General features: G+C 44.7%; 4 protein-coding genes and 2 pseudogenes across 6 annotated transcripts in view; 1 reads left to right on the top strand and 5 right to left on the bottom strand.

Moving 5' to 3' along the window:
- LOC311134547 (uncharacterized protein) overlaps positions 1–1,645 on the bottom strand; it is a 12,147-nt gene extending 10,502 nt beyond the window's left edge. Inside the window, exon 1 of the mRNA XM_084168250.1 lies at positions 1,442–1,645. Within this exon, the coding sequence (XP_084024376.1) occupies positions 1,442–1,613 (172 nt within the window). The 5' untranslated portion in view covers positions 1,614–1,645. The remainder of the gene's footprint in view (positions 1–1,441) is intronic.
- A 23,054-nt stretch (positions 1,646–24,699) lies between these two features.
- On the bottom strand, positions 24,700–30,068 carry LOC311135354 (annotated as a pseudogene). The gene is made up of 2 exons: positions 29,891–30,068; positions 24,700–25,685 (listed from the first exon to the last, which is right to left on the bottom strand). The product of its transcript is annotated as an uncharacterized misc_RNA (transcript).
- Positions 30,069–30,078: 10 nt separating this feature from the next.
- LOC311135071 (transcriptional enhancer factor TEF-3-like) lies at positions 30,079–75,346 on the bottom strand. Its single transcript, XM_084168941.1, has 12 exons — positions 75,195–75,346; positions 70,151–70,488; positions 61,650–61,714; positions 59,753–59,824; positions 57,636–57,770; positions 57,468–57,511; positions 57,132–57,193; positions 56,842–56,972; positions 56,313–56,486; positions 45,418–45,558; positions 43,513–43,665; positions 30,079–30,985 (listed from the first exon to the last, which is right to left on the bottom strand). The coding sequence occupies exons 2-12, from the start codon at positions 70,155–70,157 to the stop codon at positions 30,872–30,874; spliced, it is 1,098 nt and encodes a 365-aa protein (XP_084025067.1). The 5' UTR covers positions 70,158–70,488; positions 75,195–75,346; the 3' UTR covers positions 30,079–30,871.
- An 858-nt stretch (positions 75,347–76,204) lies between these two features.
- On the bottom strand, positions 76,205–98,443 carry LOC311135255 (DENN domain-containing protein 2A-like; the record flags this gene model as incomplete). Its single annotated transcript, XM_084169196.1, has 19 exons — positions 76,205–77,192; positions 78,487–78,573; positions 78,736–79,005; positions 79,156–79,252; positions 79,406–79,447; positions 79,621–79,798; positions 81,520–81,668; positions 81,988–82,128; positions 85,754–85,831; positions 85,990–86,059; positions 87,114–87,223; positions 87,423–87,610; positions 87,755–87,805; positions 88,262–88,355; positions 88,814–89,011; positions 89,270–89,388; positions 91,167–91,294; positions 95,715–96,743; positions 98,367–98,443. The coding sequence occupies 19 exons, from the start codon at positions 98,441–98,443 to the stop codon at positions 77,161–77,163; spliced, it is 3,138 nt and encodes a 1,045-aa protein (XP_084025322.1). The 3' UTR covers positions 76,205–77,160.
- A 10,356-nt stretch (positions 98,444–108,799) lies between these two features.
- Positions 108,800–117,218, top strand: LOC311135353 (putative aarF domain-containing protein kinase 2; annotated as a pseudogene). The gene is made up of 8 exons: positions 108,800–108,842; positions 111,687–111,755; positions 113,084–113,399; positions 113,521–113,647; positions 113,767–113,861; positions 116,233–116,475; positions 116,655–116,762; positions 117,081–117,218. The product of its transcript is annotated as a putative aarF domain-containing protein kinase 2 (transcript).
- Positions 117,219–118,762: 1,544 nt separating this feature from the next.
- Positions 118,763–144,179, bottom strand: part of LOC311135224 (SRSF protein kinase 2-like) — a 41,967-nt gene continuing 16,550 nt past the window's right edge. Inside the window, exons 2-15 of the mRNA XM_084169163.1 lie at positions 136,575–136,726; positions 135,493–135,601; positions 134,824–134,911; positions 134,609–134,696; positions 133,036–133,142; positions 132,207–132,372; positions 130,068–130,093; positions 129,594–129,906; positions 128,230–129,240; positions 127,962–128,077; positions 124,423–124,530; positions 124,260–124,329; positions 121,980–122,072; positions 118,763–120,819 (exon numbers count right to left, since the gene is read on the bottom strand). Of these exons, the coding sequence (XP_084025289.1) occupies positions 120,635–120,819; positions 121,980–122,072; positions 124,260–124,329; positions 124,423–124,530; positions 127,962–128,077; positions 128,230–129,240; positions 129,594–129,906; positions 130,068–130,093; positions 132,207–132,372; positions 133,036–133,142; positions 134,609–134,696; positions 134,824–134,911; positions 135,493–135,601; positions 136,575–136,726 (2,632 nt within the window). The 3' untranslated portion in view covers positions 118,763–120,634. The remainder of the gene's footprint in view (positions 120,820–121,979; positions 122,073–124,259; positions 124,330–124,422; positions 124,531–127,961; positions 128,078–128,229; positions 129,241–129,593; positions 129,907–130,067; positions 130,094–132,206; positions 132,373–133,035; positions 133,143–134,608; positions 134,697–134,823; positions 134,912–135,492; positions 135,602–136,574; positions 136,727–144,179) is intronic.

Raw genomic sequence — 144,179 nt, 5'->3', positions numbered from 1 at the left:
ACCATCTCAATTTGGTTGAGGTCGGGGGATTGTGGAGGCCAGGTCATCTGATGCAGCACTCCACCACTCTCCTTGATAAAATAGCCCTTACACAGCCTGGAGGTGTGTTGGGTCATTGTCCTGTTGAAAAACAAATGATAGTCCCACTAAGCCCAAACCAGATGGGAAGGCGTATCGCTGCAGAATGCTGTGGTACCCATGCTGGTTAAGTGTGCCTTGAATTCTAAATAAATCACAGACAGTGTCACCAGCAAAGCACCCCCACACCATAACACCTCATCCTTAATGCTTTATGGTGGTAACTACACATAAGGAAATCATCCGTTCACCCACACAGCGGTTGGAACCAAAAATCTCCAATTTGGACTCCAGACCAAAGGGCAAATTTCCACCTGTCTAATGTCCATTGCTCGTGTTTCTTGGCACAAGCAGGTCTCTTCTTATTATTGGTGTCCTTTAGTAGTGGTTTCTTTGCAGCAATTCAATCATGAAGGCCTGATTCACACAGTCCCCTCTGAACAGTTGATGTTAATATGTGTCTGTTACTTGAACTCTGTGAAGCATTTATTTGGGCTGCAATTTCTGAGGCTGGTAACTCTAATGAACTTATCCTCTGCAGCAGAGGTAACTCTGGGTCTTCCATTCCTGTGGCGGTCCTCACTAGAGCCAGTTTCATCATAGCGCTTGATGTTTTTTGCGACTGCACTTGAAGAAACTTTCAAAGTTGTTGAAATTTTCCGTATTAACTGACCTTCCATGTCTTAAAGTAATGATGGACTGTCGTTTCTCTTTGCTTATTTGAGCTGTTCTTGCCATAATATGGACTTGGTCTTTTACCAAATAGGGCTATCTTCTGTATACCACCCCTACCTTGTGACAACACAACTGATTGGCTCAAACGCATTAAGAAGGAAAGAAATTCCACAAATTAACTTTTAAGAAGGCACACCTGTTAATTGTAATGCATTCCAGGTGACTACCTCATGAAGCTGGTTGAGAGAATGCCAAGAGTGTGCAAAGCTGTCATCAAGGAAAAGGGTGGCTATTTGAAGAATCTCAAATCTAAAATATATTTAGATTTGTTTAACACTTTTTTGGTTACTACATGATTCCATGTGTTATTTCATAGTTTTGATGTCTTCACTATTATTCTACAATGTAAAACATTTGTAAAGATAAAGAATAACCCTTGAATGAGTAGGTGTGTCAAAACTTTTGACTGGCAATATATATATATATATATACAATTTCAGCGGTGGCAACAATTTAGCAGGGGTGGGCCACCACTGCTAAATTTATATAGGGGAAACACTGCATTATGACATTTAGATCTACCTGATTTAGTTACCATTCCGCTCAAAAATAACTATCTTTGGCATTGCTCCTTTTGTTTCATAAAATGAAGGTTGAGTAAGTTTGACAAACGTAATGAGTTACAAACCTGCTCCGTCTTGCTTTATCTCAGGTTGAAGAACAATGTCGAGCAGCCTCTGTAGACGGACAACTTCCTCCTGATACTCTGCTATAGTTTTTTCAACGACCTCGAATATCTCTTCAGCAGCAGCTGTTAATCTATCGTAGAGAAAAATTCTCAACAACTGTATTTTAGACATGTTTAGATAATGCAAGATGAGTAGCTAGCTAGCTGTGTTGTTATAATTGTCCGAAATTTCGTGACCCGGAAGTGCCTTTTTTGGTCCGCGACACTAAAAAAGTACTTCCGGATCACGGAATTTCGAAACATTTTCACAGTAAAAGTCCCCCACGTAATAGCAGAAACGTGTCAATAACATATATTTATTCATGATATATGAAAATTATTTGTCTAAACTTTAACAATGATTCATATTTGTTCATATTTAGGTGACATTTACATTAAATGTGGGTTTTAAAATATGTTCCAAGGTCAAATAAATGGCCACAATGCAAATCACTTTGAGTGGAATACATATTGGCTTATAGAGCAAAAACTATTGTTGGTCACACAGTAAAGGTTTTGTAGGGAATACTCAGTAGGGTCTGTAGAATGTATATATGGTGTCATTTCATGGAGCTATGAATAATACGAAGTGTTGCTGTCATTTTACTACACCCATTCCATTGGCCACAATGCGAATCACTGTATATGGAATACATATTGGCATAGAGAAAAAAATATTATTTGTGCCAATGTAAAAGTGGGGTGGGGAGTACTAAGTAGGGTCTGTAGAACCTATCTATGGTGTTATTTCATAGGGCTCTGAATAATACGAAGTGTTGCTGGCCTTTTACTGTGGTCAAATAGCTTCAAATGGGGTGCCTGGACACTATACGCTACAAATATAGCACTGTACAGGAAAAACAATTATTTGTGCCGATGTAACAGTGGGGTGGGGAGTACTCAATAGGGTCTGTAGAATCTACACTGAGTGTACAAAACATTAGGAACACCTTCCTAATATTGAGTTGCACCCCCTTTTCCCCTCAGAACAGCCTCAATTTATTGGGGCATGGACTCTACAAGGTGTCGAAAGCATTCCACAGGGATGCTGACCTATGTTGACTCCAATGCTTCCCACAGTTGTGTCAAGTTGGCTGGATGTCCTTTGGGTGGTGGACCATTCTTACATTTACATTTAAGTCATTTAGCAGACGCTCTTATCCAGAGCGACTTACAAATTGGTGCATTCAACTTAGGATAGCCAGTGGGACAACCACATCTTGATCACAGTAAGTACACTTCTTCAAACAAGCAGCTGTGAGAAAAGTCAGTGCAATCAGGGACAACTACATCTCGATCACAATAAGTACATTTCTTTAAACAAGTCAGTGCTAGCAGGTGAAATAAGTCAGATGTTAGTTTAGACAAAAGACAGTGGTAGTAAAGGGGGGGTAGAAGGATTACTATTATACTATTCCAGGTATTCCTTAAAGAGGTAGGGTTTCAAGTGTCTCCGGAACGTGGTCAGTGACTCCGCTGTCCTGGCGTCGTGGGGGAGCTTGTTCCACCATTGGGGTGCCAGAGCAGCGAATAGCTTTGACTGGGCTGAGCGGGAACTGTGCTTCCGTAGAGGTAGGGGGGCTAGCAGGCCAGAGGTGGATGAACGTAGTGCCCTCGTTTGGGTGTAGTGTCTGATCAGAGCCTGAAGGTAAGGAGGTGCCGTTCCCCTCACAGCTCCGTAGGCAAGCACCATGGTTTTGTAGTAGATGCGAGCTTCAACTGGAAGCCAGTGGAGTGTGCGGAGGAGCGGGGTGACGTGAGAGAACTTGGGAAGGTTGAACACCAGACGGGCTGCAGCGTTCTGGATAAGTTGCAGGGGTTTAATGGCACAGGCAGGGAGCCCAGCCAACAGCGAGTTGCAGTAATCCAGACGGGAGATGACAAGTGCCTGGATTAGGACCTGTGCCGCTTTCTGTGTAAGGTAGGGTCGTACTCTGCGAATGTTATAGAGCATGAACCTGCAGGATCGGGTCACCGCTTTGATGTTAGCAGAGAACGACAGGGTGTTGTCAAGGTTCTTTGCACTCTGGGAGGAGGACACAATGGAGTTGTCAACCGTGATGGCGAGATCATGGAGCGGGCAGTCCTTCCCCAGGAGGAAGAGCAGCTCCGTCTTGCCGAGGTTCAGCTTGAGGTGGTGATCCGACATCCACACGGATATGTCTGCCAGACATGAAGAGATGCGATTCGCCACCTGGTTATCAGAAGGGGGAAAGGAGAAAATTAATTGTGTATCGTCTGCGTAGCAATGATAGGAGAGACCATGTGAGGATATGACAGAGCCAAGTGACTTGGTGTATAGAGAGAATAGGAGAGAGCCTAGAACTGAGCCCTGGGGGACACCAGTGGTGAGAGCACGTGGTGCGGAGACAGATTCTCGACACGCCACTTGGTAGGAGCGACCTGTCAGGTAGGACGCAATCCAAGAGTGAGCAGCGCTGGAGATGCCCAACTTGGAGAGGGTGGAGAGGAGGAACTGATGGTTCACAGTATCAAAGGCAGCAGACAGGTCTAGAAGGACAAGAGCAGAGGAGAGAGAGTTAGCTTTAGCAGTGCAGAGAGCCTCCGTGACACAGAGAAGAGCAGTCTCAGTTGAATGACCAGTCTTGAAACCTGACTGGTTTGGATCAAGAATGTAATTCTGAGAGAGATAGCAAGAGAGTTGGCTAAAGACGGCACGCTCAAGAGTTTTGGAGAGAAAAGAAAGAAGGGATACTGGTCTGTAGTTGTTGACATCGGAGGGATCGAGTGTTGGTTTTTTGAGAAGGGGTGCAACTCTCGCTCTCTTGAAGACGGAAGGGACATAGCCAGCGGTCAAGGATGAGTTGATGAGCGAGGTGAGGTAAGGGAGAAGGTCACCGGAGATGGTCTGGAGAAGAGAGGAGGGGATAGGGTCAAGCGGGCAGGTTGTTGGGCGGCTGGCCGTCACAAGTCGCAAGATTTCATCTGGAGAGAGAGGGGAGAAAGAAGTCAAAGCATAGGGTAGGGCAGTGTGAGCAGGACCAGCAGTGTCATTTGACTCCTTTTCAAAATGGTTGACGAAGTCATCCACAGAGAGGGAGGAGGGGGGGAGGGGGAGGAGTAGCCTAGCCAGTCTCCAGATCTCAACCCCATAGAAAATCTTTGGAGGGAGTTGAAAGTCTGTGTTGCCCAGTGACAGCCCCAAAACATCACTGCTCTAGAGGAGATCTGCATGGAGGAATGGGCCAAAATACCAGCAACAGTGTGTGAAAACCTTGTGAAGACTTACAGAAAACGTTTGACCTGTGTCATTGCCAACAAAGGGTATATAACAAAGTATTGAGAAACTTTTGTTATTGACCAAATACTTATTTTCCACCATAATTTGCAAATAAATTCATAAAAAATCCTACAATGTGATTTTCTGGATTTTTTCCCCCTCATTTTGTCTGTCATAGTTGACGTGTACCTATGATGAAAATTACAGGCCTCTCTCATCTTTTGAAGTGGGAGAACTTGCACAATTGGTGGCTGACTAAATACTTTTTTTCCCCACTGTATTCTATTATTCTATTCTAGTTATTCTATTGTTTACCTAAATATTTCCAAAGTCTTAATGTTGTGGCTATTAGTCTTAGATGTCAATTTAGCCACTTGATGCTTGAGTGAATGTTGACTGCATTGTACACGCTTGGCAAACAGTCTTGGAGAGGAGGGCAGGGTCACTTGGCATACAATACAGGTGAGTCTTGGAGAGGAGGCTTTCTGTGACTTGGCATACAGTACAGGTGAGTCTTGGAGAGGATGGCAGGGTTAATGTGACTTGGCATACAGTACAGGTGAGTTGTAGGGCAGGGGCAGGGTTACTTGGCATATAGTACAGGTGAGTTGTAGGGCAGGGGCAGGGTTACTTGGCATACAGTACAGGAGACGATGGTCAACTGGTTGAATCAACGTTGTTTCCACGTCATTTCAACCCCCCAAATCTGTGATGACATTGAATCAACGTGGAAAACTATTTGGATTTGCAAAAAGTCATCAATGTAAGGGCATTTTGTATTTTTCTTCACCAAACTTTTAACCTAAATCCAATGACATGGTGAATATTTTTTGTTGATTTCGCATTAATTGACAACTCAACCAAATGTAAATCAAAACTACACGTTGAACTGACGTCTGTGCCCAGTGCGGGGTTACAAAAATACTTACCTGGTGCACAATGTTCAGTTAATGTTGTTTTGCCTTTTGAATAATATGGGACACAGTTGTTTCTTCTTGATCCAACATACTCCTGATGAAGTCCCTGATTAAATTAAACCTATATGATTATGTTTTACAGATACATATTGGAGAGGGGGTTTTCATCCAAAAGGACCAGTTTAAAAATAAATCTGCAAATCAGAGATTCCATGTTTGTGAAATAATTAGCCACGTCCATCTAGGGTTCAGCAACCCTCAGCACCAGGAGCCTGGAGGGAAAAGCCTTCCCCACATTAAAAACTGCTCCAAAACCTCCCCTGACTCCGAAGAAATATTAGGCCTTGAAAGGTAATTATAGCTAATTACAATTTATGCCCATCCTCTTTTTTTGTATTGTATTGCAAGCTATGGTCCTTTAGTCTGGGTACCAGTCTTTTTAGCTAACATTCCACTCCTTGTCATTTGCCAAAGAGACTGGCCTTTCGGAAATCTCAGCGATTTATGGCACAGTTGCTAATTGGTAGTTGGAAAAAACATAAATAATTTCCATGACAATGTTATGGAACATGGGGTTAAGTTATATTATTTGTCCCTCCTCTCTTATTAATTGATGTAGTCCAGACAGGCTACTTTAGGAAACTTTCTGAATTGACATAGAGAGAATTAGCGAACTCACACACGCACACACTAAAAGTCTAGACCAGGGGTGTCAAACTCATTTTAGCTCAGGGGCCACATGGAGGAAAATCTATTCCCAAGTGGGCCGGACCGGAAAAATCATGGTATATATAACTTAAAAACAACAACTTCAGATTGTTTTCTTTGTTTTAATACGATCAACATACAACATAAAGCTGGAGCCTGAGGACAGTGTGTCCAAAATAGTATAAGCACAACATCACTATTAATCATAAAACACGTCAAGTTTATTTGAAAATTCGAAAGAAAAAGAACACACAAACACACAATGCCTCAGTGATTAACAGAACTGTTTCACAGATCACAGAACTATATCAGGGTGTCATTTCTCAGGCAGAAATGTAGATAAAAATAATGAAATCCTGTTCCCCAAACAAGTGCAAGAACCACAGAGTCAAGAATAGGTTAAATATACAAATAAAATAAAATCAATTAAAAACAATAGCACATCAACATAAAAACATATAAACATAAATCTGAAAGCGTTGCTCAAACTCCCGTAAACAGTCCAGTTATTTTATCTTTGAACCGCTTCATGTCTGCCACATGTTGGGTCGCGCACACATTTTTCAGACAGGGGAAGTGAGCTGCATCACCACCGGCAAGTTGCATCTCCCACAATGACAGCTTCAACTTGAAAGAACGTATGCTGTCATAATACTGCGTGACAACTTTGTTGCGCCCTTGCAGCTGTTTGTTCAATTTATTCAGGTGCTCTGTAACATCCACCATAAATGCAAGGTCCGGCATCCATTCTGCGGAATGAAATTCTAACACTGGTTTGCCCTTTTCTTCCATGAACTGTTCAATTTCTTCTCGTAAATCAAAGAAACGCCTCAGCACAGCACCTCGGCTTAACCATCTTACCTCAGTGTGGTATGGCAGGCCATAGATGTGGTCTTTCTCTCTGAGAAGGCTGTCAAACTGACGGTGATTCAGGCTTCTGGATCGGATGAAATTAACAGTTTGGATGACCACCTTCATGACATTATCCATCTTTAATGACTTGCAACACAAAGCCTCCTGGTGCAAAATACGGTGAAAAGTCAAAAAATCACGTCCTCCATTTGCAGATTGCACTTTCTCTCTGAACTTTGTCACAACGCCTGCTTTTTTCCCGATCATTGAGGGCGCACCATCTGTAGCCAGGCTGAAAGCGCGGGACCAGTCCACTCCGACCCTGTCCAGCGCGCCGACGAGTGCGGTAAAAATATCAGCTGCTGTCGTTGTATCTGTCATCGGCACCAACTCCACGAACTCCTCGGTGACGGTCAATGTGTCATCAACTCCGCGGATGAAAAAATGGCCAGTTGTGCAACATCTGTAATGTCCGTGCTTTCATCAATTGCAACCGAAAACGCAATAAATTACTTTACTTTTTGCTTCAACTGGCTGTCCAAATCCACTGAAAGATCGGAAATCCTGTCTGCAACTGTGTTTCTTGTCAGGCTGATATTTGCAAAAGCCTGCCGCTTTTCAGGGCACACAATCTCCGCTGCCTTCATCATACATGTTTTTACAAATTCACCCTCACTAAATGGTTTTGAAGCCACTGCGATTTCATTAGCAATGAGGTAGCTAGCTTTCACTGCAGCGTCACTGATGTCTCGGCTGTGAGTAAACACAGACTGCTGTTTCTTCAGACCCGCCAACAGTTCATTCACCTTCTCTCATCTCCGCTGTCCTTGAAAGTTGTCATATTTGTCGGCATGAAGACTCACATAGTGGCGACGAAGGTTATATTCTTTCAGCACTGCAACATGCTCTGAACACACCAAACATACAGCTTTCCCATTCAATTCCGTGATTAAATAGGATGACCATTTTTCTTGGAACACTCTGCACTCTGCATCCACTTTTCTCTTTTTTGACAGAGACATATTGGGGCAATGAGGGTGCCAAAGTTGTTAAAAGTAGAAGCCGTAATAAATATTGCGGGCAAAACAAAGTAGCTCATTGGCTGCACGTGCATGACCTACTTGCTCTGCCCCGGTATAAACAGTTTGCTTGCTTAACACAATTGCTATTGCGCCATCCAGTGGACGCAATTGGAACAGCAGTTTATTTTGTTGAAAAATTGCAGCGCATTTTTATACTTAAAAAAAAAAAAAAAAAAAATTAATCTCGCGGGCCGGATTAAACCCGTTTGCGGGCCTGATTCGGCCCGTGGGCCGTACGTTTGACACCCCTGAGCTAGACCATCTACCAACTTGAACAGGTTGACCAACTTGAACTGGTTGACCAACTAAAACAGCTAGACCATCTACCAGCTAGAAGTGGTTGACCAGCTAAAACCAGCCCAACCATCTACTAGCTAAAATCAGACAGAACATTTACCAGCTTTAGCTGGTTTGCCCCGATCAGTACCAGCTTTAGCTGGTTTGACTACCTAGTACCAGCTTCAGTGCAGGACTAGGTGGTATTCTGGGCCGATAGCAGTCAGTGGGTGCGCAGCAACCAATGGTTGCAACCTCTGCTTAATGGAACACTGCATTACTACCTAATTATACCTTTCCTGTCAATTCTAACTATAGCAGTCATCCACACAAGGACCATTAGCCTGAATACCAGTCTCTTTAGCTAACATTCCACTCCTTGTCATTGCCAAAGAGACTGGCCTTTCGGCAATCTTCAAATATGAACATTCTATCATTAATGAGCTCAAGGAGATCAGAGGATTTGATCATGATTCGATAACCCTCACAGCTATCCTCCAATCACAATGTTTATGCAAATTAGACTGATAGGGAACACATATTTGATTGTAAACATTCTAGCATTGGGCATTCTGACATTATACATTTCAATGTAAACATATACATCGGGAAAACAGTGGATTCCCGTTTAGTGCCTTTTTCCCAACAGCCAACGTGATCACATCACAAGAAGCTCTCGCCATTCAAACTTCCCCGCCAGTTCATTGTGAATGCTGTAGCATTTTTTATATCCAGCAAGCAAGAGCAAGGTGCTTCTTTCCCGAATATATATATTTTTAATTGCTCAAAATAAGTGACCAAACTATATTGCTACTTCTGGGACATGCATTGAGCTAGGCTACTGGTTCAAGATCTATAAGAGGAATAGAAAAGGGAGATACCTAGTCAGTTGTACAACTGAATACATTCAACTGAAATGTGTCTTTTGCATTTAACCCAACCCCTCTGAATCAGAGGTGCGGGGGGCTGCCTTGATTGCCATCCACGTCATCGGCGCCCGGGGAACAGTGGGTTAACTGCCTTGCTCAGGGGCAGAACGACTGATTTTTATCATGTCAGTTTAGGGATTAGATCCAGCAACCTTTCGGTTACTGGCCCAACGTTCCTACCCGCCAGGATACCTGCCGGCCCCATATATACATTTTACATTTTACATTTTCCAGAGCGATTTACAGTTAGTGAGTGCACACATTTATTTGTCATATAATAGAGAGAGGATGAAAGTGAGAGGCCAGTGCGATGCCAGTGGATATGCATGAATTGCACAAGAAGGGAACAGTGAAGACAGAGATGTGTAAATAAGAAGTTAATTCATAGGCTGGCCATTAATCCATAATTCGTATGCTCGCTTACATTAGGCCTAGCCTACAACAGTGAATTTAGGCGACCACCACCTGTGCTATATGCAAGCCAGAGACAACACATTTTTGGGGGTCTGACGCACATTTTGTGCCAATTTAATGAAACCCTGGCTGTTGACGTAGGCAATAAATCGCAAAACAAGGAATCTCCGATTCCCCCATTGAGCTCCTTTTTGGAAATGGCAAATTCACTTTCTCATCCATAAACGCATTTCAATTGCAAGTGCGCTGCCCAGCATCTCATATCAGCAGGATGGGGGGCCTTTTCATTAGGAGGGACATCTAACGTGGATCGCTAAAATAATGATTAAGGCTATGATCACATTTCCTCAATTTAAATATTAGGCCTATGGCTGGGGAAACCTATACATTTGGCAGCCAAGCACAAGTGATCAGTGTAGCCTATTATCGTCTAGACCAGGGGTGTCAAACGTACGGCCCGCGGGCCGAATCAGGCCCGCAAACGGGTTTAATCCGGCCCGCGAGATGATTATTATTATTTTTTTTTTTTTAAGTATAAAAATGCGCTGCAATTTTTCAATAAAATAAACTGCTGTTCCAATTGCGTCCACTGGATGGCGCAATAGCAATTGTGTTAAGCAAGCAAACTGTTTATACCGGGGCAGAGCAAGTAGGTCATGCACGTGCAGCCAATGAGCTACTTTGTTTTGCCCGCAATATTTATTACGGCTTCTACTTTTAACATTATGTGCTTTGGCACCCTCATTGCCCCAATATGTCTCTGTCAAAAAAGAGAAAAGTGGATGCAGAGTGCAGAGTGTTCCAAGAAAAATGGTCATCCTATTTAATCACGGAATTGAATGGGAAAGCTGTATGTTTGGTGTGTTCAGAGCATGTTGCAGTGCTGAAAGAATATAACCTTCGTCGCCACTATGTGAGTCTTCATGCCGACAAATATGACAACTTTCAAGGACAGCGGAGATGAGAGAAGGTGAATGAACTGTTGGCGGGTCTGAAGAAACAGCAGTCTGTGTTTACTCACAGCCGAGACATCAGTGACGCTGCAGTGAAAGCTAGCTACCTCATTGCTAATGAAATCGCAGTGGCTTCAAAACCATTTAGTGAGGGTGAATTTGTAAAAACATGCATGATGAAGGCAGCGGAGATTGTGTGCCCTGAAAAGCGGCAGGCTTTTGCAAATATCAGCCTGACAAGAAACACAGTTGCAGACAGGATTTCCGATCTTTCAGTGGATTTGGACAGCCAGTTGAAGCAAAAAGTAAAGTAATTTATTGCGTTTTCGGTTGCAATTGATGAAAGCACGGACATTACAGATGTTGCACAACTGGCCATTTTTTCATCCGCGGAGTTGATGACACATTGACCGTCACCGAGGAGTTCGTGGAGTTGGTGCCGATGACAGATACAACGACAGCAGCTGATATTTTTACCGCACTCGTCGGCGCGCTGGACAGGGTCGGAGTGGACTGGTCCCGCGCTTTCAGCCTGGCTACAGATGGTGCGTGATTTTTTGACTTTTCACCGTATTTTGCACCAGGAGGCTTTGTGTTGCAAGTCATTAAAGATGGATAACGTCATGAAGGTGGTCATCCAAACTGTTAATTTCATCCGATCCAGAAGCCTGAATCACCGTCAGTTTGACAGCCTTCTCAGAGAGAAAGACCACATCTATGGCCTGCCATACCACACTGAGGTAAGATGGTTAAGCCGAGGTGCTGTGCTGAGGCGTTTCTTTGATTTACGAGAAGAAATTGAACAGTTCATGGAAGAAAAGGGCAAACCAGTGTTAGAATTTCATTCCGCAGAATGGATGCCGGACCTTGCATTTATGGTGGATGTTACAGAGCACCTGAATAAATTGAACAAACAGCTGCAAGGGCGCAACAAAGTTGTCACGCAGTATTATGACAGCATACGTTCTTTCAAGTTGAAGCTGTCATTGTGGGAGATGCAACTTGCCGGTGGTGATGCAGCTCACTTCCCCTGTCTGAAAAATGTGTGCGCGACCCAACATGTGGCAGACATGAAGCGGTTCAAAGATAAAATAACTGGACTGTTACGGGAGTTTGAGCAACGTTTTCAGATTTATGTTTATATGTTTTTATGTTGATGTGCTATTGTTTTTAATTGATTTTATTTTATTTGTATATTTAACCTATTCTTGACTCTGTGGTTCTTGCACTTGTTTGGGGAACAGGATTTCATTATTTTTATCTACATTTCTGCCTGAGAAATGACACCCTGATATAGTTCTGTGATCTGTGATATACTTCTGTGAATCACTGAGGCATTGTGTGTTTGTGTGTTCTTTGTCCTCAGAACTTTCAAATAACTTGAGGTGTTTTATGATTAATAGTGATGTTGTGCTTTTGGACACTGTCCTCAGGCTCCAGCTTTATGTTTATATGTTTTTATGTTGATGTGCTATTGTTTTTAATTGATTTTATTTTATTTGTATATTTAACCTATTCTTGACTCTGTGGTTCTTGCACTTGTTTGGGGAACAGGATTTCATTATTTTTATCTACATTTCTGCCTGAGAAATGACACCCTGATATAGTTCTGTGATCTGTGAAACAGTTCTGTTAATCACTGAGGCATTGTGTGTTTGTGTGTTCTTTTTCTTTCGAATTTTCAAATAAACTTGACGTGTTTTATGATTAATAGTGATGTTGTGCTTATACTATTTTGGACACACTGTCCTCAGGCTCCAGCTTTATGTTGTATGTTGATCGTATTAAAACAAAGAAAACAATCTGAAGTTGTTGTTTTTAAGTTATATATACCATGATTTTTCCGGTCCGGCCCACTTGGGAATAGATTTTCCTCCATGTGGCCCCTGAGCTAAAATGAGTTTGACACCCCTGGTCTAGCTGTTTTAACTGGTCAACCAGCTACCATGTTCCAAAACATAGGTCGAACTGGTCAGGCTGGTGCCAGCTTGATCTGGTCAAGCTGAATTTTCCATCAGGGTATTTATTGGCTTATAGAGCAAAAACTATTCTGGGTGCCGCAGTAAAAGGATTGTAGGGAATACTCAGTAGGGTCTGTAGAATGTATATATGGTGTCATTTCATGGAGCTATGAATAATACGGAGTGTTGCTGGCCTTTTACTCCTCCTATTCCATTGGCCACAATGCGAATCACTGCATATGGAAAACATTTTGTCTTATAGAGCAAATATCGGTTGCATTTTTTGATTCGTTATTGATATTATATCAGTTCGTAGAAAATACATTGCAACTGTGTGAATGTTCACTTCTCTGTGAATTCCAGACAACTGCATGCGGATTGCCCATTGGGCCAGGTGTGTTCTGGTCGTATAAACCTACCTAACCAGCTTTAATAGAATGGGAAGCCCATCCACAATTGTTGGCACATCAGCATGCAATTAAGTATGCTAAGCAGCCTGTTTTTCAAAAGTACTTTCAACTAAGTAATTTCCTCTCTGATAACTTATGTAAAACATAGATGTTACGGACACAGGTATCCTGTATGTGTATTTGTGTTTTTCCTCTCCTTCTGCCCTAATCACAGGTGTCCCTTGTTTTCCTGATTGGTGGTCGTTGGTGTGTCCCTGTCCGACATCCGTTCGTCTGCTGATTGCTGAGGTGGACCAATCAGTGGACACTCCTCCGTACTGCAGCACCTGTTTCTGGTTTTTTCATTACCATATCACATCGCACATCCCCTGGTTTTAAAAACCCAGTCAGTTGTGTTTTTGACCAAGGCTCTTTTTTTTGTGAGTATGTATTACTGTGGTGTCTTGTTTTTGTGTACTCACTCGTTTGCTGTTTAGTCCATATTGTACCTATGTTGTTTGATTGTGCCTGGGAAAAGTTTTTTTTAGCAAGTCACCCATGGGCATACACTACCTGTAGGAAAACCTTGTCTAAACACACTAGTTAGACCTGAGCGGACCACCCACTGTATTTTTGTATGGTTAGTAGTAAGCTTAGCGGTTCTTGAGGCAGGCAAGATCAGGTTAGGTTTTTTTACTTTATTGTTTCATTCCTTGGGTCCTGCTCAGCCCCTTTTCCCCAAACCGTTTACAATAAACATCTTGTGTTTGACGGTAGCATTCTCCGAGCATGCACTTCGTATAGCTTAGTATAGACTATGGATAATTTGATTGAGACCACCCTAAATATAGGCACACTTGATATTGCGTGCCCAGAACAGAATTGGGGATGAGGCAACACGTACATTGGCATACATACATTTTACTTCGGCACCTAGAATAGTTCTCTCTATAAGCCAACATCTAATTTATAGGCCTATAGTGTATTGCATTGGGATCAATGAAGTGGGTGGCGTAAAAAGGGTTGCTGGCAGGGCCTTAATTAACTTTTTGGCCCACCAGCCACTGTGGCAGGTAGATGAAAAAAGTCAGTGGCAGAACAAGGGGGAGTTCTTATAGCATGCCAGCAAAAAAAGCCTCTATTGCAGTGGAAGCTGCTGAAGGGAGGACGGCTCATAATAATGGCTGGAACGGCGCAAATGAAATACCATCCAACACATAGAAACCATGTGTTTAATTCCGCTCCAGCCATTACCACGAGCTTGTGCTCCCCAATTAAGGTGCCACCAACCTCCTGTGCTCTATTTACATACTGCTTATGAGTGCATTTCACACTACTTTTGGATTATAATTGGATTTTAAAGCTTGTATGAATGTGCTGCTTAATATATTTGTGGCATCGCAACTCAACTGCATTATACACTAAACAAAAATATAAACGCAAACATGCAACAATTTCAAAGATTTTACTGAGTTACAGTTCATATAAGAAAATCAGTCAATTGAAATTAATTCATTAGGCCCTAATCAATGGATTTCACATGACTGGGAATACAGATGTGCATCTGTTGGTCACTGATACCTTGAAAGAAAGGTAGGTGAAGAAGGCGGATATGGAAGTCCTGGGCTGGTGTGGTTACACCTGGTCTGTAGTTGTGAGGCTGGTTGGACATACTGGCAACGTTGAAGGTGGCTTATGGTAGAGAAATGAACATATCATTCTCTGACAACAGCTCTGGTGGACATTCCTGCAGTTAGCATGCCAATTGCACGCTCCCTCAACTTGAGACATCTGTGGCATTTTGTTGTGTCACAAAACTGCACACTTTAGAGTGCCCTTTTATTGTCCCCAGCACAAGGTGCACCAGTGTAATGATCATGCTGTCTAATGAGCTTCTTGATATGCCACACCTATCAGGTGGACGGATTATCTTTGCAAATGAGAAATGCTCACTAACAGGGATGTAAACAAATGTGTAGACACAATTTGAGAGAAATAAGCTTGTGTGTGTACAGTGAGGGGAAAAAAGTATTTGACCCCCTCTCAATCAGAAAGATTTCTGGCTCCCAGGTGACTTTTATACAGGTTACGAGCTGAGATTAGGAGCACACTCTTAAAGGGAGTGCTCCTAATCTCAGCGTGTAACCTGTATAAAAGTAGCTTGGTGACAACATTTGGTGCAAATGGAAGAAACACAAAAGAACTGTCAATCTCCCTCGGCCTGGGGCTCCATGCAAGATCTCACCTCATGGAGTTGCAATGATCATGAGAACGGTGAGGAATCAGCCCAGAACTACACGGGAGGATCTTGTCAATGATCTCAAGGCAGCTGGGACCATAGTCACCAAGAAAACAATTGGTAACACACTACGCCGTGAAGGACTGAAATCCTGCAGCGCCCACAAGTTCCCCCTGCTCAAGAAAGCACATATACAGGCCCGTCTGAAGTTTGCCAATGAACATCTGAATGATTCAGAGGAGAACTGGGTGAAAGTGTTGTGGTCAGATGAGACCAAAATCGAGCTCTTTGGCATCAACTCAACTCGCCGTGTTTGGAGGAGGAGGAATGCTGCCTATGACCCCAAGAACACCATCCCCACCGTCAAACATGGAGGTGGAAACATTATGCTTTGGGGGTGTTTTTCTGCTGAGGGGACAGGACAACTTCACCGCATCAAAGGGACGATGGACGGGCCATGTACCGTCAAATCTTGGGTGAGAACCTCCTTCCCTCAGCCAGGGCATTGAAAATGGGTCGTGGATGAGTATTCCAGCATGACAATGACCCAAAACAAATCGCCAAGGCAACAAAGGAGTGGCTCAAGAAGAAGCACATTAAGGTCCTGGAGTGGCCTAGCCAGTCTCCAGACCTTAATCCCATAGAAAATCTGTGGAGGGAGCTTAAGGTTCGAGTTGCCAAACGTCAGCCTCGAAACCTTAATGACTTGGAGAAGATCTGCAAAGAGGAGTGGGACAAAATCCCTCCTGAGATGTGTGCAAACCTGGTGGCCAACTACAAGAAACGTCTGACCTCTGTGATTGCCAACAAGGGTTTTGCCACCAAGTACTATGTCATGTTTTGCAGAGGGGTCAAATACTTATTTCCCTCATTAAAATGCAAATCAATTTATAACATTTTTGACATGCGTTTTTCTGGATTGTTTTGGTATTCTGTCTCTCACTGTTCAAATCAACCTACCATTAAAATGATAGACTGATCATGTCTTTGTCAGTTGGCAAACGTACAAAATCAGCAGGGGATCAAATACTTTTTTCCCTCACTGTATGGAGCATTTATTTTATTTTATTTCAGCTCATGAAACATGGGACCAACACTTTACATGTGTTTTATATTTTGGTTCAGTATACTTAAAAACACCAAAACGTCAACCAGTAAAATGGCTCTTTGGCTAGCTTTTTCTACAACCTATATCAATGAGCGTTAGCATTCTAGCTAACAACTGCTGCATCCAAAATAGTTATTTTGCAAAGATCACCACCAAATATAATCTTAGCGACTGTTCAAGCTAAAATCAAAACATAATTGTAAGCGTATGAGAATCCATTTTTTTTATTTTGTTTAGAAGTAATAGAAACGTAAATCTAGCTATGTTGAATGGGCGCAGATGGCTTTCTTACCAGCGCCAATAGTTGCGCGCATCTGTGCGTGAAGTCAGTGTGTTGTGTACGTGTCGTGTACTGGAAAGGGGTCTATAGGATTCATATTTCTTTGTGGGATTAGCAGCTATGAAACAAAACAGCAGAAATACTTTGAAAACAGCTGCTGCAGCATTTTCTAACCCTAACTCGCACATGTGCTCATACTTGACTTTAAGGCACTGTATCTCAGTGCTTGAGGCGTCACTACAGACCCCCTGGTTTGATTCCAGTCTGTATCACAACCGGCTGTGATTGGGAGTCCCATAGGGCGGCGCACAATTGGCCCAGCGTCGTCCGGGTTTGGCCGGTGTAGGCCGTCATTGTAAATAATAATTAGTTCTTAACTGACTTGCCTAGTTAAATAAAGGAAAAATAAAAAAATGCCCGCACTTTATAGCCCTGCAAACTGACCACCCGTCAACGTGGCTGGTGAAATAGACATTCTTACCCGCCAATATCTAAATCGACCTGCATTTGGCGTGGCTGGTGTTAATTTTATGCCCTGGTCGCTGGGCACATAGACCTAAGTCCACCATTAATTAACACCCATATATAGATTCTACAGACCCTACTGTGTACCCCCCACCCCACTTTTACATCGGCACAAATTATATATTTTTCTCTATAAGCCAATATGTATTCCATATACAGTGATTCGCATTGTGGCCAATGGAATGGGTGGAGGAAAAGGCCAGCAACACTCCGTACTATTCAGAGCCCCGTGAAATGACACCATATACATTCTACAGACCTTACGGAGTATTACCTAAAATACTTTTAATGCGGCACCCAGAATAGTTTTTGCTCTATAAGTCAATATGTATTCCATATAGTGGGATTCGCATTGTGGCCAATGGAATTGGTGGAGGAAAAGGCCAGCAACACTCATTATTCAGAGCCTCATGAACTGACACAATATATACATTCTACAGACACTACTGAGTACTCCCCACCCCACTTTTACATCGACACAAATAATAATTTTTCCTGCACAGTGCTATGTTTGTACCTTATGGTGTCCATGCACCCCATTTTAAGCTAAAAGGTCAGCAACACTCAGCATTATTCAGAGCCCCATGAAATAACACCATATACACTACCAGTCAAAAGTTTTAGAACACCTACTCATTCAAGGGTTTTCCTTTATTTTTTACTATTTTCTACATTATAGAATAATATTGAAGACATCAAAACTATGAAGTAACACATATGGAATCATGTAGTAACCAAAAAGTGTTAAACAAATCAAAATCTATTTTATATTTGAGATTCTTCAAATAGCCACCCTTTGCTTGATGACAGCATTGCACACTCTTCGCATTCTCTCAACCAGCTTCATGAGGTAGTCACCTGGAAAGCATTTCAATTAACAGGTGTGCCTTCATAAAAGTTAATTTGTGGAATTTCTGTCCTTAATGCGTTTGAGCCAATCAGTTGTGTTGTGACAAGGTAGGGGTGGTATACAGAAGATAGCCCTATTTGGTAAAAGACCAAGTCCATATTATGGCAAGAACAGCTCAAATAAGCAAAGAGAAACAACAGTCCATCATTACTTTAAGACATGAAGGTCAGTAATCCGGAAAATTTCAAGAACTTTGAAAGTTTCTTCAAGTGCAGTCGCAAAAACCATTAAGCGCTATGATGAAACTGGCTGTCATGAGGATCACCACAGGAATGGAAGACCCAGAGTTATCTCTGCTGCAGAGGATAAGTTCATTAGAGTTACCAGCCTCAGAAATTGCAGCTCAAATAAATACTTCACGGAGTTCAAGTCACAGACACATCTCAACATCAACTGTTCAGAGGGGACTGTGTGAATCAGGCCTTCATGGTTGAATTGCTGCAAAGAAACCACTACTAAAGAACACCAATAAGAAGAGACCTGCTTGGGCCAAGAAACACGATCAATGGACATAAGACCGGTTTAAATGTGTCCTTTGGTCTGGAGTCCAAATTTGAGATTTTTGGTTCCAACCGCTGTGTCTTTGTGAGACGCGGTGTGGGTGAACGGATGATCTCTGCATGTGTATTTCCCACAGTAAAGCATGGAGGAGGTGGTGTGATTGTGTGGGAGTGCTTTGCTGGTGACATTGTCAGTGATTTATTTAGAATTCATGGCACACTTAACCAGCATGGGTACCACAGCTTTCTGCAGCGATACGCCATCCCATCTGGTTTGGGCTTAGTGGGACTATCATATCAGGACAATGACCCAACACACCTCCAGGCTGTGTAAGGGCTATTTTACCAAGAAGGAGAGTGATGGAGTGCTGCATCAGATGACCTGGCCTCCACAATCACCAAACCTCAACCAAATTGAGATGGTTTGGGATGAGTTGGACCGCAGTGAAAGAAAAGCAGCCAACAAGTGGTCAGCATATGTGGGAACTCCTTCAAGACTGTTGGAAAAGCCTTCTAGGTGAAGCTGGTTGAGACATTTACATCATTTAGCAGACACTCTTATCCAGAGCAATTAGGGTTTGCTCAAGGGCACATCAACAGATTTTTCACCTAGTCAGCTCAGGGATTAGAACCAGCAACCTTTTGGTTACTGGCACAACACTTTTAACCACTAAGCTACCTGCCGCCCCAGGCAGAGAGAATGCAAAGGGTGGCTATTTGAAGAATCTCAAATATAAAATATATTTTGATTTGTTTAACACTTATTTGGTTACCACATGATTCCATATGTGTTATTTCATAGTTTTGATGTCTTCACTATTATTCTACAATGTAGAAAATAGTAAAAATAAAGAAAAACCCTTGTGTATGTATATATATATATGCTACAGACCCTACTGAGTATTACCAGCCCCACTTTTACATGTAGTTAATGTTTTAAAAACATTATTTGATTGATTTCGGATATACACCTAGCGTTTTACATAGACTTTTATTTTGAAGGCTAAATCTGAAATTCGGAAGTCTTAATATTGCTGCTGGGACACTAATGCTGCTTTCATGACGCTAATAAAGAGAAATAGTAATGGTGTCTTTTTGTAGGCACCAACTCCGCCAGGGTTCGTTGGACAATGAATGGAGTTTTTGAATAAACGCCAAAAAATAAAGTCTGTGGTAAACACAGGCTTAGGATAGAAGTTTTGTTCATCACATGCGGTATCAACGACAAAAGAATACGTTGCATCAACAAGTAAAAAATGTGCCCTCTTGGTCTGCACGGATAAATACTTTTTGCCTTATCGTCACCTGCTGGAGTGGAGTGCGACTGGGTCAGTTTGGTTTATCAGATGAGAGCCTGTTGAAATACCCTACTGGCAAAATGCATCCTTGTTTCCGAGAAACAAACAATAATATTATAGTAAACAATAATAGTATATTATTAATAATATATTCAGGCCCCTCAGGAATATAATCAAAATGGTCCAATCATACTCCTAACAACTAAGAACCTCAGTTAAATTTAACTTGATTGGCCTTTATAGTGCTTTAGAAACATAACACATTGTATGAATTGGTGATTAGATAACTCAAACGTTTTCATGTCTTCGATTTTTCATATAATCATGCAAAACTATAAGAAGAAAGAGAAGAGTGCAGGTAAAGACATCAATATTTATTCTGTAATACTTTGTAGATAAGCTTCAAGCTTCAATGCCATACAACAATCCTTCAGTAGCCTCCAACTGCTCTTAAACACTAGTAAAACTAAATGCATGCTTTTCAATCGAACGCTGCTGGCACCCGCCCACCCGACTAGAATCACCACTCTCGACGGGTCTGACCTAGAGTATGTGGACAACTACAAATACCTAGGTGTCTGGTTAGACTGTAAACTCAACTTCCAGACTCACATAAAGAATCTCCAATCCAAAGTTAAATCTAGAATCGGCTTCCTATTTCGCAACAAAGCCTCCTTCACTCATGCTGCCAAACATGCCCTCGTAAAACTGACTATCCTACCAATCCTTGACTTCGGCGATGTCATTTACAAAATAGCCTCCAACACTCTACTCAGCAAATTGGATGTAGTCTATCACAGTGCCATCCGTTTTGTCTCCAAAGCCCCATACACTACCCACCACTGTGACCTGTACGCTCTTGTTGGCTGGTCCTCACTACATGTTCGTCGTCAAACCCACTGGCTCCAGGCCATCTATAAATCACTGCTAGGCAAATCCCCGCCTTATCTTAGCTCATTGGTCACCATAGCAGCACCCACCCGTAGTCTGCGCTCCAGCAGGTATATCTCACTGGTCATTCCCAAAGCCAACACCTCCTTTGGCCGCCATTCCTTCCAGTTCTCTGCTGCCAATGACTGGAACAAATTGCAAAAATCTCTGAAGCTGGAGACTCTTATCTCCCTCAATAACTTTAAGCATCAGTTGTCAGAGCACCTTACCGATCATTGCACCTGTACACAGCCCATCTGAAATTAGCCCACCCAACTACCTCATCCCTATATTGTTATTTATTTTGCTCTTTTGCACCCCAGTATCTCTATTTGCACATAATCTCTTGCACATCTAGCATTCCAGTGTTAATACTATTGTAATTATTCTGCACTATAGCCTATTTATTGCCTTACCTCCATAACTTGCTACATTTGCACAAACTGTATATATATTTTCTGTTGTATTTTTGACTTTATGTTTTTTTACCCCATATGTAACTCTGTGTTGTTTTTATTGCACTGCTTTGCTTTATCTTGGCCAGGTCGCAGTTGTAAATGAGAACCTGTTCTCAACTGGTTTACCTGGTTAAATAAAGGTGAAATAAATAAAAATAAATAAAACGTACAATCTCTGGATGAAAAATAAAACACATTTTGAAGGTTCATTTATCTGAATGGTTCACTTGGGCTTATCATATCAATTGTCTTAATGTTGGTCAAAACATGCAAAAATTCAATAAAAATTAACGTTCCCACAAAGTGGATATTGACATCAAGCCCATAGATGATGACAAAACAATTGGTGTGTTTAGGATTCTCTCAGCTGTTATAGAAACCAGAGGGCACATAAACACAAAGTAACAACATCAAAACAGATATAATGTAGCCTATTTCAACATATTGACAAGACATTTAACTCTCAAAACAAAAACATGTTTTATGTGCAAAAGGAGGAAATAGGTTTTTCTGTCTTTCTATAACTAATGAGCAGGCACTCATGTTGCTCAGAAAAAATCCATTAACTACTCTGTTAGACAGCGATGGGGAGTTCTTATGTTCAAGCAGTAATTCAGTCATATCTTATTCACCCAAGAGTAGCATCCTGAGGGTCGTTCCATATGATTTCAATCACTTTCTGACTGCACCCTTTTTTATTTGAACGAAACCTTCCATACATGCTTGCCCATGGTGGAAGTGGTCAGAAAGTGACTTTTTGGACCTGATTGCCAAAACATTCAGGAGATAGAGGTGCTCAAAGTTGACATATTTTGCATACCCCACCCAACCGTGAGACGTCTATGTCTTCATCGCTAAAAAAGATAAACGGTTGAGTTTGATTTCATTTGAAAGCTAACAAACAGGGTTGTCAAAGTATTCTATGATCTCTTGAAATAAAGAAATACGTTTTAACGTCAATGATCTAAAAACACTTAAACTCCCGATTTTTCTCTTTCACATGTTGTAGCTTAGACCCTATTTTACATCATCTGAAATATGTTTTGGCCCCGTCATCGGTTAAGATACAGCATCATCTTGAATACAGTGTGGGTGTCATTTCAATCAGAGAAATAGAATTCATAGAATGGATATATCCCTTCAGACCACTGCAATTTAGCTGGTACATCATTTAATTTAAATTGAATTGACATTTTTACTTCCAATTAATACCAGTAAGATGACTGCCGGTCCATCCACCGTCGAATGTCAACTTGAATGTCTATTCTATTATCTATATTTCTATGATTTCAATAGGGTTCCTATGGAGGAGCGACGGTTTAATTTAGAACAATGGATATTCCCACTCAAGTCAACATTATTTGATATGTGGATCACCAATCATCTTTGTGATACCATTTGAAAGTTGAAATGTCAACTTTATTCAAATTTTAGTACATTTCTTAGCCAAAACATGACATCCACCCTGTATTCAAATCAAATGATATTTGTATTGTCACATGCTTTGTAAACAACAAGTGTAGACTAACAGTGAAATGCTTACTTACGGGACCTTCCCAACAATGCAGAATACAATAAAAAAATTACAAAATAGTAACACAAGGAATAAATATACATTTGAGGAAGGATAGGTTGGCTATATACACATTTACATTTTAGTAATTTAGCAGATGCTCTTATCCAGAGCGACATACAGTTAGAGTGCATTCATATTTTTTTTCAAATGTAAAAATGTATACATGGGATACCAGTACCGAGTTGATGTGCAGGGGTACGAGGTACCCCTGCACATGTACATATAGGTAGGGGTAAAGTGACTAGGCAACAGGATAGATAATAAACAGGAGCAGCAGCATATATGAGTGTGGAAGTGTATGTGTGTGGCGACAGTGTGCCTGTCTGTATGTGTTATGTGTGAGTGTGTGTGTGTGTGTGTGTGTGTGTGTGTGTTGGAGTGTCAGTGTAAGTACAGTACCAGTCAAAAGTTTGGACACACCTACTCATTCCAGGGTTTTTCTTTATTTTTACTATTTTCTACATTGTAGAATAATAGTGAAGACATCAAAACTATGAAATAACACATATGGAATCATGTAGTAACCAAAAAAGTGTTAAACAAATCAAAATATATTTTATATTTGAGATTCTTCAAATAGTCACCCTTTGCCTTGATGACAGCTTGGGGTAGAAGCTGTTCCGGTACTGCTTGCCGTGCGGTAACAGAGAGAACAGTCTATGACTTGGGTTGCTGGAGTCTTTAACAATTTTTAGGCCTTCCTCTGTCATCACCTGGTACAGAGGTCCTGGATGCCAGGGAGTTCGGCCCCAGTGATGTACTGGGCCGTACACACTACCCTCTGTAGCGCCTTGCGGTCGGATGTTGAGCAGGTGCCATACAAAGCGGTAATGCAGCCAGTCAAGATGCTCTCAATGGTGCAGCTGTATTACTTTTTTAGATCTGAGGGCCCATGCCAAATCTTTCAGCCTACTGGGGGGGAAGAGGCGTTGTCGTGCCCTCTTCAAGAGTATGCTGTGTCTTAACCGATGGAAGGCACAACACAAACACTTCAGATGATGTAAAATAGGGTCTAAGCTAGAACCTTTATGAACATGAAAACGTTTGCACGTTTTTTATAATTGACGTTCAAGCTTTAAAAAAGCTTTCAAATACTATCAAACTCAACCATTTCGATTTTTCAGTGATGAATACATGGAAGTCTCATGGTAGGTTGGGGTATGCAAAGTGGGTCAACTTTGAGCACCTCTCTTCTCAACTTTTGAGCACGCTGTCATGTTTCTCCCTCTTATGACTGTTAGTCATGTGCCTTTGTTGGAGTTCTAGCATTTAAAAAAATACTGCATTGCAACTATTATATGTTCAATGACTACATTGAATAACAATCAAAGACACAGAAAGCATTGTATGATATACTGTGCTTCCTCGGTGTGCCTTTCATTGCTATTCAATGTAACTGATTAGGAAAAGCATTTTCTACTTTAATGACATCAGTCGGGTCTCTCCCCTGTGAGTCCTTATGTCAGGGGTGTCAAACTCATTCCATGGAGGGCCTAGTGTCTGCTGTTCCCCCCCCCCCCCCCCTCTTTTAATTAAGACCTAGACAACCAGGTGAGGGGAGTTCTTTACTAATCAGTGACCTAAATTCATCAATCAAGTACAAGGGAAGAGCGAAAACATGCAGACACTCAGCCCTCCGTGGAATTAGTTTGACACATGCCTTATGTGCACTTTCAGATTTGTGCCAGCACCTTTTGTGTTTTCTCTCCTGTGTGAATTGGCATGTCCACTGACAGATTACTGGGAATGCTGAATCCTTTGCCACAATCAGGGCAGCAAAATGGCTTCTCCCCTGTGTGAATCCTAATGTGTTTTTTCAGATAGCTGCTGTTGCTGAATCCTTTGCCACAATCAGGGCAGGGAAAAGGTTTCTCCCCTGTGTGGCTTCTCATGTGCACTATCAGCTTACTGTTAAAGGTGAACCATTTACTACAAACATGACAACAAAACCTAGGTGCAATGTGAGTTGAGGTGATCTTCCATACTTTCTGTGGACTGAAAACGTTTTCCACACACTCCACAAAGCTGTTCTTTATCCTTAGTATGAATTTGAACATGTTTGATTAATGAACCCATGTGATGAAAATATGTAAGGTGTGTGGCACAACAACTGGGAGTAGCGTGACTTTGCCTGGGTGATTTCAGGAGGGACAACTCTGTGGATTTCTTACCCTTAGTATTGATACAGGAGTTTTGTCCTTTTACCATCTTTGTTCTCTTTGATTTGACTGAGTTAAAACCTGACGCAGGTCCGTCAGTCTCCATACCACTGTCACTGTTTTCCACTCTGAGCTGCAGAACACTGTTGGTTCTGATTCTCCGTAGTCCTCTCCATCAGGTTCTGTTTTGATCTGTTTAGTTGTAGTACTGGGTAGAGTGTCTCTCTCCATTTCCTTCCTTCCTTTTGGGTGTGATAGGGATGTGAGAGTTGAGTCGGGTCCTCAGTCATAAGCAGGAGTTAATATGGAGTCTTTAGTATGAGTCTCAAGACCTTGAAGCTGCTCTTATTCCTGACTGGCCCTGAGTTCCTCCTGTTCCTCTTTGATCTGTGTGGGCTCTGGGTCCTCCTGCCCAAGACTGAGGCTCTACTCCTGCTCACAGTGCCGCTGCTCAGGGGGAATCTCCGCTTCAGAGACAGTGTGAGTGAGCTGCTGGAGGTCTGAAGGAAGAACGAAACAGAACTCAATGCTGACATGTAGAATTACCCCCCATCTGGTGCGCCTGCAATAATTGACTTCTTCTGAGTCGTTCCACCTCAAAAAGCACAAGAAACAGGATTACGATTGTTCTGAAATATTTTCTATAGTTAGAAACAGATAAGATAAATATTGAACTTTAAGAAATTAAGCTAATTGATTGCACCCAAATTGGATAGGATTTGGACCAAACCTCTTCCTAACAATGATGAAGGAATCCAAATAAATGGGAAACCAAATAAATGGTAAAAAGCCACCCACAGACCCCCCAAACCCCACCCCAATGGCCAGTATACAATACTCTGTGTTTGACAAGTAGTATAAAGCTGTGGCTTGGAGGATTGCTTATTCAAGCTATGTAATGTATTCTCATTGAATTTGGTGATGTTTTTTTTCCCTGTTCAGAGAAATTAGGAATTTAAGTTAAGTTTATGTCCCATCATACAATCTGATATTACCAGGTTCTGACCACTAGATGGTGCTGTTCCTGGTATTAGGTGAAAAGTGTGAATCAGCGATTTTTGAACTTTTCCTGTTGAAAAGCGATATCCTAAGTATAAGTACAGTAAAGTAAAGTACACACACTAAAGGCTAAAAAAGTAAATTCTGAGCAAAATAGTGTTTTCATGCAAAAAATACTGCACCAAACATCTTAGTTAGATGTAAAATTAGATGTAATATCTCCTCTGCAAAAACTTCAAAAATGACCGATTTCTTGAGTTATCTTAGATTAATTAGGACTATTTTGAGGAAGTGTATACTGGCTTCGGCATCTCAAAATGGACAAACAGTACTATTGCCATTCTTTTCTAGTTTTTCAAGCTAAGGTCTTTTAAGGGAGTATCCCAGCACACTCGTTCAGTTCGCCGACTTCGGCTAGGCGCGAGCCGAACTGAAGCATGCTGATGCCTTAACTACCCTCTAACCAGGGGTGGTGTCAGTGGGTCACAGGTCAGCAAATACATAGAGCCAGGTTGCTCTCTTTCACAAGGAGTTGGTCTGATGGGGATTGGTGATGTCATCGGCCTCCCCCCTTGCTTGAGAAACAATAAAAGAGCAATAGAGAACCAAAGAGGAAAGCACCCCCCTCCCCCTCCACTTGTGCAATGTCATGAGGATACTTGGACCACCTATTGAGGTGTGCCTTTTAAGTAAATCAGGTGATAAATGACCTGAAAAGAAGACTGGAGTAGGACTTTCACCTTTGGGTGAATGCTGTGGATGATGAAAACATGGACGTAAAGGTGAAATTGATCCAAGTTATCCAGCCATGTCATTTTCTTGGCCAAACAGAGAGGACACATGTTATGTAGCATTAAGGCACCAACCACTCCAACTATATCATTTGGGATCACTGTAATAGAAGATGCACTGAAGAAAAGAACGTGAAAGAATAAAATGAAGAATGAGTAGTCTTCAATGCTGTTTTTTTTCTTTGAGCAATTTATTTGTCCAAAAACATTTAAATATTTAACTCTTTACTCTACATGTACACTATATATACACAAAAGTATATGGACACCCCTTCAAATTAGTGGTATTGGCTATTTCAGCCACACTCGTTGCTGACAGATGTATCGAGCACACAGCCATGCAATCTCCATAGACAAACATTTACAGTAGAATGGCCTTACTGAAGAGCTCAGTGACTTTCAACTTGGCACCGTCATAGGATGACACCTTTCCAACAAGTCAGTTCATCAAAGTTCTGCCCTGCTAAAGCTGCCCGTCAACTGTACATACTGTTTTTGTGAATTGGAAACATCTAGGAGCAACAACGACTCAGCCGTGAAGTGGTAGGCCACACAAGCTCACAGAACGGGACCGCCGAGTGCTGAAGCACGTAGTGCGTAAAAACCGTCTGTCCTCGGTTGCAACACTCACGACCAAGTTCCAAACTGCCTCTGGAAGCAACGTCAGCACAATAACTGTTCGGCAGGAGCTTCATGAAATGGGTTTCCATTGCCGAGCAGCCGCACACAAGCCTAACATCACCATGCGCAATGCCAAGCGTCGGATGGACTGGTGTAAAGCTCGCCGCCATTGGACTCTGGAACAGTGGAAACACGTTCTCTGGAGTGATTAATCACGCTTCAGCATCTAGCAGTCTGACGGACAAATCTGGGTTTGGCAGATGCCTGGAGAATGCTACCTGCCCAAATGTATAGTGCCAACTGTAAAGTTTAGTGGAGTAGGAATAATGATATGGGGCTGTTTTTCATGGCTCGGGCTAGGCCCCTTAGTTCCAGTGAAGGGAAATCTTAACGCTACAGCATACAATGACATTCTAGACAATTCTGTGCTTCCAACTTTGTGGCGACAGTTTGAGGAAGGCGCTTTCCTGTTTCAGCATGACAATGCACCCGTGCACAAAGCGAGGTCCATACAGAAATGGTTTGTCGAGATTGGTGTGGAAGAACTTGACTGGCCTGCACAGAGCCGTGACCTCAACCCCATCTAACACCTTGCCCGACACCTTGCCCAACATCAGTGCCCGACCTCACTAATGCTCTTGTGGCTGAATGGAAGCAATTCCAGGCAACAGTGTTCCAACATCTAGTGGAAAGCCTTCCCAGAAGAGTGGAGGCTGTTGTACCAGCAAAGGGGGGACCAACTCCATATTAATGCCCATGATTTTGGAATGAGATGTACGACGAGTAGGTGTCCGCATACTTCTGTTCATGTAGTGTATAAATCATTATCATTTGAAGGTTACATTTTGAATTAACATTGGAACACCAGGAACAGCCCAATCCAGCCTAGTGGTCAGAACCTGGTAATATCAGGTTGTATGATGGGACATAAACCTAACAACTTGAATGACTAATTGATCTGAACACTGGGGAAAAAACATCACCAAAAGACATAGGTTGAATAAACAATTCTCCAAAACGCAGTTTCATATTACTTGTCAAACATAGAGAACTGATACTGTATGATGGCTGTTGGGGTGGGCTTGGTGTGTGGTCTGGGGGGTCCGTGGGTGGCTTTTGACCATTTATTTGGATTCCTCACAACTTGGCCATTGTTAGGAAGAGGTTTGGTCCATATCGGACTTTGGGTACTATATTTATTGAATATTATATGAATCACATAAATTGAAATGTCCAATTTGGGTGCAATAAATTAGTTTAATTTCTCTTAAAATACTTTAAATTGTCTTTCAACAAAAGAATGTTGCAGGAATTAATATTTAGCTATGGGTTTCTAACTACAGAAACCATTTCAGAAAAATCAGAGATGGTGTGTCATGGCTTGCTGAAATGGAACGACCCTTATAGTAAAATATACTGGAAGTTAGGGTAAGTGTACCACAGAAGGTTGGTGGCACCTTAATTGGGAAGGACGGGCTCGTGGTAATGGCTGAAGAGACGTAAGTGGAATGGTATCAAATACATCAAACACATGGTTCCCATGTGTTTGATGCCATTCCATTCGCTCCATTCCGGACAATATAATGAGCTGTCCTCCCCTCAGCAGCCTCCACTGAAGTGTACCTATTAAACCCACCAAAATGTTTAGACATTTCTATTGTACACAGCCCTAATTTTCATAAGAAAAATGGAGATAAAATGAAAGATGAATCTTTCATGTGAAGTTTTATGACTTTACTTACACAATTTGTTTTATCTTTAAAATATTTGATACAATTATGTGAAAGTCCAGACTGGGCTTAATGGGTACCGAATGTACCCTTTAAGCCTATGGGTGTTCTAAATAAGCCCACCTCTTAAATAATCATTTATGAATTTCCAAACGTAAAAGCTTAAATTATAATACATTAAGTATTTTATGGGGAAAATATGTTTATCTGAGTGTCGCCTCCACACCAACGTTTCTTTGCAGCTTTGAAAATTGTCCACTAGTAGGAATTTACACAACTGTCAATAACTTAATAATAAAACATCTGATTGGCTTAGAATAAAAACGGGTATGGATACAACAACCACATGAACTGGTTGAAACATTAAATAGCAGAAAATGTTTATTTTGTATTTGAATCCAAATATGGAAGTGGGCTTAATGGGTACGTGGGCTTAATAGGTACACTTACCCTAACTGTAACCATATACACCTTGTCTCAAAAACAACTAACTTAAACTAACATTGCCCGAATGTCGATACATTTAAGGTTGAGTAAGTTAGACAAACGTAATGAGTAACAAACCTGCTATGTGTAACATTAGCTTTATCTCTGGTTGAAGAACAATGTCGAGCAGCCTCTGAAGACAGACAACTTCCTCCTGATACTCTGCTATCATTTTTTCGACTAACCATTATATCTCCTCAGCAGCAGCCGTTAATCTCTTGTTGAGAAAAACACTCAACAACTGTATTTTAGACATTTTTAGATAATGCAAGTTTATTAGCTAGCTAGCTAGTTGTGTTGTTTTCATCACGCGCTGCATCAGCGACAAAAGCATCCGGTTGCATCGACAAGTAAAACATTCTCGGTCTGATTGACTGTTGTCTTATCAAATTAAGGCACCTATTGAAACGTTTAATCAGAATTGTATCATTTAAACCAGGTGAATACAATATTTAGTTTAATTGTAATTTTGCCAGTTATTTTCCATAGGGATTATTTTTCAGAGGAGATGGGTACTGTACATGACATTTTTACTAAAATAACACAAATATTGGCACCAAAAACAATGACATGGATGTGCAGTCTTGGGGTTTATAGTTCTCTCTCCTTTCTCCCTCTTGCCCTCTTTTCTTTCTTCTGTGTGTAATATACATTAGAAGTCATTAGGTGTCGCCCATGGACAACCAAACACAATCCTGCTCATGCAGCTGTGTAAAATAAACTAAATCAAACAAGCAAGCACTAGTAAAATGAGATGAAAAACTACTTTCTCATGCATTGTCTTGACGTTTGGCTCCTCTGGTACATATAGATATACCACAATGAAGGTTCCACCTTCTGCTCCTCTCTTTCACATCACACAGTTGTAAAGTTCACTCCAGCTCCCAATGCTCTCAATCCACCTCTTCCACAGTAGTTTCACTGGGAAAGCAACCCTCCCAGTGCTTCTTTGGGTCCTGACAGACAATCGTATGGTGCTTACAGAGGAGATTGTCCATGGTTGGGTTTGTTGTTGTTATTGTTGTTGTGCTATAGTGGTTCTCTGTCCACAGGGCTGTCTCAGTCTTTGACAAGCCTGTAAATATGGTGCTGGGCTCCATGCTCACTAGTAGACACCTCAAAGACGTAGGCTATACACAGCAGGGTCTCCAGTGTGTCCCTGTTGGTCACCACCTGCAGAGAGACACACACATAGTCAGTTGTGTAAATTATTTAAGTAAAAATACTTTAAAGTACTACTTAAGTAGTTTTTTGGGGTATCTGTACTTTACTTGACTATTTATATTTTGGACAACTTTTACTTTTACTCCACTACAGTCCTAAAGAAAATAATGTACTTTCTATTCCATACATTTTCCCTGACACCCAAAAGTATTCATTACATTTGGAATGCTTAGCAGAACAAGAACATTGTGGTTTGCCTAATGACATTACATTTTAGTCATTTAGCAGACGCTCTTATCCAGAGCGACTTACAGTTAGTGAGTGCATACATATACTGGCCCCCCTGTGGGAATCAAACCCAAACGCCATGCTCTACCAACTGAGCTACATCCCTGACGGCCATTCCAATTGTGCTAGTGGCACAGCTAGCACAATTGCGATGCAGTGCCTTAGACCACTGCGCCACTTGGGAGATTATTTTATACTTTTACTTTTACTTTTGATACTTAACTATATTTTAGCAATTACATTTACTTTTGATACTTAAGTATATTTAAAACCAAATACTTTTTGACTTTTACTCAAGTAGGATTTTACTGGGTGACTTTCATTTAAGTCATTTTCTTTACTTTTAGTATGAAAATTTGATACTTTTTCCACCACAGCACATAGTCCTATTATACCACTAGTACAACACACATTTGAAAAATAAACTTTTTAAAGAAATACCAATCGAGTTTTCATTATTTTGATACAGGTGGGTCTCAACTCTCACTAAGAACATGAGGTAAAGCGAACTACACAAAATCGAACTGTCAAAAATGCATGAGCTCCTTTTGAGAATGAATCTTTCACCATTTTATTCCCCTATCCCTGAATGAAGAACTTGTTGCATCTTGATCCATAGCATTGATACAATGTGTGTGTGTGTGCAGCTCACAGTTAACCTATGTTGCCATGTGGTCTGCTGTGTGGGTTCAATATGGTCATTGTGTCTAGACTCTAGTAAGAATGCAGTTGCCAATGGAATGGACAGCGTCTTTGAAACCTTATGTTGATTTCCACTTTGTTACTATGGTGATACTCTCATTGCCCCTGTTTCCCCATTCCATGCCCTCTCAATCTCTTCTGCTTCTGTATTGAAAGTGCTTTAAGCAACAATAGGTGGATGCCAACAAGTGAAAAGTTGTCTGGTACAACATTTTAAATGGTTGAGTCTTAATAGATAGTAATCAGGGATGCAAACTAGTCACCTTTCGGCAAAATTCGCCGTTTTGAATCCAAAATAGGTAACCTACGTGATTCGTGTAGCTCCGATGAGAAAAGTTTGGGGTCACTACTGGCTGTAAGCGAACGAGTGATGCACGTTTGGAGCAATACTGGCTGTATCCAAGGCTCAGCCAATTGTTCACATAGCAACATAATGCAGCACGCGACTGACAGCTGCGCGTCCCCTGAACGATAACGAAGAGGTAGGTGAGAAGCCTGACGACGGAAAAAACAACTGGCATTTGGAAAGTTTGAGGTAAGGGAGCAAGTGTGGTGGAACAAGAATTGTTAGCATTGATAAGTATCTTGCTAGCTGGATCAAATTCTCTGTTAGTAGTTAGTTCATTAGCTAGTTAACTAGCTATCTATGAACTAAAGTTTTCCCTCTACAGTATGTGGTTCATTTTCAGAATGAGAGAATTAGGTGAAAATGAGGCGTTGCTTGTTAAACAAGTGGATTCAGGGATGAAGTGTAGCTGGAGCTGGGCCTGGTTTAAGCTGGATGCCACACACTTTACCTCTTTCTCACTTTTTCAATACGGTGGATAAAAAGGGGTATGCCAGGTGTACTCTCTGCCTGAAAGAGATCAATTATGCCAACAAAGGGTCTCATGCTCTGCTGCTGGCACATTGTAGAACAGATGTCCACAGGCAGAAAGTGTACAAGGTAATAATGTGCAGTGTAGCCCAAAGCTATTGCTTTTGTTGTGTTGAACTTGACATACAGTTGTGTGTGAGTGAGGGGGGATTATTTTAGTTTTTACTCAGTGAACATTATTTTTGCACACATACAGTGAGGGAAAAAAGTATTTGATCCCCTGCTGATTTTGTACGTTTGCCCACTGACAAAGACATGTTCAGTCTATAATTTTAATGGTAGGTTTATTTGAACAGTGAGAGAAAGAATAACAGCAAAAACATCCAGAAAAACGCATGTCAAAAATGTTATAAATTGATTTGCATTCTAATGAGGGAAATAAGTATTTGACCCCTCTGCAAAACATGACTTAGTACTTGGTGGCAAAACCCTTGTTGGCAATCACAGAGGTCAGACGTTTCTTGTAGTTGGCCACCAGGTTTGCACACATCTCAGGAGGGATTTTGTCCCACTTCTCTTTGCAGATCTGCTCCAAGTCATTAAGGTTTCGAGGCTGACCTTTGGCAACTCGAACCTTAAGCTCCCTCCACAGATTTTCTATGGGATTAAGGTCTGGAGACTGGCTAGGCCACTCCAGGACCTTAATGTGCTTCTTCTTGAGCCACTCCTTTGTTGCCTTGGCCATGTGTTTTGGGTCATTGTCATGCTGGAATACTCATCCACGACCCATTTTCAATGCCCTGGCTGAGGGAAGGAGGTTCTCACCCAAGATTTGACGGTACATGGCCCCGTCCATCGTCCCTTTGATGCGGTGAAGTTGTCCTGTCCCCTCAGAAGAAAAACACCCCCAAAGCATAATGTTTCCACCTCCATGTTTGACGGTGGGGATGGTGTTCTTGGGGTCATAGGCAGCATTCCTCCTCCTCCAAACACGGCGAGTTGAGTTGATGCCAAAGAGCTCGATTTTGGTCTCATCTGACCACAACACTTTCACCCAGTTCTCCTCTGAATCATTCAGATGTTCATTGGCAAACTTCAGACGGGCCTGTATATGTGCTTTCTTGAGGATTTCAGTCCTTCACGGCGTAGTGTGTTACCAATTGTTTTCTTGGTGACTATGGTCCCAGCTGCCTTGAGATCATTGACAAGATCCTCCCGTGTAGTTCTGGGCTGATTCCTCACCGTTCTCATGATCATTGCAACTCCACGAGGTGAGATCTTGCATGGAGCCCCAGGCCGAGGGAGATTGACAGTTCTTTTGTGTTTCTTCCATTTGCGAATAATCACACCAACTGTTGTCACTTTCTCACCAAGCTGCTTGGCGATGGTCTTGTAGCCCATTCCAGCCTTGTGTAGGTCTACAATCTTGTCCCTGACATCCTTGGAGAGCTCTTTGGTCTTGGCCATGGTGGAGAGTTTGGAATCTGATTGATTGATTGCTTCTGTGGACAGGTGTCTTTTATACAGGTAACAAACTGAGATTAGGAGCACTCCCTTTAAGAGTGTGCTCCTAATCTCAGCTCGTTACCTGTATAAAAGACACCTGGGAGCCAGAAATCTTTCTGATTGAGAGGGGGTCAAATAATTATTTCCCTCATTAAAATGCAAATCAATTTATAAAATGTTTTACATGCGTCTTACTGGATTTTTTTGTTGTTATTCTGTCTCTCACTGTTCAAATAAACCTACCATTAAAATTATAGACTGATCATTTCTTTGTCAGTGGGCAAACGTACAAAATCAGCAGGGGATCAAATACTTTTTTCCCTCACTGTATAGCCTAGTGCACTTGATCAATGTCTACTATAGTGGCCACTATAATCGTAGCCACTATAATAGAGAAAAAATTGAATGCCTGTTTGTTTAATTCTATTTCTATTTTAAGATGTTTTTTTCCCAAGTGCAATGTGTGTGTGGACACAAGCGTTATATTATAAAAGTTGTCATGGCTAACTGCAATATTAATGTATAGTTTTTTCTCTGGACTTGAGTGTCATTTGCAGTAAAGTCTAGGCAACAAATAACATCGGATTGCTTTCCTTACATTTTTTTGCTGTGTGTTAGGTTCACATTAACCACTTTTTATTTTACACAGAGAGACTGATCATGTAGATCATATTCTTTGTTGTTTAATTAGTTAAAACCTGCATTTCAAGAAGGGATCTAGCCTAAGTCACTAGAAATTAGCATTGTAAAGATCATATTTATTTTTTAGCCCCCCTAGCAGGGATGTTTCAGTACAAAAAACAAAAGTGTCACCTTTTTGGACCCTCACCAGTTTGCATCCCTGAGTAATATTGTGTGTGTGTGTGTGTGTACGCAACTATACCCTTTGACCCCTGTGTACAAATACTCACGCCCTCATGACCCTGCCTAGAGGACACCAACTCACACATTAGCACATAGCCATCCCAGGCTTGCTGTATGGAAAATAAGGTGCTATCTGCAGTGGTGTAAAGTGCTTAAGTAAAAATACTTTTAAGTACTACTAAGTAGTTTTGGGGGGTATATGTATTTTCCCTGACATCCAAAAGTACTCGTTACATTTGGAATGCTTAGCAGGACAGGGAAATGGTCCAATTCACACACTTATCAAGAGAACATCCCTGGTCATCCCTACTGCCTCTGATCTGGCAGACTCACTAAACAAATGCTTTGTTTGTAAATTATGTCTGAAGGTTGAAGTGTGCCCCTGGCTATCCGTACATTTTTAAAAGAAGAGAATCATGCTCTCTGGTTTGCTTAATATAAGGAATTTGAAATGATTCATACTTTTACTTTTGATACTTAAGTACATTAGAAATTACATTACATTTTGGTACTTAAGTATACTGAACAAAAATATAAACACAACATGTAAAGTGTTGGTCCTATGTTTCATTAGCTGAAATAAAATATTCCAGAAATGTTCCATACGCACAAAAAGCTTATTTCTCTCATATTTGTTTACATCCCTGTTAGTGAGCATTTCTCCTTTGCCAATATAATCCATCCATCTGACAGGTGTGGCATATCAAGATTAAACAGCATGATCATTACACAGGTGCACCTTGTGCTGGGGACAATAAAAGGCCACTCTAAAATGTGCAGTTTTGTCACACAACATAATGCCACAGATGTCTCAAGCATTGAGGGAGTGTCCAATTAGCATGCTGACTAGAGGAATGTCCACCAGAGCTGTTGCCAGAGAATTCTCTACCATAAGCCGCCTCCAACTTCGTTTTAGAGAATTTAGCAATACGTCCAACAGGCCTCACAACCGCAGACCACGTGTATGGCGTCGTGTGGGCGAGTGGTGTGCTGATGTCAACGTTGTGAACAGAGTGCCCCATGGTGGCAGGGTGGTTATGGTATGGGCAGGTAAAAGCTACGGACAACGCACTTAATTGCATTTTATCGATGGCAATTTGAATACACAGAGATACAGTGGGGAAAAAAAGTATTTAGTCAGCCACCAATTGTGCAAGTTCTCCCACTTAAAAAGATGAGAGAGGCCTGTAATTTTCATCATAGGTACACGTCAACTATGACAGACAAATTGAGAATTTTTTCTCCAGAAAATCACATTGTAGGATTTTTTATGAATTTATTTCCAAATTATGGTGGAAAATAAGTATTTGGTCACCTACAAACAAGCAAGATTTCTGGCTCTCACAGACCTGTAACTTCTTCTTTAAGAGGCTCCTCTGTTCTCCACTCGTTACCTGTATTAATGGCACCTGTTTGAACTTGTTATCAGTATAAAAGACACCTGTCCACAACCTCAAACAGTCACACTCCAAACTCCACTATGGCCAAGACCAAAGAGCTGTCAAAGGACACCAGAAACAAAATTGTAGACCTGCACCAGGCTGGGAAGACTGAATCTGCAATAGGTAAGCAGCTTGGTTTGAAGAAATCAACTGTGGGAGCAATTATTAGGAAATGGAAGACATACAAGACCACTGATAATCTCCCTCGATCTGGGGCTCCACGCAAGATCTCACCCCGTGGGGTCAAAATGATCACAAGAACGGTGAGCAAAAATCCCAGAACCACACAGGGGGACCTAGTAAATGACCTGCAGAGAGCTGGGACCAAAGTAACAAAGCATACCATCAGTAACACACTACGTCGCCAGGGACTCAAATCCTGCAGTGAAAGACGTGTCCCCCTGCTTAAGCCAGTACATGTCCAGGCCCGTCTGAAGTTTGCTAGAGTGCATTTGGATGATCCAGAAGAGGATTGGGAGAATGTCATATGGTCAGATGAAACCAAAATATAACTTTTTGGTAAAAACTCAACTCGTCGTGTTTGGAGGACAAAGAATGCTGAGTTGCATCCAAAGAACACCATACCTACTGTGAAGCATGGGGGTGGAAACATCATGCTTTGGGGCTGTTTTTCTGCAAAGGGACCAGGACGACTGATCCGTGTAAAGGAAAGAATGAATGGGGCCATGTATCGTGAGATTTTGAGTGAAAACCTTCCATCAGCAAGGGCATTGAAGATGAAACGTGGCTGGGTCTTTCAGCATGACAATGATCCCAAACACACCGCCCGGGCAATGAAGGAGTGGCTTCGTAAAAAGCATTTCAAGGTCCTGGAGTGGCCTAGCCAGTCTCCAGATCTCAACCCCATAGAAAATCTTTGGAGGGAGTTGAAAGTCCGTGTTGCCCAGCGACAGCCCCAAAACATCACTGCTCTAGAGGAGATCTGCATGGAGGAATGGGCCAAAATACCAGCAACAGTGTGTGAAAACCTTGTGAAGACTTACAGAAAACGTTTGACCTGTGTCATTGCCAACAAAGGGTATATAACAAAGTATTGAGAAACTTTTGTTATTGACCAAATACTTATTTTCCACCATAATTTGCAAATAAATTCATTAAAAATCCTACAATGTGATTTTCTGGATTTTCTTTTCTCATTTTGTCTGTCATAGTTGACGCGTACCTATGATGAAAATTACAGGCCTCTCTCATCTTTTTAAGTGGGAGAACTTGCACAATTGGTGGCTGACTAAATACTTTTTCCTCCCACTGTACCGTGACGAGATCATGAGGCCCATTGTCGTGCCATTCATCCGCCGCCATCACCTCATGTTTCAGCATGATAATGCATGGCCCCATGTCGCAAGGATCTGTACACAATTCCTGGAAGCTGAAAATGTCCCAGTTCTTCCACGACCTGCATACTCACCCATTGAGCTCGTTTGGGATGCATGAAGCAAATTGTGGTCACACCAGATATTGACTGGTTTTCTGATCCACGCCTCTACCTTTTTAAAAAGTTATCTGTGACCAACAGATGCATATCTGTATTCCCAGTCATGTGAAATCCATAGATTAGGGCCTAATTAATTTATTTCAATTGACTAATTTGTCATGTGGTGAGGTGTATGTGTGGTGGAAGTCAGGCGCAGGACACCGAGGCTCAGTCCAACAGAGTTTACTCAAAATTTCCAAAAGGAAACGGAAAACAAACGACCTCAAAAACAAGAGGCGAGCATTTACGCTAAAATGCGAAAACACAAAAATGCAAACAAGAAACAAAACACGCAGCACGACAGGCGAACAACAACACACAATCCTACCAAGCAAAAGGACGGAACTTATAGGACAGGTGATGAATACACAATAGGACACAGGTGTGACAGACAGACAAAAGCAATCACACACAGAAACATAGATCGGTGGCAGCTAGTACTCCGGGGACGGCGACCGCCGACGCCTGCTCGTACCAGGAGGGGGAGCAGCCTCGGCAGAATCCGTGACAGTACCCCCCCCTTGACGCGCGGCTCCAGCCGTGCGCCGACCCCGGCCTCGGGGACGGCCAGGAGGACGCGGACCCGGGCGCGTGGGATGCCCACGGTGGAAATCAGTCAGGAGGGATGGATCGAGGATGTCCCTCCTGGGCACCCAGCACCGTTCCTCCGGACCGTACCCCTCCCACTCCACGAGATACTGGAGACCACTCATCCGGCGCCTCGAGTCCAAGATGGTCCGGACTCTGTACGCCGGGGCCCCCTCGATGTCCAAAGGGGGCGGAGGGGTCTCTCCTATCTCATTATCCTGGAGTGGACCAGCTACCACCGGCCTGAGAAGAGACACATGGAACGAGGGGTTAATATTTTTGTACTCTATAGGCAGCTGTAACCTGTAACACACCTCGTTCAACCTTCTCAGGACTTTAAAGGGCCCCACAAACCGCCGACCCAGCTTCCGGCAGGGCAGGCGGAGGGGCAGGTTTCGAGTCGAGAGCCAGACTCGATCTCCCGGTGCGTACACCGGCCCCTCACTGCGGTGGCGATCGGCGCTCGCCTTTTGTTGACGGATGGCACGCTGCAGATGGACATGGGCAGCGTCCCACGTCTCCTCCGAGCGCCGAATCCACTCGTCCACCGCAGGGGCCTCGGTCTGGCTCTCGTGCCACGGTGCCAGGACCGGCTGATACCCTAAAATACACTGGAAAGGTGTTAATCCGGTGGAGGAGTGGCGGAGAGAGTTCTGGGCCATCTCTGCCCAGGGGATATACCTCGACCACTCCTCCGGCCGGCCCCGGCAATAGGACCTCAAAAACCTACCCACATCCTGGTTAACACGTTCAACCTGCCCATTGCTCTCTGGGTGGTACCCCGAGGTAAGGCTAACCGAGACCCCCAGGCGTTCCATGAAAGCCCCCCAGACTCTGGAGGTGAACTGGGGACCTCGGTCGGACACAATATCCTCGGGGACCCCATAGTGCCGGAACACGTGGGTAAAGAGGGCCTCGGCGGTCTGTAGGGCAGTAGGGAGACCCGGCAGTGGGAGGAGACGACAGGCCTTAGAAAACCGATCCACAATGACCAAAATGGTGGTATTACCCTGGGAAGGGGGTAGATCGGTCACAAAATCTACCGAGAGGTGGGACCATGGTCGTTGTGGAACGGGCAGAGGATGTAACTTACCTCTGGGCAAATGTCTAGGTGCCTTACACTGGGCACATACCGAGCAGGAGGAGACATAAACCCTCACATCCCTGGCTAACGTTGGCCACCAGTATTTTACGCTAAGGCAGTGCACCGTCCGACCAATACCAGGATGTCCAGAGGAGGGTGATGTATGAGCCCAAGAAATAAGCCGATCACGAACCTCGAGCGGAACGTACGTCCGCCCCACAGGACACTCGGGGGGAGTAGGGTCGGTACGCAGCGCCCGCTCGATTTCCGCATCGACCTCCCACACTACCGGAGCCACCAGACAAGACTCCGGCAGTATGGAAATAGGCTCAATGGACCTCTCCTCTGTGTCATACTGCCGGGACAGGGCGTCTGCCTTAACGTTCTGGGACCCAGGGATGTATGTGATCTTAAAAACAAACCGGGTCAGGAACATGTTCCACCTAGCCTGACGAGGGTTCAATCTCCTAGCTGCCCGGATGTACTCCAGGTTACGGTGATCAGTCAGAATGAGGAAAGGGTGTTGAGCCCCCTCAAGCCAATGCCTCCACACCTTTAGGGCCTGGACTACAGCTAACAGCTCCCTGTCCCCAACGTCATAATTGCGCTCCGCCGAGCTGAGCTTCTTAGAGTAGAATGCACAGGGGCGGAGCTTAGGTGGCGTGCCGGACCGTTGTGACAGGACTGCCCCAATACCGGTCTCGGACGCGTCCACCTCTACTTGGAAAGGCAAAGAGGGGTCCGGATGCGCCAGCACCGGGGCCGAAACGAACAGGTTCTTCAGCTTGACAAATGCCCTGTCCGCCTCAGCTGACCACTGCAAGCGCACCGGACCCCCCTTTAGCAGGGACGTAATGGGAACTGCAACCTGTCCAAAGCCCCGGATAAACCTCCGGTAGTAATTAGCAAAACCCAAGAACCGCTGCACCTCTTTTACGGTGGTTGGAGTTTGCCAATTACGCACAGCCGATACCCGATCTACCTCTATCTCCACGCCAGACGCGGACAATCGATAACCCAAAAAGGAGACGGACTCCTGGAAGAACAGGCATTTCTCTGCCTTGACATACAAGTCATGCTCCAACAGTCGTCTCAATACTCGGCGCACCTGGGCTACATGCTCGGCTCGTGTAGAAGAGTACACCAGGATGTCGTCGATGTAAACTACTACACCCTGCCCATGCATGTCCCGGAAAATCTCATCAACAAAGGATTGGAAGACTGAAGGAGCATTCATTAACCCGTATGGCATGACGAGATACTCGTAATGACCCGAGGTGGTACTAAATGCTGTCTTCCATTCATCCCCCCCCTTAATGCGCACCAGATTGTACGCGCTCCTGAGATCTAACTTTGTGAAGAATCGCGCTCCGCGTAATGATTCCGTCATCGTCGCAATCAGTGGCAGTGGGTAGCTGTATTTAACTGTAATCTGATTGAGACTACGATAATCAATACACGGGCGCAATCCCCCGTCCTTCTTCTTCACAAAGAAGAAACTCGAGGAGACTGGGGAAATAGAAGGCCGTATGTATCCCTGTGCCAAGGACTCGGCTATGTATGTCTCCATAGCCGCTGTCTCCTCTTGAGACAAGGGATACACATGACTCCTGGGAAGAGCTGCTCCAGTCTGGATATTTATCGCACAGTCCCCCTGTCTATGAGGAGGTAGCCTTGTTGCCCTCGATTTACTAAAGACCAGTGCTAAATCCTCATACTCGGGGGGAATGCGCAGTGCGGGCACTTGGTTCGGACTCTCTACCGAGGTCGCCCCTATGGAAACACCTAGACATCTCCCTACACACTGGGCAGACCACTCCATAAGAGCCCTCTGTTGCCACGCTATGGTAGGATCGTGGGTACTTAACCAGGGAAGCCCCAACACCACTGGGTACGCAGGAGTGTCAATCAGATAGAACTGAATGATCTCCTCATGACCCCCCTGCGTAGTCATCGTCAGCGGTGCCGTGACATCCCTGATCAGACCCGACCCCAACGGCCGGCTGTCTAATGCATGGACAGGGAATGGAACTTCTACCGGCCGAAGGGGAATTCCTAACCTAGCACAAAATTTACGATCAATAAAGTTCCCAGCTGCGCCTGAATCTACTAGCGCCTTATGCTGGGAATGAGGTGCCACCTGTGGAAAACGCACAGGAATACTCATGTGACCAACAGAGAGCTCTGGGTAAGTGGGGCGCCTACTCACCTGAAATGACTCCCCAGTGCGTGACCTGTTGTCCCCTCTCTCAGAAGACCCTCCCCAGCACCTGGCCGTGGTGTGTCCTCCACGGCCACAGTTGGTGCAGGGGTTGGCCCTCCTCGGGTTCTCCCTCCTCCTCTCTCTAGCGCCAGCACCCCCGAGCTCCATAGGAATAGGCTCGGAGGTGCTGGAGGACGGAATGGACGACCCCCACTCGGGACGTCCGCGGGTAGCCAGCAGGGTGTCTAGACTGATGGAGATGTCCACCAGCTGGTCGAACGACAGGTTGGTGTCCCTGCAGGCCATCTCACGACGAACGTCCTCTCGTAGGCTACACCGATAGTGGTCAATGAGGGCCCTCTCACTCCATCCCGCATCCGCTGCTAGTATCCGGAACTCCAGTGCGAACTCCTGTGCGCTCCTCTTCCCCTGTCGGAGGTGGAATAGACGCTCTCCCGCCGCTTTCCCCTCAGGTGGATGATCGAAGACAGTCCTGAAGCGGCGGGAAAACTCCGCGTAGGTGATGGTGGCGGCGTCTATTCCCCTCCATTCGGCGTTGGCCCACTCCAACGCCTTCCCGGAGAGACAGGAGATGAGGGCGGAGACGCTCTCGTATCCCGAGGGCGCCGGGTGTATGGTGGCAAGGTAAAGTTCTACCTGTAGGAGAAAGCCCTGACACCCGGCTGCAGAACCGTCATATGCCCTCGGGAGCGAGAGCCGAATGCCACTGGGTCCCGGTGCTGAGAGAGGAGGACTGGCCGTTGTTCCTGCTGACTCCATGGAGAAGGTGTGTTGTTCTGTCATGTGGTGAGGTGTATGTGTGGTGGAAGTCAGGCGCAGGACACCGAGGCTCAGTCCAACAGAGTTTACTCAAAATTTCCAAAAGGAAACGGAAAACAAACGACCTCAAAAACAAGAGGCGAGCATTTACGCTAAAATGCGAAAACACAAAAATGCAAACAAGAAACAAAACACGCAGCACGACAGGCGAACAACAACACACAATCCTACCAAGCAAAAGGACGGAACTTATAGGACAGGTGATGAATACACAATAGGACACAGGTGTGACAGACAGACAAAAGCAATCACACACAGAAACATAGATCGGTGGCAGCTAGTACTCCGGGGACGGCGACCGCCGACGCCTGCTCGTACCAGGAGGGGGAGCAGCCTCGGCAGAATCCGTGACATAATTTCCTTATATTAACTGTAACTCAGTAAAATCTTAGAAATTGTTGCATGTTGCGTTAATATTTTTGTTCAGTATATATTTAAAACCAAATACTTTTAGACTTTTACTCAAGTAGTACTTTACTGGGGTACTTTCACTTTTACTTGAGTCATTTTCTATGAAGGTATCTTTACTTTTACTCAAGTATGACAATTGGGTACTTTTTCCACCACTGGCTATCTGTTTCCCTAGGTGTCCAGCTATCCCTCTCCAGAAATGTTTGAATCCTTATTGTATGAATTATGATTTGTGGATTAAAATAAAATATTTAGAATGTGCGTGTGTGTGTGTGTGCGTTCATGTGCTTGTTTACCTGTAGGATGGTGAAGTTCTCCAGTACACTGTTCATCATGTACTTCTCCGGCAGGTGTTTGAGCTTGTGGATGAAGTTGATCATGTATTCACACAGTGGGGAACGGTGGATTCTGAACACATACCGCCCATTCTCAAACCGCGCATATTCTGTCTGGGGAGACACAATATATCCAAAATATGATATATGTGTAATATATCAAGAGATGGTCACACTGAAAATACATTATATTATTTCATAGATGAAAGTCAAGGTAATACATTTATAATTTACCTGATATATGGCAAGATAGCTATAGCACTAAACATATACTGTAGGTAATGGCTACCATAATCAAATTGATGTCCCTGTTGAATGTCATTATATTATAGTTCATGGCCCATAAGGCTCTGATCAAAAGTAGTGCACTACATAGGGAATAGGGTGCCATTTGGGACGTGACCAATGAGTCAGGGTGAGGAGGAGTGTAAGTGGTGTCTTGTGGCCGTCTGTTCTAGACCACAGATGGTTGAGTAGTGAGTTGAATCCATCCCAACCACTGGTTGGGTTATTCATTTATTCTCAGAGTGGTAATCATCACGGTCATGAACAGTCATGATCTCAAATGTTGAGATAGCAGGTCTAAAACATAGATTTTTATGCCAATCCTGGACTGTACACAAAGCTTGGTTGACCATCATCTCGACATAATCCATATCCATTTCTGTTTATTTATCTACTGTAAACCTAAACTACCGTTCAAAAGTTTGGGGTCACTTAGAAATGTCCTTGTTTTCGAAAGAAAAGCAATTTATTTGTCCATTAAAATAACATCAAATTGATCAGAAATACAGTGTAGACATTGTTAATGTTGTAAATGGCTATTGTAGCTGGAAACGGCTGATTTTTAATGGAATATCTACATAGGCGTACAGAGGCCCATTATCAGCAACCATCAGTCCTGTGTTCCAATGGCACGTTGTGTTTGCTAATCCAAGTTTATCATTTTAAAAGGCTAATTGATCATTTATGTTAGCACAGCTGAAAACTGTTGTGCTGCTTAAAGAAGCAATAAAACTGGCCTTCTTGAGACTAGTTGAGTATCTGGAGCATCAGCAATTGTGGGTTCGATTACAGGCTCAAAATGACTAGAAACAAATAATTTTCTTCTGAAACTCGTCAGTCTATTCTTGTTCTGAGAAATGAAGGCTATTCCATGCGAGAAATTGCCAAGAAACTGAAGATCTCGTACAACGCTGTGTACTACTCCCGTCACAGAACAGCACAAACTGGCTCTAACCAGAATAGAAAGAGGAGTGGGAGGCCCCGGTGCACAACTGAGCAAGAGGACAAATACATTAGTGTCTAGTTTGAGAAACAGACGCCTCACAGGTCCTCAACTGGCAGCTTCATTAAATAGTACCTACAAAACACCAGTCTCAATGTCAACAGTGAAGAGGCGAGTCAGGGATGCTGACCTTCTAGGCAGAGTTACAAAGAAAAAGCCATATCTCAGACTGCCCATCTTAATCTTTTATTTTTAATGGCCAGTCTGAGATATGGCTTTTTCTTTGCAACTCTGCCTAGAAGGTCAGCATCCTGGAGTCGCCTCCTTTGGGTGGTGAATGGGCAAGACAAAAGATTTAAGTGCCTTTGAACGGGGTATGGTAGTAGGTGCCAGGCGCACTTGACACAACTGTGGGAAGCATTGGAGTCAGCATGGGCCAGCATCCCTGTGGAACGCTTTCGACACCTTGTAGAGTCCATGCCCGACAAATTGAGTCTGTTCTGAGGGCAAAAGGGGGTGCAACTCAATATTAGGAAGATGTTCCTAATGTTTTGCACACTCAGTGTATACTGTATGTATATTTACTATATCTCTATTCATATTCATAGACCTGGAGCAATCCGTTGTTTTTCGCTCACCTCTACTTTCTCGACCACCTGCTTTCCGAAGGAGCAGACTTTGGTGGAGGAGGTGATGATCATGTTCTCAGAGCTCTCGTACTGACTGGACACGCCGTAGAAGAAACTGCTGTCGTCCTGCAGGTTGGCACTCAGATCAGCCTGCACAGAGAGAATGGAACCACACAGTCAACAACAACAGATCAGCTTGCAGAGTGAGGAACCACACAGTCAACAACAACAGATCAGCCTGCAGAGAGAGGAACCACACAGTCAACAACAACAGATCAGCCTGCAGAGAGAGGAACCACACAGTCAACAACAACAGATCAGCCTGCAGAGAGAGGAACCACACAGTCAACAACAACAGATCAGCCTGCAGAGAGAGGAACCACACAGTCAACAACAACAGATCAGCCTGCAGAGAGAGGAACCACACAGTCAACAACAACAGATCAGCCTGCAGAGAGAGGAACCACACAGTCAACAACAACAGATCAGCCTGCAGAGAGAGGAACCACACAGTCAACAACAACAGATCAGCCTGCAGAGAGAGGAACCACACAGTCAACAACAACAGATCAGCCTGCAGAGAGAGGAACCACACACACGGTCAACAACAATCTGCCAGTCCCTCCCCCTTTTTTTGAAACAGGAGGAGGTCCACACAGGCCACACACAACCTGTCAGTCTTACCAATACGATAAGGCATTGTTCAAACAACCTGCAACCTGCCAGTCTTTAAGAGGAGAGACCTTTTTAGTTCCGGACAGTTCAATCAAAAATCTGAAGAGAAACCTGTATGTTATTTCAGTCGTAATACATCAAGCTTTCTTTCAGTAATGCCAGGTTCTTCTTAATAGACTTCATTTCAAGGAGCAGGGAACAAGTGTGTGTATGTTTGTGTGTGTGTCTTAGTTGGCTTTCCAAAACGTATTACCCCAGTGTGACGGCTCAACAAAGCCTGCGACTGAATCTCTGCAAAGCCAAGCAGCATCTATTGCTGTTGCCTGTGTTGACTTAGCTTAGGCTGCCAATCCAGCCGCTGCATTCCCAAGATGCTGTGTGTCTAGCTGTGGCGTTAGTCCTGTCTGGGCCTCTCTCTCCGTCAGGTGCATCCAAGCTCTTGTCTGTCTGAGAAAGTAGAATCTGCCCCTAGTCACTGATACTGGGTCAGACATATTTTCATCCACCCTAACGGTTAAGGGAAGGATCTGGGTCAGGGTAATCTGATCCTAGATCTGATTTTACATCTAGATGAGGTGTCATCTCTGTCATGGTAGATAAGGACAGACAGACATTGAGAGGGCTTTACCTTTTCCCCTCTCAGGCTCTTGTCTCCTAATGGGCCATTAATACAGCGCTCAGCCTCTCTTCATCGCCCCGCTCCTCGTCTTCATCCCTTGCTCCTGTAATTCTCTCATTTGTCTTCATCCCCGGGGCTCAGTGACCCTCCCAGAACCCGCGCTCCCCCCTTCCTTAACGGCCTGCGAGGGAATTCATCCAATTACAATCAACAGCCCACAATTGGCTGATTAGATCAGCCAGGCCGGGCTCCTGTGTAACAATTTACAAGGGCCGTCTCAAATCGGATTCTCCGGGCACTTCAAAGGCGCGAGACAATCCGTTAGGACAGGGCCATGGGCGCTGCGGGGAGCAGGCTGGGCCGGCCGTGGAGCTGGAAATTCAATCTAGAATGCCATAGCTTTGGAGATGGGCCAGCAGCCTGTCACCGTCGCCATGACAACCAGCCGGAGCCTCAGGACACCCCCAAGTCATGATCCGGGTGGCTGGCTGGCTGGATGCATGGATGGTTGTTTATTTGTTTGTCTGTGTGTTTTGTCATGGGTGCCATGAGGGTTAGAGAGCCCCTTAGGACAATCGGACCTACTATAATATGATGTGGTGATGTATCTGGTGCTAGCAGCAGTCATATGGGCTTGTTTTCTCCAGTCAGTCTGAGCTAGCTGTATATATCATGGGTGCTCGAGCCCAACAGGGCAATGAAAGGAAGTAAGAGGCTGCCCTGATGAATGTCTTGTTGGACACATTCCCCTTTCTCTTTCTCTCCCACTTTCATGATATACGGCTGGGTCCCTTGCTCCCTCCTTCCCATTACCCCTGCATCAAATGCCATGGCTCTCAGCAGCTGCTTCTTCCAAGGGGTGGAGATGGCTGCTTGATATGGGTGTCACTTTCCAATGTCTTTTATCTCTCTCAACAATAAATAACGCCTCAGAGAGAAGCATGTGAGGGTGACTAACACCTCATGTACAAGCCAACTGGGGGGAGAGATCGTTAGGGGGCACATTCTATCTTTGGGAATGTAGAGTTGGGATGTAAAGGTGTGACTCGAAACATGATAATCATGCTCTGAAAATCTTCATTCTGTAGAATATAGCGTGTATAAATAGTGTTTCTGAAGCAAGTTATGCACATTCAGAGCAAAGAAGTGGTCAGAGGAGATGGACACAGTGGATTCAATCTCTCTCACTCTCTCACACAAGCTCTCCCTCTCTTACACCCCCCCCCCTTCTCCTTTCTATAATAATAATAATATAATATGCCATTTAGCAGACGCTTTTATCCAAAGCGACTTACAGTCATGTGTGCATACATTTTTACATATGGGCGGTCCCGGGGATCGAACCCACTACCCTGGCGCTACAAGCGCCGTGCTCTACCAATTGAGCTACAGAGGACTTTCTCTCCCTATCCCCTACACTCTGTACATTCCCTCTCTCTTGGTTGGGGGGAAATCTATAAATAAGTGGATGCGTGTGGGGTGGGTTCAGCCTAATAGCGAGTGGACAGGTGCCCAGGCTCAGATTTCTCCAGTGAAAGAGCAGCCCTGCCACTCTCCTGCCCAAGGCTGCCGTCACACACACACACACACACACACACTACAATGTGCCCTCTATACCCACGGGCAGAAAACAGCCAGGTCTTAATAGATTACTTTTAATTAGTTTCAAACAGAAATCGCTAATAAATTCCTTTAGCTCCAGTGCTAAAGATATCCTAACACAGTTAAAGGCCCAGTGCTGTCAAAAGTCTGTTTTTCCTGTGTTTTATATCATATTGTACAACACCTTATGAAACTAACGCTGTAAAAGTGGATTTTTTTTAAAAATCAGTGTTATTTCCTGATAGTTCCTGGTTGAAAATACAATCTACGCAGGACCTTCTAATCAGCAGATTTGCATGGGTGGGAGTTGCGGCTTTCCATGGTGACATCACCATGCGGTAAATTGCTAGTTTTCAGTTTTCCCCTCCCCACTCAGACCACTCCCAGACAGTCCTAGCAAAATGCTTGCTTAAGAAATAGTATTTAGCTAAAAAGCTATTTTTGTCAATTGTAATGGAAATCTATTACAGTAAGCAGGGCCGGCTTAATGCAGGGGCTTACCGGGGCTGAAGCCCAGGCCCGTGGGAGGCCCAAGAGGCAGCAAAAAAATACAAAATAAAAAAAATAAAAAAATATACAAACAGTATATATTACACAGTATATACAATAAATATTATATATACAGTGGGGAGAACAAGTATTTGATACACTGCCGATTTTGCAGGTTTTCCTACTTACAAAGCATGTAGAGGTCTGTAATTTTTATCATAGGTACACTTCAACTGTGAGAGACGGAATCTAAAACAAAAATCTAGAAAATCACATTGTATGATTTTAAAGTAATTCATTTGCATTTTATTGCATGACATAAGTATTTGATACATCAGAAAAGCAGAACTTAATATTTGGTACAGAAACCTTTGTTTGCAATTACAGAGATCATACGTTTCCTGTAGGTCTTGACCAGGTTTGCACACACTGCAGCAGGGATTTTGGCCCACTGCTCCATACAGACCTTCTCCAGATCCTTCAGGTTTCGGGGCTGTCGCTGGGCAATACGGACTTTCAGCTCCCTCCAAAGATTTTCTATTGGGTTCAGGTCTGGAGACTGGCTAGGCCACTCCAGGACCTTGAGATGCTTCTTACGGAGCCACTCCTTAGTTGCCCTGGCTGTGTGTTTCGGGTCGTTGTCATGCTGGAAGACCCAGCCACGACCCATCTTCAATGCTCTTACTGAGGGAAGGAGATTGTTGGCCAAGATCTCGCGATACATGGCCCCATCCATCCTCCCCTCAATACGGTGCAGTCGTCCTGTCCCCTTTGCAGAAAATTATCCCCAAAGAATGATGTTTCCACCTCCATGATTCACGGTTGGGATGGTGTTCTTGGGGTTGTACTCATCCTTCTTCTTCCTCCAAACACGGCGAGTGGAGTTTAGACCAAAAAGCTCTATTTTTGTCTCATCAGACCACATGACCTTCTCCCATTCCTCCTCTGGATCATCCAGATGGTCATTGGCAAACTTCAGACGGGCCTGGACATGCGATGGCTTGAGCAGGGGGACCTTGCGCACGCTGCAGGATTTTAATCCATGACGGCGTAGTGTGTTACTAATGGTTTTCTTTGAGACTGTGGTCCCAGCTCTCTTCAGGTCATTGACCAGTTCCTGCCGTGTAGTTCTGGGCTGATCCCTCACCTTCCTCATGATCATTGATGCCCCACGAGGTGAGATCTTGCATGGAGCCCCAGACCGAGGGTGATTGACCGTCATCTTGAACTTCTTCCATTTTCTAATAATTGCGCCAACAGTTGTTGCCTTCTCACCAAGCTGCTTGCCTATTGTCCTGCAGCCCATCCCAGCCTTGTGCAGGTCTACAATTTTATCCCTGATGTCCTTACACAGCTCTCTGGTCTTGGCCATTGTGGAGAGGTTGGAGTCTGTTTGATTGAGTGTGTGGACAGGTGTCTTTTATACAGGTAACGAGTTCAAACAGGTGCAGTTAATACAGGTAATGAGTGGAGAACAGGAGGGCTTCTTAAAGAAAAACTAACAGGTCTGTGAGAGCCGGAATTCTTACTGGTTGGTAGGTGATCAAATACTTATGTCATGCAATAAAATGCAAATTAATTACTTAAAAATCATACAATGTGATTTTCTGGATTTTTGTTTTAGATTCCGTCTCTCACAGTTGAAGTGTACCTATGATAAAAATTACAGACCTCTACATGCTTTGTAAGTAGGAAAACCTGCAAAATCGGCAGTGTATCAAATACTTGTTCTCCCCACTGTATATATATATATACAGTGAGGGAAAAAAGTATTTGATCCCCTGCTGATTTTGCACATTTGCCCACTGACAAAGAAATGATCAGTCTATAATTTTAATGGTAGGTTTATTTGAACAGTGAGAGACAGAATAACAACAAAAAAATCCAGAAAAACGCATGTCAAAAATGTTATAAATTGATTTGCATTTTAATGAGGGAAACAAATTCACCTTTATTTAACCAGGTGTCTTTTATACAGGTAACGAGCTGAGATTAGGAGCACACTCTTAAAGGGAGTACTCCTAATCTCAGCTTGTTACCTGTATAAAAGACACCTGTCCACAGAAGCAATCCATCAATCAGATTCCAAACTCTCCACCATGGCCAAGACCAAAGAGCTCTCCAAGGATGTCAGGGACAAGATTGTAGACCTACACAAGGCTGGAATGGGCTACAAGACCATCGCCAAGCAGCTTGGTGAGAAGGTGACAACAGTTGGTGTGATTATTCGCAAATGGAAGAAACACAAAAGAACTGTCAATCTCCCTCGGCCTGGGGCTCCATGCAAGATCTCACCTCGTGGAGTTGCAATGATCATGAGAACGGTGAGGAATCAGCCCAGAACTACACGGGAGGATCTTGTCAATGATCTCAAGGCAGCTGGGACCATAGTCACCAAGAAAACAATTGGTAACACACTACGCCGTGAAGGACTGAAATTCTGCAGCGCCCGCAAGGTCCCCCTGCTCAAGAAAGCACATATACAGGGCCGTCTGAAGTTTGCCAATGAACATCTGAATGATTCAGAGGAGAACTGGGTGAAAGTGTTGTGGTCAGATGAGACCAAAATCGAGCTCTTTGGCATCAACTCAACTCGCTGTGTTTGAAGGAGGAGGAATGCTGCCTATGACCCCAAGAACACCATCCCCACCGTCAAACATGGAGGTGGACACATCATGCTTTGGGGGTGTTTTTCTGCTAAGGGGACAGGACAACTTCACTGCATCAAAGGGACGATGGACGGGGCCATGTACCGTCAAATCTTGGGTGAGAACCTCCTTCCCTTAGCCAGGGCATTGAAAATGGGTCATGGATGGGTATTCCAGCATGACAATGACCCAAAACACACGGCCAAGGCAACAAAGGAGTGGCTCAAGAAGAAGCACATTAAGGTCCTGGAGTGGCCTAGCCAGTCTCCAGACCTTAATCCCATAGAAAATCTGTGGAGGGAGCTGAAGGTTCGAGTTGCCAAACGTCAGCCTCGAAACCTTAATGACTTGGAGAAGATCTGCAAAGAGGAGTGGAACAAAATCCCTCCTGAGATGTGTGCAAACCTGGTGGCCAACTACAAGAAATGTCTGACCTCTGTGATTGCCAACAAGGGTTTTGCCACCAAGTACTAAGTCATGTTTAGCAGAGGGGTCAAATACTTATTTCCCTCATTAAAATGCAAATCAATTTATAACATTTTTGACATGCGTTTTTCTGGATTGTTTTGTTGTTATTCTGTCTCTCACTGTTCAAATAAACCTACCATTAAAATTATAGACTGATCATGTCTTTGTCAGTGGGCAAACGTACAAAATCAGCAGGGGATCAAATACTTTTTTCCCTCACTGTATATATATTACACAGCATGTACAGTAAATATTATATATATATATATATATGTATAATATTTACTGTATATACTGTGTAATATATACTGTTTGTGTATATATATATATATACAGTGGGCTCCAAAATTACTGGCATCCCTGACTCCAATGCACAAACAATACTTGAATTATATTGTTTATATTTTTTATAGAGAAACTCAAAATACCAACATGCGAGAAATACTGTACTATATTAATGTTCCAATGGAACCCACCAAAATCATTTATTGATTTAATTAAAAATCAATGTCCTCCAAATCAAGGTTTCACAATTAATGGCACCCTTAAAGATTATTGTAAATAACATCTACCAAAATTAAACCAGGATTTAAATTCCACTTATTGAAGTTTATCTAAGTCTTAAAGGAACTATATTGAGCCATTACATCACTTCCTGTTTCACTAGGGTATACAAATGAGGTAACACGCATGCAATATCCCTTTGTCATCTAACACCAAGAAGAAAACAAAAGAACTGGCAGTTCAAACGAGACAGATGGTTGTAGACCTTCATAAATCTGGTAATGGCTACAAGAAGATCCACAAACGATTGAATATACCACTGAGCACTTGCAGGGCAATTATTTTAAAAAATAAAAAGATATGGAACAGTTGAAAACCTCATGGGTAGAGGACGCAAATGCATTTTGCCCCCCAGGATAGGGAGGAGGATGGTGAGAGAAGCAACAAAATCCCCAAGTATCACTATGAAAGAATTGCAGGCCTTGGTGGCGTCTTTGGGTCACCAGGTTTCAAAAAGCACCATCAAACGCCACCTCCACAACCACAGGCTCTTTGGAAGGGTTGCCAGAAGAAAGCCCTTTCTGACCCCAAGACACAGACGCAAGCGCTTGGAGTTTGCCAACCGTCATTTAAATTATGACTGGAAGAAGGTGCTCTGGTCAGATGAGACCAAAATTGAACGTTTTGGTCAGATACAGCATTGGCATGTTTGGCGTCAAAACAGAGATGCATACAAGGAGAGGCACCTCATACCCACTGTGAAATATGGTGGTGGGTCAGTGATGTTTTGGGGCTGTTTTAATTCCAGAGATCCAGAGGCACTGGTTAAGATTGATGGCATAATGAATTCCACCAAGTCTCAGGCAATTTTGGCTGACAATCTGGTTGCCTCTGGTAGAAGGCTGGGACTTGGCCGTAGGTGGACTTTCCAACAAGACAATGACCCAGAACATACCTCAAGATCCACACAGAAATGGTTCTGTGACAACAAAATCAATGTTCTGCCATGGCCATCTCAGTCGCCGGACCTCAATCCAATAGAAAATCTGTGGGCTGAGTTGAAGAGGGCAGTTGATAAGCGCAAACCCAAGAATGTGAAGGATCTTGAAAGGATCTGCATAGAAGAATGGGCCAAAATCCCTCCAAATGTGTTCCTTAACCTTGTCAAACATTACAGGAAAAGACTCCATGCTGTTATCCTTGCCAGAGGTGGTTGCACTAAGTACTAAATGAGGAGTGCCAATAATGATGAAACCTTGATTTTGGTGACATTTATTTTGTATTAAATAATTGTATGATTTTGGTTGGTTCCATTGAAACATTAATAAAGTACAGTATTTCTCACATGTTGGTATTTTGAGTTTCTCTATAAAAAATATAAACAATATAATTAAAGTATTGTTTGTGCATTGGAGTCAGGGGTGCCAGTAATTTTGGAGCCCACTATATATATATATATATATATATATATATATATATATATATATATATATATATATATATATATATACACACACAGTGAGGGAAAAAAGTATTTGATCCCCTGCTGATTTTGTACGTTTGCCCACTGACAAAGAAATGATCAGTCTATAATTTTAATGGTAGGTGTATTTGAACAGTGAGAGACAGAATAACAAACAAAAAATCCAGAAAAACGCATGTCAACATTTTTTATAAATTGATTTGCATTTTAAATGAGGGAAATAAGTATTTGACCCCTCTGCAAAACATGACTTAGTACTTGGTGGCAAAACCCTTGTTGGCAATCACAGAGGTCAGACGTTTCTTGTAGTTGGCCACCAGGTTTGCACACATCTCAGGAGGGATTTTCTCCCACTCCTCTTTGCAGATCTTCTCCAAGTCATGAATGTTTGGCAACTCGAACCTTCAGCTCCCTCCACAGATTTTCTATGGGATTAAGGTCTGGAGACTGGCTAGGCCACTCCAGGACCTTAATGTGCTTCTTCTTGAGCCACTCCTTTGTTGCCTTGGCCGTGTGTTTTGGGTCATGGTCATGCTGGAATACCCATCCACAACCCATTTTCAATGCCCTGGCTGAGGGAAGGAGGTTCTCACCCAAGATTTGACGGTACATGGCCCCATCCATCGTCCATTTGATGCGGTGAAGTTGTCCTGTGCCCTTAGCAGAAAAACACCCCCAAAGCATAATGTTTCCACCTCCATGTTTGACGGTGGGGATAGTGTTCTTGGGGTCATAGGCAGCATTCCTCCTCCTCCAAACACGGCGAGTTGAGTTGATGCCAAAGAGCTCCATTTTGGTCTCATCTGACCACAACACTTTCACCCAGTTCTCCTCTGAATCATTCAGATGTTCATTGGCAATCTTCAGACGGGCATGTATATGTGCTTTCTTGAGCAGGGGGAACTTGTGGGCGCTGCAGGATTTCAGTCCTTCACGGCGTAGTGTGTTACCAATTGTTTTCTTGGTGACTATGGTCCCAGCTGCCTTGAGATCATTGACAAGATCCTCCCGTGTAGTTCTGGGCTGATTCCTCACCGTTCTCATGATCATTGCAACTCCACGAGGTGAGATCTTGCATGGAGCCCCAGGCAGAGGGAGATTGACAGTTATTTTGTGTTTCCTCCATTTGCGAATAATCACACCAACTGTTGTCACCTTCTCACCAAGCTGCTTGGCGATGGTCTTGTAGCCCATTCCAGCCTTGTGTAGTTCTACAATCTTGTCCCTGACATCCTTGGAGAGCTCTTTGGTCTTGGCCATGGTGGAGAGTTTGGAATCTGATTGATGGATTGCTTCTGTGGACAGGTGTCTTTTATACAGGTAACAAACTGAGATTAGGAGCACTCCCTTTAAGAGTGTGCTCCTAATCTCAGCTCGTTACCTGTATAAAAGACACCTGGTTAAATAAAGGTGAATTTGTTTTATAAATATATATTTTTTAAAAAACACCTGGGAGCGAGACATTTTTCTGATTGAGAGGGGGTCAAATACTTAATTCCCTAATTAAAATGCAAATCAATTTATAACATTTTTGACATGCTTTTTCTGGATTTTTTTGTTGTTATTCTGTCTCTCACTGTTCAAATAAACCTACCATTAAAATGATAGACTCATCATTTCTTTGTCAGTGTACAAACTTACAAAATCAGCAGGGGATCAAATACGTTTTTCCCTCACTGTATATATATAGTACCAGACAAAAAAAAATGACACAGGGCCTATGATTTCTTCATCTGGCCCTGACAGTAAAGTACTTCATTGTTACTCAGAAATTATTTGATATTGATATAAAAACGGCTGCATTGGGCCTTTAACACATTTAGGTCATTAACAGCTGACAGGTGCTACAAAAACCTTTACCATACCAAATAGTCTCCCCTTTTGTGATTGGAGTGATTCTTTGCTTCACCTCTCTTTATATGATTCTATTCAGAAAGCAGAAAGACACACACACACACACACTTTTGTATTGCTATCCTTGTGGGGACCAAATAATTAATTCCCATCCAAAATCCTATTTTCCCTAACCCTAAATCTAAATCTAAATCTAACCCTAACCTTAACCCTAAGCCTAACCTTAACCCCTAACCCTAAAACTAAACCTAACCCTAACCGTAACCTCTAACCTTAATTCTAACCCTAATTGTAACCCTAACCCTAAAATAGCATTTTTCCTCGTGGGGACTGGCAAATTTGTCCCCACTTGTCTGAATTTTCCTTGTTTTACTATCCTTGTAAGGACATCTGGTACCTACAAAGATAGTTAAACAAAACACACACACACACACACACACACACACACACACACACACACACACACACACGAACACAGACACACACCTGCATGCACACACACATTCACACACTACAATGCGGCCTCTAACACACACCTCGCTTTGATTCTGCTTTGACTCACCCAGAACTTGACGAGGAAGAAAGCGTTGGGCGGCCCCTTCTCAAACAACTCCTTCATCCCTCCCTTCTTCTCAGGGAACTTGTCGTAGATCTGCCGGATGTCCACTGCCTCCAGGTAAGGGTCACTGAAGGTGGGGTTGGACTGACCGATGTGCACAAACAGGTGCTTGTTAAACTGCAAAACAAAGTGGAGAGAGAGATGTTGATTACTATCAGAGCGCTGCTTCAGTTCATGGTCAAGATGCAGTCATGGCCTGAGGAAGGAAGTAACACCTTTAGAAAAAGGCTTGTTGGATGAAAGTGAGCATAGATATTTATTTAAAGCTTTTTGTCGCACTCTTTTACATTGATGAGAACTGAAATGTTGCTTATTAATTTGCAGTGTCGTATTAACTAAGGCTGCATTTAAAAAGGCAGCCCAATTCTGATTTTTTTCCCACTAATTGTCTGTGTCAACGCAGCCTACGTGAGATGAATATGGATGTAGAGGCTTATCAGGCAGGGCGAGGGGCTACTAAGTGACTACTCACGGTCTCTGGGTCCTGAGGCTGCTCCAGGAAAGCGGAGAACTCCAGCATGCGAAGCTTGGAGCTGGCGATACTGCGCCCCTGCCACGGGGGGGTACCCGGCGACATGGACAGGCCTGCCGTGCTCTCATAGCCTGGTGAAGAAGAAGTTTTTTTTTAAATGTTGTTACATTCTGTCTGTTTCTCTGAGCTTTGTTGGAGCTCTTCATCAGTATCTTGTGTATTTCATCACTTGTAGACCGTGACAGCATCTGTCGACACATGGGGATGTGAGGGAAGCTGAGAAAACCCACCTGTTATGGGGGGCAGGCTGGACGCTTGCATGGCGTAACTCTGCTGGGAAAAGGGCTTAATACTGGAGAGACAAGACAGGCAGTAGACACATTACACCCTCACCCACCTGACCCCTCGCACACACACACACACCTAATTGGCTGACGCTTAAACACACTGGGGGCTCAGCTTCATCAACTAAAGTGCTTTTTAAATAAACTTGTTAAGATGTTTCTCTGTCATATTCAGTGTTGACGGATTGTGATTTCCATGTATTCCATTGAAGTAGGCCTATGCCTTTTGACAAACAGAAGGACAGACAGACAGGCAGGCACGCACACAGGGTTGTAACTTACTCTTCAGGACCCCTAGGCTGTCCTGGAAGACCGCCATGCCAAAACTGGAGAAAAGAAAACATATTTTATTACACACACTACATGACACCACCTCTCCTTCTATATGTGACCCTCAGTGTTGCCCAAGGACAGGGTGTGTGTGTGTGTTTGTCCATGCACTCTTCTCACCCCCCCGGCAGTGGGGTACGGCGGCCTGGACAGCCCCTGCAGAGCCATCTTGTTCTGAAAGGCGGTGGCGGAGATGATCTGGGCAGAGGACATGGTGGCCATGCTCTGGAGGGCCTTGTCTTTGGCAGCCTGGTCCTGCAGACACACACAGCAGGCCCCAGGGGTCAGACACACACGCTTTCCACTTTAGTCAGCGACCTGTTTTCCTGGGAACACTAGCCCCACTATGTTGTTAGTTGGGTGGGAAAAGAGGGGTGAAAGAAAGGTTGCATCATCCGGCGCTGGGCTGGGATGCTGGGTGATATTGCAGTCAAGGGCTCTGGAGTCGAAAGTAAGGTTTATTGCCTTGGCAGAGGCCGGAAGTGTTGACAAGCAGTCTATGTCTCTGCTAGAGGTCACAGTGGGAGCTGGGCCGGGCACATCAGAGGGCTAGCTCCATGCTAATGCTAATCAAGCTAGTTCACGGCTAAATGTTAACGATAAGAAGGTGACACGGTGGCTACCAGAAACGGCAGAGTCATTCCTGTCTAGTGTCTATGGTAAAGTGTTATTGTTCTGTGCGTGTCCATCATGTTTACTTCAGCAGTTTCCAACTCATCTGGGACTACAAACACTCTCAGCCCAACCCTTTTATGCAAGGCCAACCGGCACATTCTTTTTCCCAGAACCGGCCAACACAAGGGCATAGCTGAAATATGGGGAGTACATCTGGTAATGTTCTCAGTTACAAGAAAGACCTATTTAAAAGGGCTGTCAGAGGCTTGTGACCAATGCCGGGCCTTGCCAGCTGAGGCCCAGTGGCCGCCGTCCAGGGTGACAGAGAGCTGTGTCAGTTGGTGTGCGTGTGTGTGGGCGCGTGCTTGCATGCATGCGTGTGTGTCTGTGGTGAGAAACGTAAACACGCAAGCTCAGGGGAAAAGCTTTCACCCACCAAACAGGAACACTTTTATTGAAATACTTACCAAATGAAATGCCTGGAAGGAACAATACAAACATTAATTTATATCCTGACAAATGCATTTGTTCATATTGTGCACAGCAAGCCTCAAGCCAGGAATGCTGGAGCATATTTAAATTGACTGTGGTGATTTGTAGAGATGCATCATCTGTACTGAGCATTCCATAAAACACTCATACAAATGAAGGGGGTGCTATTAAATACAATCCACTCTCTCGGTTTCTCATTGTTTTGTCTCGCCATATTGTTTTCACTGAAATGTAGGAATGGGAATCCATTAGAAATTCCATATCGGATTAATGGATAAAGGCCATGGTATATTTAGTTATTTTTTCATGGAATCAAACGTCAAAATGAGAAGAGAATAACATGGGTTAAGGTACATGAAGACCATAGGAAGCTTTCCTGATGATCTCAGCTCTGTGGTTTTAAAGGAACAACATCATGGCTACAGCCAAGCACCACCACAGCCTCCCCAACAACCCTCCATTTTAACTTCCCACCTTAAAAACATCAGCCAACAGCATGGTACTCCAAATAACCTGCATAGCTAGTGCTTTAGCAGTCATAGAATTGGAATGGGTAGAATGGTAGACATTGAGACATTCCCATTGAAAGCAAGGTCCCTACAATGGTATGTGGCCCGACATACATTGGTGAGGAGGATTGGAATTTGGATGTGTTTTGTTCTAAATGCAATCGTAAAAGGTTGAATTGCGCCTCCATATTGGCAGATCCACGTAGATCTTGCAGAATTTACATGTACATTTTAATCATTTAGCAGACGCTCTTATCCAGAGCGACTTACAGTTAGTGAATGCATACATGTTTATTTTTTTAGTTTTTTTCATACTGGCCCCCCGTGGGAAACGAACCCACATCCCTGCCGGCCAAACCCTCCCCTACCTTGGACGACGCTGGACCAATTGTGCACCGTCAATGGGTCTCCCGGTCGCGGCCGGCTGCGACAGAGCCTGGACTCGAACCAGGATCTCTAGTGGCACAGCTAGCACTGCGATGCAGTGCCTTAGACCACTGTGCCACTCTGGAGTAAACCCAAGAACCTGTTTGATTTGTTTTTCTACCCATTCCATTACTATATTGAGCAAATCCATAATGCAGCGCAACAGTTTAAGATCCAAAAACGGGGGAGACTCACGTAGCGTACCTTCAGCTTCACCTGGATCTCCCGGGCCTTCCGTCGCGCTAGCACCTGGATGTGACTGGACACCTGGAGGAGAGGGAGGGAGGGAGATCAGGTATTTGGTAGATGTGTCTGTATCTCCATGTTGACGCCAAATGTCCGACAAACAATGATATTAATATTCTCATTCTTACGACAGTGCAATGTTGTCTTGAAACTTTTGGTACCAACATGGCACTCATTAAGAATGGAAAATAAAAAGGAAAACGCTGCACACTGCTGCTCATGCTCCCAGGTGATTTTATTATTACGTTTCAACCATTAGGTCTTCATCAAGCATCCATGAACTCACCTACAACGTCAGCACCTGGATGTGCGTATGTTCTTCAGCTTTTTTACTAATTAAGAATGACATATTTACAAACTGATTTACACTACAAAAGTATGTGGACACCCCCTTCAAATTAGTGGATTCAGCTATTTAAGCCACACCCGTTGCTGACAGGTGTATAAAATCGAGCACGGAGCTATGCAATCTCCACAGACAAACATTGGCAGAAGAATGGCCCGTACTGAAGAGCGCAGTGACTTTCAACGTGGCACCGTCATAGGATGACACCTAACCAACAAGTCAGTTTGTCAACTTTCTGCCCTGCTAGAGCTGCCCCAGTCAACTGCAAGTGCTGTTATTGTGAAGTGGAAATGTTTAGGAGCAACAACGGCTCAGCCACGAAGTGGTAGGCCACACAAGCTCACAGAACGGGACCGCCGAGTGCTGAAGCACATAGCGTCTGTCCTCGGTTGCAACACTTACTACCGAATTTCCAAACTGCCTCTGGAAGCAACGTCAGCACAAGAACTGTTCATCGGGAGCTTCATGAAATGGGTTTCCATGGCCGAGCAGTCGCACACAAGCCTAAGATCACCATGCACAATGCCAAGCGTCGGCTGGAGTGGTGTAAAGCTCGCCGCCATTGGACTCTGGAGCAGTGGAAATGCGTTCTCTGGAGTGATGAATCACGCTTCACCATCTGGCAGTCCGACGGACAAATCTGGGTTTGACGGATGCCAGGAGAACGCTACCTGCCCGAATGCATAGTGCCAACTATAACGTTTGGTGTAGGAGGAATAATGATCTGGGGCTGCTTTTCATGGGTTGGGCTAGGCCCCTTAGTTCCAATGAAGGGAAATCGTAAATTGTTGTAGCAGCAAAGGGGGGACCAACTCCATATTAATGCCCATGATTTTGGAATGAGATGTTCGACAAGCAGGTGTCCATATACCTTTGGCCCTGGCCATTGCTAGACCCTTCCTCAACTCAATGTCAACCCCAACCCCTCTCCCTCTTTACCCCCATCCCATCATCACATAAGGGCTCAAAGATGAAACCCCTCTCCCTCTCTCTCCATGTAATGCAACATCAGTCCGTGCCAACACGTCAGTCAGTCACTCCATATAAAATCCCATGTCCCAGATAGGGTTCCAAATCCCTGCCTCATCCAGCCCTATACAGCGTCCTCTCTGCCGTAAAGATCCTGTATTGGCCGGCTTCTTGCTCTCCTAACGAGGCTGGGCTATGTGCTACGTGAGGTGGTGAAAAAACACACCGTCATCTGATCCTATAGCATCTGCACATTGGGCCCCGGCCCTCTAAATCACTCAGCAGAGGCCCATTTCAGCGTGAGAAGGGGGCTAGGGCTCGGGGACAGTTTAGGAGTGAAGGCAGCATCACTTCCCCCTGTCATGGCTATGCTATGGTCTTCTCTCTCTGTCTTTTTTTTTGCCTCTGATTGGAGCACAGACAGCTTGGACAGACATGGGGTGGGTGGGTTGTGTAAGGGGAGCACATGGTTCGGGAGAAAGGGCTCGGAACATGTAGAGCAGGAGTGGATTGGTGCTACGTGAAACTCACCTGCTTTCTTGTCCGCGTCTTCCCTGTGCGTAGCTTGATGTACCGTGCTATCAGCTCATTCCGTCCTGTAAGCCAGACAATATACATTTTAGTTTTGACATTGATTTAGATTTTATTTTTAATGGCATGAAGAAAATGCAAATTATCCAGTTTAAAAGGTGATATTTGTTTAGATGCAAAGTTTGATTTTGTTTATTTTTTCATAGTGATATGGTCCAACAGTGTAAATCCTAGTTTAATGCAGTTAAATACAACAAGCTGGGTGTCAGTAGGATACGGGATGATAAGGTACTGTAGATGATGAGGATGTTTTAACCAGCAGGAATTAAAATGTTTACTGAAGCTAACTCATCGTGCCTGGCTGGGCAAATCAGCTGCAGAGGTGGGAGGGGTGTGTGAGTTTGTGTACTCATGTTTCCTGTATGTGTGTGTATTGGTGTAATGTGTGTATGTGTAAATGTTTAAGGCCATGCGTGTGTGTAACAGCGCAAGTGTGTGTGTGTGCTTGCCCTGGTCTGTGTGTCCTGTGGGGCTGTGCTGCTGACAGACAGGTCACAGTGGCTGAGCAGGTGAAGGGGTATGGCAGCCGTGCTCCGAACAGACACGCCACGGCCACAGGGAGCGATGAAGGAGGCCTGGAGAGGCTGCTCGGCAGCTGGTGTGTGTGTCAATGTTTATAGAATATGCCTTTACGCCTGCAGTAAATCTTGGGCTTGTTCCACCATCAAGGTTATGGTTACAGGGCAAGGGACTTGGTCATGTGACCTCTCACCTCTCTTCTTGGCCCTGCACATACACACACGCGCACATGCACGCACAGTCGCACTTGATGGGATGGACGCACGTCTATGGCATGCACATACACACACTCAGCCAGCCACCCAGCCATCTATTGGTAGAGTTTGCACCACCTCTTAAACACTGTCATTTTTCGTTCTCACACCACATCTCCATGTGAATTAACACAGAGATCAGTCACACATCGCAACCTGGAACAACCAGCGTAAGACTTTCCTCACATAGTGATGCTTGGGTCAGAAAACCCTGCCCTACGCCACTGACCAATCAGAACGCCCGGTTGGGTTGAGGAAAGGCAACCCGAACCCTAAGGAGCCCAGAACACTGGCAGGCGATAAAAGTGATCAGATTCAGGTTGCGTCCCAATTGGCACCCTATACTCCCTATATAGTGCACCACTTTTGACAAGCCCTGGTCAACAGTAGTGCACTATATAGGGAATAGGGTGCCATTTGGGACGTATACGCCGAGTGGAATGCAAAACATTGTTTCTCCAGCCCTCCTCTGAGCCACACTGGTGGGGATAAGGTTCTAGCAGACTGTGTTTGTTCAGACATAACTTTCCTACTAATCAATCTCTCAAAATATTCAAGTTTAATAGGGGACTAGTCCACTGCAGGCAAACGTCTGACTTATGAAAGTAGCAGCTGTATGCATCAGAGGGTATTGCGGTGAATTTGGCGGTGATGGTTATCTGTGAAGTGGCCCCGTGTAGCTCAGTTGGTAGAGCATGGCGCTTGCAATGCCAAGGTTGTGGGTTCGTTTCCCACGGGGGGCCGGGGGGGCCAGTATGAAAATGTATGCACTCACTAACTGTAAGTCGCTCTGGATAAGAGCGTCTGCTAAATGACTAAAATGTAAGTGGAGACATGTTCACAAAGGAGGAAAATGAAGAAGGGCGATGCTAACCTCTTCACACACACGAGCGCTTACATGCACACACACACACACACACACACACACACAGAGCTGTAGGGCTCCCTTTGTGTCAGGCTTTTGTGGATTTAAACCCTTCTCTCAGTCTCCGTCTGCCTCCACACAAGGCCCAGTCACGGCACTCATTCACCCTCAATCTTATTTTAATTTCTGTGCTGGAACTGCTCAAGTGTTCAGTGTTTATCGGAAGGTGCACTCGCTCGCCGATTGTTTAAGCATCTAAATACATATTTCTTTAATCCCTTTGGATTAAAAACGTGTACCACATTTCTTGTGCACTTTGCAGACGCTGACTTAAGGCAGGCGAATACTTTTTGTGAGGTCACTGGGGTGACTTCTGGATGCCGTAGAGATGTTTTGTCAGGTGATGGACTACACGGTATAACGGTGAAGGCAGAGAGCTTTTATCTTATTTCCTGACCTCAAATGAACAAGGCAACTTTAATATTAAGTTCCCATTATTCAGTTGCAACTTGCAAGTTACTCTAGATACCACCAGTAGATAATCATTTAGAAAGCACATTGTTAGTAAAAGTACATGTAGGCTTCTTAAAAAGTAACAGACATGCGAGTACAGTACACTTCACTCCACATGGACTGGAGGAAACCACTACATTATGTTCCATCTTCGTCTAACTTTGTAAGTGCTGTGTTGTTACGAAAGACTTCCAGATACCGTACCTTTTAAATATTTTATTTGTAATTTTATTTTTAAAAACATATTTTTACACTATTTTCAATAACTTACGAAAGTTCTGACAATTTTTTTCACCTTAACTATTGATATTGATCTCTTTCATTCATTGAGAGTGGAATCTTGATTTTCGGCATTGTGCTTATAAATAATTTGAGCCATGATTCAGCATTATGCTCACATACTGTCACAAAAAGTCTGTACACACATGGCATCCTCCTAGTCCATTCAAAATTAGCATACTGTATTTGTGACCATTACACCAAGTCATTAATGAGCTGTTAAGAGGCTGGTCTTTATATCAGATGTCCCTGCCACTCCTAGAAATGGACGGGTGGTATGATTTAAATATATTCAGACACAAGTGCGAGATCACAGAAGGAGTCGGTCAGTCACACAATGATGAGGTCATCATCGTGTGATCGTGTCCACTGGGAAGGATCCAGAGTGGGTGACAGACAGAGACAGAACCTGACCCCGGTCTACTCATTGCATTGCAGGCACAGCATGTCCTTAACCACTGGTCCAAGGCCAGTTTGAGTTGTGTAGCTCTCTCTCAGTGTTTAAGGTTAAAGCGTCAGGGACTGGGATCAGGTCAAAGGACCCTGTGTAAGTTCTCAAGAGCAGTCAGTAACCGACCACAACAACAATACTCTACTCGTCCGGCTCTGGGACCATCTGGGAGAGCTGGTCTCCCCCTCGCCCCTTTTCCCTCTCACCCTCTCCCCACCGTCCCCCTCCAGCTCTGTTTGTTGGGGTCAGGGAAAGGTCAGAGGGGTTGGTGATGGTTGCAGGCTGTGTCACGTGAAGGTGCAGCCCTCCCCTCCCTCCCTGTCATACATATGCCTCTTCTCAGAAGGCTGGGTTCCTCTCTGGCCCTAAACGGCCGACCCTGCTCTCTGAGCTCTATCCTCCCCAGAGCATTCCTCACATACCAACACACTGACAGCCCTGCATGCTGCAGCACCGGCCATGCATCTGTTCCCTTTAATGCTACCTGCCTCATGGAGGCGTACTGGGTTGGGTGTGTGTGGTTGTGTGTGTGAGTGCACGCAACTACACCCTTTGACCCTTGTGCACAAACACTCACACCCTCATGACCCTGCCTAGAGGACATCGACTCACACCTTAGCACATAGCCATCCCAGGCTGGCTAGCCAACCCAGACTCCAGCACAGACGACAACAGAGGACTCAGCTTCTTACATCTACTCTCTATCTATTCTGAACAGTGGCAATCCATGGGATCGATAGGAGGCCGCCAACCATGCCAGCCAGGGAGCACACACACACACACACACACAGCGAGCCCCTCTCTGAACACACGTCTTCCAGCCATACGGCTTCCGCAAGCACATGTGCCTCTCTGTCTGTGGGCGAGAACAACAGTCACATTTAGGCCGCAGGAATGTGTTGGCAGGGTGCGATTTCCCCTCCGATAGGATAGTGAGCCGAGCAGAGTGGCGTGGAGACTCCCGACGAACAGGCCTGTCTCTGAAGCCACTCTGCTATTTCACCCCTCTCTCATTGACACTGTCTGATACCGTGCAGTCCCTGTAATGTAAACAGGATTTAAAGGTACGTCCACATAGCATTGCGATTCATTCAGAGGTGTTACCATGGTAACAGCAGTAGCTGACTGTTTACTGTCAGTTTCATTTGATTGAAGTGAATCCTGGCCATACAGTACAGTATGCATCTCTCCACTGGTTACATCATTTCTCCCCATCTCCTCCCGTTTGAATATATCCTAAAAGTAATCACTGACTTACCACCATTGGATAGGTGTAAGCAAGGGCAAGGGGTTCCATTACATAGCTTTTATTTATCCAGTCATGTTAGATCTTGGAATAAGTTTATGGGAGAGAGCGCTCGATCAGGGCCCTATAATGAGATTCATGTCAGAGCCAAGCAGACAGCCATGTCTGAATTCCAGAGGCACCTTAGCAGAAAGGCAGTGATGGTTCCTTCAAAGTCCCTTAGGGGATCCTATCACAGGTGAGAGTGAAGGTCAAGACAGGGGCTAGGGTTACAGCCAGGGTCTGGTTTAGACTCAGGACCCTCCCATGTGAGGGCTGTCCCCCTGAGCACCGCCCCAGCCTCAGGGGGGCTCAGGTGACCCCCGCCAGTGTCCACTCACAGCCTCACACACACGCCACTACCCACTCACTACCCAGCAACCCCCTGACCTGGCCATTCCTTCTCAAGTACTCTCTCTGGAGACAGTGACCCCACTGCCCTAGTACACACTGTGGAGACTCAGCAATGATATGATGACTGTACAGAGAACTCTGTGTCCTCTCAGCTGCAAAGACTAAAAAACATAACACACAAGCACTTTATCAAAAGGCTACTGGCCACACACAGCCTTCTGTCAGTGAATCTCTCACTTGACTGGGAAAGTTGGGACCTGGGTGAGGAGGATAACTATTTCTTTCCATTGGGCCTTTCCTTTACATCACACACTGTTATTAATGAGGGTTGAGCTGACAGAAAAAACTGCTGCTCTCTGCTTGCAGGGCACTTTGGCTTTGTACACAAGACAGACAAACACATCAACATGTTTATAGGCAATAAAATCCTTGCAATGAAGGACAGGGAAAACAGATTTTCACTATAGGTGTTATAGAGGGAGAGCAGGTGTGAAAGAACATAATGACTGAACAAAATATGATAATGTCAGTTATTTTTGCATTAGGCATAAGTCTAGACACAATTTTTGATTATGTAAATAATAAAAGGGATTACAAGAAGAGTTATGTCTGATTATCCAATCACTGTGAATAAACAGCCAACATGATCACATTTCCACTTCATATACGGCCTATATGGGTATCCTATACCTTGGGACAAAGCACTTATCCAACTGTCCCTCTCTCCTCCTTTATAACACACATCATTTGTCATCCCGGCTCTGAAAAGCCATTCTACCCGGTGGATCCCTGTTACTTTACACACCGGCCGTAAATCCAATGGGGCCTAGCACAACAGGGACCCATGGAAGATAGTAAATGTTTTCATTGGCAATGCATGTCGAATGACTGACCGCCGCACAAACAAACGGCACAATATCCGTGACACTGTCTTAATAGGCGAGCTACTAACTTCAATGTGTAATAGGCATGATGGCCAGCGCTTTGCAGACTATTACGAGAAGAATGCCAGGAATGCATGAGGAAATATGAGACAAAAACATTCCTCTCAATATAAGAATTTACAATGGATTGAAGAGGATTCACACACATACCATCCAATTAACGGTTTGCCATCTTAGTATGGCGTTGTTGCCTCTGAAATGAACCTCAGTCTGTGTTGTAGAGAGGAAATCCAACACATACTCTACATTCCTGAGTTCTCCCTATAGGAACCTTGTTACATAGACATCTTAAATAGACATATTTTCATAGGTTTTCCTCTCACTTAATGTAGCCTAACAATTTACTTCTGTTCAAAACCTCAACATGAGAATGAGTCACATAGCTTTAGGTTGAAATTAGTTGAGTTGTAGCAAAGTGTCAAAAGGGCTGTCGGTGACCCTGACAGAGCTGGTGGGGTGGAAGGGGGGGGGCTACGTGCTTAGTCTTGTCTCATGTTGTAAATCTGGGCTGGCCGCGATGCTGCGAGGCTGGGGTGAACTTGGGGAGCAGCTGGAGGTTAGCTGAAAGGCAGCCAGACCCACTGACAGACTGACGGACAGACCTGGAGGGGGGACTCTGGCAGGGCCTACGGTGTGTGTGTGTTCGTGTGTGAGGGATGTGGAAGGGGGACAGAGTGCATGAGGGGCTGGTAAATGACAGAAATAGCAGGGAACAGAGGAGGGAGGCATAAAGACACACAACAGGGACAGGTGCAGAGCGCGAGTGCCCCACAAGACACCGCCGCTACCTTGGTGTTTATTTATTCCTCCCACTCAAAGGGTAAACGTCTATTCTGGTATAGGGTTGCAGCAGAGCTGCCTTGAACCCCGGCTCCAAACGCATACCATTCCTAACGGGCCATCGTGCTCCCTGGTGCACATCACCCGCCCCTGACCCCCATGGGGAGGAAGGGGTACCTCAGCGCCCACCCCCAGCCCTCACCACCCTTCCCTCCCCCTCTTTTCCCCATGACACAGAATGTGACACCTGCCCTCTCTCCTCTGCCCCATTATTGCAGGCTTTATAAGGGTTTAGAGTTGATCAGGGGACGGCTGTGACCTCGCTGGGCCTAGCTAGCCTAGCCTAGTGTGTGGCTAATGGCTAATGGCTAGAGGAGCTGGCGCAGTGACAGGGGCGATGGCAGACCGCGTCTGATAAGCACACAACCATCTATTCTGTTTGGGCCCCTCGCTTTTCCACCACCGGTGATCCGGATCCGTTATCAAACAGTCAAGCAGACGAGCTATCAGCAAGCCATATTTTATCAGACATCTATCAGCAACACATAGTGTGGCCTATAGTCATTGTATGACTTTCTGAAGGGTCTATAAGCACTCTATACTATTAGCATTTTTATGGTAGACAATACAATCCTTCTTTGTCTACAAAACACGCCTTTTTTTATTTCACCTCTTTTTTTCTCCCCAATTTCGATCTTGTCTCATCGCTGCAACTCCCCAATGGGCTCGGGAGAGGCGAAGGTCGAGTCATGCGTCCTCCGAAACATGACCCGCCAAACCGCGCTCCTTAACACCCGCCCGCTTAACCCGGAAGCCAGCCGCACCAATGTGTCGGAGGAAACACTGTTCAACTGACGACCGAAGTCAGCCTGCAGGAGCCCGGCTCACCACAAGGAGTCGCTAGAGCGCGATGAGCCAAGTAAAGCACCCCCGGCCAAAACCCTCCCCTAACCCGGACGACGCTGGGCCAATTGTGCGGCTCCCTATGTGACTCCCGGTCACGGCCGGTTGTGACACAGCCTGGGATCGAACCCGGGTCTGTAGCGACGCTTCAAGCCTTAGACCGCTGCGCCACAAAACACTTCTTACCTAAATATTTGACCTCATCACGACATACGCTGAGTGTACAAAACATTAGGAACACCTTCTTAATATTGAGTTGCACCCCCCTTTGCCCTCAGAACAGCCTAAATTCTTCGAAAGCGTTCCACAGGGATGCTGGCCCATGTTGACTCCAATCCTTCCCACAGTTGTGTGAACTTGGCTGGATGTCCTTTGGATGGTGGACCATTCTTGATACACACGGGAAAAACTGTTGAGCGGAAAAACCCAGCATTGTTTTAGTTCTTGACACAAACCGGTGTGCCTGGCACCTACTATAATACCCCGTTCAAAATATTTTGTCTTGCCCATTCACTCTATAAATGGCACACATACACAATCCATGTCTCAATATTCTCAAGTCTTAAAAATCCTTCTTTAACCTGTCTCCTTCCCTTCATCTACACTGATTGAAGTGTGTTAACAGGTGACATCAATAAGGGATTATAGCTTTCACCTGGATTCACCTGTTCAGTCTGTCATGGAAAGAGCAGGTGTTCCTAATATTTTGTACACTCAGTGTATAACTTCTCCATTTTTGTTCTTCACTTTTCATTGGACTACAACACTTAAAAGAGAGGGAGGGAAGTTAAGCAGATTCTGTGAAGTATCAATCAGAGTGGGAGCAGCAACATGGAGAGGAGAGGGTACACATCAATCGTGCCATCACACGCTACTCAGCCACGAGGGAAGAGGTCTGGTATTTTGGCATTTTATTAGGATCCCCATTAGCTGTTGCAAAATCAGCAGCTACTCTTCCTGGGGTCCACACAAAACATGAAACATGACATAATACAGAACATTAATAGACAAGAACAGCTCAAGGACAGAACTACATTAAAAAATGGGCAGCTGTGTGGTTTGAACAAGAGTGCTCTGAAACATGAAGATAGTGATTGGGTGTGTGCATGTGTATTTGTACATAAAGGTCACACAAATGTGTGAGGGACAGCGCTCCGTTCAAATATGACCAGAAATAAGGAAATATATTGCACATCAAGGGACAGCGCCTGAGACAGTGTGTCCATATAAGAGTGAGAGGACAGCAGAGTCATCACATAACACCGGGGAACAGATGGAAAAGGGTGGGGCGTACCGTACATCTTTCCCTCATCGGAGAGGATGATCTTCCTGCGTCCGCAGGGCGGGTAGATGGCCAGGGCCTCCTGGAAGCTCTGCTCGATGTCGGGGCTCCACACGCCCTCCGCATCGTTCTCCAGAGGCTTGTCCAGAGGCTCATTCAGCTCCTCACTGGTGCCCCCAGGGGAGGGGGCCGGCACCCACTCCGCAGACGTGGTGGGGGGCCGGGGGGACCACAGGACAGGGCTGGGGTGGGAGGAGCAGGGGGGGTAGACCCAGGAGGGGGGAAGGGGGTTGGTGTAGGGGGTAGAGGGTGCGTTCCAGGGGCCAAGGACAGGACAGAGGAGGGTGATCCTGAGGAAGCAAAATACACAATATTTAGGTGAGGTGAGGTCTGTGACTAAAATCTTGCCAGATCTCCCTCAAAGAGGTTCAAACATCAATCAATTAAGATGAAACAAAAACCACAAACAATATTCAGATCATTTGATGTCAGCCCAAGGAGGTGATCTATCTAGAAAAGCGATCGCTACGTCAGAGTGCAGTCATATGAAGAGCAGTGTGCGTGCGTAGGCTATAAGATCTTAGACCACATCACTGGGGAGTTGCTAATCCTACTTGGAAAAAGCACCTCGGATCCAAAATTAAATTATGGAGCCATGAAAACAAACAGCGTGGCACCTCGAGGCAGAGGGCTGAGGAGTCACTAAGCCAACAGACCAGGAAACACATTCAACTGGGATCTCCACCACACCACCATTGAGAGAGAGAGAGAGAGAGAGAGAGAGAGAGAGAGAGAGAGAGAGAGAGAGAGAGAGAGAGAGAGAGAGAGAGAGAGAGAGAGAGAGAGAGAGAGAGAGAGAGAGAGAGAGAGAGAGAGAGAGAGAGAGAGAGAGAGAGAGAGAGAGAGAGAGAGAGAGAGAGAGAGAGAGAGAGAGAGAGAGAGAGAGAGAGTTGGACAGACACATCAAGGAGGAGATCATATCAGGGTTATTTTAAGGCTCAATCAGCACTCTCTATCTAGTCAATTACACTTTAACACTCAAGCTGGATGTACAGTACTGATCACATATTGACTAGGGTGGGCCAGGAGTTTTTGCTGACCATGTGACCTGAATAGATCATTAGGTTTCTGGGTAATGTATAAGTAAGCTCTCAACAACATAGAGGCAACAGAGAGACACTCAGGAATGATAAGACCTCAATGGAGAACGACGTTCCTTGATGGGTCTGTGTCTTTGGGGCTGGGACAATATGAATGTTTTTGGTCCGATTCCTAAACCCCAACACCCTCCAAAGTCCTTCATGTTCAGTCCAAATATTGCCAGGAGTGTTCGGTCCTTGCCATAAGCTCGTGGACACACACCCACACAATCCCCTTCTTCATGCTATCAACAGGGAGTTTGGGTCCTTAGACGTCTTTAGGCAAAGTGTTTTGTTCTCTGCCTCATTTGAACACGCTCTCGCTCATGGAGTCCCCTCCCGAGGCATCATTTCTTGGACAGGAATTTCATCTTATTTCCTGAAAATAAAAACAGCCAACAGAACCAGATCAAAATAACTTTGGCGTGAGTGACAACCTTTTCATACATTGAAGAGGAATGTAGTTTCACGAATGTAACAACTATTATTCAGTGACTTGGTATATGATGCATGTAGGTATTAGAGTGGATAGGGTGTACAGTGGCGTACTAAAGTATTCTTATTTTGTTGCCTGGAATTAAAATGGAGTTTTTCCTGCTCTGGTCACTGGGTGAGGCCCGTCTCTATCATTGTTTGTTTTCCTCTAGAGGCAAATCTGGGTTGCCAATTGACGTTTAAGGCTATTGACATGGTTAGTCATGATAATGTGTGATTTGCCTGGTTGTATCTGGGCTGCCTGGTGGTGTGCTGTAGGGGTGTAAAGGGAAAAACAGGAGGGAAGGGGTTGTCCTGATGAGTCACTGAGTGTCACGTCTGAGTGAGGAACAATCTCCATCCAGCCAGTCCACCCTCTCTTCCTCTGAGCCCCCTGGCATTCCAATGGACTTCCTGTAAATGAGCTGGCCAGATAACCCTGCTCACACACATGCACCTAACAACACTATGTAAAACAACTGAGGAGGGCAAACGTAGACTGTAGAGCCCCTTTCTTTGCTCTGGTGGTTTTTAAATGAGGGGTCTATGGTGAAATGGTATTTGTGGTTTAAATGAGGGGTCTATGGTGAAATTGTATTTTTGGTTTAAATGTGGGGTCTATGGTGAAATGGTCTTTGTGGTTTAAATGAGGGGTCTATGGTGAAATTGTATTTTTGTTTAAAATGAGGGGTCTATGGTGAAATGGTCTTTGTGGTTTAAATCAGGGGTCTATGGTGAAATGGTCTTTGCTGTGCTCAAAGAGAGTACATGTATTTACTTTGCTCACAAAGTAACCTGGAGTGCAACTGTAATTACAATGTAATAGTCCAACACTGAAAAAGAAAGAGAAAGTTTTAGTGTAGAGAGAGCTGTGGGGCATAAACCATTAGAATGCTGGTTAGGTTCCTCAGCCAAAGTGTCCAACAGGGTTAATTGACATAAGCCCCTTAAATCAGGTGGTCCCTTCCACAGTCCCCCTCTCCCCCATCTCAGCTCCTCTCCCATGGGCCCACTCAACGGGATAATCTCCCGGCTGATGCTGCGCTCAGGGGGCGCAGATCCCCTCACATACACGCACACACACACACACAGATGCACACACACACAGACGCACACACACGTAGGAAGCAGGTATGTGTACTTCACAGAAATGCACACACATAAACGTATGGAACAAATAAGATATGCACTCATAAAGATGCATACTCACACACAAACACAGGCACACACTGATACTTTCACTTAAGATACCAGAAATACACATAGGACTACACTACACACACCTATACAAACTATGCAGCGTTGCCCACACCCTCGCCACCCTTTGACCCCCAATCATAAGAGGCAACAGCTGCATCAGTTTCCCCTTGCCCCTGGCACAGTGCTCACTGCCTACTCAGTGTGTTGTGGGGTGGGTAGGACTGAAGGGGGGCTGCAGGGGGCCTCAACGCCAGAGAGGGTTAGGGGTGAGGGGGGATGGGGGGGCAGGAGAGACGGGGGTGCTACAGTATATTCAAGTCATACCTCATAATAATCACATAGAGTACAGGGTCAAGAGGGAGACTGGTCTGCATGAGTTCAATCCAAGATTAACCCTACAAAGAGATCCATCAAACATATACACTAATACAGCCCAATGACTTATTGGACATATGTATGTAGAGACTAGAGAGGAGGATTGTTGGTAGACGCCGGTTGTTGGGGCTTGGAGGCCAGGGGATTTCTTTGTTCTGTAGGGCTAAAATCTAAGGCATTATTCTGCTTTCTCGTGTGAGTGGAGGAGGAATGCTCGCTATGTGGGATGAGCACACTGAATAATAGTCTCCTCAGCACAGGGCCAATCTCAGGGCAGCTCAATATACTCACAGACACAGACAAATGTTCACTCACACACACAGAGACACACACACACACACACACACACACACAAAGAGACGCAAATACACCAAAGAGACGCAAATACACACACACAGTGCTTATGAGTTTTGATCAATTGCAGAGACATGATGATATGGACACACTGACACACAGAGACAGAATGACAAGTTAGCAATCACTCTCATCATTAGTAGGCTACAGTTTGTAAATTAAAAACAGACTAGGACAGTGCACTCAGAGACCCCAAGACAGAAAAACTAAGAAGTGAGCAAGGGTTGAGAAAATTAATTAACCCTTGGCTGTCATACAGTAGTTTTAAGAGAGTGCCCTAACAGGTGTGTGCTTGCCCCCTACCTCTCCATGCCACTGGCCCATTCCATCTATTGCTCCTGTGGAACACACCCTCCCTTGCCCCGGGGGAGTGCCCCCGGATGGACTATCACACACACCACTCTAACCCTGCTCTGGGACCCGGACCAAAAATACTCCCTCACACAGCCTGTCCGCACCACCATGACTAGACTCTACACAGTTTATCGACTCCACTACAAAACCAAACCCTGTGTGTGTGTGTGTGTGTGTGTACTGATCGGTCATCACTGCCTACGCACAACATATGCCAGGTAGCAGTGGTTGGATTGGTGACTCAAAAACAGCATAACAAGTACACTACATCATAAACAAGTCGGAAATACAATTGTTTGAAAATGTGGACGTTTTAAAACTATATAAAACGTATGCCTAATATAATTGCATTTTGCTTGGGCACAGACAATACACAGTAAACCACATTTTGTTGACTTTGTTGACACATGCATTCTGTAAATGTATGGTATGCAGACTTTTCACAGACATATTAACGTGTAGGATCATGGGAACTACTTTCATTAGCCTATAACAAATACATATTAACAATCATAATCACATAATAATACACATGTAATTGTTTTAATTGCTCTCTAGATATAGTTATTGAAGATAATATAGCTCAAGTGCTAAATTAGTATTAATAGCTGTAGTTATTATTAGTAAAAGTAATTCATAGAAATAGTTATTATTAATAGTAGACTGGTATTTTTTATTGTATTATTTGGCATAATAAAACAATTCACTCACGTCTATTATTTCGGAAACATTCTCAGATTTTCTGACAACTGATATTCTCTAAAATGATGCAACTGAAATATCTATTTTGTAAACATTATATCTATTCCTTTTATAATTTCAGTAGCCTATCACCCAGAGGAGCGCTAACGTTTAACTGCGTGCCTATGACGTTATTAGTTTCCTTTAAAAAGTTCCGGCCGAAACGCAGGAAGTACAGTGCAGGGATACAAATTTAGGAATTGGACAAAACATGTCAGAAATGTAAAGAATGTTTACCTCATACAGCGTTTTAGAAACAATGAAACCGGCAGCCAGCTGTAGTATGGCTACCACTGACCTGTCTAACTCTGATACAGAAAGTTTGGTAGCAACTTATGAGAGGCATTGGTTTATGAAAGAACACAGATGTATGTTCACTTACAAAACAAAGAGACAGATAGAATATTTTGTAAACGTACCTGTTGAAAGTCAAGCAAAAGACAACACCGCTGGGTCAAGCACGCAAGTGGAATTTTTGGGTCAGATTTCTGTAAATAAACATATTTATTTGTCTCGCCTTTCCTGAGTCGTTTGAAGCGCGAGGAGGGCTGGAATTTAAGGAATTAGCTGTGGTATGACATGAAGCCTGGAAGGCAGAGAAAAAGACGAGGGGAAAGAGGGAGGCAGGACCGACGGGTCAACACGTAATGAGGGAGGGGAATTGGAGGGGACGGCGTTCCGAAAAGGAAAAGAAAGCCAGCCTTGGTAAGGGAAAAAGGAAATCACATCAAGAAAAACAGAGGTCGGGGATTGTCATTGCCTCAGAGAGGGACAAATACACACAAAGGGACAAAGCTATTGAGCTACTGCGAAAACTTATCAGCCCTCTTATAATTATCTGAAGTTGTGAAATAACCCTATAATAAAGATTAAAATACCCCTCTTGGCTATTTTATTTGTTTATAGGGCACTATTCAAGTAATACATGTGATAGCCTAATATAAATTACTATTGATTTTAGGTTACATAAACTATAAATAGACTGTATACGTTTTTAAAACTTGTAATGTCCTTTGGCAAAATATGTTGATATATTTCGTTCATAATAATGATTTTTCATTTGATATCAGTGTTCATTTATTTATAGCTAACGAGGAGAATCGATTGTGCTATTAATCTTTACAGAAACCATAATAAATTGAGCACTGGTAGAGAGGACTCTGAACAACTGGAGCGTCAGTATTGAATGAAATGGGTAATAGAGAGCCCTCCAGTGGATAATGTGGGTAATGACTTAAAAATGAAGCGCTCAATTGTACGATACTGTCCTTTTGTATCGTAAAATCAAGTCATTAACCCATTGTACATTTGTTGGAAATGTAAACAATATTATGAGCGATTTAATAATCAGTTTATAACGTTGTAATAGCTGTTACGTCCTCAGCAAGAACAATCAGGCATGAATGGAGCCCACATCCTTGTATTTCTTAATTAAAAATCACTTTATTTAATAGTTTCATTGCATTTTCAAATCAAGTTTAAGGCGAAACTAGTGGTGTTTTACAATGACATATCGATTTGTTGTAGGCCTACTTTGTCTTCATCCAGGTATGATTTCCTGATAATTTCTCTCTCGTTTCCTCTCTTTTTTGGCTTACACCCATTCCAATCTATAGTTCACTCTCCTGTCACAGTGGTATATTTCCTCAATAGTAACCCAGTGGTCTACAACCCCTCCTCCATACAGACTACATAAAGCCCATCACAAACTATAGGATATTCTTTTGTTTTCATTTGAAGGAGGGAAAAAGGAAGAGATAAAGTTATTCTAAAAAGTATACAGTATAAATTAACTTATAAGCCTCCTGTTAACAAAGAAGTTGTACTCAATAGAAATATGTGGAATGTTTAAAAGGTACTGTACAAAATTTAATGGTCTTTTGGTCCACCCAGCAACATCCTCGATGGAGTTCTCATTGGTGCCTTTCAGGTTTGTGGGTGGAGTCATTCTATCCCAACTCTAGGAATGGAAATTGACTGTGCTATACAGTACATCAATGTACACTATAAAGACTGACAGCTTTACAAAAGTAAGCTCTCAACAACAGAGGCAACAGAGAGACACCCAGGAATGATAAGACCTCAATGGAGAATGACGTTCCTTGATGGGTCTGTGTCTTTGGGGCTGGGACAATATGAATGTTTTTGGTCCGATTCGTAAACCCCAACACCCTCCAAAGTCCTTCATGTTCAGTCCAAATATTGCCAGGAGTGTTCGGTCCTTGCCCAGCATGTGTGTCCATAAGCTTGTGGACACACACCCACACAATCCCCTTCTTCATGCTATCAACAGGGAGTTTGGGTCCTTAGACGTCTTTAGGCAAAGTGTTTTGTTCTCTGCCTCATTTGAACACGCTCTCGCTCATGGAGTCCCCTCCCGAGGCATCATTTCTTGGACAGGAATTTCATCTTATTTCCTGAAAATAAAAACAGCCAACAGAACCAGATCAAAATAACTTTGGCGTGAGTGACAACCTTTTCATACATTGAAGAGGAATGTAGTTTCACGAATGTAACAACTATTATTCAGTGACTTGGTATATGATGCATGTAGGTATTAGAGTGGATAGGGTGTACAGTGGCTTGCGAAAGTATTCACCCCCTTGGCATTTTTCCTATTTTGTTGCCTTACAACCTGGAATTAAAATGGATTTTATGGGGGTTTGTATAGTTTGATTTACACAACATGCCGACCACTTTGAAGATGTAAAATATATTTTTATTGTGAAAAAACAAGAAATAAGACAAAAAAACTGAAAACTTGAGCGTGCATAACTATTCACCCCCCCAAAGTCAATACTTTGTAGAGCCACCTTTTGCAGCAATTATAGCTGCAAGTCTCTTGGGATGTGTCTCTATAAGCTTGGCACATCTAGCCACTGGGATTTTTGCCCATTCTTCAAGACAAAACGACTCCAGCTCCTTCAAGTTGGATGGGTTCCGCTGGTGTACAGCAATCTTTAAGTCATACCACAGATTCTCAATTGGATTGATGTCTGGGCTTTGACTAGGCCATTCCAAGACATTTAAATGTTCCCCTTAAGCCACTAGAGTGTTGCTTTTGCAGTATGCTTAGGGTCATTGTCCTGCTGGAAGGTGAACCTCCGTCCCAGTCTCAAATCTCTGGAAGACAAACAGGTTTCCCTCAAGAATTTCCCTGTATTTAGCGCCATCCATCATTCCTTCAATTCTGACCAGTTTCCCAGTCCCTGCCGATGAAAAACATCCCCACAGCATGATGCTGCCACCACCATGCTTCACTGTGGGGATGGTGTTCTCGGGGTGATGAGAGGTGTTGGGTTTGCGCCAGACATAGCGTTTTCAATTTATAACATTTTTGACATGCATTTTCTGGATTTTTTTGTTGTTATTCTGTCTCTCACTGTTCAAATAAACCTACCTATTAAAATTATAGACTGATCATGTCTTTGTCAGTGGGCAAACGTACAAAATCAGCAGGGGATCAAATACTTTTTTCCCCTCACTGTATGCACGCACCACTTTTCCGTTATTTATTTTTTAGAATTAATTGAAACAAGTTATTTTTAAAATTTTACTTCCCCAATTTTGCCTATTTTGTGTATGTCCATTACATGAAATCCAAATAAAAATCAATTTAAATTACAGGTTGTAATGCAACCAAATAGGAAAAACGCCAAGGGGGATGAATACTTTTGCAAGGCACTGTATGGGAGAGGATCTGGGCCTTACCTAGACCCTTGAGGAACTTGTTGACCCCACGTTGTTCGCTACCTGGGAGAGAGTCCAGGTAATCTTGTGACCTCACCTCAAACAAACCTGGACAGACAACAACAAGGTAGAATGATGAGAACACACACATAAAACTATTAGTTATGCATTTCAGACAGGCATACAGACTCCAAAAGCAGACGTATCTTATGGGAGTGCCCACAACCAGGTACTAACAGAATTCAAACCCTCTACTACCTCTCTCCACACCTCTTAGACCCTGCCTGCGCTGCTCCCTCTCTGCCACGAACCCAGCGAACATCTGGGTCTCCATGAAGACCTCCAGGAACCTCTTCAGACTCTTGGAAGTGACGGCCTTGCGGAAGGCCTCACGCTGAAAGCAGGATGGGGTGGGGGAGGAGGGGGCTCCAGACTCGTCCTCTCGATCCCCCCCGCCCATGAAGAGAGGGTAGTGGCCCACCATCTCCACGAAGAAACGTACAAATGTCTCCGACACCATAGTGCTGAGGGAGCTTGAGTCTGGAGAGAGAGAGAGTTTCAACATAGAGGTCATGAGTATGCATACGGTAATTAACATATATCAATAGTCATCATAGACCTTCGTCAAGCCTGTATCAGTCACAACAAGACTCTGCTGCGAGAGGTGTTCATATAGTAGCACTGACTCACTGGTGGGCATCTCACTGGCCAGTTCCTTCCTCTTGTCCAGAACATATTCCAGAGCAGCCTGCAACTTGTGAGGCAGGATGGAGTCCTCGTCATCCAGCTGGAGAGGAAAGATTGAGGTGTGAGAGGAAATGACGACTGTGTCCCATGAGCAGAGAGCTGTAGCTGCATCTATGGGTGTAGCTAATTATGTAAGAGACATACAGTATGTTGATTGTCTGTTGCTATGGGTACCATTGTTAGGGATGTATACCTGTCTGAGGAAGCGGCTGTTGCCGAGGTCAACCACCAGGACCTGAGGAGAGAGCAGAGGGCGGGGATGTCATTTCTGGACAGTGTGGCAGCCTAAGCTCTTTCTCAGAGTAGACCCACAGAGACCATTGTTTGTTGAGGAAAGAGATGAGGTCAAGGTTCGCACGCACGCACGCACACACACACAGTGGGCTGGGCTCAAGGGCCTGGTCTCACCTCCTCGATGGGCAGCTCTTTGAGGCTGGGCAGGGAGCTGGATAGCAGGCCCACGATGAAGGGGGTAGGGGTACACACTATGTCCAGCATGGAAGGGGGCAGCACGGGGATGTAGGTGTGCTGCCAGGTGAACGGGTAGAGTAGAGCCACCACCGCATGGCAGCACTGAGACAGAGTACTGCAGAGAGAGAGGGGCGAGAGGGAGGGAGAGAATAGGATGTCAACTGCCAGAACCGAACAAGTTGTTATCTCATTCATTAAAAACCTTCTACGGGCAAAAATATGACCGTAGTGGCAGCCTACACATAGCCACGTCATATAATCACAGTATGCTTTGTACTGTATTCAATCCAGTTCCATATTCTACCACAAGGTGGTAGTAGTGGTTTCTCCAGCCTTTGTCAATACTTGTTTTAGAACATAAAACTGAACATTGCACTTTTTAAAGCATGGCTTTAATGTATGAGGAATTGTTAGTGAATCTTTTTAGGGGGCGTGATTTAACGCTATAAATATATTGCGGGAGCGAATGATCTAACCCCACACTGTTAACTTAATGCCTCCAATGTGTGTGTCTGTTTTCATTTAATTAAGTCAAAAACAAATCAGTGAGTGTGAGGCCAAGTTTCCACTCATTTCAATGCAACAGTAGAAGAATGTCAGTGGAACGATTCACAAGATTTTCAGAAACATTTAATGCTGCGTTTACACAGGTAGCCCAATTCTGATATTTCCCCCCTAATTAGGCTTTTAACCAATCAGATCAACTCTTTTGCCAGTAATTTGGGCAAAATATCAGAATTGGGCTGCCTGTGTAAACTCCGTCTAAGTGACACACAGGGAAATGCACATCCAAGAAAGACTATAAAGCATTTCCAGGGTCTATCTCAAGGCACCCGTCAATAGCAGGTGACTAGTGGATGCTAGTGCTTCAATCAGTTGCACACACGGCAGTCTTAACGCTTTCACTTCTACACTAACCCTGTATCTGGCTTCCATGACATATTTCCAGAGAGAAATTATTGTTCCCTAGACGACTGTATAACACAACAGCATTCCTTCCTTAACACTCTCTCTTCTCTTTCTGTCTCTATTCCAGGAGCCGTCTGTCTGTGTCTGTCTGGTGTGTCTTTGTCACGTCCTGTTCTCTCTCTTCTGCCTCTCACCTGATTTGATCTCACTGGTCTAAAGTCGGTTTACTCATACAGTATAACAAAAAGGTAGCTAGATACAGTAAGTACTAAGTTGTACTGATCCATAGATGACAGTATGTACTGGTAAGACAACGGTGGCTGAAAGCGTGAGGCTTAATTGAGGCTGGGTAGGAGGACACTGAGTGACACACATACCCATTACCCAGTCCATAAACAACCTCTAACCTCTTGCCTTAGCCCCTAGTTACTAGACTAGGCCGAAAAAAGGCTAGGGCTTGTTTTGGGACGTGACCACTAGGGCTGGGAATTGCCAGGGACCTCACGCGATACGATATTATCATGATACTTAGGTGCCGATATGATATGTATTGTGGTTCTCACAATTCTATATGTATTGCGATTCGATACTGCAATTTTATTGCGTTTTGATGTTCCAAACATATTGCTCTGTATATGTCTGCAGAAGAGAGACAAGAGAGAACAAGAGGAAATTAGTTTTGATCAGTCATGGAAAACAAGTGCTGAAAAGACCTTTGCTCACAATTTTTTTTTTTTAAGATGGAGAACAAGCTACAGGATGAAAAATAGCTGCGTTTTGGCGCAGGTACAGCCGACTTGCGCTAGCTAACGCTACCTAGCAAAAAAATAAAAAATTATAATTACAAATCGATACTTGGAGTCAAAGTAACTGTATAGATTGTTTCCCCCATCACTAGTGGCCACAGAGCACACAGTAGTGTTCCACCTGAGTTTGTCAGCGGTGAAGATGACCCTGCGCTCCAGCAGCAGAGAGGCGAAGACTCTGAGGAGCAGACGCAGCGACAGAGAGGAGAACAGGCATTCAAAGTCCACATGCTCCAGACGAGAGTCAGACGGACGACACAACTCTATCACCTGGGAGAGATGGAGAGAGAGGGAGAGCGAGAGAGAGAGAGGAAGAGTGAAAAAGAGAGAGAAATAGAGAGTTATTTACATAGACGCAGATACACACACAACACACATAGGCTACTAACGCATAAACCAACACATCACACACAGGGCTAAGTCACAAAACACACTTGCATACAGCACAATGTACACACATCCAAAGTTTATAACATACTAGATAAACACCTCAAGTCAATTACGTTTTCAGTAAAGTGAAGGCCGCCTCCTATGGCCAGTGGTGGAATCAACTCTAGCCACCCTACTCTGTAACGTTATTCCCCCTCACCTCAGTGCCTGAGCCAGGCAGGAAGTTCTTCACAGTGATGGTTCTCCCCGGGGCGGGGAACGGAGCCTCCATGATGCCCCTCATGAAGGGCTGCACCAGGGCTGGAGAGATGGCCCTCCTCTTTTCTACCTCATCCAGGATCTAGGGGGAAGACAGCACGCACATTCACAATTCAAAATGGAGTTGGAAGTACACTATACAGTAACCTAAAGCACATTAACTTACACAATTAAATATGGTATAGAAAGTACACTAAACTGAAGCTTATAGATATAAATGCACTACTACATATTTAACCTCTTCATCCCGAGGTTCCCCATATCCGGGGTAATCCTCCCGCAATCTCAAACAATGACGTAGTACAGTTTTTAAACATGTGTGAATACCTGAATGTTATACACTACTGGAACGAGAAGCGTCTCAACTGTGAATCTAGCTAAACTGTTGTTGCCCAAATGAAAAAATATTCAGACTCCAAGCAAATATATAAGCATATAGCAAAACCAGTACTGTATTTTGAAACCGTGCATGCCCATATATTCGTAGACAGATAACGTATTTTTCTCAACCTATCTACACAAACCATTCGAAAGCTGCTACCTCACAGATTCCAACAATAGTAGCCTTGTTCCTCTATGATCAACACTCACTAAACTATTAATCAAAGAACGTCAATAACAAACTTCCTTTTTTTTATCACAACAACAAACTGCGTCTTACCTTTGTTGTTTTTGTTACCAAAAGTAGTGTCTGATCGAATAAAACCACTTGAAAAGATACTCGTGTCTCTCTCTCATTCCGAGTCGATTTCAATGAGTTTACATCGTTTTACATGGCCAAGAATGTATTTGAAGATGAGGTCAGTAGTTTGTTTCAATCACAACAGGCACTGTTTTGTCACCATCTTCTGGATATATAATGCAATCCCAGTGGCTTGTAATTGTGCTAATCTAATTCTACTGATCCAGAACTTTCGATAGAGAGGTCACATGTCAAAATTGACCAACCGGTTGTTGAAATATCCATGTGCGCACCTCATTGTATCGTATTAGTTGACTTGCTGCATTACGCACGGTTACGCAGAGCGCACAACAGCACTTGAATTTCGGAGGGAAAACGCAAAGTTTATAAAAATATGGCAGGCTCTAGTAAGAAATATACAGTTACAGAGGTGTTAGCAATTGATGTAACTGAGTCAGGTTTGTAGGCCTCCTTGCTCGCACACGCTTTTTCAGTTCTGCCCACACATTTTCTATAGGATTGAGTTCAGGGCTTTGTGATGGCCACTCCAATACATTTACTTTGTTGTCCTTAAGCCATTTTGCCACAACTTTGGAAGTATGCTTGGGGTCATTGTCCATTTGGAAGACCCATTTGCGACCAAGCTTTAACTTCCTGACTGATGTCTTGAGATGTTGCTTCAATATATCCATATAATTTTCCTTCCTCATGATGCCATCTATTTTGTGAAGTGCACCAGTCCCTCCTGCAGCAAAGCACCCTAACAGCATGATGCTGCCACCCCCGTGCTTCACGGTTGGGATGGTGTTCTTCGGCTTGCAAGCAGCCCCTTTTTCCTCCAAACATAACGATGGTCATTATGGCCAAACAGTTCTATTGTTGTTTCATCAGACCAGAGGACATTTCTCCAAAAAGTACGATCTTTGTCCCCATGTGCAGTTGCAAACCGTAGTCTGGCTTTTTTATGGCGGTTTTGGAGCAGTGGCTTCTTCCTTGCTGAGCAGCCTTTCAGGTTATGTCGATATAGGACTTGTTCCACTGTGGATATAGATACGTTTGTACCTGTTTCCTCCAGCATCTTCACAAGGTCCTTTGCTGTTGTTCTGGGATTGATTTGCACTTTTCGCACCAAAGTACATTCATCTCTAGGAGACAGAATGCGTCTCCTTCCTGAGCGGTATGACGGCTGCGTGGTCCCATGGTGTATACTTGCGTACTATTGTTTGTACAGATGAACGTGGTACCTTCAGGCGTTTGGAACATTTTTTCTGAGGTCTTGGCTGATTTCTTTAGATTTTCCAATTATGTCAAGCAAAGAGGCACTGAGTTTGAAGGTAGGCCTTGAAATACATCCACAGGTACACCTCCAATTGACTAAAATGATGTCAATTAGCCTATCAGAAGCTTCTAAAGCCATGACATCATTTTCTGGAATTTTCCAAGCTGTTTAAAAGCACAGTCAACTTAGTGTATGTCAATTTCTGACCCACTGGAATTGTGATACAGTGAATTACAAGTGGAATAATCTGTCTGTAAACAATTGTTGGAAAAATTACTTGTGTCATGCACAAAGTAGATGTCCTAACCGACTTGACAAAACTATAGTTTGTTAACAAGAAATTTGTGGAGTGGTTGAAAAACGAGTTTTAATGACTCCAACCTAAGTGTATGTAAACTTTCCGACTTCAACTGTATAGTGATATACAGGTAGCTTAGTGGTTAAGAGCGTTGTGCCAGTAACCGCAAGGTCGCTGGTTCTAATCCCCAAGCCAACTAGGTGAAAAATCTGTCGATGTGCCCTTGAGCAAGGCACTTAACCCTAATTGCTCATGTAAGTCACTCTGGATAAGAGCGTCTGCTAAATGACGTGAAATTAAATGACTTGCTGTCTGGTACCTGATAAAAGTCAAATGGCACTGATGATGCCCAAATCTACCCAAATGTCTCCATTTGGTAATCCGGCTAAACATACTTCAACTAAAACCCCTACAACTTTGGTTTACTTTACTTTATTGGCATCAAACTTCACATAAGTACTCAACAGATATTGGGCTATGGTCCCATAGTGTTTAGGGGCTGCAGCTGCATAAGTCCAATAAAGCATTCCCTATAAAACCTGAAGTTACTTTCAGGCGGAATCAAAACCTCCCAATTTATGCTGTGTTCTAGCTTCATGTACTCTGACAAAGTAATAGCCACATTAATGATTTCACTTCAAAGATACATCTCACATGTGTTCCCTTTCTTTTGCTACCAAGATTATGTTTATAGCCCTTGTCGTTTTGGAGATATACTCTATTCAATTTGGGCATGCATTTACGAGGCAGGTACTTTAGCCAGGTGCCTAGTGATGAAGAGGTTAAGCAATAAGGCCCGAGGGGGTGTGGTATATGGCCAATATACCACGGCAAAGGGCTGTTCTTATGCACGACTCAACGCGGAGTGCTAGGACACAACCCGTAGCCGTGGAATATTGGCCATATATCACAAACCCCCGAGGTGCCTTATTGCTATTATAAACTAGTTATCCAACGTAATTAGAGCAGTAAAAATAAATGTTTTGTCATACCCATGGTATATGGTCTGATATACCACGGCTTTCAGCCAATCAGCATCCAGGGCTCGAACCACCCAGTTTATAATATAGAGTATAAACTCAAATATAAGTAAGCAGAACAGGCAACTGCACACTCACATAACCTACGTGCACATATGTTGACACATGCATGTTCACACACATAGATCAGTGGCTCATTACAGGGAGCCTATGCCAGTATTCCACTGCTGTAACCATATCAGCTGGGGTTCACATGTGTCTCTGTGTACTGGGGCCAGGGCTGCAGCTCAACAAGCCGCGGTGGGAAAGTGGCAAACAGGGAGAGGGAGGGTGGGGCTCTGTGGGTACATGTGGGCTCCAGTTCCTCTCACTGTGGGTGGCTATACTGAACTGAAGGCCGGGAGTTTGGCCTGAACATGTGACCTGACCAGGAAAAACTCCAGGCACTATGTGTATAGTATACTGTACCTTAGAGAAGAGGTCGAAACAGCCCAGCCGGCTGACGATGCAGTAGACTTCTGGCAGCCGCCGGCTTTTACCACTGGGCTGTAGACACAGAGCAGGACAGTGCAGTGAATGATAGGGCCCTCCATTTTGAATTCAAATCAATACAGGTATTTCCAATCACTATCATCACTCAGGTAGGTGATACACATGAAAGTGGATGAGGTGAAAATAACAAAGTAGCCATTTTAGTAGCCTACCAGTAAACGGCGACAGTATCCGAACCGTCTGCTCCCGTCCTCACCAGTCAGGACGAAGGAGAACGTTTCACTGGAAAATAATATAATTCACACAGGTTGGAAACTATTCATATGTTGGAGCAATAAAACAGTTAAGAAATTGAGTGAGTTGTGTGTTGAAAATAGAGCACTCAAACTCCTGTCTGTATTTCACAAAACAACCTCAATAGATTAGCCAGCCAACTTTGAAAAATGTACCTCTTATTTACCTGATTTGGAAAGAAAGTTTAAAATGGGTCACTGTGTGTCTGTGCATCACCTTTTTAAAGTAATCTTATTTATCAACTTTAAGAATGTCTAGGATAGTTAGCTGCATTGCCAACTCATTTATCCTGTTTAAGGAAAAATCCAACCACCATGGTCGTTTCTTGATGTCAGTAAAACCAATAATTCCCTACTTTGTTCTTCAGTCCTCCCCTCAAGGCAGACTTACTCTGCATAACCCACACAAAGACAGCTCCAGTCTGTCTGACAGGTGTGCATTGACCAATCCTGGCTTTCTGACAGGCACTGTGTCAGCCAGCTCAATGTCTCTGCCCTGCAGGTGTGTGTTATGGGGCTCTGACTGCATCCCAAATGGCACCCTATTCTCTATATAGTGCACTATTTTTGACCAGAGCCCTTTCGCCCCTGGTCAAAGGTAGTGCACTAAATAGGAATTAGGATCCCATTTGGGACGCAGATTCGGTCTGCTTGAGCTAACATTCCAATAACCGGTACCCATAAAACTCCCACCAGAAACACACTGTCACTTTTGGAAACAAAGCAGTGCTTGTGAGGTTGATCTGGGTCTAGGTACTATTGGGTAATGTGTGTCAAGCAGAAGTGACGGGTGGTTTCATAATAGGCCTCCTGTAGCTCAGTTGGTAGAGCATGGCGCTTACAACGCCAGGGTTGTGGGTTTCATTCCCACGGGGGGCCAGTATGAAAAATTTATGCACTCACTAAACTGTAAGTCGCTCTGAATAAGAGCGTCTGCTAAAATGTAAATAATACCTAAAACACACTATTAGCAGCTCACTACCCTCCCATTCATAATTTGTCAACACCTCCTATATGGGGTGAGTGTGTGTGAGCAGCCTGACCTGGGGAAGTTGTCAACGGGGGCCCAGTCTTTAGCGTCAGGAAAACAGAACTGAGGAATGACCTTCAGTTGGTCTTCTGTTTCCCTCATGAACTTGAAGCTCCTCTCCAGCTGACACAGAGAGAATAACAAGTTAGCTTCAATGCTATGTCTGATGTTACATCACACTCACACAGAACTTCACACACTACAGAGATGCATGTGCATACACACATACTGTAGGTGCACTCATTTTAAAACTTTTTTTCACTTATAAGATGAACACGTGAACATTCCAGTTGGTTGAGGACTAGGTGTCAGCTCTGCCTACCTTGAGAGGTAACTGCTGAGTGACCTCTGGTAGATAAGGAGCTCCAGCCTTGGTCTTCTGAAGGGCCACCACTATGAAATATTCAAACAGCTTTCTCTCGTGTAGGTCCATCAGGTCCCTTTCTAGGGTCCGGTACCGCCCCGTCTGCCTCAACATGGACTGCACCGACGACAGACGCTGGCTGTGAGCTGACACATCAACAAAATACTCTTAAACCAAAGGAACGGCAGACTTCATCCAATCATGCCCCCTCTAGAAAGGAGAGAGCACTATACATTTCTGTACACACACGCATGCACGCTCACACAGATATTGTCTTGAGATGTCCTCACCTTTCAATTTCTCCTCTGTGTCACTCTCTGACTCACTGTTGTCATCTGTCACTGCATGAAAGAGAAACAAAGAAACAAAAAATGAGTGAACGTGAACAACACATTGTAAATAATGTGAAAGAACATTTGAGGCAGAACATTTCCACATATGGCATAGTACTCATACACAATAACAAACTCATTCCACATTTGTGTTTGATAAAGCAACAACAAAACCCTCGTCTAAAAAAATGGGTCAAACGCAACTGACCCAAAAATGTAAACATGCCCATAAAGCTAAGTGGATACATATGGAGGAGTGTTGTTCCTTTTATGGAGATATGAGGCAGCGTAGTCCAAACTGTGTAGTGAAAGCAGCTGTGAAATTAGTGCCTAGGGGGTAAGGGGGTAGAGAGTAGGGGGCTTGGAGAATAGGGTGGGGGGGTTGGGTAGTAAGGGGGTAGAGGTAAGTCTTTAAGCAGCTTGAGCCCCCCCCAGGTGTTCCGGGCAGGTCTACCCCAGCCTCACCTCTCCCTGAGCTGGACTCAGTAGACTGAGACACCCTCTTCATGCGTTTCTTCCCTCTCCTCACCTCGAAGATGCCGTTGATCTTCAGCACCATCTGTAGGGAGGAGAAGTAGCACAACAATAGAATCCTCCATCGTAACTTCCCAGAACCACCCTTTCACTACATAGTTAACCTGAGTGCCAGTCTATTTCTGCTTTATTAGTCAGCTCCTTGGTCATAACCTTGCCAAAAAAGGCAATTACGACGGTATTATTGGCAGAGGCATTAACAGACTGACAGCCAGACTGGCAGCAACCACACAGTACTATTCTGAGAGTTGTTGGACACAACACTTATTGGGAGACATTCTCTCTACAGGAAATATATTGTCAAAATAAATCTTCTTAACTGTCCTGTCTAGGTACATCCTCTTAACTGTCTCTGTCCTGTCTAAGGTATTCCCAGACAACTGCATGAGAGGCAGGCAATGCCTTGGCACTAGACTGGGACGTATGCAGTAGGCTGTGCCTATAAATCACCGAGGGTGGGAGTCTGGTAGGCCCCCCATTTACCTTGGGGATCTTTCTGCGCCTGCGGTTGTAGGGGTCTCCTGAGAGACTGGGAGTGTCGTCAGGGCTGCTGGGGGTGGAGGGGGGGCTGATGCGGGAGGGCGAGGAGATGCCAGTGTCCCGGTTGGTCTTACGCAGGTCCAGGAGCTTGAAGCTGCGGCGTTCTGAGTTCTGCCTGAAGAAACCCGGCTTTGAGGAGAGCTGGAGGGAGTAGAGAGTAGAGGAGGAGGAGGAAAACAGAGTAGAGTAGGAGGAGGAAAATGGGGAGGGGGGAAGGCCGAGACGTGTATCAATGTGTGTGTTAGTCCACTTTCCCTGAAATTGTATAGTAGGCCTCTATTGCCTTTGATTAAATTAGTTCAAAATCTGGTCACTATAAGCGGTTGATCACTATAACCACATTCACTTGAAGCACAATGCACATTACTAGCAGGGACAATTCATTCTACTGTAATGTACCTTGGTCGGTGTGTCGGGGACAAGAGATGAGGGAGAGGAGATGGGTAAAGAGCACTTGTTTCCAGGGCAACTTCTCTCCAACTCTATATCTTCGTAAGGGTTCTCCTTTGACGGAGGGTCTGCAGAGGAAACAAACAGACCGCCACATAAACACACAGCAACTGGCTTCTACATTTTACACTCAGCAACAATGTCCTACGTTTCTAATTGGACGGCAATCTTCCCAAACGAGTGCTCTAATTCATTGACGGTATGTTTTGGTTGGGTTTCCAATATTTTTGCTCCAGATGTGTGTATGTACAGACCTGCCAGCAGCAGTGCTTCCTTGCAACCAAGCTCATATTTCACCAAGATAAACTGCATTTGTGCTAGAGCAGGCAGCTTACACTACAGCACCAGTAACTCTAACCATTGCTGTGTGTGCAGATAAGAGAGAGGCAGGGACAGTGAGGCCCATTTTCCAGAGCCGGGGCTGGTCTCTTCTCCCTCGTCGATTAATCTACCAGATGGACCTGTTGGAGGGGGACGTCAGACAGGGACTGGGACAACCAGTTCCTCTCCTCTCCTCTCCTCTCCTCTCCTCTCCTCTCCTCTCCTCTCCTCTCCTCTCCTCTCCTCTCCTCTCCTCTCCTCTCCTCTCCTCTCCTCTCCTCTCCTCTCCTCTCCTCTCTTCGGAAAAACATGGAATCAGCTAGAGTACTGGTTTTCACATTTTACTGGTTGTTTCAAGTGACTAACATCTCTATATCATTATAGGCCTGCTACTCGAAGTCTGTGCTATTGAGATTTTTCTAGTGATAGTTGCTGCTTTGTCTATCTGAAAGAGCAGGCTGAAGTTGGTTGTGTTTAGCATTGGGGGGAGTTTGTATGGTGGAGACTGTAGACCTCCCCATGAGAAGACACTCAGACCCAGTTATAACAGTCTGCTGTCCTGCCTTTGTCTCTCTCTCTCTTTAGCTCCAACTCTAGCTATTCCTCCCATAGGCACATATAGCTGCTCCTACAGTGAGCCATGAGTTACTTTACCCCTGGGGGGCCAGGGGTTCGGTAGACCATGTCTGAGAATTCCCTCTAAGTGCTACACTTAGACACTGTAAGAAAATACAGACTAAGTATAGGCAGCACCCAAATGCAATAAAACACACAATTTGATTGTTATGGTTAAGCTCTATAGCATTGACCTGAATATACCCTACATGTAACGACCAATACTCATTAACACAACAGTGTGAGTGATGAAAACCATAGAAACATGGACAATGTTGCCAAAAATGCACCAGGGGACTAAGCCACTCAAACATGCCCCCCCACCCACCGCAGACCACCTCACAAAAAATGTTTTAAAGACCGCACAAAACCGACATGATATTAAACAGGCTGGAGGTGGGGTTAGTTCAACACAGTAGACAAATAACGTAGAAACGTAGGTAAGAGCACCACATTGTTACTAATAACAATTCTGAAGCACCATGCCTCTTCTTAATTAAAAAGCTAGAGGAAAAAGCACATAAGAAAACATAACCTTAGTAACAAATGGGTTGTGTTCAATAGGTAGCAAATGCTTCTTAAATGAAGTGAAACAGAACCTAAACTTGCCAATAAGAAAACAGCTTTTTGTTTTCCACTGAGTTTTGCTACAGTGTACCCTACTGAACATGCCCCTGAACTCTGTGGCATTGAGTTGTCCGTGAGCAGAAGGGCCCACTACACCAGTCAACCCTTACAGAACACTTCCACTATCCACAGTGTTAGGAATGTACAGTATAAGAACATACTCTGTATATGTGGTCCATGCAGAAATTCTGGTGTTGCAAACCAACCAACACAGCTCCAACCAACTGAGCCATCAAGCCCATGTTAGGAACATATACTTAGGACCAGGAAGAGGGTGCGTTACCTAGTATATCCTCATATACATTTTCCTCTGATAAAGTGCGTGTGAGGCCCAGTCGGGACTGAGCGTACCAGTCCACCCTGCTGCTCTCTGACGACGACTGCAGCAGATCCTCAAACTCATAGGACTTCCTGTAGGACAGACAGACACACGGATCAGCCAGGTGGGAGATACATATTGGTAGTGGAAGTAGTGGATTTAAGGTAAGGAACACAAATAATCTGGCTTGACAGTATTGGCTGGTGGTGAAGATTCAAGATGAACTGTTTGCATATGCTCTCTCTCTACTTCTGGGACCTGGGTAAAGGAAGCAGAGAAATACATATATTTCAGTCTAGAACAACCACCTATCTCTATAGCCCTCCAGATGGTAAAGGTGTGTGTGAATGTGTGTGTGCATGCGTGCCTGTGTGTGTGTGTGTGTGTGTGTGTGTGTGTGTGTGTGTGTGTGTGTGTGTGTGTGTGTGTGTGTGTGTGTGCGCGCGTGTAGGCAGACAGACTGACAGACAGATACTCCTCTTGGCCAGCTCTGAATGCCCAGCTCTGTGTGTGCGCCACTGCTGCCAAACAGTCTGGCCCAGTGGGAAAGAGACAGCATCTCTTCCAATAGAGCTATTGTTCTGTAAAACTCATATAAAAAAGACTGAGACTACGTCCAAAATGGCACCCTTTTCCCTATATAGTGCACTATTTTTTACCAGTGCCCCATAGGCTCTGGTCAAAAGGAGTGCACTATATAGGGAATAGGGTGCCATGTGGGGCACAGCCTCCCAGCTAGCACATTTGCTTCTTTGGAAGTTGTGGAAACATATGTTTTTGGTTTCCGATTAGTTCTGGGAACGAAGCCATACGTTTCCTGACCGGTAAAACTGAAGGTTTTTGAAACATTCTGAGAACATTTAGCCTGCAGGGAGGTTCTGATAACGTTTTACTATGGTTCCCTGAAAGTTTTCCTGGGGAGGTTTTATTAAGGTTCTGAGAACAGAAATTATAGGTTATTTGAAGGTAATAAAATACACTTTCTGAGAACAGGCTCTAAAATGTTGTAAATGTTTTGAAATAAATTTAAAAGAAATAAATTAAGGAGGTTTTTGAATAACTTCCTTAAAACTTTCATTGAATGTTTCAATAAGACTTTTAATAACGCTGATAGCTTAGTTTCACTGTTTTGAACTCCAAGCACAGATAGAACACATATAAATTAATTTGCTTAGGCATTAGTCATGCAAACACGTTTCTTTTCTATTGTGGCACGGCGTCAGTCGCAGTCTTGCACAAACTTTTTCCCCCTGGCACATTTTCTGGCTGGCGCTCGCATTGCCTTCATTGTTGTATTCCTTACAAATAATAACTTTGGACATGTGTGCATTCCTATGTTGTTTCTACTGTAGCATACAGTATGTATGTATGTATGTATGTACAGTGCCTTGCAAAATAATTCATCCCTCTTGATGTTTTTCCTATTTGGTTGCATTACAACCTGTAATTTAAATGGATTTTTATTTGGATTTCATGTAATGGACATACACAAAATAGTCCAAATTGGTGAAGTGAAATGAAAAAAATAACTCTAAAAAATAAATAACGGAAAAGTGGTGCGTGCATATGTATTCACCACCTTTGCTATGAAGCCTTTAAATAAGATCTGGTGCAACAAATTACCTTCAGAAGTCACATAATTAGTTAAATAAAGTCCACCTGTGTGCAATCTAAGTGTCACATGATCTGTCACATGATCTCAGTATATATACACACCTGTTCTGAAAGGCCCCAAAGTCTGCAACACCACTAAGCAAGGGGCACCACCAAGCAAGCGGCACCATAAAGACCAAGGAGCTCTCCAAACAGGTCAGGGACAAAGTTGTGGAGAAGTACATATCAGGGTTGGGTTATAAAAAAATATCTGAAACTTTGAACATCCCACGGAGCACCATTAAATCCATTATTAAAAAGTGGAAAGAATATGGCACCACAACAAACCTGCCAAGAAAGGGCCGCCCACCAAAACTCATGGACCAGGCAAGGAGGGCATTCATCAGAGAGGCAACAAAGAGACCAAAGATAACCCTGAAGGAGCTGCAAAGCTCCACAGCGGAGATTGGAGTATCTGTCCATAGGACCACTTTAAGCCGTACATTCCACAGAGCTGGGCTTCACGGAAGAGTGGCCAGCAAAAAGCCATTGCCTAAAGAAAAAAATAAGCAAACACGTTTGGTGTTCGCCAAAAGGCATGTGGGAGACTCCCCATAGATATGGTAGGTACTCTGGTCAGATGAGACTAAAATTGAGCTTTTTGGCCATCAAGGAAAACGCTATGTCTGGCGCAAACCCAACACCTCTCATCACCCCGAGAACACCATCCAAGCATGGTGGTGGCAGCATCATGCTGTGGGGATGTTTTTAATCGTCAGGGACTGGGAAACTGGTCAGAATTGAAGGAATGATGGATGGCGCTAAATACAGGGAAATTCCTGAGGGAAACCTGTTTCAGTCTTCCAGAGATTTGATACTGGGACGGAGGTTCACCTTCCAGCAGGACAATGACCCTAAGCATACTGCTAAAGCAACACTTGAGTGGCTTAAGGGGAAACATTTAAATGTCTTGGAATGGCCTAGTCAAAGCCCAGACCTCAATCCAATTGAGAATATGTGGTTTGATTTAAAGATTGCTGTACACCAGCAGAACCCATCCAACTTGAAGGAGCTGGAGAAGTTTTGCCTTGAAGAATGGTCAAAAATCCCAGTGGCTAGATGTGCCAAGCTTATAGAGACATACCCCAAGAGACTTGCAGCTGTAATTAATATATTTTGCATCTTCAAAGTGGTCGGCATGTTGTGTAAATCAAATGATACAACCCCCCCCCCCAAAAAAAAAAAATCAATTTTAATTTCAGGTTGTAAGGCAACAAAATAGGAAATATGCCAAGGGGGGTGAATACTTTCGTAAGCCACTGTATGGAGCATAATGTATTTACAGTTTTATTCACATCTTCAAGTACTGGTGACAAACATGCATTCCAATGATTGCATAGATTGTAATGGACACCTATTATGTGTGTAAAATACTTTTTTGAAGATCGTTCTGATTATAATGAGCTAATGCTAAGCTCTTTACCAGCTATGTGTGGCGCCATGTTTGTTGACATTATACAATGCATTCTGAGTGTCACGTAAACGTCTGTCAGACCAAAGATGTTATAACAAAATGAAGTGAAGTAATGGTTCACTCATCTTTCGAGTAAACTTCCGGAAGTGAATGATTGTAGACACACCCCCTTCAACATGCATACTGCAAACAGACCAAACTCATCTTCTTCTTATCTTTGGTTGACAGGAAAAAATTAACATGGCGTTGTGCACAAACTACCCATCGTCTGATAACTTTTGATTTTTAGAAAGTGTTTTACTCAATTATTTTGAACTCACCCGTGATGTGATGAATTGTAAATAGTCATTCCTATTAGCTAATTCAGATTGTGGTTTCTGTCAGCAGAGAGTTAGCTAAATATGACAGCTTGTGTTATGTCAATCTTTCCTCAGTTAGCGCTACGATTAATGTAGCCTACATTTTCCAGTTTGGATGATTGTGTTATGCTGTCGCTACTTCTGTGAATGTCTGAACATTGCATCCAAAAATACACTGGTCACATTCAGGGCATAACTTTGTAAGGACTGTGTTTATGCAAACATTTTCTGTGAAGGAACAGTGTAGACAGCTCAAACGCTGACTGTTGCGTCAATCGAAACTGGACATTCTAAATAAGCGTTCTAATCACACCAGTTTGACCGTACCCTGCAGGGACCACTGTAGAATGATCACATACGTTTGTTGGTACGTGTCAAAGGGTTGAGTGCAAGCTGGGCTGAGAGTTAGGCTGACTTCACAAAGAGATTGGAAACACAGACCTCAGCTGTGTGAAACCTCCACATTTGGTATGGAATGTTACACAGCCAGACTTGGTCTAACGAGAATGCAGTCTACTAAAGAAATCAAAATAGAAACACGCAAACACTTGAGTGTTTCTTAAGTTCTTTTGTTGTGTACTTGAAAACATGTATTGTGCTTTTTGAAGCCTTGGATGAACGTTGTGTCTCTTTATAACCTCCGTGAAAATGAAAGTAAATCAATGCTATGTAAGGGCTATAAAACTACTCAACCATAAACCCTTGATATTCCAAGGGCCAATCAACCACAAACACACAATGCAACATGTTATTGTTTCCTGCCAGGAGTCTCTTGGCAAGGTTGTTGGTCCATGTGTACATTCCACACCTCCAACCAATGACCTCACCCTCTAGAACGCTGTGATGAGCAGAAGGAGGATGACATCATCGCCCCCTCCTCTGATTCAGTGCAGATGTGCAGAATGAGAAGCTACACTGGATGACTGGATGAAGTATGCAGTTAGGGTAAAACATCACTAAGAACTTGCTGTACCGAAAGACAATACTGCCAATCATTGGTGTGGCAATGAATGAATCTGAATCGGAGGGTGCTGTATTTCCTCCCATATTGTCTCATTTCATCTCTGTCTGATCTCCGTCTCTTACCTGTTGCTGCTGTCTCGTGTTCTGTCTGACCAGGGTCTCCTGCAGACTCCTGGCGGGGGGCAGGTGGGTAGGGGAGGCGGGGGGATGGAGGGCAGAGGAGGCAGGTTACGTCTCCCCTTGCCCAGGCCAAGTCCTGAGGCGCTGGGAGGGGTGTGGTGCTGGAAGGTGCGCTGGGGTTTGGGTAAGGGGTTGATGGAGGGACTTGCAGCACCAGGCTCAGTGTACACATTCTCAGGGTCACCTGACCTCTGCTGCCGCGATGACCCCACAGGCCTTGACCCCATAACGTCCAGTGTCCCAAATATGGGCTCGTTCCCCCTCCTCTCTGCTTCCTCCTGCTCCTCCTTGGAAGGGGGGCAGAAATAGTTCCCAGGCAACACCAAGGAGGGATTGGTGGGACCCTCTTTCATGGCCTGCTCCAGTTTCTTAATGTGAGTCAAAACTGACTTATTTTCCTTGGCTGTCTCTGTGGGTTTACTACTGCCTCTGAGGGATCCTCTATCCAGTATCACCTCTCTGTCCCTGGTAGTGAGGCCCTCAGGTGACTTTGGCCGTAAATCCCCCAGCTTTCCTACATTCTCCTTCCCAGAGTCCTGCCTCTCCCAGCTGACCAACCTCTTACTGTCCGTCCTGTTGACCTCCGAGATCTCCTTCTTTCTCACAGTCTCTGGTTCCTTGTGCACTGTGGTCAGCAGGCATGGACCACTTCCAACCACTGGGGAGGTAGGGAGGGTCTCCTTTTTCCCCTCCCATTGGGAGATCTTGTCCCGGATGCTGGCGCTGGTCTTTAGACCCGCTGGGGTCTTGTTGAGTTTAATACAGCTGACCAGTCCATTCTCCACGGTGGTCTGGGGGTCCGAGGTGGCACTCTTGTAAGCCAGCATGGTGTCAGTGGTACCTGGCCCATCCAGAGGGGAGAACAGGGGGGAGAGGGGCCGCTTGGAGGTGTCCCTGTCCACACACACCACGTCTGGCCGCTGGGGGACCGCAGACGGAGCCTCCCCAACCTTCAAGCCGCAGCACTGGAGCCTGCACATACACACACACACACACACACACACAGATTAGAGATAGCAGTGCCAAACCCATCCCAGAAAAAACAACAGGTGTAGACAAAGCACTGTAATCATCGAGCTCATAATTCTGGATATCCACATAATATCTCTGCGTACGTATGTTAAAAAATGCTAAAATTGTCTAGGCACTTCAGATACAAAATAACTGCCTCTTGATTTTATGGAGTAAATAAGTAGGAATTCTCGTAAAACAACAACCCCTAGTAGAACTAAATATGTGTTTCTGCACGATGACTGGGTCGTGACTGTTTGAACTCGAGGTCAAAGTTTACAAGCAACACAACTATTTCTGGGGGGATGAAAGTGTACACAGCTGGGGGAGAGGCTGGGGGAGAGGTGGCAGAGGGCTAACATGCATCTTTTCTAAACTAAAGCTGACCCACTAACTGACTCCATGTTGGATCAAGGCCAGTTCATCAAATGATTTGGTTTTAAAACAAATGCAGGAAACCCAACCTCTGATGACATCGCTATATTGTATATACGAAAATGAAAAGTCATGCAATCTCAAGGGAAACCTAATAGAAACGGCCAGTACAACTTCCCTTCGACTTCCTTAGACAATTTTACAATGAGCAAGATAGAAGAGTAATTGGAGAAAAACATGCAAATTATCTTGCTTTTAATAGTAGTTTAAAAAATGCCTCTGCCTTCAGTTGAGGCTGTAGTTTATGAAGCATGGAGCAACAGAGGGGAAAAACAACTATCTAGGTCTAACTGCAAAGCCAAGAAAAAGAGAAAGATAAAGAGATTGGGAGGGAAAGAGTGGAGGGGGTGGGGGTGGAGGAGGAACAGACAGGGGGAGTGAGGGGAGGCAGCAGGGGATCAATAGTGTTCTCTTCTTCTTGGCAGGGAAAGGCCTGTTTCATAAAGAGAGCTTGGCTAAAAGCAGGAAACTATGGGAAAGCTCTATCTCACCCACAGACAAGGAGGGGTGGGGAGTAGGACGGTGGGGGTGGAGGGGGGCGGTTTGGGCCGGAAGGGGGTTACAACAACCATCTCTGGCCAGCTGAGCTAACAGAGCATGAGGAGACAGGGGCGGAGATAAGGGGAACGAGTTGAAGTGGGTGAAGAGGAGTCTAATGAGGGGGGAAAATAGATCTCTGTTGCTTGGACTTTTTCAGGTATGTTTCTTCAAGTTGTGAAATCTATAGCTTTATATGCCAAAAAAGAAGGGTGGGGATTCAAGACAAGGAAAGAAATGACATGACACTAACAAGAGATCATGAACAGTAGTTGGGTCTACAACGGCACAGGCATGAATTTGAATGCACTGCCATGTCAGGAAGGTCTGTTGGTTAAAATGTTACCACAGATACAGTCCAAAGCAGAAGACCACATAGTATGGCCATTGGGGAGCTTATAGGCCTTCACTCGCCACTAGTGACAGCAGGGTACCCAGTAACAGTATCCAGCTGCCATGTGGCAACCTCTACCCTGCTGGCCCTCCATTGTTGGAGCACCACATGGGACAGTTTGACTGCCACTGTTGCCCTCTGCCTGTTTCTAAGGGGTTCCATGGAGTGGACTGTAAAATATATACAGGTAGTAGTAGTAGTAGTAATGCAATACATACCCGTTGACTGATTGGTTGTCAGTGTTGGTACAGAGCAGCAGGGCCCTCCCACCAGTCATTGTGCTAGCAGCTGGCATCCTGGATAGAAAGAGAGAAAGACAGATAAAGACAGTCAGTCAGACAGACACTAAAGTATCCAGGTAGGGGAATTAGACTGCTATTGGTCTCTCAGATAGAGGAGATCATTTCTGGATGACTTACTCTCCTCATGGAGTAAAATGAGTCGGACACAAAGAGTTTGACTGTCACACAGAGACATACGTAAATACTAAGAGAGAGTCGGACAGGCTAATGGGTATGCTATATACCGGTGGTTTTAAGCCTCCATCTGAGTTCTGTGAGCCATGAAACTCCTGTAAACCAAAACTGCAGAGAGAGGATCAGACCTCACGGGTTGTGAGGAATCTCCCCAAACTGTAGATCCCTACCTGATTAGTAATTGGAGGATACATTTGAAAATGAAGCTTTAAATTATGTTGAACCGCAGAAGTAAACACAAAAGAGTACTCTGAGTCTGTGTGGCACATGGATGGAAACCTTTGGAAAATACTGCAAATTCCCCCATGTAGCCTATCGTAATGCAATTAAGGCCTATTAGGAAAACATCAGCAACATTCCAACACAAAAGAAGAAGCGGCATTCAGTTCAACTTGAGAGGAACGTTTTTCACTTGACAACCTATCACACAATCTATCCTCTTCACTGACTAACTACCTCTCCAAAAAGACCTGGAACGTGTTCAAGAGCAGTACTGAAGCATTTTGTTTAGCGTGTTACCCCTCCATCAATCGTGGCTCCCCTCCCATTCCCCAGCACACAGCTGATATTTTCCTCTGTACTTTATTACGCTAAAAAACATTATCAAAAGTAGTGCACTACATAGGGAATAGGGTGCCATTTGGGACACAGCCTAGACAAGCGCTCAACGACCAGGCCCATAAACGCTGGTCAAGCGTCCTGGCATGATTTGGCACAGGTGTTAACATGGCAGGGGACGCATCTGGGCAAATGCCTGTTAGCAGTTAGTGTTTACTCATCCAGACAGATAGAAGGACAGACAGACTGCTGGACAGACACGCTCACATGTCACACACATATACATAGCTAGACAAAGCAGTTGCCAGAACCAACAGATGGGGGAATGTCCGTGTGTGACCTCAACCAGATGTGCTAGAGGGCTTCAGGGCATCCATGGGCCATTAAACATTTCCTGAGCATTGCCCACTCCAACAAACGCCCCCTCAACCCCCAATAAGCACGCATTAGTTAACCTTGCTGCAACCCCTCACCCCAGCCCTCAGGACGCAGGGAATGCCTGCCCAGTCGGGCAATATTCTACACATTGCTGTCCCCAGAGCAGCTGAACAAGTCATTGAGGAAAATATGTCCCAATTTGGCTGAATTACATAAAAGTCGTTGACTAGCTGAACTCTTCCTTGGCAGAGTCAACTGTGTAATTGGCCCAGTGGGTTCGTCCGGCGTTTTGAAACTGCACAGATCAGGGGTTGTTGTTTTTTCCACTTAAGTGTTTAAGTATAACTTGACACTGTGGAGAAATTATGCTTTTGGCTGATAAAATGCACTTGGTTACGGTAAGAGGTTAATCTGTCTATCTTTTTCTCTCTCGCTCTACTCCTCCATCCCTTTCTCCTCCTTCTCTCCCTCTCTCTGGTGTCTGTTGGAGAAATACTGGGCTATCCCCCCAGAGAGAGAGGAGGGGTTCGCACCAGGCCCTCGCCTGCCGGCCTGCAGGCCCAAATGACTTTCAGCTGTGAGTTGAGCACTGTTCACATGTCTGAGGGGAAACATCAACCTCCCCCCTGCCTTCTCTTTGCTCTCTGCCTCTTCTTTCTCTACTAAAACCAAACAGGACAAAAGTTTAACAGAAATCCAGTGAACGAGGGCTGGAACATAAGAAAAATGTATGTAGCCTCAGAAAAAGTGTTGTTTTACATGTAATTTATTTTCTGGGTCAGCAAGAGGGGGGTGCGCATCACAGAGGGGGTGGAAGGAAAGGAGAGAGCAAATGGAGAGAAAGAGAGAAGAAAGAGGGAAGGAAAGTGGATATTGTGAAGAATTATACAAGTATAACATTACACCGTGAAAATAGTTGTGGCTTTCAGCTCTCCTTAATTTCTTGGAGCCCCAGGGTGAAAACACAAAGTGCTGTTCTATGAGTTCTGTGATGGAATGCTAACTGCCCCACTGCAACACTGCATTCTCTACAGTTGAACGTGTTCCGTGGACTCAGTCACACAACTCTAACTGAGGAACACTTTGTTGAGTTGAGTGTAACTGACTTTGACCATTACAGGCTCCAGGTTTCTGAATGAGTCACCAAGCCTGGCACTACAGTAGCAGGCAGCTCCATATGAACCCCCCCTTCACTCTGAATGTGACAGCCAGTGAATCCGTATCTAGTAAAGCTGTAAATCTGACAGCACTGCCGGGCAGTTTTATTGGGACCAAGCCCGTTACTGGGGTAACTAACTCCATTAGAGAGAGTGAGAGAAAGACATACAGGGCCTTGGCCACCTCTTTGTCCCTGGCAGCCATTGTTAACCCTGACCCAGGAAGGGAGAGATGACGACCTCCACAATGATGTGGCCGAGGGAAGCCATCTGCTCCGGCCAATAAAAACATCACGGGAAATGTGACCCCGCTGACCCCTACCTACCCAGCCCCCTGACCTTCGCTCTCTGACATCTGATTGGTGTGACAGCCGATGCACGCCGTGGCAGAGGAACTATGGGAAGGAGCATTGTTCAGAAGGGGCTGGGACTCTTGATATGTGTGTGAGAGAGGATAGATAGGACTGACTGATAATACCCAGACCTTGTCAACAAAACACACCAGTAAACCCCTGGCCCTGCAAGAAGGCCAAAGAATAATGTGTGTGTGTGTGTGTGTGTGTGTGTGTGTATATGAGTGAATTAATGAGTGAGAGCGAGCGAGCTCTAGCCAGAGGGTCAGCAGCAGGGCCCATCAGTTGCATAACAAACCCAACAGGACAGCAGGAGATTCCTATCAGCAGATAGCTGGTCACTGGGTGTCTGGACACAGCTACAGTTACATAAACAACACAGGAGTGAGCCTAGTAGGAAACTGCAAAGGGGACGGTGTCATGGTAAGACAGGGAAGATGGGATGTGAATGTAACTATAGGGATGTGAGTTCGCAGTTACCATGTATGTATGCTTGTGCAAGATGTATCCAAGTGTGTGTGGAAGAAATAAGGTGTTTGAGCGTTGTATGAGTGTGTGATATATTCACTGGTGCATGCGTGTAAAAAAGAGAAGGAACCGAAGAGGAGAACACGATGTGTTAAAGGAGGAGATGGGGGACTATGACCATCTGCGTTGATGCTACAAATCTCTGTTCCACAAAGACCTGTAGACAAACTGCTGTCATCCACACAAACACTCCACTGAGCCTGATACTGTGGACAATAGCAGCCCCACCCTGACTGGCTAACACACTGACAGCCCTGGAAGCCTTTTACAGAGCCCACAGGACCCTGGTCTGCTTTACATAGGACACTAACAAAGCAGGATTCACAACCTAGTTACAGGTCAAGTAAACAGACTAGCTAGCCCAGAGGAGGCATCATGACATTCCACAACAATAGGGCAGCTACAAACAATCCACTGTCAACTTCAGATTCCAGCATTTCATGGCATCTGTGACTAAATAAGAGTCTGCATTCCTAGCCTCACGGTGAGTTAGACATGGGCTTGTCATTGTCATTGATTTAATCAGTACCAGTATAAGTGATGTGTTTATTGGTGTGGAATCAGCATTTATGACTTGATGTGATGAGGCCTGGTGATGTCAATGATCTATGGTACCTGAATGGACGTCAGTGCTGAGGTCCTGTGTAGTCATTGGTGTTGTCAGTGTTTAGACCAGAGGAAGCTGGTGGCAGGAGCTATAGGAGGACGGGCTCATTGTAAAGACTGGAATGGAATAAATGGAACAGTATCAAACCCCCATATGTTTGACTCCATTCCATGAATTCCATTCCAGCCATTACAATGAGCCTGATTTCCTATAGCTCCTGCCACCAGCCTCCTCTGCTTTAGACCTGGTATTATCAGAGTCAGTTCTGTTGTCAGTAGTACTGTCTTGAAGTTGTCAGTAGTACTGTCAGTGATAAGTCTTGCTGTTGTCAGTAGTGTTGCAGGTCTAGTCTCTCTGAGCTCTGGAGGCCTGCAAGCTGCTCCTCACAGCTGCTTCTCATAAAGATTTCATCCTCCTGAACGTCCAGCCCCGCAGGAACAACCTACACCATGACATCACCTCTCTTCTCAGGGAGCCTCCAGAATGGGGGAGCGCTCAGTCATTTCCACATACCTAAAAAGGATAAGTCGCCCACGGCGGCCCCAGATATCACAGCTAGCAAGAATGGACGCTACACCAAAGAGTGACTGTCCAGGATGATAATTCACCATAAGTGGTTAGACTCTAATTACTACTTCATGCCCAAGGAGAAAGAAGGACCACAGTCCTTCAGAAAGGTAGCAAAGCAGCAGATGGAGAGAGCTGCTCAAAACTGTGGCAGAGAAGTGAAGTGCAAGAGGCTACGATTATATATATTTTACTTTTTGTATGGCTAAGTATAGAGCCGTGTCTATCCCCACACAGTGTGGTTTGCTTTAACAAATGCTAAAGCCTCGTCTGCAATCAATTTAATGCACCACTTCACATTTAGCAAGCTCTCTGCGGAACAGCGAACTGTGCAGAATTTTTTTCTCTCTCCCTCGCTGTTGGAGAGCAATATGATGGGGGGGGGGGGGAGCGATGGAGGAATTTCTTTTTACTCTGAAGGCACTTCTACTAGTGTTCCAGAGTATGCCAGAGGTAATGCGAAGCCAATTTGTTGTCAGCCCTGCTGCAGGATCTTGTAGGAACCCAGATATGAAACAATGTGCTGGTTCAAATTATGTGCTGGGGATTTCACCTGCTGACTTGACGTGCTTCAGTCTGACAGAGATTCATGAGAAAGAGGAGGGGATGGGGGGAGAGGGAGAAGAAAGGCTGGTGGACGTGATGGCTGTATGGAGGGGGTGGGCAAATTAACAATGCAATTCTCTCTCTCTCTCACCCCCCTAGCTCCAACTGTCCCTGCATTTCTTCACTGGATGTAGTAAACACCCCTATCAGGCGACCCATGGGAACCCAGAGGATACACACACACACACACACACACACACACACACACACACACACACACACACACACACAGGGGCTGTCCATGTCCTGTCCAGGCCCAGCGGGACTCCCCCTAGCATGGCGTGCCTCTGCTCAGCCCCGTCGCCCTGCCCCTCTTCCTCCATTGTTAGCCGTTGGGAAAGGATGGACAGCAGACAGAAATAAAACTGGGTTAGCCACAGAATGAGACAGGAACTCAAGGGGATACCCGAAACAATTATTGTATCAATCCAATCTAAAAATAACCTTGACATGTATTGTCATGTCTTTTTCACGCCCAAGTATAACATTTCTTGTTATTGTATGGTTTGTATACAACTGTAAGTAGTTGCTTCCAAGACAAGGGATTCTACTGTCTACCCCACAAAGGACTGTAGGAATGAATTAAATATGACCACAATGGGTCCCCAATTGCAAACCTCACAGGATATACAGTAATTATGGTGCATGCCATAACCATAGGGCTAACCACTCTGCCATTTCAGAAGCAGCTACTGTTCTGGGCAAACACCATGACAGAAACATTTATTGTCTTGTTTGCCCTTGTGTTTTTTTTATATACATACAGACAGAGAGAAAGTGTGAATGGCAGGATGTGGGTTAAGGGTACTACTTCCTGTGCCCTCTCCATCCCACCTCACTGTGGTGTAGGCAGATACTCTGTCGGTCCCATTGTAAAAACCCAGAGACCTCTGTTGACAGTTCCTCTGCTCTGCTCTGACTTTCACCACAGTAAGTCTGCTGTTCTACTCTAGGGCGGAAAAAGAAGGAGGCACCACAGTCTTTATGAAAACGACCTTACTCCTACCCACCTGTCAGAGCGGAGGTTGTAAATGGGCTGAAAACCCCACAGCTCTCCGACCGGTAACCGCAGCAAGCTTTTAATAGTAAGGGCTTTCCTTCTCTTCCTAGTGCAACCCATTCCACATCCCACTGATGCTGCAAATGGTGCGGCTAGCAGGTTAATGATGTGCTTAAGGCCTAGCAGTGAAACGACCAGGCTCCAGAACCAGAGGTTTAAGCTACTGACACCACAGTCTGAAAATCAGAAAAAAAGAATATCCCACTAAGAAACTGGTGTGGTTACTTTTAAGGGGGGTTGACAGTTGTTGGACTGTACTCAACTCTACCCCGTAAGTATGGAAAGAGCAACCTTGAGAGCAGACTGGAAGAGAAGTGAGTTGAGAAGGCAATAGAACAAGGGAGAAGACAGCAGAATAGAGAAGAGCAAAAGAATAAGACAAGATAAGGAGAAGACAAATCAGTGAGCAGTGAAGGAGGCAGAGAAGTAAACGATCGCCATTCAACCCATCTGGAACGCTGGATCACATTTCAACAGCATACTACTCCTCCATACTCCCTTCATCCCCTCCTCTACAGACCTGTCTTCCCCTTCTCCTTGCAGGAAGAGACTCCTACATGTGCTTCCCCTCACTCAACCCAATCTGCTACCAATTACCCTGCTGGCTCCACTGACCACGGCCTATGCCAGCTAATCCCGAAGCCTGCTCTACTGAGTACAGCTAGCTAGCTACAACTTGTTATTAAATGATCCAAGCTTGCTCTACTGAATAGGCTACGTCTGCAATTCTAGCATTCCTTAGTGGATCCAAGCTTTCTTTAGGAGCGGCAGGTAGCCTAGTGATTAAGAGCGTTGAGCTAGTAACCAAAAGGTCGCTGGTTCAAATCCCTGAGCCGACTAGGTGAAAAATGTGCCCTTGAGCAAGGCACTTAACCCTAATCGCTCTGGATAATCGCGTATGCAAAATGACAAAAATGTAAATCAAGTGGCATACATTAGCTGATCCAAACCGGCAGTGCTTTCTGAATAAAGCTACAACTTTGGTCTGTCTCTGCATTAGTTCATCCAAGCCTGATGAATACCATAAACTCCAATCTTCATAGCTGATCCAAGCCTGCTCTTGTGTTCACTTCATCAGACCCTGTTCAGAGTGGTCTTCTCTAGATGCACAACATCAATCAGAAAGTCTTGCACAACATAGATCGAGCCATACTATAAGTGAAAGTACAACGTGCATATGGCTGCAATAAATCATCCAGTGACAGATTAAGTCAGGCCATTAACTATTAGGCTTGCCAAATAAAAGCAGCTTTGGAAGTTATGAAAGTGCCCCTGCTGTGAGTCTCCTGTGTGGAGCTGAAGCATTGGCTACAGGTTTCACAGGGTGAGGAATACACTATGTAGCAACAGAAAATATGCAAAACATACAAACACACGCTTGCGCAATAGTACACCAACCACATCACATCTGATGAAGCTAGATGTGGTTTCACCTTGTCCTCAACCACAATGATAGGGGGTGAGAACACGCCTTATATTTCAGATAATGCTTGTATCTGTTATTGGAACACCCAAACCTGCCGGCTCCACAAAGGAAATGTGCAATTCAATACTTTAACCCAAGATCAAACAGCTGATGGAAAAACACGTTTTATTCACAAGGAACTGTCCCATTAAATAAGTTTAGCGTTACTTTATGACTTGAACACTACTGACATAAACCCCTTCTTGTCGGTTCCTCTCACTGCAACTGACATGGCTAGTCTTGAATAGGCCTCAGTGTATATGGACCCAATTGGACCCATTGTAATGCACTCATATTCACTTATTCTCTGGATCAGATTTGTCCTCCTAGCCATAGTCTCTCCTAGATGAGCTCGCTGCCAAATTCTCCTTCTCTTCCTGTTTTCACCCACATTTCTGGGGTTCCGTCTGAGAATTCCCTGCAGAGCTCCCGATCCCAACCCCGCTCCGCACGCCTGTGCAAGAACAGATTTTTATAATTCCCTCGCTGCTCCTAGAGGATTGGTGCGAGGCGAGAGCTTGGGAAAATGGTCTTCCAGAGACAAAACTCCACAGCGCAGCGGAGCAGACACTTTTGACCCCCACACACCCAAACTGTGAGCCTAAGCCAAGAGAGAACTCAAGAGAAAACCCAACTGAAACAAAAAGTTATGCAGCAGTCAGTGTGATCTTGTTGGAGACAGATAGACACTGCAAGGGACAAAATAAAGTGTTTCTGCATGACCAAAGATGCCAGGATCACTCTCTAGAGCCATACTCATATAGTTGTTACACCTCGGTGAATCTCCAGGCATTCTTTGAATTCTCATCAGAAAGTGACTCTGTAATTGTCAGCAGCATTTTTTTCTCCATTTCTCTTTTATAAGGTTTAGTTTTAAAATAGCAACTTTACATTTTAATTGGACTGGGAGGATTCAATCTTTTTAACTCTAAGATACGAATGTTTGAGAATGGTGCTATTAAAATGCCCCCCTAATTGCCAAACAAGATGGTACATTCCATTAATTGCAGTATTTGGAACATCTGAGGAGAGCCTACAGTAGGCTACAAGTTTTGGGGGTTATTGGGTTGTCTTTGGGGGTTTCTGTTGTCAGACCCCGTAGCCATTTTATACACCTTCACTGTAATCCCAGAGCAGAGCATGGCCACAGCAGCCAAAGTCAATGAGCTGTGTCCTCGGTGTAGCCACACGAGAGCGACCCTCTGGATAGAGTTGCCAGCTTCGCTTCCAAACACACACATTCCTTCCAAGCGAGAACGTGCCCAATACGCTAACTCTCCCTCTACGATGATTGTGGCGGAAGGAACTGAAGCCCAGTGTGTGGAGTTGCTCAGGGAGAGCCAACAACATTGGGGTTTGGATGGGTCACATCATGGCTGGTTAGCTCTTCTAACCCACACCTAACAGGGCGCCGTACAGGCTTAGCTGACTATGCCTCATTTCCCCTGGTACGCTACGCTACACTTCAGCTCCCTATACTGTACTGTAGTTGCTCTATGTAAACAAAACAGAAGGGAAGGGATATTGCTGTCCTGTCTTGTTAAATGATCTAATTGAAATCACAGCACCAACCGTTTCCCCACAGCCAGTGTTCCACTAGCTGAATGTTTTAATAAAGGAATGAGGCACTGAGGAACGTAACAGTCTACACTGGCCTGACAGTAGTTTAATATGAGAAACAGCTTACAAGCACAGGTTTTGGTTGGTGTGTGTGTGTATGTGTGGGTGTGTATTGGGAGTGTGGGCTACGGCAGAAACGGTGGGGGGTGGCTTTGATAATGACTCAGACAATACACCAGAGCCCCCAGAAATCCTGGACATCAGGAATTCCTTCACTAGCACCGCAGGACACATTCTGGCTGCTTCACCTTGGTAACCACAGCAGCTTGTCCATGGTAGCAGTCTGAAGACCCTAGTAGGGTCCTTGGTCACAGGGGGTGCCCTGCAGAGTGCCTGTATAAGGCTGGTTCCTGTAATAGGGCAGAGAAATGGCTGTGTCCTCCTCAAAGACCTGCTGTCACTGTTCTAAATTCAGGACAATGGACCTCTGGGGAGAGGGGACAGATGTCACACACACTATAAATGCATCTCATAACCCTACAGCGTGCGAGTAGACAGCTTGCTCTGTCATTGACTAAGTCCCAGCGCGCACAGTGCGCAATTTATGACTTCTCCGGTTGGCCCAGCACTGTTTTGAGTCAACACATCTGATTCCCTGAGATCCATTTATCCAATACAAGAAGGTTTCACAAACCAGCTGAGATTTAATTGTGACAAATGAAAATGAAATGACACAGTTGTCACAATACTAAACATCTGGCTTCTGAGTTCCCTGAAAAATAGGTTTACAGTGTCGCTGCATATTGGGAAAACATTCTCCAAACATCTACTAAGATTTAAGACTGTAAGCACTTTCATTTGCCTTTTGGTTTTGTGTCTGTGTGTCCGTGTATCTATGTGTGAGTGTGTGTGAATGACTGAGTAAGTAAGTGGCTGGGAAAACCCAAATCTACAAAGCAGAGCATCACACAGCTGTCATCATTCTGTTAGTCTCTCTCGCCACTCCAGAGAATGTAAACAGCTCATCCAATCAAACAGGCCGTTGTTGGCGTCTGATAACAGAAAACAAGGGGTTCTGGCTCTCCACCAGTCATGCGGATTTAGTACAGGATTATAGGCTTTAGTACCATGTCACAAACCAAAACAGACCTTCTCTCACTACTGATCCACAGTACTTCATCACAGAACTAAAGATACTCAATATAGTACAACAGAGCCCCGCAGTAAAGAATGGAAGATTTTTTCTTTTTTTTTTAGGTAGAAAGCTAATAGAACATTTCACAACAGGAGACAGTCAGGATCAGGAGGAGGTCAGAACCTAATTGAATTAAAGAGGATGACTGATAGTCAGTCCTGTAAGAACTCTGCAGAGGTTCCTGGTAAACTGTATGGCATGACATCACACAGAGCTTCCTTTGTCTCTTACTGTCACCCCAACTCCCCCCAAATGCCCCCTCCCGTAACCCCAACTAACATTAGGTTTCCATTGAGTTCAGCTTTCCTTGAGGAAGGGCCGATCCAAAATGTTGGTTTTGACTGTGATTTTAATATGCAACAGTATCAATATTGTTAACTTGATTTGTGTGCACTCGACTCCTCTATCCACCATACAATTTCCACCATCACATTTATATCACAACAAACTCCTATTTCACAACAAACTGCTGTTTCACACCTACACTCTTAGAAAAAAAGGTGTTATCTAAAACCTAAAAGGGTTCTTCAGCTGTCCCCATAGGAGAACCCTTTGAAGAACCCCTTTTGGTTCCAGGTAGAACTCTTTTGGGTTCAATGTAGAACCCTTTCCACAGAGGGTTCTACATGGAACCCGAAAGGGTTCTACTTGGAATCAAAAAGGGTTATGCCTGGAACCAAAAAGGGTTCTCCTATGGGGACAGCCGAATAACAATTTTTTCTAAGAGTATAGATTACCTTCTGCATGGCCAGGCACGACTCCAACACCATCATTAAGTTTGCAGATGACACAAAAGTGGTAGGCCTGATCAACGACAACGACGAGACAGCCTATATGGAGGAGGTCAGAGACCTGGCCGTGTGGTGCCAGGACAACAACCTCTCCCTCAACGTGATCAAGACAAAGGAGATGATTGTGGACTACAGGAAAAAGAAGAGGACTGAGCACGCCCCCATTTTCATTAACAGGACAGTAGTGGAGCAGGTTGAGAGCTTCAAGTTCCTTGGTGTCTACATCACCAACAAACTAACATGGTCCAAGCACACCAAGACAGTCGTGAAGATGGCACAACAAAACCTATTCCCCCTAAGGAGCCTGAAAATATTTGGCATGGGTCCTCAGATCCTCAAAAGGTTCTACAGCTGCACCATCGAGAGCATCCTGACTGGTTGCATCACTGCCTGGTATGGCAACTGCTCGGCCTTTGACCGCAAGGCACTACATAGGGTAGTGCGTACGGCCCAGTACATCACTGGGGCCAAGCTTCCTGCCATCCAGGACCTCTATATCAGGCGGTGTCAGAGGAAGGCCCTAAACATTGTCAAAGACTCCAGCCACCCTAGTCATAGACTGTTCTCTCTGCTACCGCACGGCAAGCGGTACCGGAGCGCCAAGTCTAGGTCCAAGAGGCTTCTAAACAGCTTCTACCCCCCAGCCATAAGACTCCTAAACATCTAATCAAACAGCTACCCAGACTATTTGCATTGCCCCCCCCCCCCCCACCCCCTTTTACGCTGCTGCTACTCTCTGTTTATTATCTATGCAGAGTCACTTTAATTACTCTACCTACATGTACATATTACCTCAATTACCTCAACTAACCGGTGCCCCCGCACATTGACTCGGTACCGGTACCCCCATATATAGCCTCGGTATTGTTATTTGTACTGCTGCGCTTTAATTATTTGTTACTTTTATTTTGTATTATTTTATATTGTATTTTTTAGTGATTTTGGGGGGTTATTCTTTCTTAAAACTGCATTGTTGGTTAAGGGCTTGCAAGTAAGCATTTCACTGTAAGGTCTACACCTGTTGTATTCGGCGCATGTGACAAATACAATTTGATTTGACCTTCACAGCTCTAATGAAAAGCCAACAAAGAGCCACCTCCCCCAGAGAGTGAGTGAGACGCACAGCCTGTCCCTTGGGGATGTTTCTTTCTGCCTCCGACTCCCAACAATACAGGGACAGGGGCTCTACTCTGGCTGGATGAAGAGCTGCCATTGTTCCTAGAGCTGAAGAATGTCTCACCTCACTTATCTACTTATCCACTCTGCTCCTCTCTCTCGCCCCCCCCCCCACCCCCCCTACTTGAACAACATTCAAACACACTTTAGCCGGAGCCTGAACAGACCGTAATTGAATATTACTCAAATAAAAAGAGGTCTGCAGTATCTTCAGATGTGCTATCAAAGTACAAACATATGCAAACACACACACACACACGCTCACATGTGCATGCATTGCACGCAGCCGCACACATATACAAATGCACGTGGGCACAAGCAAACGCACGCACGCACACACACGCAAGCTAACAAACGGACACAGAGACACTATAAGTTACCTGTAGTCCAAAATGTACATGAAATACTTAGTCAGTCAAACACACAATAAATACCCACTACCCACATTAACACACTTTTAAATATGTTACTGTTTCAGTCCCATAGTAAAGAAAGGTTCAAAACTGAGATTCACAGATAGTACAAAACAAAATCTCTCTCAAACCAAAACACATTATACACACACACACAAGTTAAAGTCTTATTTTGCCATACCTTTCTCAGTTGGACAAGCCCTGTAGAAGTGCTCTTGCAGTGGTTTGTCATTTTGTGAAATCGGACACTGGCAGCATCCACTGGCATGATTTCCTACAGAGCAAAATTGCCTTTTCCCCGTTCTCCTCCAGTTTTACACCCCTGCCCCTGAACTGCTCTCTCACTTAACATAGACCCTTCCCCTTCTTCCCAAGCAGAAAAAGAGCTTCTCCAAGATTCTCTACAAACTTGTTTGAAAAAGAACAAGTCAAGGCAGTCCCTCCCCTTTCAGCCTTCAGGCTTAAATGTTTTCAGTTATTCTGTCCTTTTGCCTTCTCTCTCTCTCACTCAAACACACACTCACTCACTCTCTGTCTGTCTGTCTATCTATATTCTCTTTCAATGAAGTTGCCTCTCTCTCTTTCTCAAACTTTTCCCACCCCTCCTTCTCTCATGATCCCCTTTTCTGCCTCTCTCCCTTACTCTAGTACCTCCCTCCTTTTCCATCATCAGCTCAGCCCCCACCCCCTTCTTCTTCTTCTTCTTCTTCGATGAGGGTTAACGGCAGTTGGCATCCACCCCCACCCGCTGAACTAATCTGCAGCTGGCTGGGTGATTGGAGCCCCAGTTGCCGTGGAAACGGAGTGTCCTGCTCAGAAGAGGAATGGAGCAGGAAGGGGCAAAGCTGAGCGTAACTGAATACTTAAATGAAGGCCTCCTCCGGGAGCCAATTAAAAATTCTGAAGGGCCTCTCTTCCTCTCTTGGCTTTCCTGCCCTCCACTGACTTTATCTCTGAAAGGAGCTTTTATTTACTGACCAGTCCACAAACCACCCAAAAGAACCAGCAGCATTGTGTTTTGGTAGCTACAGAAGGCTCCTTGTACATTGGCCCTTACATGGCATGACAATGTTTTGGTTGATTTCCAGTTATTCACTAATTACAGGTGACTTAAGGGGATAGTTCACTCAAATTACATATGGGTTTCCTTACCCTGTAAACAGTCTATGGAAAAGGTATGACAGCAATCCATGCTTTGGTTTAGTTTCCCTGGCACTGTTTCCACATGCTAACGTTTTAGCATTTGTGGCACAAATCCCATTCAAGTCATGGGACCGATATTAGCATTTGTACAAATACAAATACAAGTTAGATATGAGTCTGACATCTTGATGACAACTAAGGCTAACAAAGGCAAAGGAGTGTATTGTTATTGTATCAGTAAAACATAAATACTTGTATGGTTATAGTTTCTCTGGGTTCACACTGAGAGAGTTTAATGAGTTGAACTAGACTACCTTAACCCACTATGCTACCCTTCATAAATATCTGTGACTTCAACATGTCTTGAACCAGTGCTCATCTATAGCCTGTGAACTAATCTCTGCAAGAGAAGCCTAAGTATATTTTTATTCCAGTAAGTGTTGTTGTTGGTACAGTCTGGCTACGGGAATTCTAGTAAAGTATTTTCATACTAGCACTGACTTTTCTGATAACTTCTTTAAGGAAATATGTACTTACTACTACTAACTGTAAGTCGCTCTGGATAAGAGTTTCTGCTAAATGACTAAAAGTTCAATGTAAAATGTAACCAGAGGAACAACCTCTGTAACCTGCAGGACCAAGCTCTGACCTCTCCCTTTGAAATGTGGGAGACATTTGAAAAGCTTGTCTTGCCCCATCAATGGCTGGGGGGACAGGGTGGGGACAGTAACATCTGTTTGGCGTTTCTCCTACCTTTTGTGTGGCTTCCTCTGTCCCCTTCACTCTACATCTGGGAGGTGGAGAGGACCTCTGTCCAGAGACACACAGTGTGACTAGGAACGATACTCTCTCCATTTAAAAAAAATCAATGACAACATGTACAATTAAATAATGTATCTAAGACAGGAAGTCTGTAGCCAAAGTCCAGGTGCACAAGCTGGTCTTCTTTGTGCACCTCGCACTGCGTGCCCTGGTGTTACTCCTGAAGTCCTTTCCCCTGCTGTTGCTCTATCCCTTGACTGTCATCTCCTCTCACTGGGCATCTCGCTGGCTGGACGCCCAGCTGTGGGTCACTGAGCCCTCTGGTCCTACCTTCATCAAGCTGGGCCAGTGGGCCAGCATGCGCAGTGACATCCTCTTCCAGGACTTCTGCGAGCGTCTCTCCAGGCTGCATGTGGATGTGCATCTCCACTCCTGGGGCCATACCAAGCACACCAGGTAGCCGACTCCTGTACACACCGTATTTGTACTTATAGAGTGCCAATAGAATAGCTGTAGGTTTTAACTATTTCAAGTGCCGTTTTTAGTTGTTATGAATTGAATATCCTCTTCTATTGCAAATTGACCTTCTGTTTGAAGCCAAGAACATCGAAAGGTTCCGGGAGAATTTCAAGGATGTTGATTTTGTCAAGTTCCCAACTCCTCTTCGACCATTCACCAGATCCCTTTTAGTGGAAACATTTGAGGTGAGTTGAGATGGCCACTTCACCAAGATGCCTAATATGAATAACGGGTGAAAATATGACACAACACCAATTGAAACACAATGGGAGAGGTTGAAGAAGTGACATCTTTGCTGTTTCAGGAGAGTGAGCCCATATCCAACTACCTGAGCCCTGAGGTCCCTCTAAAGGTGAAGCAGAGAATTGCCAGGATGGAATAGGCACTCTTCTCAAGATGGTGAGATCGCCTAATCATGTCCAGTCTTGTGACCTCTACACCCACCTGAAAATGCCCCTTGACTTTTTTCACATTTTGTTACGTTACAGCCTTATTCTAAAATTGATTAAATCGTTTTTTCCCCTCATCAATCTACACACAATACCCCATAATGACAAAGCAAAAACAGATTTTTAGAAATGTTTGCAAATGTATAAAAAAAAAAACCCGGAAATATCACATTTACATAAGAATTCAGACCCTTTACTCAGTACTTTGTTGAAGCACCTTTGGCGCGATTACAGCCTTGAGTTTTCTTGTTTATGATGCTACAAGCTTGGTACACCTGTATTTGGGGAGTTTCTCCCATTCTTCTCTGCAGATCCTCTCAAGCTCTGTCAGGTTGGATGGGGAGCGTTGCTGCACAGCTATTTTCAGGTCTCTCCAGAAATGTTAGACCGGGTTCAAGTCCAGGCTCTGGCTGGGCCACTCAAGGACATTCAGAGACTTGTCCTGAAGCCACTCCTGCATTGTCTTGGCTGTGTGCTTAGGGTCGTTGTCCTGTTGGAAGGTGAACCTTCGCCCCAGTCTGAGGTCCTGAGCGCTCTAGAGCAGGTTTTCATCAAGGATCTCTCTGTACTTTGCTCCGTTCATCTTTGTCTCGATCCTGACTAGTCTCCCAGTCCCTGCCGCTGAAAGCCATCCCCACAGCATGATGCTGCCACCACCATGCTTCACCGTAGGGATGGTGCCAGGTTTCCTCCAGACGTGACGCTTGGCTTTCAGGCCAAAGAGTTCAATTTTGGTTTCATCAGACTAGAGAATCTTGTTTCTCATGGTCTGAGAGTCTTTAGGTGCCTTTTGGCAAACTCCAACTGGCCTATCATGTGCCTTATACTGAGGAGTGGCTTCCGTCTGGCCACTCTACCATAAAGGCCTGATTGGTGGAGTGCTGGAGAGATGGTTGACCTTCTGGAAGGTTCTCCCATCTCCACAGAGGAACTCTGGAGCTCTGTCAGAGTGACCATCGGATTCTTGGTCACCTCCCTGACCAAGGCCCTTCTCCCCCGATTGCTCAGCTTGGCCAGGCGGCCAGCTCTAGGAAGAGTCTTGGTGGTTCCAAACTTCTTCCATTTACAAATGATGGAGGCGACTGTGTTCTTGGGGACCTTCAATGCTGCAGACATTTTTGGGTACCATTCCCCAGATCTGTGCCTCGACACAATCCTGTCTCTGAGCTCTATGGACAATTGTGGGACCTTGTATAGACAAGTGTGTGCCTTTCCAAATCATGTCCAATCAATTGAATCTACCACAGGTGGACTCCAATCAAGTTGTAGAAACATCTCAAGGATAATCAATGGAAACAGGATGCACCTGAGCTCAATTTCGAGTCTGATAGCAAAGGGTCTGATACTTATGTAAATAAGGTATTTCTGTTTTTTATTTTAATACGTTAGCAACAATTTCAGAAAACCTGTTTTCGCTTTGTCATTATGGGGTATTGTGTGTAGATTGATGAGGATTTGTATTTATTTAATCCATTTTAGAATAAGGCTGTAACATATCAAAATGTGGAAAAAGTAAAGGGGTCTGAATACTTTCCGAAGGTACTGCATACACTCCCCTACATATTTTTTTGGGACAGTGAAGCTTAAACTTTACATTTGGCTCTGTACTCCAGCATTTTGGATTCGAGATCAAATGTTTTATATGAGGCGACAGGACAGAATGTCACCTTTTGTTTGAGGGTATTTTCATACGCATCTGTTTTTATATACAGTGTGTGTGTGTGTGCATGTGTATGTATAGCTCCATTGTGTATTTTATTTTACTCCTCTTGTGTTACTATTTTATTTTTAAACTCTGCATTGTTGGGAAGGGCTCGTAAGCAAGCATTTCACAGTTGTTTTCGGCGCATGTGACAAATAAAATTTGATTTGATTTTTTACTGTTTAGAAATTATTACGGATAATCATGAATGAATCGTGAATAATGAGTGAGAAAGGTGTGACTCCCAGTTTGTGGAGTCACAAGCTTGATGTAGTAATTTCCTGCTAGGAAATGGGACCCAATACTAAACTTTTGACTAAATGTAATACACTATAAGTGAAGTTGGCTAATACTTATGATGGGGGGGACTAGATACATAAAATGCTTTCCTTTTCTAAACGGTAAAACAGATATGTAAGAAAATACCCTCAAATAAAAGGTGACATTCTGTAGTGTCGCTTCATATAAAAAATGCTGGAGTATAGAGCCAAATGAAAAGTTTTAGCTTTACTGTCCCAAAAAATGTGGAGGGGAGTTTACCTTCTTATTTCTTAACATTGAATCAAGCTTACCAGCTCCTTATCCCCTGTATGCGTTTGTCTGTCTCTGGGTACCCTAGGTGTTGGTGGATAACTTTGTGCATGGGGACCTGCACCCGTGTAACATTCTGGTCCAGCGTAGCAGTAGCGGGGGTGACGACGACCCCGAGGGCAGGGCCACCCTGACAGACCGGTGGGGCACTGTATTGGTGAGCATGAGGCCGGCCCCGGCCCCTCTACAGCTGGTGCTGCTGGATGCTGGCATCGTGGCCCAGCTCAGCGACAGAGACCTGAGAAACCTCAGAGCCGTGTTTACCGCTATGGTGCTATGACAAGTGAAAGAGACACACACACACACACATAAACAAACATGAATTTCAAACTTCTTCTAGAAGTTCTAGAGGCCAAAGAGGGTTTATGAGGCTTCTCATTTGCCTGAGTATTGTGATGGAGGATGTGGGGTATCCAATGAGCTTCTAACACCCATAGCTGTTGTGTTTAGAAGGAGATGGCAGAGCTGGTGGACCATGCCCTCAGCAACAGTTTCTCACTGGGGAAGGTCCAAGTGGCTGAGTTGCTATCCAGAGTCTTCGGATTGGTCACCCACATGGTAAATTTGACCGGTCCTGGATTGAGAAAGTCTAGTTTCAAAACCACCAACATTTTCTGTAATATCAACAATAGTCATATCTAGATATTTTGCACATGGACTTCATTTACTGAATGTACAGCACAGGAGGTTGGTGGCACCTTAATTGGGGAGGACGGGCTCATGGTAATGGCTGGAGCAGAATAAGTGGAATTCCATTCGCTCCGTTCCAGCCATTATTATGAGCCATCCTCCCCTCAGCAGCCTCCACTGATGTACAGTATGTGAGTTTGCTACCAAGACTGCTGTTGACGTTGTGGTTTGTTTGCCTCTCTACAGGTGAAGTTGGAGAGTAACTTTACGTCCATTGTGTTTGCCATCATGGTGCTGGAGGGGCTGGGGAGGTCTCTGGACCCAAACCTAGACATTCTGAAGCTGGCCAAGCCCCTGCTGCTCAAGAACGCTGCCTCCCTCTGACCCTTACTCCCCTCACACAACTAAATCTGACATAGGCTGTGTTTGATAGATATCACCTGACTGACCCGACTGACTTATCTACAAATCATAATTATTTAAGGTGCAAGGTGATTTGTAAAACAGTCAGAAGAGTTGATGCTCTCAAACACTACCATAGATACCTCCCGAGTGGTCATCGCAGTGCTACTAGAGATCCTGGTTCGAATCCAGGCTCTGTCGTAGCCGGCCGCGACCGGGAGACCCATGGGGCGGCGCGCAATTGGCCCAGGGTAGGGGAGGGAATGGCCGGCAGGGATGTAGCTCAGTTGGTAGAGCATGGCGTTTGCAACGCCAGGGTTGTGGGTTCGTTTCCCACCGGGGGTATGAAAAAAATAATTAAAATAATATATGCACTCACTAACTGTAAGTCGCTCTGGATAAGAGCGTCTGCTAAATGACTAAAATATAGTATTTCAGAGTATATCCTGGTCAGGTGGTTGGTAAAAACTCCTGGCCTTCCGCATGTTACATTAGTGACTGACTAAATATATACCTTGTTGTAATGTGAAATGTGAATCATTGCATGGTTAAGGTGTCCAAATATTTCAATAACTACTGTGGTAAACTGTCCTACAGTATGTAAGTGTTATGCCTCGAACACTATTTCCCTTACCTTACATGCTGGTCAGACAAACAGCATTTATACTTGAAGGTCCATGTGATTTCCCTGTGTTTTAAAACTGACTGACAGTTGTGCTAGCAAAGTATTTTCCCTTTATTAAAATAGAAGTGAGTTTGAACAAATATCTGAATTAGTGACAATCCTTAGTATATTGTTTTATACTATTCTTGTAATCTCAGGGTATTGTTAGGATAATGTTTTAGAGTGCGGTTAGAATAATGTTGTCTGATGGCTATTGTGTATTAGAATATAATAAGTTATGTCAAGTCAAATGACCTCCGCATTCTGTATGATAACACTATATTGCCATTTTGAAGGTTTGTTTGTGTGTCTTTTTACACTCACTAGTGAAATATATTTGATATGCATGTCTCACTACTGGTTTGAAAATGAATCAAAATCTCAGCTTTTCTCTCTTATCCTCAAGACACAAGTTACAATATTAGTAGTATTTAGTGAAAACTGCTGTAAACTGTCAAAGACCACATCAAGACTCCATTAATTTACAATTTTATTAAATCTGTCAATGAAAAACACAGACAAGAGACGCGATTCTGTCGATGTCAGGAAGAACAGTCAGCATGGCTGAGAGTGAGATCAGGAGCTTTTGGTGCAAAAAAATCATAATTTACTATTATTGCAAAAAAATGTAATCAGTTTCATCATCGTCACAAGTCCAAACAGAGCAGCACTGTTCATGTAAGAGGGGAGGAAGAGGTGACAACTGAGTAAAAAATAACTAATCAGATAAATTACAGTAATAATAATATAACAATAATAATTACAAAAGAAATAACATCTCTAAACAGACAAACACAATCACCTCAATAGGACGAGATTCGGTCACTTTCACAACAACCAGATCATTTTTTTTCTTTTTTTTCGTTCTTTAAATTAATTAAATATTTTTAAAAATATCTCACCATTTACTTATACTCATTTTTATATTATTGCGAAAAATAGGCAACTGGACTAATTGTGATGAGCGTGAGAGAGAGAAGTGGAGTGGAACATAGGAGCATTGGCACTGAGAGGCGCTGCAGTGTGCAGGAATGCAGTACCCTCATCAGCCACAGAGTGGCGCAGCTCGATATTCTGGTGGCCTCCAGAATGGCTCAGCCTCTCGCCACTGTCTGCTCTGGTGGACAGATCCATGTCCATGTGACAGCTTCTTTTAGGAATGATGTGTTTTTTTCAAATCTGTCCGTCGGTCTTATCTCCAGAGCCGGATCTCAGAGTTATGTACAAAGATAGATCCCTGAACAACATCTACAAAAACAAGTGCAACCTCCATTTGACTAACCCCTTCTGGAGAAGCTCAGGATCAAGATCGAGGGTTTCCTCTGTAGATTATAAGGGGGAATAATCATATCTGGTAAACGTGCCACGCCACAGGGACTCATAAGGATTGTTCTTGTTTTTGGGATATAGAGGAAGAGAGGTCAGGAATGGTGTGACTGAATCAGGAATGTCAAAGGGAGGAAAGATTCGAAAAAGTAAACAAGGGAACTTGGATAACCTCACACGGGGCACCAAAAAGGTAAACGCAAGTGGCTCCTTTCGCTTTCGAAATAAAAAGACAGGAAGAAAACAAAAACAAACAAACCAATGAAATGTACAAGTCTAAGTAACACCCGTCCATCAGGACCATCATCATCACTTCCTGTCAATCAGCCTCTCCATACGCTTCACTCTTTTTCACGACAGGTAAACTCTTTACAGATCAAGCAGTCCGGCTTATCGAGCATCAGTCTTTAGGATCTTTGTTCGTTCCGTGCCCTGTCTGTCTGTGTGTCTGTCTGTGCGGCAGCAGTTCAGTTCTGGGGCACCCTGGTGGCCGGGGATGGGACTGGAGCTGTGTTGTTGTTCAGCAACACTGCTTCAGTCCTGGGGGGGAGGGGGGGGGGGCACAGTACTCCTACAGAGTAAAGGAGGGGGGCAGGGGCTGGAGAGGGAGGAGAGGAAGAGTAGGGTGAACGGCCGACTCCTAATCTGGAAGTCTTGTTGCGCCTTTGTAGGAGAGGGACGTACACACACTTGCCTGTTACACCTACAGAATGTGCAGACCCAGACTAATAACACACACTCACATGTATACACACACACACATACACACACTTCTGCCTCAGCATGTTTAGGCCGTGCTGTTGTAAGGTCAGGCAAATGGAGCTATCACACAGTCAGCATTCTGATAGAGGTGCTCATTGACTTCTAATAGGAAACCTAGGGTGGAGGACAGGTTTAGGCTCAGAATAAGACTGGCCAGGACATTGCAGAGAACCTATTCATATGAGCGGGTTAGTTTCTGTTCAGACTGCATGGTCGTTCTAAGTAGGAGATGTCTTGGAAGACACAGTCCTGACCATGGCTGCTCCTCATGTTGTGTAGGGATCTCATCCTGCCTGTCTAGAATCGTGGAAGTTTGACTCCATCCAACTCTATTCCTGGGGCGCTCTATTGCTCCTGTGAGGGGTTGTATGGGACCTATGGGGAGGACAGCAGAGGAGCAGTCTCTCTCAGGCTACCTGCTGAGGCTCTGTGGGCATCTGTTTTGCATGTGTGCATACCTATGTGCGTGTGTGTGGAGGGCTCAGGGCGAGGTGAGGCAGGGCAGGACCAAGAAAGGGGCACCCCCTGTCTCCCCTTTCCCTCCCCTCCTCCCCCCTCTCCCTCTCTCTCCAGTCTTGAGTGCCTAGCTTTGAGCAGTGTGTGGAGGCTGCCACTAGGGGGAGGGGGGGGGGGTGGGCTGGTGTCACTACGAGTTGAGCCAGGGGTGGCTGAGGCAGTCCCCAGCCGAGGCCCTCTTCTCAGGGACCATCTCCAGCATGGGCAGCAGGAAGTGGGTGAAGTGGCCAGCGTCTTCTGGGGCCCAGCCGTACTTCTCCACCAACACATCAAACAGGGACCAGGGCTTCAGCTTGGTGATGTGCCTCAGCTCACCTACAGGGGGAGGTAAAGAGAGAGAGAAATATAGAGAGAGAAAGGAAGAGTAATTAGTTACAGTGCTATGATTTGTAAAGCCTTACCATGAGAGAGAGAGTGAGAGAGCAATAGAGAGAGCGAGAGAGCAAGAGAGAGAGATTAAGAGAGAGACAGAGATTGAGAGAGACAGAGAAGAGAGAGTAGAACTCGGGCTGCATCTCAATATTCCATAGTGGCATCCTTTCCATGTCTCTTTGCTTTCATCTACACTGAATTGATCTCACATTGCTTTCACCTTCATTATTTAAAATTATTTACAGCGTACCATAGATTAAGGAAAGGACACAAGCTTAAGACTATTGAGACATGGCCCAAGAACACCAACTCAAGAGCCTGGAGTAGCGAGCGAGCGACTGAGTCAGTCAGAACACATTAAGACCATAGAGAGATAAAAGGAGAATGAATTAAGACATCATTTACACCAGACGAGACCTTTGATAGAGAGAGGAAGAGAGAGAGAGACCGAGAACATCAAAGAAAAGGAGCTGTAATCAGAATATTAGAGCCTCATGACTGGAACATGAGAGAAGCAGGCTAGCAGCAGGGTAGCATACTGTTTTTAAAGACACAGACACTTACCAAAGAGAGACACAGAGGTAACACACATAGACTGGTAGACAGGCCGTAGGCTCAGGGAGGATAGTACTCAGAACTCAGTCAAGTGGCACAAATCAAATCTTGTTTGTCACATGCTTCGTAAACAACAGGTGTAGACTAACAGTGAAATGCTTACTTCCCAACAATGCAGAGAGAAAAATTATAGAAAGATAATAACACGAGGAATAAATACACAATGAGTAACGATAACTTGGCTTTATACACAGGGTACCAGTACTGAGTGGATGTGCAGGAGTATGAGGTAATTGAGGTAGATATGTACATATAGGTAGAGGTAAAGTGACTTGGCTATTACCGGTGTAACTAGCAAGATATTTATAACTAAAGCTTGAAAACGCACATTTTCTAATGGATGTACTGTTTGTATTTCTAGGTGGACACACTACACAAATACTACTGCACACTACTGCTAGCTTTGTTACATGTACTAATATTTAGAGATAAATACTGTTGTGTATTCCTGTCTGCCTCGTTGGGGTAGTACCTCATCATGACGTTACCTTTCTTGGAGAAAAACTCTCGGCTGTACTTCCCGGCGGCGACCACTTTGCGTGGAACCTTCCCCAGAAGCTCCATGATCAGAGCGATGTGATCTGAACCCCGGCCACCACAGGCCACACCACAAGAGAACAGGCACGGCATTACAGCATACACACACACACACACACACGCTGGAGGGACGGATGGACACACTGCTGCCTGGAGACACCACACTGACAGACTGACTGACTGACGGGACAGTCAGTCCCTCCAGAAGGTAGTGGAGAGGGCTATGACTAAACTGGTTTTGTGAAATAAAGCAAACAGGCATATTATTCCCGCTTAATGTGCTGCCTTTAATAGCTGTGCACTTCAGAGGAGGCTGGTGGGGGGAGCTATAGGAGGACGGGCTCATTGTAATTGCTGGAATGGAATATTGGAATGGTACCAAAAACATCAAACACATGGAAACCACATGTTTGACTCCGTTCCATTTATTCCATTCCATCCATTCCATCCATTACAATGAGCCCATCCTCCTATAGCTCCTCCCACCAGCCTCCTCTGGTGCACACCAATGGTGTCTTGGCAGCCAGGCAACTTGCTGCAAAACCCCTTATTGCTTTTGGACTGCTCATATAATTCCCATTCCACTGTGTCTGTATTCATGTCTGTCCGCCTGTCTGTCTGAGTCACTGTGTGTGCTCGGGCGTCCGTGTGTCTCCGTCCCACCAGAACTTTCCCTGGTGCTACCTCTTCGGTTGAAGAACTCCCGGGAATATTTTCCAGAGAGCGCAAAGTGCCGTGGAATAACGCCCAGCAGCTCAATGATGTGGGCTATATGGTCTACAGAGGAGAGAGGAAGAAAGGAGGAAGAGGAACAGGGAAAGGAGAAGGAGGGGGAGGAAGAGGAAGAGGAGAGAGGAAGAAAGGAGGAAGAGGAACAGAAGGAGAATAGGGTGAAAAGATAAAGGAGAGAGGAAAAGGACGACAAGGAACCGGGGGATTGAGATAAGGAGAGGAAGGAAGGAAGGAAGGAAGGAAGGCAAGGAAGGAAGGAAGGAAGGAAGGAAGGAAGGAAGGAAGGAAGGAAGGAAGGAAGGAAGGAAGGAAGGAAGGAAGGAAGGAAGGAAGGAAGGAAGGAAGGAAGGAAGGAAGGAAGGAAGGAAGGAAGGAGGAAAATGAGAACGAGAAAGTAGGACAAGTAAGGAAGGCAGAGGTAGGAAGAGGAGGAGGAGGGAAGAGTGAAAGAGGGAGAGACAGAGAGCTCAGTGTTAGTGACCCCACACCAGAGGTGGTGAGATGGAGTAGAGAGTGCAGTGGGTTTGGAGTAGAGAGACATGCATCTATTATCTTTGAATCTGAGAGACTCATCACCAAATATGGTCTGATTCTAACTGAATACAATTTAGTGGCTCTCATTGTTGTCAGTGAAGATATAATGGCAGTATCTGTCCATACATATTGACTACATGCCATTTATGTCGATAGTATGGCGAATTATCGTTCAAATCAATTTTTGGTGAAGTATGGTGGTGTAATATTGTTAACATGATATGTATGGAGTCAAATGTGGATGGCTGAACATGAGCTCAACCAGAGGGTTGAGGTGACAATGTGCAGGAGGTCAACTGGACTAGGGTTCAGGGATGGACAGCATGGAGTAGTTATGGGGCGGGTGGGGAGTGGGGACCAGGAGTGAGTCAGTATAGAGGATGGAAGGGATAGGGGAAGTGTAGGGAGCGAGAAGGCGTGGATGTAAATATGGGGATAGGGCGTGACAAGGTTTTGATGTGGGATTGGATGAGTTAGGTCAGGTATAGATTTGGGGATAGGTTGAGTGAGGGTAAAGATGTAGAATGTGGGGATAGATAAATAGACAATAGTGGATAGGAATACTAGAGGGGACTATACTCAAATCTGCTGGACATCTTTAACCCATTCAAGAATGCAGTTGTTCTATTTCAAAGGAGAGTTTTGGGCACATTGCAATACAAACTATTTACAATCAAGCCTTCATACTATCTACAATCTACTAGCACTACAATGTATTACCATCTTACTAAGTGCCATCATTTAATTCAGTTGAGCAAATCTCAAACGACAGTACAACAACAGTTGTAACTACACAATTACTCAGTCTAAACACCTTCAATACCAACGTTAACAACAACAAATATTACAACAGCTGAATCCTATATCACTATAATCATACGTAGCTCAATAAAGTGTAGTATTATGTCGTGTTATGTTTAGTATGAGGCTGATCCATTAGGACAAGCAAATATGTAGAGACTCACCCTCATCCCTGGAGTAGTCCTCTCCAGAGTGGGGTTCAAACAGGTAATCTCCTGTAGCCAGCTCAAACGCCTGCAGGACCCACACAGGACAGGATCATCCATCAGTACTGACATAGTCCGTGTGTGTCTGAGTGAGTGTGTGTGTGTATGTGTGTGTGCTCACCATGCAGGCGGTGCTCCAGATGTCAGCAGGAGTGCTGTAGCCAGCTCCTATCAGGACCTCTATGGAGCGGTACTGTCTGGTCTGAATGTCCTCTGTGAAGTGCTTGTGCTGGGAGAGAGAAAGGAGAGAGAGGAGATGGATTTTTTTTTTTTTTTTTTTTTTTCACCTTTATTTAACCAGGTAAGCCAGTTGAGAACAAGTTCTCATTTACAACTGCGACCTGGCCAAGATAAAGCAAAGCAGTGCGATAAAAACAACAACACAGAGTTACATATGGGGTAAAAAAACATAAAGTCAAAAAATACAACAGAAAATATAGATACAGTGTGTGCAAATGTAGCAAGTTATGGAGGTAAGGCAATAAATAGGCTATAGTGCAAAATAATTACAGTTAGTATTAACACTGGAATGCTAGATGTGCAAGAGATTATGTGCAAATAGAGATACTGGGGTGCAAAAGAGCAAAATAAATAACAATATAGGGATGAAGTAGTTGGGTGGGCTAATTTCAGATGGGCTGTGTACAGGTGCAGTGATCGGTAAGGTGCTCTGACAACTGATGCTTAAAGTTAGTGAGGGAGATAAGAGTCTCCAGCGTCAGAGATTTTTGCAATTCGTTCCAGTCATTGGCAGCAGAGAACTGGAAGGAATGGCGGCCAAAGGAGGTGTTGGCTTTGGGGATGACCAGTGAGATATACCTGCTGGAGCGCAGACTACGGGTGGGTGCTGCTATGGTGACAAATGAGCTAAGATAAGGCGGGGATTTGCCTAGCAGTGATTTATAGATGGCCTGGAGCCAGTGGGTTTGAAGACGAACATGTAGTGAGGACCAGCCAACAAGAGCATACAGGTCACAGTGGTGGGTAGTGTATGGGGCTTTGGAGACAAAACGGATGGCACTGTGATAGACTACATCCAATTTGCTGAGTAGAGTGTTGGAGGCTATTTTGTAAATGACATTGCCGAAGTCAAGGATTGGTAGGATAGTCAGTTTTACGAGGGCATGTTTGGCAGCATGAGTGAAGGAGGCTTTGTTGCGAAATAGGAAGCCGATTATAGATTTAACTTTGGATTGGAGATTCTTAATGTGAGTCTGGAAGGAGAGTTTACAGTCTAACCAGACACCTAGGTATTTGTAGTTGTCCACATACTCTAGGTCAGACCCGTCGAGAGTAGTGATTCTAGTCGGGTGGGCGGGTGCCAGCAGCGTTCGATTGAAGAGCATGCATTTCGTTTTACTAGTGTTTAAGAGCAGTTGGAGGCTACTGAAGGAGTGTTGTATGGCATTGAAGCTCGTTTGGAGGTTTGTTATCACAGTGTCCAATGAAGGGCCAGATATATACAAAATGGTGTCGTCTGCGTAGAGGTGGATCTGAGAGTCACCAGCAGCAAGAGTCGGCCCAAGAATTGAACCCTGTGGTACCCCCATAGAGACTGCCATAGGTCCAGACAACAGGCCCTCCGATTTGACACACTGAACTCTATCTGAGAAGTAGTTGGTGAACCAGGTGAGGCAGTCATTTGAGAAACCAAGGCTATTTAGTCTGCCAATAAGAATGCGGTGGTTGACAGAGTCGAAAGCCTTGGCCAGGTCGATGAAGACGGCTGCACAGTACTGTCTATTATCGATCGCGGTTATAATATCGTTTAGGACCTTGAGCGTGGCTGAAGTGCACCCATGACCAGCTCGGAAACCGGATTGCATAGCGGAGAAGGTACGGTGGGATTCGAAATGGTCGGTGATCTGTTTGTTAACTTGGCTTTCAAATACTTTCGAAAGGCAGGGCAGGATGGATATAGGTCTGTAACAGTTTGGATCTAGAGTGTCACCCCCTTTGAAGAGGGGGATGACCGCGGCAGCTTTCCAATCTCTGGGGATCTCAGATGTTACGAAAGAGAGGTTGAACAGGCTAGTAATAGGGGTTGCGACAATTTCGGCGGCTAGTTTTAGAAAGAAAGGGTCCAGATTGTCTAGCCCAGCTGATTTGTAGGGGTCCAGATTTTGCAGCTCTTTCAGAACATCAGCTGTCTGAATTTGTGTGAAGGAGAAGCGGGGGGGGGGGGGGGCATGGGCAAGTTGCAGCGGAGGGTGCAGAGTTGGTGGCCGGGGTAGTGGTAGCCAGGTGGAAAGCATGGCCAGCCGTAGCAAAATGCTTGTTGAAATTCTCGATTATTGCAGATTTATCGGTGGTGATAGTGTTTCCTAGCCTCAGTGCAGTGGGCAGCTGGGAGGAAGTGCTCTTATTCTCCATGGACTTTACAGTGTCCCAAAACTTTTTGGAGTTAGTGCTACAGGATGCAAATTTCTGTTTGAAAAAGTTAGCCTTTGCTTTCCTGACTGCTTGTGTATATTGGTTCCTAACTTCCCTGAAAAGTTGCATATCGCGGGGGCTATTTGATGCTAATGCAGTACGCCACAGGATGTTTTTGTGCTGGTCAAGGGCAGTCAAGTCTGAGGAGAACCAGGGGCTATATCTGTTCTTAGTTCTGTATTTTTTGAATGGGGCATGTTTATTTAAGATTGAGAGGAAATTAGTTTTAAAGAACAACCAGGCATCCTCTACTGACGGAATGAGATCTATATCCATCCAGGATACCTGGGCCAGGTCAATTAGGAAGGCCTGCTTGCTAAAGTGTTTTAGGGAGCGTTTGACAGTGATGAGGGGTGGTCGTTTGACCGCGGACCCGTTACGGACGCAGGCAATAAGGCAGTGATCGCTGAGATCCTGGTTGAAGACAGCGGAGGTGTATTTAGAGGGTAAGTTAGTCAGGATGATATCTATGAGGGTACCCATGTTTACGGATTTAGGGTTGTACCTGGTAGGTTCGTAGATAATTTGTGTGAGATTGAGGGCATCTAGTTTGGATTGTAGGATGGCCGGGGTGTTAAGCATATCCCAATTTAGGTCACCAAGCAGTACGACCTCTGAGGATAAATGGGGGGCAATCAATTCACATATGGTGTCCAGGGCACAGCTGGGGGCTGAGGGGGGTCTGTAGCAAGCGGTAACAGTGAGAGACTTATTTCTGGAAAGGTGGATTTTTAGAAGTAGAAGCTCAAACTGTTTGGGCACAGACCTGGATAGTATGATAGAGCTCTGCAGGCTATCTCTACAGTAGATTGCAACTCCACCCCCTTTGGCAGTTCTATCTAGACGGAAAATGTTATAGTTGGGGATGGAAATCTCAGAATTTTTGGTGGCCTTCCTAAGCCAGGATTCAGACACTGCTAGAACATCAGGGTTGGCGGAGTGTGCTAACGCAGTGAATAACTCAAACTTAGGAAGGAGACTTCTGATATTAACATGCAAGAAACCAAGGCTTTTGCGATTACAGAAGTCAACAAATGATAGCGCCTGGGGAGTAGGAGTGATACTGAGGGCTGCAGGGCCTGGGTTAGCCTCTACATCACCAGAGGAACAGAGGAGGACTAGAATAAGGATACGGCTAAAGGCTTTAAGTTAAACTACTATTGTTTATTATGCAAATGTTTTTATTGTAAAACACCACACGCACATACATACACACACACGTCTTACCACCCAGCAGGCGTTGCCCAGGTCAGCTATCTTGACTCGGAGTGTGTCAGCGTTGCGGGGGTCCAGAGGGTTAACCAGCAGGTCTGCTGCTTTGGCCTTGGCTAGAACCACATCATCTAGTTTAGATAAACGGGTTAATGTTGTCGAGAAGGACATGCAGATTATGTACAGAAAATGTGTGTCTCTGTGACTCCATGTACTGTATATGCACATCTGTGTTGTGCATATAAGAGAGAAAGAGAGAGAGTGAAAGGGAGAAATGTCTCACCTTTAGGCGTGTCCCCGGTGCTAGACAATGACACAGTACGGCTGCGGTCTGCAGTGGGGCTGTGAGGGGAGGTCCCGGCCCCTGGGTGACCAGCTCCGCCCACTGTGACGGGGCTTCCCGGGTCCAGGGGCAGCTCGGGGAAGCGTGGCGCCGTGCCCCTGTGGCGCTGTGCCCCGTTGGTCAGGCCTGGCGTGACCACCTCGCCGTTGAAGAGCTCATAGGAGGAGCTGAGGGAGCTTTGGTCCCTGTCCGTGCAGCTGAACTCTGACTCCACCAGGGGGCAGTGCAGAGGGATGGGGGAGGAGGTTGGGGCTGGATGGCTGGCTCTGGGACCTCTCTCCCTCTCCCTCTCCTCACCCCCCAGTAGGACGTGGCCGTTGGTTTTGGTGGTGTTGTTGTTCTGGCCCATGGCGGTGGAGATGGAGTTGCTGAGGTCGTCAGCGCCCGTCTCTGTTACATCGGCATCATCGTCATCATCGTCGTCATCGTCGTCGTCCTCGTCGTCCTCGTCATCGTCGTCCTCCTCTTCCTCTTTGTCCGTTTCCTGCTCCTTGGTCTCCTCACCCTTCACCTCCTCCTCTGTTCTCCTCTCCTCCTCTGTTCTCCTCTCCTCCTCTGTTCTCCTCTCCTCCTCTGTTCTCCTCTCCTCCTCTGTTCTCCTCTCCTTCTTTGGTTCCTCTTTCTCTTCTAACTCCACCGCCGGCGGCGGCTCGGCCGGAGCTGTAACCAAGTCCTCTTCATCCTCTTCATCGTCTTCCCCATCCTCCTCCTCTTCCTCCTTCTCTTCCTTTATGGCCTCTTTCCAATCCTCCTTCTCGTCCTCCTCCTCCTCCTCCTCCTCTGCCTCTCCCTCTGGATTGGCTGTCTTGCCATCCCCAGGTGTGGTGGCGGTGGGTGTGGGGGTCTGTGTCTCTGTCTCTGGAGTAGGGCTGGGGGTGGGCTCCCCCTCTGGCTCTGCTGCTGCCTCTGGCGTAGGGGGAACCTCTGACTGCTCCTGGGGTGGGGCAGCACCTGAAAGACAGAGGGGGAGAGAGAGTGGAGGAGTGAAAAAGAGAGAAGGGAGAGAGGGAGAGAGGAGAAAGAAAGAGGGAGAAAGAGAGGGAGAAAGAGAGAGAGAGAGATGGAGCTTTGGTTAGACTGTAGTTGTTTATGAATCAGCCTGGCATTGCTCCCCTCAGTAGGCCTAGTGTGAAAGGTTGGAGACTGGCCCATCCTCCTCCAGTTCTCATTCACTCCCATTCCACACAGCTCTGACTCACACACACTACTGAATGTGTGAATAACCAACACATTGAGTGAATGAATATAAATCCATCACCACCACCACTACCACACTGATTGACAATCAAACCATGTCAACTCACAGGTGTGATTGGTTAGCCTGGTGGGCCTCTCCCTCTCCGTCTCTACTTCCTCCTCCTCGTCTCCATCCTCTTCATCGTCATCATCGTCGTCATCGCTCTCGCCCAGTGCGACGGCGGGCCCCAGTGCCGCGTTGCGGGGTGTGTGTTTCGGAGGGTGGGTCAACCCCTCACCATCGGGGCCCTCTGTGGCCCTCAGTTTCTCAGCCTCTCTCTCCAGGGCCTCTATCTCCAGCATGCGTCTCTCCAACAGCTCGGTCTGACGCTTCTGCTTCTTCTTCAGCTTCTTCTTCTTGTTCTTAGAGATCTTCCCCACCTAGAGGAGAGGAGAGAGGAAGAGGATGAGAGGAGGGGTCTATTAGGGTCAGTGGTACACTGACCCATTTGTTGAGTGACTGCAATTAGTTAGAAAACATTGGACAGTATAATCAGGTTTTTCTCTGTTATGAGGTGAATACAAAACGTTGTACTACTCACTGGTTTGGCCTGTGGTGCTGTGCTGACTGTTGGGATGAAACAGAGTCATACAAGTCAGTCTGGAGAAAGTTAAACTTCAAACATATCATCCCGTTCACTCTTGTATAATATATACCCCTGAATAAGACCTCATATCTTTTATACCCTCTTAAAGACTTCATACAGAATCTTTGGGGGAACTCTGTGAGTTGAAAGGAGGATGTCATCAAAGTGATTCCAGACAGCTCTATTCCCTTGTCCTAGATCCATAGTAATCAACCTTTTCTCCATGTGTTACGCAATGCCCACATACAGCCCCCATCATTCCAGCCTGAGTGGAGTCTGAAGATGTGTCAATCACAGGAGACTGCTGAGGGGATGACGGCTCATAATAATGTCTGGAACGGAGCAAATGGAATGGCATCAAACACATGGAAACCATGTGTTTGATGTATTTGATACCATTCCACTTACGTCTCTTCAGCCATTACCACGAGCCCGTCCTTCCCAATTAAGGTGCCACCAACCTCCTGTGGTGTCTACCGGTGTATGGAACAAGACCTAGTGATTTCGGGCATGGAATTATGGCTACTTACGAGCTGTCAAATTTAGAGGGATACTATTGGTTGAGCTGAGTGTCCAGCCGTGTGATGTCGACACTACTTGACCCCTGACTCTGCTAGTGGCACACACGTGACAGGACAAACAAACAGTAAAGTTTCAAGGGGAAGTTGAAAGAACATTAGGCCTAATACAATAGGGGAATGTGAGTGGAAGCAAACAGTGCGCTGGCCAGATAAGAATGCTTAACAACTCTGCTTCCACCCTTTCCTCCTCTCTCTCCTTGCTAAAGGCACGTTTCCGTAATCACTATCAGCTAGCTTTTAGTGGAGCCGCGAGCTCTCAAGCAATCTCTCTGCCAATCAAATCAAACTAGGAAAGAGCTCTAGCCAATTGGTTGGCAAGCTCAAGCAACAAACTAAGAGACTGCCCAACTGATTGATTCATCTGATTGATTCATCGGTTTGATGAATATATTCATTAACGCTGTGACAGATATACTGATACACATCAGGGCAATGCTGATCAGAACCAATACTTACTACTATACTGCACACTACTGAAATTGTGAGACAGCGACTTCCCTATACCAGCAATATAACTTGTCTTTAAGCAAGAAGAATCAAATGGTCTATAATGGATTTGACTCTCATGACTCCTCTACAAAGAGTGCACTGTAATGATTCAACAAAGACTGAACCTGAGGTCAAGTACAGATCTCTACACGGGATTAGGGAAGAACAGTCACAAGTACTTATTTTTAAATTCACTATTCACTGTTTAACTCCCAAAACACTTCAGTCTGAAATGAGGACAAGGCTACACTATAACTAACTATTTGGCAGTGGTGTAAAGTACTTAGGTAAAAACACTTTATAGTACTACTTAAGTGGGTATCTGTTTTGGGTATATGTACTTTACTACTCATATTTTTGACTACTTTTACTTTTATTTCACTACATTCCTAAAGAAAATAATGTACTTTTTACTCCATACATTTTCCCTGACACCCAAAAGTACTCGTTACATTTTGAACACTTAGCAGGACAGGTAAATTGTCCAATTCACACACTTATCAAGAGAACATCCCTGGTCATCCCTACTGCCTCTGATCTGGTAGACTCACTGAACACAAATGCTTCGTTTGTAAATTATGTCTGAGTGTTGGAGTGTGCCCCTGGCTATCCGTAAATAAAAATACAAGAAAATGGTGCCTTCTGGTTTGCTTAATATAAGGAATTTGAAATGATTTATACTTTTACTTTAGATATTTAAGTATATTTTAGCAATGACATTTACTTTTGATACTTAAGTATATTTAAAAACCAAATACTTTTACTCAAGTAGTATTTTACTGGGTGACTTTCACTTTTACTTGAGTCATTTTCTATTAAGGTATCTTTACTTTTACTAAAGTATGACAACTGAGTTCTTTTTCCACCACTGCTATTTGTATATACAGTAGCTTAGAGGGATAGTTCAACTTCAAAGTTTGCCAGATGGTTTATGAAAAACTGTGATTTGGGGTTATAATTATTCAGATATTCTACAGAGAGTGAGTGAGGGGAGGTGGGCAGTGCCCACTGGTCTGTACCCTACCTGCAGATCCAGAGGGCGGGGGTGCCCCAGCCTTCTGCCACTCTGTGGCCTCCACGGCCATACGGCGGACAAACGCATCGTCCACACACATCAGGATGTTCTCCGGCTTGATGTCCGTGTGGACGATCTTACACTTGCTGTGGAGGTAGTCCAGGCCCTGCAACACCTACACACACAGGAACACAAGCATCCCAAACACACACACACACAAAAACACACCCATCACAGATTAAACACGCACCGATGTTCTCACAACGCTCATTTAACCATTCCTTTCATCTTAGTCATCTTCCATTTGGGACACGGCTGCTGTTGTTTTTTTGTTTGTTGTGTGTACGCGCTTGTGTGTGCGTGCGTGCGTGCGTGTGCGTGCGTGTGGGTGCACGTTCGCCAGTGTTTGTTTTCAGGGGCTTTGCATTGAAGTTGAGAACAGTTTCTATTCATCTTCAGTGGGCCTTTCAAGTAGGAAGAGCAGCGGCTTACTTGCATGAGCAGCAGCAGAGACGAGGGGATACGTTTAGTTCACATGCTGCTCTGCTCTGCTCTTAAGGGGAAGGGGAAATGCCTGTGAAGGCCTTGAGAAGTCAACAACGTACTAACCTGGCCTGGCCTGAGGTACTGCCTTTGGCTGGGAAAATCACTAGTGTTCCTCTCTGTTGGTGCTAAATAAGAGTGTTTATGGAAGTGAATGTGAGGTGTGTATGTGAATATGTGTGTGTAGGCAGTGTGTGTGTGAAAGGATATTGATGAGGATGTGTGTGTGTGTGTGTGTGTGTGTGTGTGTGTGTGTGTGTGTGTGTGTGTGTGTGTGTGTGTATGTGTGGCATACCTGTTTGATAATACTCTTGACACAGGGTAGAGGAAGGCCCTGGTAGTTGGACTTGATTATCCATTTCAGAAGGTGGTGCCCCAGAACCTCAAACACCATACACACATCTGGGACAGCTGGTCAAGGAGGATCACAGCTTTATAATACACATAGAGGAAGTCATAGGTAACAAACAGAAAGAGATGCATGCACCCTGTTACTACACTGATGAATACACCCACACACCAGGGTTTCTGTTAGGAAAATGCAGCGCTGGACATTTAACTCGCAGCATTTTAATTAACCGGACATCTGAGAAATGTACCGGACCCATATGCATTGGGTACATACCTGATTAAGGCGTCCACCCATGGTGATCAGAATGACAGAAATCACATTTATATTATGGTAATTCATATTACAGATCATGCATGTGGAGGATGCAACGATGTGCGGTCCTTCTTACCGAATTCTGATGCGCACTTTGAAGATGTTAGAATAACTGTCCACATGTACTTTTCCTCAGCCAATAAGACGAGTAACGAACAGCAAAATCACTACCCTATGTCAATCTACTATCCCTCATAGCAGAAAGGTTTACCTATTCTATTGGTCAGCTTGTCGAAAAAGACTATTCCAAACAGACTCTGGGACAGTTGGGGGACGATAGTTCCCAAATTCACACAACCAGTAGGCCTAGGCTACATCAAAATAAATATGTTCAAAAGCAATGAGTCTGACGCAACAGATCAGAACGTTTAGCTTAAAATGTTAAACTATTATTTCTTCACATTATAAGCGCAGTAATGCGCATAAGGCAGTAGGATACGCGCGAATGTTCGTTCCATAATGCAACTAGCGGGAAAACACCATCGTCAAAGCGAACCGCACATGCGAGCGGTTTCATGGACAGAGATGAAAATATAAGTTCGAAATTTAGAAAGAGGGGAGATCTAATATGCAACAATTAGCATGGGTTGCTAATATGACTAGGATTGTGCCTTTCGCTACTGGACAATGAAAGAAAGTTTATATAAAAGAATTGCCTCCACGGATATGGTCTGATTTTGGCTAGACTACTTTGAAGCAAGGTAAGACATGCCTCATAATATGTAGTAAAACATTCAGGTTTCAAACAGTTAAGTACATGTTTTCAAAATGCATACTGCATCCAGCTCATTGCAAAGTGGTGTGTGACGTGCTGATGAAGCCTGCCTTTCTATGCATTTCCTGTTCCGCTCAAAGGCTCTCTATCTGTATGCTGTATGTGTGTGATAAATAAGGTACCTAACAAATATACTGTACATACATGACAATTTAATTCCACAAAAATATGCAAATTGCCCTATAGACCGATAAGCATGACCAGTCAAATGTATTTACATCGACTGGTATTTTTATCAATGAATAGGCTAAAAAGCATTAATTCGCAATGGGATTTTGTCTTCTTTTACCAGACAATTGGCAGGCGGCAATTTTATTTATCGGATTTTCCCAAAAGCCGTTTTTTACGGCTAACATAAACCCTGACACACACGCACGCACACACACGCACGCACACACGCACACACACACCCTCTTCTGACAAGGATACGTATTCCATTGATTCCAGAGATCTTGAAGTCGTCTATCAGCTGAACCACCATTTCTTTGTTTTGGTCAGAGGGGTCACTCTCTCTCACCTGGAGAGGAACCACAAAACACAGAGGGATGAGGAAGGAGGGTGTGTGAGAGAGGTGTGAGAGGCATGGGGAAACACACACACACTCATCTCCCACAAATGTTGATGACCCAGAGTCCCCTCCTCACACATCTTAGCAGTTTGATCTCATCCAGGGCTGTCTCCGTGTAGTGCTGAGCACTCTTCACCACCTTCATCGCCACGAAGTTCTTCACCCTGAAACAACAAACAGTGTCACATACAGTGTCATCCATATCACAACATTATGGACTACAACAGAGCTAGTCATTCAACACTGGACTTGAACGAATCAATCCCAGATAAAAGAAAAACGCACTGCGGGAGTGATGCTTACTGGTAATGGTTTCATATCCAATGACAATGTCCATGTGAGGATCAGCGTATAGTGTATGTTGATTTTAACATGGTTAACACCTCCGTTATAGCAAAAACATTATGACTGAACACGCAGCGGGGGTTTTCTTTTACTGTGTAAGTGACTGAATTAGGGCTAAGTCAGTATATGGGCCAGCTGTGTGATGGAACCTAGTGAAAGGTGATATTCTGACACTGATACTGTTATACATCAGTGTGGTTAACACTTTGGCACTATGTGTCATCACACTGCAGCTGCTGCTACTGTCTACTGTGTCACGGTATAGGAGTGCAGCCGTTGTCATGGCGATGAGTTGGTAACCGCGGTAACCCATCTGACTCAGGTGTATGTGTATGCATGTGTGTAAGATAAGATAAGATATATGCACGTGTGTGTATGTGTGTTTGTGTGTGTGACTCACTGGATGTCCCAGCACAGCCATACGGTGGAGAAGTGACCCCAGCCTAGCTTGCGGATCACGTGGTACCTCCCGTTGAACAAGTCCCCTATCTTCACCGGATGGTATCCACCTGAGAGAGAGAGAGAGAGAGGGAGAGGGAGAGGGAGGGGGGAGAGAGCAAGAGAGAGAGGGAGGAAGAGAGGGCGAGAGATACTGTTGAAGAAAGAGAGACCAGTGGACCTAGACAATCAAGGTACTGATACTTAGAGCCAATCTGAAACGATTCCATTAGTGGGAGGAAGGGGGTGTGAAAGAGGATTAAGAAAGATAAATAAGAGGACGATAGAGGAAGAGAGACATAGAGACAGCATCTTCAGTCTTCAGCCAGTCCTGTGAAACCCTATGGGAGAGGGATATAGAGGACGAATGAGAGAAAGAGCGGTAGAGCGATGGGGAGAAAGACAGACGTAAACCCTACGGGAGAAGAGTCTCACTAGTTCCTTAGAGCTATGTGTCTCCTCAGTGAAGAGGCCACTCCCTCTTGGCACAGACAACAACCTTGAGCCTCGGTGCTGGTGCCAAGCCTACAGAGCTGCTGGCTAGAGTCACACTGCTGCAAATTACATTAGAACCCAGGGAAGATAAAGGAGAGAGAGAGAGAGAGAGAGAGAGAGAGAGAGAGAGAGAGAGAGAGAGAGAGAGAGAGAGAGAGAGAGAGAGAGAGAGAGAGAGAGAGAGAGAGAGAGAGAGAGAGAGAGAGAGAGAGAGAGAGAGAAGAGAGAGAGAAGAGAGGAGAACGAGATATGGGCTTAAGTGTATTGGGGTATGGGTAAGGGCTGCGTGTCTGGGGAGGGGGGTGCTGTAAGAGGGCATGGTGTGCATGCCTGTGTGTTTATGTGTGTGTGTGTGTGTGTGTGTGTGTGTGTGTGTGTGTGTGTGTGTGTGTGAGTGAGTGAGTGAGTGAGTGAGTGAGTGAGTGAGTGAGTGAGAGAGAGAGAGAGAGAGTATGTGTCCAAAAGGTAGAGAGAAAGGGGAAGGAGATGAGTGATATGTGTGATTGTCATAGGTGTGTGTGTACAGTGTATGTGTGTGTCTCCCCCCACCTTTGCAGTAGTCTGCGGGGTCCTCCTGCTCCTCATCGTCAGAGCCTAGGATCTCCTCCTCTGGCTCTGGGGGGACGGCAGGCTCAGGAGGGGGTGGAGGGGGAGGCGGGGGAGGGTGGGCAGACACCGGGGCTTTTTGCTGGGTCTCAGGCCTGATGGAGAGAGAGAGAGAGAGAGGAAGAGATAGAAAGAGAGAGGAGAGAGAGAGAGAGAAAGAGAGAGATAAATACTGTTACAACCTGAATTGGGTTTGTGCACTCACAACAATTACACATTAATCATCACTGCGGTCGAACAGATGTTCATAGCTGGATGTCATTTCGCTTTAAGACCAGATTCCATCTTGGAGCCCTTCCCCTAACCCCTATCCCTCCCCTAGCCCCTATCCCTTCCTCTAACCCCTATCCCTTCCCCTAAACCCTATCCCTTCCACTAACCCCTATCCCTTCCCCTAACCCCTATCCCTTATCCATTCCCCTAACCCCTATCCCTCCCCCTAGCCCCTATCCCTTCCCCTAACCCCTATCCCTCCCCCTAGCCCGTATCCCTTCCCCTAACCCCTATCCCTTCCCCTAACCCCTATCCCTTCCCCTAACCCTTATCCCTTCCCCTAACCCCTATCCCTTCCCCTAGCCCCTATCCCCTATCCATTTCCCTAACCCCTATCCCTTCCCCTAGCCCCTATCAATTCCCCTAACCCCTATCCCTTCCCCTAGCCCCTATCCCTTCCCCTAGCCCCTATCCCTTCCCCTAGCCCCTATCCCTTCCCCTAACCCCTATCCCTTCCCCTAGCCCCTATCCCTTCTCCTAACCCCTATCCCTTCCCCTAACCCCTATCCCTTCCCCTAGCCCCTATCCCTTCCCCTAGCCCCTATCCCTTCCCCTAGCCCCTATCCCTTCTCCTAACCCCTATCCCTTCCCCTAACCCCTATCCCTTCCCCTAGCCCCTATCCCTTCCCCTAGCCCCTATCCCTTCCCCTAGCCCCTATCCCTTCCCCTAGCCCCTATCCCTTCCCCTAGCCCCTATCCCTTCCCCTAGCCCCTATCCCTTCCCCTAACCCCTATCCCTTCCCCTAGCCCCTATCCCTTCTCCTAACCCCTATCCCTTCCCCTAGCCCCTAGCTCTTCCCCTAGCCCCTATCCTTCCCTAGCCCCTAGCCCCTATCCCCTATCCTCCTAGCCTCTTCCTTCCCTAGCCCCTATCCCTTCTCCTAACCCCTATCCCTTCCCCTAGCCCCTAGCTCTTCCCCTAGCCCCTATCCCTTCCCCTAGCCTCTATCCCTTCCCCTAGCCCCTATCCCTTCTCCTAACCCCTATCCCTTCCCCTAGCCCCTAGCCCTTTGGTGTTCTCAAATCTGAAAGGACTGGAACTGGAACTAAAAAAAGTATGCTGTATTTTTAAGAGCTTAGTCTCTCATCAATAAGACAGTGTGTGGATTCTCTTTCCAGCCTGAGTGGATGTGCTGCTTTCTATTCAATATAGTATTCAATATTAGCTCCTGTATGTTTAGTGTTTGGCTACCAGTTCCTGAGCATCAATGAGGACACCACCAGAAACATAAGCGTACATGATTAGATGACTTAACATTATTATAAAAAGCATTGTTCAATATCTGAATCAGATGAGTCAGAAGCACAATATGTTGTTCTACTATCTCTGAACATTGCTATTTCAGTGGCATCCTCAGTAATAGCTGTAAGGGTGTGAGTTATGAATGCTAAATAAATAGTGTGAACTGTGTCAGTGCCCGGCTAATAGATTCAGCTCAAAATATCGGAAATACAATCAAACGCTTGAGTAAAAACGAACACAAACAAACGCACACACACACACTGTGATAAATCCTGTTCACAGGCACAGACACATGATGGAGCCTCACGGTCGGTGCGTTGCCATAGAAACTGTGGAGCAGGAAGAATCGACGCCATGAAGAGTTAACGTGGCAACTAGCTAGGACAACACAAGGTTCCTCTAACGTCTAATAAAGCACAGCCGTCTGAGAAGGACAACGCAGACACTTAGCATTGAGATTCCTCCATACTTGCACACACACATGCACGCACAGAGACAGAGACAGAGACAGAGACAGAGACAGAGACAGAGACACACACACACACACACACACACACACACACACACACACACACACACACACACACACACACAGTCTTGTACAGCTAACCTTGTGAGGACACACAATTCAGTCCCATTCAAAATCTTATTTTCCCTAACCCCTAACCCTAAACCTAACCCTAGCTCCTAACCCTAACCCTTAACGTAATTCTAACCCAAACACTAATTGTAACCTTAACCCTAAACCCCCTAGAAAAAGCATTTGACCTCATGGGGACTAACAAAATGTCCCCAGCTGGTCAAATTTTTGTTTGTTTACTATTCTTGTGGGGACTTCTAGTTAAACACGTCCACACACACACACACACACACACACACACACACACACACACACACACACACACAGGCTATGTACGCACACACACTCACACATACACACACACATACACATACACACACACTCACACATACACACACACTCCGTGCTTTGATCTGTGCCCTTGCAGCAAGATGCTCCTTAACCAAACCAGTCACGTACTGTATCATAGATCACTTCCACAAGCTTAGTGCTTTTATGCTTGAGCCTGCCATACACACACTTAGCCACAATAACTCTGAGCCCACTACAGCAGAAATCAGCCCACTCCAGTGTCGGTGTACGTGCATGTGTGTATTAGTGCATGAAAATGTGTGTGTATATGTGTGTGTGTGTGTGTGTGTGTTTAGTCATATTGTACATGCACTGAAAATATACATACCAGAGGCTGCAGGGAACAATTCACATCCTAGCACACACGCGTGTGGGTGTGTGTTGATCACACACCCTGCACCACTGTCACCATGCCCTCATACACATAACAGCAACAACAGAACCAGAGTGTTTCTGAGTGCATCGAAAGCCCCGGTGATTACCAACAACAGCGCCTTCACAACTAAACCTTAGGTTATGTCCCAATAGCGCCTTTGACCAGGGCCCACCAACAGCAGTGCACTATGTAGGGAATAGGGTGCCATTTTGGATGTAGCCACAGCAGCTAACAAAGCTAATCACTGTCTGCCATTCTCCTCATTGCAGACATACCAGACCAGGCTGAAGCCAGCTGACACAGCAGTAGGAGAATACAGCTAGCTACTTTCTCCTCAGGACAAATGCATTAACGGTTTATTTTGTGGCTGTTGGTTTTCTAGATGGTTGACTGTCACATTGGTATAAGCAGTGTAATTACAGCACAAGAACCCACAGGGTGAGAGAGAGGTATTGAGGTTGCAGGTTACAACTGGAGTTTGTATAGTGTGTACATAGTGTGGTTACAACTGGTTACAATAGGTTACAATAGGTTACAACTGGAGTGTGTATAGTGTGTACATAGAGTGGTCCTCTGTAGCTCAATTGGTAGAGCATGGCGCTTGTAACGCCAGGGTAGTGGGTTCGATCCCCGGGACCACCCATTCGTAAAAATGTATGCACACATGACTGTAAGTCGCTTTGGATAAAAGCATCTGCTGAATGGCATATTATTATTATTATTATTATTACATACAGTGCATTCGAAAGTATTCAGACCCCTTCCCTTTTTCCACATTTTGTTACGTTACAGACTTATTCTAAAATTGATTAAATCGTTTTTTCTCCTCATCAATCTACACACCGTAAATACCCTACAATGACAAAGGTTTTTAGAAATGTTTGCAAATGTATTAAAAACAAAAACCTGAAATATCATATTTACATAAGTATTCAGACCCTTTGCTATGAGACTTGAAATTGAGCTCAGGTGCATCCTGTTTCCATTGATCATCCTTGAGATGTTTCTACAACTTGATTGGAGTCCACCTGTGGTAAATTAAATTGATTGGACATGATTTGGAAAGGCAAACACCTGTCTACATAAGGTCCCAGAGTTGACAGTGCATGTCAGAGCAAAAACCAAGCCATGAGGTCAAAGGAATTGTCCGTAGAGCTCCGAGACCGGATTGTGTTGAGGCACCGATCTGGGGAAGGGTACCAAAAAATGTCTGCAGCATTGAAGGTCTCCAAGAACACAGTGGCCTCCATCATTCTTAAATGGAAGAAGTTTGAAACCACCAAGACTCTTCCTAGAGCTGGCCGCCCGGCCATCTGAGCAATCGGGGGAGAAGGGCCTCGGTCAGGGAGGTGACCAAGAACCCGATGGTCACTCTGATAGAGCTCCAGAGTTCCTCTATGGAGATGGAAGAACCTTCCAGAAGGACAACCATCTCTGCAGCACTCCACCAATCAGGCCTTTATGATAGACGGAAGCCACTCCTCAGTAAAAGGCAAATGACAGCCTGCTTGGAGTTTGCCAAAAAGCACCTAAACAACTCTCAGACCATGAGAAACAAGATTCTCTGGTCTGATGAAACCAAGATTGAACTCTTTGGCCTGAATGCCAAGCGTCACATCTGGAGGAAACCTTACACCATCCCTACGATGAAGCATGGGGGTGGCATCATCATCCTGTGGGGTAGTTTTCAGCAGCAGGGACTGGGAGACTAGTCAGGATCGAGGGAAAGATGAACGGAGCAAAATACAGAGAGATCCTTGATGAAAACCTGCTCCAGAGCGCTCAGGACCTCAGACTGGGGCGAAGGTTCACCTTCCAAAAGGACAACGACGCTAAGCACACAGCCAAGACAACGCAGGAGTGGCTTCGGGACAAGCCTCTGAATGTCCTTGAGTGGCCCAGCCAGAGCCCGGACTTGAACCCGATTGAACATCTCTGGAGAGACCTGAAAATAGATGTGCAGCGACGCTCCCCATCCAACCTGACAGAACTTGAGAGGATCTGCAGAGAAGAATGGAAGAAACTCCCCAAATACAGGTCTGCCAAGCTTGTAGCGTCATACCCAAGAAGACTCAAGGCTGTAATCGCTGCCAAAGGTGCTTCAACAAAGTACTGATTAAAGGGTCTGAATACTTATGTAAATGTAATATTTCAGTCAAGGGGTCTGAATACTTTCCGAATGCACTGTACATGGTAACAGAGAGTTCACATGTGTGTGTGTGACCATGTGTGTGTGTGACCATGTGTGTGTAAGCACTGCCCCACCTCAGGGTAGCGTGGGTGCAAGAGACCTGCCTGGTGCTCTGTGGAATGTCCTGTGTGTGTGTGTGTTGAGCGGGTCCAGACAGGACTCTCTCTCAGACATGTAAATTAGAGTGGGAAGCATTTTCCACCCTGTAACACCTTTCTGTGTGTGTGGACATGCCCAGAACTCAACTCACTTAAGGCTAGTGATGGGAAGTTTTTTTTTACTGACTCCGATGTTTTCAACTCGTTCAGTCAAAATAACTAATCTTTCGACTAATTTCGTTCATTTGATTCAGTAATGCCCAGAGCACGCATGACCCAATACTTGGCGAATGATGAACTAAAAACTAGAAAGAATCATGATTCACCGTAAGGGGCTTATTGTCATTGTCATTTGTGACTGAGACTTATAAAAGTGTGCTTCAAACAAGAGAGAGAGGCATACAAATAAGATGATTAATTGATAGCTTTGAAACGAGCTCTAGCCTAGTTGCGGCTGCAACCAAACTAGATTGTGAACGACTCTTGGCGGAATGCTCTCTGCTTGACTGCCGCGAGAGAGATTAGCACAATATCGTTTGCGAACTGCAGCTGCCCCCCAAACGATTAGTTCTCAAGTATTGAGCAGAGGCATGTGTTTGTTATGGTTCTACAAAGGTGTCCACCGATAACATTGAATAATCAATTAATTGCATTCATTCTTGCACCATGCGATCAATTATCAGTTCTAAATCTGTATTTTTCTTCTCTATGCATGATCTATTTTTCTGTGCGCACATGATAGACAGTTTGTGATCAGAGCACGTCTCCGGAGCCACAGAGCCGGATGAGCGCGTATAAATCCTGCTGTAGAATTCATCGCGGCCAGTCAGCAGGTCAAAGAAATGACTAAAATGAACGAGTCACTCAGAAAATGAATCATGACTCTAGAGTCAGTAAAAAGAGTTGTTCAAAAAGAATGAATCGTTCGTGAACTGCACACCACTAATAAAGGCCAGAGTAGTGTGCGGAAGACAAAACACATACAGTACTGAAGAGCCTGTTCTCTCTAACTCTCCACGAACACACACACACTTCCACTGTCACACCCAGCAAAGGCATTTAGAGTCCCTGCATTACATTTCCAAAGCCCATCCCTATCAAAGCATGTCTTGTGGCCAGCCTTAATTATGGGGAGGTAACCGTCTCACACATTCACATATACAGTGGGGGAAAAAAGTATTTAGTCAGCCACCAATTGTGCAAGTTCTCCCACTTAAAAAGATGAGAGAGGCCTGTAATTTTCATCATAGGTACACGTCAACTATGACAGACAAATTGAGAGAAAAAAATCCAGAAAATCACATTGTAGGATTTTTAATGAATTTATTTGCAAATTATGGTGGAAAATAAGTATTTGGTCACCTACAAACAAGCAAGATTTCTGGCTCTCACAGACCTGTAACTTCTTCTTTAAGAGGCTCCTCTGTCCTCCACTCGTTACCTGTATTAATGGCACCTGTTTGAACTTGTTATCAGTATAAAAGACACCTGTCCACAACCTCAAACAGTCACACTCCAAACTCCACTATGGCCAAGACCAAAGAGCTGTCAAAGGACACCAGAAACAAAATTGTAGACCTGCACCAGGCTGGGAAGACTGAATCTGCAATAGGTAAGCAGCTTGGTTTGAAGAAATCAACTGTGGGAGCAATTATTAGGAAATGGAAGACATACAAGACCACTGATAATCTCCCTCGATCTGGGGCTCCACGCAAGATCTCACCCCGTGGGGTCAAAATGATCACAAGAACGGTGAGCAAAAATCCCAGAACCACACGGGGGGACCTAGTGAATGACCTGCAGAGAGCTGGGACCAAAGTAACAAAGCCTACCATCAGTAACACACTACGCCGCCAGGGACTCAAATCCTGCAGTGCCAGACGTGTCCCCCTGCTTAAGCCAGTACATGTCCAGGCCCGTCTGAAGTTTGCTAGAGTGCATTTGGATGATCCAGAAGAGGATTGGGAGAATGTCATATGGTCAGATGAAACCAAAATAGAACTTTTTGGTAAAAACTCAACTCGTCGTGTTTGGAGGACAAAAAATGCTGAGTTACATTCAAAGAACACCATACCTACTGTGAAGCATGGGGGTGGAAACATCATGCTTTGGGGCTGTTTTTCTGCAAAGGGACCAGGACGACTGATCCGTGTAAAGGAAAGAATGAATGGGGCCATGTATCGTGACATTTTGAGTGAAAACCTCCTTCCATCAGCAAGGGCATTGAAGATGAAACGTGGCTGGGTCTTTCAGCATGACAATGATCCCAAACACACCGCCCGGGCAACGAAGGAGTGGCTTCGTAAGAAGCATTTCAAGGTCCTGGAGTGGCCTAGCCAGTCTCCAGATCTCAACCCCATAGAAAATCTTTGGAGGGAGTTGAAAGTCCGTGTTGCCCAGCGACAGCCCCAAAACATCACTGCTCTAGAGGAGATC

The sequence above is a fragment of the Coregonus lavaretus genome (genome assembly GCF_964263955.1).
Source record: "Coregonus lavaretus genome assembly, chromosome: 9".
Taxonomy (NCBI): domain Eukaryota; kingdom Metazoa; phylum Chordata; class Actinopteri; order Salmoniformes; family Salmonidae; genus Coregonus; species Coregonus lavaretus.
This window is presented reverse-complemented; position numbering and strand designations above follow the sequence as displayed.

Bases quoted from the DNA above. Each gene is read 5' to 3' on its own strand.
- LOC311135071 (XM_084168941.1), bottom strand. The intron at 57,512-57,635 runs GTGAGAAGAGTG...TCTTTTCTCCAG, and splicing joins CGTACCCCACTGCCGGGGGG to TTTTGGCATGGCGGTCTTCC. The intron at 43,666-45,417 runs GTGAGCGAAAAA...GTGTCTCCCCAG, and splicing joins AGGTGGTCGAGAAAGTAGAG to ACAGAATATGCGCGGTTTGA.